Source organism: Phocoena phocoena, chromosome 10, assembly GCF_963924675.1.
Source record: "Phocoena phocoena chromosome 10, mPhoPho1.1, whole genome shotgun sequence".
NCBI lineage: Eukaryota > Metazoa > Chordata > Mammalia > Artiodactyla > Phocoenidae > Phocoena > Phocoena phocoena.
In genome coordinates, this window is record NC_089228.1 from 32292601 (window position 1) to 32414496 (window position 121896).

A 121896-nucleotide genomic window follows, 5' to 3' on the forward strand; every position below is an offset into this window, starting at 1 on the left:
GACAGTGAGAGGCTCGCGCACGGCGATGAAGAGTGGCCCCCACTTGCCACAACTAGAGAAAGCCCTCGCACAGAAACGAAAGACACAACACAGCAAAAATAAATTAATTAATAAACTCCTACCCCCAACATTTAAAAAAAGATTATTGCCTTTATCTTGGCCTTGTTATCAGTCATGTGATCTGGCAACTGAAGAAATATGGCCCATGGCTATAGACTTGGATGTTTATGTAACAGGCTTTGGTCTCCATACATAGTTTTAAAGGGACCATGTGTGCCAGTGATTTGGAAAAGATCTAATATAAATTTTCAAAGAAATAACATCTCTTAGACCTTACTTAGATTATGAAGAAGCAAGTCAATTGATCTTGGGAGGCAGAGCAAAGCCTGTAACTGAGCTCTGGAAAGCCTATGATTTTTTTTTTAATTCCAGTTTTATTACAGCAGAAGTGTCAGCTGCTATTGTGATGGATTCTATGAAAGTAAAAAAGAAAAATCTCAAGGAGGAATAGAATTTGGTTCACTTTAGGAAAATTATAAAACGAAAGATGCAAGTAAATGAGGGGATATGTTTATATATTATAAAAATATGCAGATGTGCAGAGAAAGGTCTGGAAAGTGAGCCAACCTGCAGCAGAGAAGGGAGCTCCCCAAGGGTGAAGGGAAAGAAGAATGGAGGTTAGGACATAACGTAGAGGTAGGGGAGCCTGAGGGGACTCAAGTCGTATTTGTAAGGAGGATGTGTATTCATGAATTACTAGTGTAATAAAACATTAATAAAAAAACTGAGTCAGTTTATCCACAATAACTAGACAAGTGAAACTGCAGAGTTAGATTTGATAGCTTAAGGATCCTTTAGTCCCATGTTGGTATCTGCAGGCTCTGGGGTAAAAGACTATAGAAAAGAGGTTGAGATTTCTACAAATGTTGAGGCATTACTCTTACAGACTAAAGTTGTTTTCTTTCTCTTTCTCTTCCTCCTTCCCTTGTTTTCCCTGCTCCTCCTTTTTCTCCCTGAGTAATGTTTATTTCATGTGACTTGGTGCTCTTCAATGGTGCTACCTCCTAGGATTGGCTGGTTATAGATTCACATGTCCAGCCCCTCTGTAGACCTCCCTGATGTACACCAGGTCAGGCCCCCAGCCCTCCATCTCCCTCCTCAGTTCCAAGCCCCTCAATGGTCTGCAGGCCCTCTGCTCCTGTGGGAACAAAACGTAGTGAAATGACACAATTAGGACAGGAAAAGAGCCCTTTGAAAGCCAAGTAGTGGAATTGAAAAATGACACTTCTCTCTTGCCGTGTAGCTTTAGAAGTTAAGTTTCCTTTTATTTTAGGGCTAAGGGTAAATATTTAGAATACCTTTACTGATGGCAACTTTCATCCATCATCTGCACCATATATGTCACAAATACGGGAGAGCTGTGGTTCCGCATTAATTACGGCTTTTCTCCCCTTCATTGTCCGTAGTTTTATGCTGCAGTCATTTAAGGGGCAGGCAGCCGAGAGCACTTGTTTTTATATTAGTAAAGATCCATTTATTGCTACCAAGATGAGACATTTTGTAAAGAGTCAGGAATCCGACACATGTTTGGATTCCTATTCCTCCTTTTCTGTGGGAAAGTCATTTTATCCCCTGCATAAAAATGGGAACAGTAATATTTCTTGACAACCTTAAGTCTTTCTCACTGCAATGAAAACCCTTTGGTGACTGCAGGCACCCCTCCATCCTGTCTCTCACCTCCGTCTCTCTCCTCCCCACTCTCATCAGCTCCATTCACTGCTGGATCCACTCCAGTCTGGATTCCTCCCTTACCCCTCCTCTGGCCTTGTAGCCCTACACAAGTGTCAAATAGATGACCCAACTGCCTTGGCCACCACGTCTTGCCATGACCACATCTAATGGCTCTTTTTCCATCCTTACCTCTGTTGACCATTCCTGATCCAGCTCACCCTCTGTGTGGCCTCTGTGACCACACACTCTCCTATTTCACCCTCACCCTTCTGGCCACTCTGCTTGGATCCCTTTGCAGATTCCTCTTCCTGTGGCCAACCCTTAAAAGGGGGACGTCCATCAGGGCTCTGAGTGAGGCTTCCTAGACAGCTGTATTTGAATGTCTCTCCCAGACTTCATACTTAATGTGTCTAAGATGCAGTGCCTCCCCTCTCCCACCTCCCCCAAATCCACGGCCCCTCAAGGTATTTGTCCCTGAACAGTACCTCTCGGTTGCCACAGCCAGGAACCTGGGTGGTTACATGACCTCTTTTCTTCCCCTCATTTCCCACACTGAATCTGTCACCAAGTCTCAACCTGTCTGCCTCCAGAATATCTCTGGAATCTTCCAGTTGTCTCTAGCCCCAGTGCCTCTTCCTTTGCTGAGACCACTCAGTCTTTGACCTGCATTTCTGCTGCCGACTAGATCAACCTGCCTCCTTTCTCCCCCTCAGATCCATTCCCTACATGAAGCCAGAAGGATCTTCCTAAAACACAAGTTGGGTTGTCACTCTGCTGTTTCACACCTTTCGCTACCTCCTCCTCTTCCCTCTAGAGAAATCCAGACAATAAAGCCTACTTCTTCATGTGGCTTTCAAGACCCCTCTCCTGCCTGCCTCTGCGTCTTTCCCTATTCCCCTTCTCCCTCTGAGCTTCCTTGACCGTGGTCTTTTCCACTTGCTGGTCCTTCTGCCCGTACTCTTCTTTCCTTCATCCTACCCTTGCCTGATTGTCCTTCAGGTCTCAGCTTTCACTGTAACTTCCACTGAGAAGTCCTCCCTGACCCTCAAGCAGTGTGACGTGCTCCTTCTGGAGGCTTCCATAGGAGCCTGTGTTTTTACATGTCGTGTAATTCCCTGCAACGCCTAGCAGAACTCTCAGCACATAGTATGTGCTTCACAAATACTCAACAAAGAAAAGCAAAACCGAGGATTCATGGCATGTGAAAGAGGCTCTGTAAATTCTAAAGCATTCCCTTAATTTCAGTTCATTACAAAATCATAATAAAAATTTAGCAAGAAAACCTTGAATAATGAGGTAACTAAGTTATATTTTTGAGGGTAGAAGATGTGAGCTTTCTTCTACACAATCACCAGATCTTTTTGTGGGTAGACTTCTGATTCTCACATTCTCTGAAATTTCCTCTGATAATGCTATGTCGTCCATTCTGTTCTATCTGCACCCCTTGCTCAGATGCTAGACAAAAATGCTGCATTGAAAGACATAAGAAATGAGGTTCATCATAAGTACAGATTTCCATCTTTGGATCAAATTCAATATTTAAAAATCTGTTTCTGGGAGGTCTTATTTTCTTAAACACAAAATTCCTTAAACTTCAAATGGAGGCTCTCAATGAAAGCCCTCTGTGGCTATTCTTAGCCCTTGCTTTTACTGTTTTTTCAAGGCAGTGCATGATCTCTACATCCATTGAGCAGTCTGGCTTCCTCTTTGGGAAGTAATAATTCTGGTGAGTCAAGGGAATGGTTGAGAGGATAAAGTAGACATGTCAGATCAGGGTTTGATGAATCAGCCAGCCAAGCCAGAAGCTAGAAAGATTACCAGCTGCATACTTCACGTGTCCTTCTCCAGGTTGACCATTAAGAATGGCATATTATACAAATGGATTTTTTGCAGCATGTAAATCAGCTTGTGACAGTTCTGTGGGGTTTTTTCCTTTAATCTCATGAAACAGGAGAGAACTAGCCATGATTTTGATCTGCAAAAGTAAGGAGAAAGGGGCCCAGGCCTATAGCTTTCTGCTGATGCATTTGAGAAAATTGGTGTCACACAGCAATTTGTGTTGTATGTGTGTGTGTGTGACCGCCAAAGGTGAGATCAGCATGTACAGGCTCAGGTGACTTGCCAGACTGTGCCTCCTGGGGTCAGGTCACTGGTGGTCAGTGTGGTAGGTCCAAAGGTCCTTTTTTTTCCTGGAAAAAAAAGAAACTACAAGGGTAAGAACCAGAAAAACACTTACTCAGGTTTTTCCTCCTGTGAGATAAAAGCCCTTTAGATAAAAAGAGAGCAATGAATAATGAAATAACATTAGGGCCTGCAGGGAGCTGGTCATAGGGCCCTCGAGACCTCATCCAGGAGTGTACTCAAGAGGAAGTTTCCTGTTTCAACACTTCAGCATTTTTGTTGCAGTGACACACATCTCTGCTCTAGTGGGCTTTCCCTGCACAAGGAGGAGCCCTAAGGAATGCCTGGAGGGTGGGAGCAGAATGAGTTAGATGGTGAGGAGAGACTCACAGGTCTCCAGGGCTGACCCCTAGGGTGAGGGTCCAGTGACAGGAAGCACACGGGCCAAACTGACAAGGCTGGACTCTACCTAGAACCACTGAAGTTTTCTGTCCCTTGTGTGATGTGACCCAATTAGCCTACTGAACCATTCTTAAAAAACAGATTTTATAGATACATGATGGATAGACTGACGTTAGTATGTATATTATATAGAGACAGACAAGATCGTTCGTATGTATATTATATAGAGACAGACAAGATCTGAAATAACTTGATGAAAAGTTTATCTCTGGGGATAGGCTTTGGGTAATCGCAATTTTGTTGTTTTCGCTTGTCTGTATCTTCTACTTTTTCTGCAAAGATCATGTATTACTTATACAGTAAAAACAAATACAAAATAACAGGTTTTTGTTTTGTTTTTGTTTGTTCTTTAAGAAAAGAGTATCGCAGGGAAAACTGAGGAAAGGAAAACCCATTAGGAGGTTATTGAAATAGTCCAGGTGAGGAGACAGGGGTGCAGACGGAGGGCAGGAGAGAAGTAGGTGATAAAGTGGGATCCACAGTGCTAGGAGCCAGGCAGGGGAGGGAGGGGACATGGGGAAGGGAGAGTGAGGACTCAGTTGCCTTGTGTCAGTAACTGGAGCGCAGGTGGACGGAAGAGGAAAGTGGAGACCGAGTACCCTCAGACACAGAGGAGGTGGAGACATGGGGAACACAGGCACCCACCAGCACACAGCTGGTGCCCTCAGGTAGAATCTGACATCATTTTCCCACCGAAAGGCAACAAGGTGAACAAGCAAATAGGCGAACCTGGGAGCCACCTGGCTTTCAGTCTACACTCTATCACTTACTAAGTGCATGACCTTAAACAAGTTACTTGACCTCTCTTGTGCCTCAGCTGCCCCATCTGTATGTGGGGATAATAATAATATCTACCTCATAAGGTTGTTATATGGATTAGATGAGTAAAGTGGTTAGCACAGTGCCTAGCATTAGTAAGCTCTGTGTAATGATTGATGGATAAAAGCAGAAACTAGAGTTTGAGCCCCTTGAGGACCTGGAATGTGTGTTTAACTGGTCTCTATCCATGTACCTCAAAATACAGTACATTTTATACAATATGGTATATAGCATATTGCGAGTACCTAGCAGTATAGTGCTAGGCAGTTATATTGTAAGCACTATGCATATAGTTGTCAAATAAATACACATGGCAATTAGGTATTTAAATAATTGTTTGGCTATATCATGAGTTAAATAGACCTCAGATGGCTTTGTTTTCCATGCGTAGGAAAAAAAAATTCATTTCAAGTTCCAAATAGCCAGATTTACAAAGAAATTTTGGTACACTGTTTCATCAGATAGGGACTGCCTGTATTTATAGAAGTTCCAGGAACTGCAGCGCCTTGTACCTACATATGATGGATGATGCGGGAAAGCATCAATTAAAGAAATAGGGCTTTAAAACATTGTTAGGTGTCTGGCAGTGTGTTACTGTGGGGGGCGGAGGGGCTGGGTTTAAGAAGCACTGCTTAAAACTTAGAAAATGCATAAAGCAACTTAGTTTTGGATCTTGAGCCAAAATTGATAAGATCTAAGGCACGGGGACTGCATTTTCTGAGGTATGTTTTCCAAAAGGCCCTTTCAGCTGTCATGTCCTGATTGGAGTGTTAAGGCAGAACTCTGAGGGGGGAGACAGGGGAAGATGCAGGCACAGTATTTTTAGACTTCATTGTTCTCTGAACTCTAGGACAGCCAATCAAGATGAAAATGTGTTTTCAGACACACTTTTCCACTCTTTGTGCTACTTTAAGATTGGTATCTAGAAATAGAAAACAAAGTATGTTTTCTTTGGTCATTAAATTTCTTGCTGTTTCTCCCAGAGGTCGGGGAAGGGGGGAACCATCTATTTTGGGCTATTGGAGTTGATAAAACATCATCTTTAAGGCCACAGACCACAGGATTTGTGGGAGGGAAGCATGATATCAGTGTGAGAGCTTTCTGGATGAGATCACGGCACTCAAATAATAAAGGCAACTAACATTTATTGATCTTTTACCATGTAATTTAACATGGGTTTTCTCACTTTAATCCTTTCAACAACCCTGAGAAGTTACTACTATCCCCGTCCCCATTTTATAGATGAAAAAAATGAGGCTGAAAGCATGAAGAAACCTCATCAAGGCTATAACTCTATATTGCTAGAATGAATCCAGAGACTCTCACTAAACCATACTGTATGTACGTATGGAAAAACCTCCTCAGCCAGTGTCATTTTTATTTTAAGTAACCCAGAGTTTGAGCTTCTCATGCCAACTTGTAAAGAAGAATTATGTAAGTTCCTGGTGAAAGGCCTTCTGATTCTGTAGTGACAACACCTGGGTGCTATTTTGTAATCTCCAGGAGTACACAATGAAGTGGTTTTTGCAAAAGGCTGGCACTCAACGTTGGCAGGCGGTGAATGAGGCTTGATTCACTGCAATAAAGATAAAAATAAAGCTCTTTTAGTAGTTTTACTAAATAAAGAACTAGATACCTGCTGATAATAATTAGTGTTCAGTTCAGCCTTTTAAAAAAAGCTACCGGCACATGAAGTGTATAAAGGGAGAGGTGAATGGAGATTGTACGTATATGTGGGAGGGTGTTCTTTTCCACACCCTGCCCCCAGTAACTCTTATCATGATTACAGTAATAAACTACCTTTTGTTGAGCTCCTACCTTTTTTCAGAAACAGTACCATACCCTTTACATATATTTTATCATCACTTAACTCTCAAAAAAGCACTCTGAGAAAAGGGGTATCATAGCCATTATACACTTGGGGAAATTGAGTCTCTGAAGAATTAAGTGGATTGCCCAAAGTCACAGAGATAGCAAATGGCACAGCTTAGAATTAACTCCCCAAATGTTTTATTTTTGTTTATCATAGAAATTCTCAGGCAATTTGAGAGATTGGTATAATGAAGCCCCCGTATGCCAGTTTACCCAGCTCTAACAGTTATCCATCATTTACCATTTTTCTTTTACCTATTCCCCCATCCACACACTCTATTATTATTATTTGTATCTTAAAGCAAACCCCAGGCAGTATATCATTTAGTCCATAAATTTTTTAAAGTGTAGTTAAAATGTCACATTAGCATTTTTTGCTTTAAAGCAACTTTCTGCTCAGCTCAAGGCTTGCTTTGCTCCACAATGAACTTTTCTTTAGTTCGTGGTGCTTATCACCCTTAAGATATCATCATCTCTATGCAGTTGTTTCCTGTGCCTCATAAGCTCCGTGGGGACAGCAGCTGTGCCATCTTTCTCCCCCGCACTCACTCCCACACTCTGCCCTGACTCGCAGGGACCCAGCTACTGCTTATAAAATAAAGGGTAAATGCTCTTAAAGACTTCTCAACTTTTTAAAAATTGGAGGTTCACTATTTTCAAGCAGTCTTAGGAAAACAAGACAATATTTGAAGGAAGAGGTGAGAAAATGCTCCTTCAGAACCCCAAACTTACTGCTTCCACCTTGAAGGCATCTTACAAGTACAGCACAGTTGGCCACTAACTGCTTGGGGAACTGGATTGGAGGTACAAAATGAGGCTGAATTCTGGTACAATTTTGCGAGCTTGATTCTTAGACTTAGGCCTCAGTATGGGTAGGATTGAATTGGCTCCAGAGCAGAAGAAATTGCTTTCGTGAAATAAATTCTGGGGAGTTGGGAAGAACACTTTCCCCCAAAATTAAGATTATTCTTGTGAATCTTTCTGTCTGTAGTTTACGACTTGTGGGAATAGAGGAAGCTTGGGATGTGGAATCAGAAAACCTGTGTTCCCCTCCCCTGTTCTGCCTCTACTTCACGTGTGACTTTAGGCAGGTAACTTAACCTCTCTGATCTCTGTTTCTTCATCCATCCATTTAGTAAATACAACTGAGTGCCTACTATGTGCTGGGCACTGGGCATTAGATAAGATGGTGTTGTAAATAAATTCTGTAATAATTATTGATGTTTTCCTTGTTAAAATGCAAGTACCTTTGGAAGGGAGCACTTTGAATAGGAATCTGTCCTTATGAATAATTCTTAGCTTTTTAGAGCTTTGACAGGAGGGGAAGGAGGCAGGATTCAAGGCCGTGGGCTCACTAAAGATACACTTCATCAAAGAATGGATCTGAGGAGGGGCAATTGATGGGCAAAAAGTTGTGAAAGTAGTCCACGAGCAAGCCCTGTTATAAAATAGCACCATATAATTTGTGGTGTACTGAAGAGCATTCAGAGCAGCAAAAACAGCAATTCAGACAGCTTACACATACTTTGAGTCCATTCACAGCAGTTTCTACAAATATGTCCCTTTGGAACAAGCAACACTTGGGCCTGGAAGTTCTGTAGCCATTTTTACCTCTCTAACAATTAATTCTTGTTAATTGTTGCTGAACTAGCAGCCCACTTGCAGTGCCAACACATCTCCATAAGCTATAAGACCATCACCTGGTCTTTTAATTCAACCCCTGTTTCCTCCAGCCTCATTTTCTAATGTCTGCAGTTCTGTACAACTGTGTTTGTGTTTTTGTGCCCCTTTGAGGATGAAGTAGAGTGAACTATATCAAGAAAAGGCATAAACAAAAGTCCCTTGGATTGGAGTGAGGAAGGAATTGTTATGAGCCCAAGTGGAAATTTTAGAACCATTGAACAGATTATGTGTTATATTGTTAGCTGTTAAACATTACTATATAATGGACAGATTGTTGACCTTGGGAAGGCTGGGTTCATTTTCACTAGTGCAAGTTATGAGAACCAAGGCCACTGAGGTTACACAGAGATCCTAAGAGCAGTGGAGGGTGATGCTTCGTTTTTATTTCAGCATCACAGTAGAAGTTTAGGGGCAGCTGCTACATGGCAAGCCCTGTGCTGGGAACTGGGGAAGTGAAGATAAATGAGACATGGTTTTTGACGCTGAGCAATCACAACTACAGTGCAATGTGATAAGTGTTCTACCACATGCCTTTATTCATCTCTTTATTCACTCAACAGACCTGGCCTTGGGGCCTTGCTAAAGATTTTGACTTTGATTCTCCAGGAAGTGGAGGTTTTGGAAAAGGAATGTGATGTGATTGGAATGGTCTTTTTGGAAGGTCAAGAACTGAAAGAGTGGCTTAATGAAGTCAGGGCCTGGCACCTGGTAAATCAATTAGGAAGTCGGGGAAATGTCCCAGGAAGATCATCTGCTCATGGAGTTCTATTATATGTCAAACGTATGTTATTCTCTCTCACTGCGAACGTAAAGGAAAAATCAATGAAGAAAGAAACACAAAATATAGTACCAGTTTTTGGAATAAGGCCCATTTCAATTTAGGCATCATCATATAGACCTGGTGGCCCAGTGCTGCTATAGGCTTTTGCTCTCTCATTACTGGTGAGGATGAGCTTTATATGATATATCCCCTTGATTCAGATGGAGAAATGGAAGCAAATGCGATACATTAGTTATCTATAACAATTTTACCACAAATTTAGCAGCTTAAAACAGCACACATTTATTATCACACAGTTTTTGTGGGTCAGGAGTCAGAGTTGCCTAAGCTGGTCTTCTACTTGTGGGTCTCACAAGGCTGTAATCAAGGTGTTGGCCAGGGCTGTGGTCTCATCCGAGGTTTGATTGGGGAAGAATCTGCTTCCAAACTCACATGGTTTTTGGTAGCATTCAGTTCCTTGTGGTTGTAGGACTGAAGGCTTCTTGTTGGCTATTGGCAGAGGCAACCCTCAGCTCCTAGAAGCTGCCCTTAACTCCTTGACACATGGGCCTCCCAACATGACCTCTTACTTCTTTACTGCAAAGGAGAGAGTTGCTTTAAAATATGGGTATTATAATCTTATGTAATCAAGTATACATACATAATCATGCACATCCTGTCACTTTGCCATATTCTATAAAGCTAGAAGTAAATTACTAGACCAGCAGATACTCAAGGTTGGGGGATCACTAAAGGGCATGAACACAAGGAGGCAGAGGTCATGGGGGCCACCCTAGTAGGCTGTCTGCCGTATGTGATGTTCAGTAACTTGGTGGAGGTGATAGAATGGATAAGAGGGTGAAAAAGACCAGAGCCTGTAGCATTCCCAGAAGAAATTGTTGCCATCACAAAATCACCCTGTTTTCCTCTTACTCCATGTAATCTTGGGAAATTGATCCAGAATCCCCACTGAATCCTTCAGGCTGATTATTTTAGCCCCACTACAAGGATAAGGCAAAATCTGTTCCATTATCTGTGTTCTGGAATCCTGGTGGCAGCAGCAGTTGGTGTTGGTTTTGTTTTCCTATTCCTTTTTTGTTGTGTTTTAATTCCATTAAATATTATCTTCTTTGCCTGAAAGATTTTGCTCCTTTTAGTTGATTTTAATTTAACTTGCTTAGCTCAACTGATTTGAATAATAGTCATTTGAAGCCAGCAGGATTACACACAACATGCTTAGAAGGTTTCAGTAGCAACTTCAAGCATTTTGCGTATTGATTGATTGATAAATCATAAGAAAAGGAGCTTAATGGCTCTTAAAATCTAATCCTGGCACCATAATAGATCTAGCTTGAGCATATCTCTCTGTCTCAATTCCTCTACCTATAAATCCACAGGATGCCATATCCATACTAACAAGATGTTCCTAGGGAAACCAGTAATTTTTTTAACATAAACTAGAAATCTTACACAATAGAAATTGATTTGCATTCTGCACCACTGAGCATAACTGTGCCATGAGCTTTAAATAATTGTCATGCACTAAGTGCCTACCATGTGTCATGTACTCTGCCTGTTGTCTTCATTTCCTTGTCTTACACAGTCTTGACAGTGACCTCAAAAGGTAAATATTATCTTCATTTTGCAAATGATGAGTCTGAGATTCAGAGATGTTGCTTAACAAGTCCAAGGCCACACATCTGTGAGTTGAGATTCTGCCTGGGGTCATTGTGCCAGGAATTATGGAACTAAGGTTGATCCCTAACTCAGATTGCCATTCATGTATTATTTTTTTACTGAAGTCAGTGGCAGTTTTCCAGAAGCCAGAAACGGCAGAACTTAAAAGGGAGTTTCAACTTATGTGTCATTGCTCACAAAGAAAAAGTGTTATAGAAAACCAAAGGTTGGGGACTTCGCTGGTGGTATAGTGGTTAAGACTCCATGCTCCCAATACAGGGGGCCTGGGTTCGATTCCTGGTCAGGGTACTGAATCCCACATGCATGCTGCAACTGAGAGTTCACATGCCACAACTAAGGAGCCCATGTGCTGCAACTAAGGAGCCCTTGAACTGCTACTAAGGAGCCCATGTGCCGCAACTAAGGAGCTTGCCTGCCGCAGCTAAGGCCTGGTGCAACCAAATAAATAAATAAATATTAGGGCTTCCCTGGTGGCGCAGTGGTTGAGAGTCCACCTGCCGATGCAGGGGACATGGGTTCGTGAACCGGTCTGGGAAGATCCCACATGCCGCAGAGCAGCTAGGCGCATGAGCCATGGCCGCTGAGCCTGCGCGTCCGGAGCCTGTGCTCTGCAACGGGAGAGGCCACAACAGTGAGAGGCCCGCGTACTGCAAAAATAAATATTTTTTTAAAAAAAAGGTTGAATTGTGTGATATTTTCACTGTCTAAAATATAAAATACTTATCCACACTATGAATACAATACAGTGATAAGGAAGAAAAAGAAAGGAAGGAAGGAAGAAAGAAGAAAAGAAAAGAAAAAGAAAAGAGGAAAAAATGAGGAAGGCCTAAAAGGAAAAGATTGCTAAGATATATTGTTGGATTTTAAAAAGCAAGTTACAGAAATTTCAGTATAATGCCATTTGTGTGCTACACTAAACTACATAAAAAGGAATTCTATTTATTTTTCACAAATGCATTGAAAGCAGTCTGAAAAAAATAACACCCTAAATTCATTAAAATGATTCCGTCTGAGGATGGGGTCTGGTATTGGCCCCAGTGTGGTCTGGAGGAACTTTAATCTTTAAAATTTTAAGTTTTTACAAGGAGAAAATATTCATGTGTTACTTGTGTAATTAGAAGTTATTTTTTAAAAAGTAAAATGTGTAACACAAAGTCAGCCCACCTCATGAATAGCCACAGCCAAAAGTTGCAGTTATTTATGTCATTTCAACAATAAGGAAAAAGGATGAACTAAAAATACCACATCACCAAGAAGACTTTTCTCCCCAGAGATTTCTAAATCAGCTAGGGCTTTAATGTCTGGCCATTGTCTGAATTGGGCACTTGCTCAGGAGTCAGCTATGGCCACCCTAGGGAGAGTTCCATGGTGAGCCATGTTGGGGACAGGGGGATGAGTGAGCAGGTCTGTTTCCTTCCAGACATCTCTGTTCTTCATCACTTCACCTTATGTTGGATAATCTTCCAGGGCCAGATGAGTATGGGAGGCACGGGGAGAGGGAGAGAGAGGCAAGGGAGTTAGTTGATGGAGAAGAAAGGTGTAAGAAAAGAAACTCCTCTTTGAAGATAAAAGCATTGGATTTTAGGCATCTACTAGGAATCTTTTTTTATTTTTTACATTAATGTTATAATGTGATTTTTTTAACATCTTTATTGGAGTATAATTGCTTTACAATGGTGTGTTAGTTTCTGCTTTGTAACAAAGTAAATCAGCTATACGTAATGTCCAAGCTGTTTAACTCAGTTGGGTACCAGTCTAATGAGACTGGTATAGACTCTGTCCTTTGGTGAGCCAGATCACTTAAATTCTAGGAGAAATGTCATGAGAATTCTTGACTATTTTTCTAGTTTTTGCACATTATGTAACTGATGCTGAATTAGCCAGGTCTTCAGCAATAGGATTCAAGTTAGATCAGCTAGTTGAATAATTTTTTTCTAATCCACATTAAAATAAACACATATTAAACTATTAAACTATTAAAAATAACTGTTAAAATAACAACTTATTTATCCATGTGCATCTTAAAATCTCTACTAGTGGTGCATGGGCCATGCTTGGGGAAACATTGCTGGAAGTGTGATGATGGGCTTTGGGTTAAAATGTCTTCTCCACAACTAACTTAGTAACATGGGGACTTAACCTTCTTAGCGTCAATTTCCTCACTTTGAAGTGGGCTTACTAGTAGTTCCTACCTCATGGGGCAATTTTTAGGATTATCTGAGCTAATGTCTATAAAGCATAATGTATAGTTTTTACAAATTGTTAGCAAAAGAAAAAGGTCTTTGCAAATAATAAGACAAATGCTCAGATCGTGATTGAATGTAACATCTGTAAAAGATGCTGTCATCCTTTGGTGATGGTTCAGTGCTCAACACCTTGTTTTGGAAATTCGTATGTGTATGTAGGGGGATGTGTATGTAGGGGGTTTCCCCCTAAACTGTTCCCTTTGGGTCCTCTTTTTATTTTGTTCCTCATTTGGCTGTAATTCACAAAATTACCTATTTCAAATCAATCTGATGGCTGAAAGAGGCAAAACACAGAATCAAAGTGATTACATAGCTACTCTGAAATGCATAGAATCAGACCCAAGAATTTTTCTCATTAAATAGTCTTTGAGGGGGTGAAGTCTCTAGCATGAAACTATGTAACTAAAGCCTTAGAAACATCTCATCAGATTGTGGGTGCTTATGTTTAAATTTTGTATCAAATACATCTGCTCTGGCTCTCTGCTTGCTTGTTAACTTTGTACCTAGAAAAGTGAAGTGAACTCAGCTACTTGGCGTTTAAGTGGCAGCCTTGATGGAGAAAGTGGGACAGTGTGAGCCCTGCAGAGTTGATGGCAACTAATTGGGTAAGTTGTGCCTAAGTGGAAGCCTTTGGAGCTCTCACGTCACACAAGGGGAGTGTGCCGTAGCTAAAAAGGCGATCCAGTTCAGCAAGCCCACCTATTAGGAAGCCCCCACCTTCTCCTTGTCACTTCTTTAGAGCTTCTGCCTGATTAGCTGGAGGGATTGACTGAGCTTTTCCACTGTTGCCTTTGCTACTGTAAGCAAAGCCCCAAGCCACGGTCGAACCTTCTTACTCTTACATTGAGATGCCAAATGAGCACATCTAGGGATCTTAATTTGCCATCCTGTTTTACCCTGAACTTGATTAGTACAGATAAGGAGCTGAGGTACTCATCTCTTGGGGATGAATAGAAGGGGTTTTCAGTAGTTTTGTACCCTGGTGTGCTACTTTAAATGTTCTTAAGATCAGGTAGATGTATTCTGGGGCCAAAGGCTTTCTTTGGCTTAACTGTGTGTTTGCTAATAAAAGGAACCTTTCTATTTACATCTTAACCATTTTTGAAAACCTTTTCTATCTCAGTAAATCTTCCTACCCGTGAAATTTAATAAAGCAACATCCTATAAGTTCTTACCTTTAAAAAAAAAAGGACATTTTAATATTTGATGAAATAAGTGAAAAAATAGTTTAAAATTTTTTTGAATACATAGTATTAATTTTGTAAGATGTCAGCAAGTGAATTTCCAATGTACTCCTGAGTTCCACTTCCGCCTTTCAGGAGTGGGATTTGTCTTCTCACTTTTAAAATTAAATTCAGTGAAGAGGTCCCAGAGAACATGAATCAGGGCAGAGCTGGGCTTCCATTCTGGTATCTCAAACTTTTTATTGACCACTTATGATGCTCACTTGTGCCAAGTCCCTCAGCAAACACACACTTCTAATCTTATGTAAGAGACAAATGTGTAAGCAATGAACTGTGCCTCTGGGAATGTGTGTTGTAATAGAGATACTTTAAAAAGGAGACGTTTGATGGAAGCATACTTGGAGTCTCAACCTTCTTATCTGTAAAATGTGGGAACTGGATGACATCTCTGCTCCTTACCAGCTTTGAAATTCTAGGAACTTACAGAAACACAGACTGCGTCTTGTCCTAGAATGTTAGTTTTGCTTGATCATTGAATAGTAAATATACTGTCAGACACAGTAAATATTTATGGCCCCCTGAAGCGGGGTGTTTTTTCCTGTTTGTGGCATTGTTGACTTGCTCTCCTGAGCACAGCATAGGTTTTTCATTAGTGTGTAGCAGGCTGTCTCCACCTCACCTTTGCGTGAGGACATCTGGGATGGTCTTTAAAAGTAACCTATTTGCCTCCTCAACATGGTAACAATATCCATCCAAAAACAAGGTGGGCTGCTAGAGCTGTGTCTCATCCCCCATTTCCTCTTAGCATCTTGAGGGAAAATGCAGAGGATGACACATTGCCAAGATGAGATATTGCCTGGGATCTGGCAGCTAAAGTCATCCCCAAGGGGCTTCCTGTCAGATGAAACACTTTCGGGCCTGGGAGCACCAGACCCTGCGGGGTTGTACCAAGAGTTTGCAGACCTAGGGACCAGGCCCACTTTCTTACTACTCTTTCTCAGGAGGGTAGAGGGGTAAACATAATTCTTTACCATGAGCTGTCAGATTCTAAAGAAAGGTAGCCTTCTAGGGTTAAAGCTGATGCTCGGCAAACCCAATCAGTAAAACCTCAGCTAACAGACCCCTTGAGATGTGGGGTGAGGGTATCAGGTATGAAAAATACGTTTAAATAACCAAGCCCTCATTCTTCTTTGTTTTCTTTCATAGTTTAATAAACTTCCATTTTGGAATAATTTTAGATTTACTGAAAAGTTGCGTATATAGAGAGAGAGTTCCTGTATATCCCTCACTCAGCTTCCCTTAATGTTAATAATATCTCACATAACTATGGCAAGTTGGTCAAAATCAAGAAAGAAACATTGGTATAGTACTACTAACAAAATGACACTGTATTTGGATTTCACTACACATTCCTTAAAAAACAAAATTAAAAAAAGAAAACTAAATCTTACACACACACACATACATCAATACATAATATATATAAGATCCCACTTTTAAAATGTATATATGCAAATACACAAATGTATCTAGTTATGTAAATAGATATTATGTTCTCCTGCATTTTAACAGGTTATACACATTATTATTTGCGATTTTCAGATGACCATCAGCCATTATGCTTTACTATATTGTATTGGCCTGTTGATGTTTAGGGCTGTTTGGCCCCAGGAATTTGTTCCTTTTGAGTCCTTAGGTCAGCTCATCACAGTTTTTCTAGCTCCTCTCACATTACCAAGCTGCCAGCTATTACTTTTCTCTGCTGTCAGCATTTTTGTCTGTGGCAGACCTCCTTCTCACATCTACACTTCAGTTGCTAACCTGTTAAGGGTTTATAACCATGAACTAGGGCTTCTTAGAATTGTGGAAGTAAAAATGCCTGTAAATGATATACGTGGGTTATATTAGTGTATGGATTTTATGACATTTTTTCAGAAACCTTTTATTTATCTTATTTCCCCATTTTTCACCAGATTTTGACCAATAACAATGCAAAAGTTCAGTGATAATTTAAGAAATAGAATCTAGATTTTAATAGCTAAAAATATGGAGGTGACTTATGTAGAGATTTTTACCAAAAAATTTAACCTAGTAGTATGTTCTTCCAATATATTTAAATTATCTTTTAACTTTGTAAACATTGACCTATGTAAAATTTAAAACTTTTCCCCCCCACGGTGTTTTTCATATGCTGTACAGAAATATTTGTTTATTGTTGAAAGGTTGGGAAATATATAAGTTTTTTTCTATATCATCATTTTGAAAGGTGGCATAATATTCCATATATAGCTATATTTAGCACATATGGAATGTTACTTAGGTTGTTTTTATATATTTTTTATATAAATAGTCCTACGATGAACAGTCTTAGCTGCACTTTTGCACACATCCAAGAGGCTGTCTTCCCAGGAGTGAAATTATTGAGTCAAAACATACACTTAAATAGCTTTTGATGACCATTCTCACAGTTAGCAGAGTGGTAGAAATATGTGATTTTCCGGCTGCTGAAGGGATCTTGTAATCCTGAAGTTCTAGAGTAGAGTTGTTTGCAAGGCCGTGCACACAAAATAGCAAAGGAATCAGCTCTGCTTTGACCAAATCACAGGTCAAGTATTCACTGTGGGGTGAATTCAGATGGTAAGAACTAATAAGCCATTTCAGGTGACTTTTTTTTTTTAACTGGGGTATAGTTTGCTTTATAATGTTGTGTTAGTTTCTGTTGTACAGTGAAGTGAATCAGCTATATGTATACATATAACCCCTCCCTCTTGGACCTCCTTCCCACCCCCCACCCCCATCGCATCCATCTAGGTCATCACAAAGCACCAAGCTGAGCTCTCTGTGCTCTACAGCAGGTTCCCACTAGCTATCTGTTTTACACATGGCAGTGCACATACGTGAATCCCAATCCCCCAAGTCATCCCACCCCCCCCCCGCCCCTGTGTCCACACATCTGTTCCCTATGTCCGCGTCTCTGTTCCTGCAAATAGGTTCATCGGTACCATTTTTCTAGATTCCACATTCATCAGTTAATATATGATATTTTTTTTCTCTTCCTGACATACTTCACTCTGAATGACAGACTCTAGGTCCATCCACATCTCCACGAACTACTGGGCATATATACCCTGAGAAAACCATAATTCAAAAAGATACATGCACCCAAGTGTTCAGGAGTGCATGGCTCCTAGGAGGAGACTGTTTGTCAAGACCTGTTGCAGTTTGCTGTGACCTTATCCACTGGAGGTGATGGCTTTGGAGTCCAGGATGTACAAAGGGCAGGCTTCCCCAGGCTCTGTCCCCCACAGCATTTCCTTTCCCTGCAACTTCAGGCAGCTTCACAAAATAGCCTCTTTAATGAATAGTCATCCTCTTCAACTCCCATTGGTAATTATTGGGCCATCTTTTATCCTCATATTTTCTGCCTGGTGGACTGTCAGGCAAAACTTCTTGGCAAGTTTTCTAGCCAATTAAAAATGGAAGACTAATTCCCACGAGCAGTCAATTCCAATTAGCTTGGCTGGTGGGATCGTGACATTAATGCTGGACCAAGAAGGCAAGGGTATGATTCCCCACAAACTCAACTGGCCATGCTCTTTTCGGAGTATGATAGCAGAGTAGGAAAACATCTGGGTTCTTTGCTTGCTCTCTCTCCTTCCTTTTAAACGAGGTCTCTTTTAATTAGACTCTTCTCTGGGATATAGGCATCACCATTCTTTTTAATCAACCATTTAGGACTAGTCTTTTCAAAAGCTAAAAATAAATTTTATGAACTTTCTGATTCTGATCCTGACTCCACTTTCTTTAGGAAACTATTTGTTTATCAAATAAAGCACACTTTCTGCAGGCTCTGAAAGCCTGAATTCATGTTGAATATTTGGAGGATGGGTCTTCTGGGAACGAGTAAAGTAAAAAACCACGTAATACAGACTAATTCTTTCACATCATTGTTGGTTCTTATGCAATTGTCTTTTTATATAAGTGCCTTCGGAGCTGGTTTGGATCATTCAGAATGGGTGAGAACAAGAATGAGTTGAAATCACGCTTGTATCCCTGGGCACAGGCTTGTGTTGGGTCCACGAAGGGACTCTGGGTCAGTGAGTGAAGGAAATATCAAATAAATTAATCACTGAATGAACTGAATCAATAAATGAATGTATGACACAGATAATTAGAATAATCTTATAATGGGATTTATAATGCTTCACAAATTTTAATTTAAAATGTCAACTATCTCTGATTTCCCAAAAAATAGTAGGTTGAAATTTGTGTAACATTTCTGTGCACAAAGAAAGTATGAAGGGATCCTAAAAGAAAGAAAAAAAGCATTCTAAAGAAGGCTTCCTTCCCCAAAGGGAATAGATGGCCTTTATTCCTTTAGAAGCTTTTCATCAACTATTGACCAAAAACAAACCTATTTTTAACCTATTTCTTCCAAAAATTGCTAACTTGGCCTTGTGCAATCATCAGGAGTTATCTCTTAAGTACAGAATATGGGGGGAGGGGTAAGGAAAAGTGATAAATCAGCTTGCATTAATCAGATGCAAATGTGATACCTTTGCTTGCTAAACTGTATCACAAAGGTAATTTTCGCTGCAGAAGCAGTCCTGCTTAACACCAGCAGTTTTCCCTTCCTTTGGGGAAACTGAGGAAACACAGACTTAAGTCATTTCTTGACCCTGAGAAATCTTCTTTGCATAGGAAGTCCTTGTGGAGATGTGTGATTCAGTTTGTCTACCCTGTTTTTCCCAGAGGTCAGGAGGGAACTGTGGGGACTCAGCCACAGGCCACTTTATCAGGCCCCGTTTTAGTCATCTGGCCTGGGGGGTGCTGGACCTTGCAGGTCATTTTCTGTGTGTATGAAAATGGGGAGAGGGTTTGTGCATTTAAGCCTTTCTGCGAAAGCTAAACAGTTCTTTCAGGGGAGCAATATGGTCCTTCCATGTGCCTTAGACCTTTGGAAGGAGAAGTAGCAATTAATTAAACAATTAATTAAATCTTACTCTGAACTAATGCTTTTATTTAACATTTGCATGTCTTGTAATTGTTTCGTTTTAGTGCATGAAGTATGGGTGAATATCTGTTTCAAGAAAACCTAATGTTAAAATTGTGGACCCCAAACCCGATAATTTAGGGAATTAATAGAATACTTTTAGGTAAGGATTTGCTGCAGATAGTCTTTAAGTGAAAAGCACCCCAATGTGTTTTTCACATTTTTGGTTTTTTTGTACTAGCATTACATGGATGTTGTAGAAAATTATAAAATAAAGGAAAACTTAAAGATTATTATATCATAATTCTACTACTAGGAGAGAGCTACTCTTCATATTTTGACATATAGCTCTCCCAAATGTATAATTATGTGCACTCGCAAATAGGGTGACACGATGCGCAGATACTGATTTGTGACTTGTCCTACTCTCTGGTACACGAGAACATTACACTTGCTCATACACACACCTCGACCTCATTATTCTTAATATCTACATAGTATGGAATTGTTCAATTGGGACATGACATTACTGAATTAACCCACTATAGTTGGACGTATAGCCTGCTTCCATTTCTTCTTACTGGAAACTTCAACTTCTTTAATAATGATAGCTGCTTTCTACTTCACACCCAGTGCTGTATGATGCATTTACTATATAACATCTCTTTTTCTATTTAATTCAGGTGCAATTCATATGGCATAAAATTAACTACTTTAAAGTGTACAATTCTGTGGCACTTAATACAGTCACAGTGTTGTGAAACCATTGCTTCTATCTAGTTTTAGAAATATTCATCACCCTAAAGAGAAACCCCATACCCAGTAAGCAATTACTCCATCTGCCCCCATCCCCCTCTTCCCAGCCCCTGGCAACCCAGCCACTAATCTATCAGTATTTTCTGTCACTATGGGTTTACCTGTCCTGGATATTTCCTATAAATGGAATCATACAACATGTCACCGTTTGTGTAACATCTCTTTCAACCCTCACAAATCCTGTGAGGTGAGACCCAGGGAGCTTGAGGGTCTTGCCAGGGATTCCCATCCTGCAGGACCAGAACCTGAGTGCTGATTTCTCTGGTCTCAAAGCCTCATTCTGTCCCACTGTCCCATGCTGTCTCCCCATATGGCCTTTCAGACTCTGGTGTACAAAAGTGCTCACTCCTTTCTTAGCCTGTTTACTTAAGCATCATGATTGGTCCTTTTCCTCTGCTTCAAACTTGTAAGATGGGAAGGTGCTAATACAGTGGTTCTCACATTTTAACTGCAATCAGCATCACCTAGAGGACTTGCAGAGTTTCTGACTCAGGTCTGGGCTGAGTCCCAGGAACCTGTTTTCCTAACAAGTTCCCAGGTGAGGCTATGCTACGGGGACCACACTTTCGGAGCCACCGCTCTAACAGATATGACGCAGAAGACTTGTTTCATTACACTACCCTCTGATCAGAATGCTTGCAATGGCACTTAAGAATATGGAAAACTAAGAAAAGTCGAATGGTTATCCAGCTTGACGAACATGGGGGTGTGATATACCCTGGAGACTGAGGAGTCTCCTGAAGTGTAATCCAAAGGTACATTTGGTTTTCCAAATATATGTTTAAAACGAATCTGAACATCTGGTAAGATTGTAATTGTGCATATCCTGCAATCCCCATTTGAGCCTTAGAGAACCAATCCCAGGGGTACAAAAGGAGGCATGTATAGGGAAGTGAAAGGCAATGCTTTTTGTAACATAACAGTTAAAAAAAAAGAAAGAAAGAAAGAAAAGAAAAGAAAAATCTTCATAATTAAGAGAACAGATAAATAGATAAATAGAATGGTGTAGGGAAGGCCAAATGCAGTTAAGCTTTGAACTAGATGTATATAAAGTAACATGGAGGGAGCTCAAAAACAATGCTAAGTGGAGAAAATATTTAGATTTACACTTACAAAACAATACTATGCATTATTTGTGGAATAAAAAAAAAGTGATAAATGGTCTCCCAAGAAGGTATACAAATGGCCAATAAGAGCATGAAAAGATGACCAATATCAATTGTCATTAGGGAGATGCAAATAAAAACTGCAATAATATTCTATTTCACATCCACTAGGATGGCGGTAATTAAAAAAAAAAAAGATTGGAAAATAGCAAGCGTTGGTGAAGATGTGGAGAAATTGAAACCCTCATACGGTACTGGTGGGAATGTAAAATGGTACAGCCACTGTGGAAAAGAGTTGGCAGTTCCCCAGAAAGTTAAATATAGAGTTACCGTATGACCCAGCAATTCTACTCCTAGGTAAATATATACTCAGAAGAATTGAAAATAGGTACTCAAAGACTTGCATACAAATGTTCATAGCAGCACTGTTCATAATAGCCAAAAAGGGTAAACAGCTCAAACGTCCATCAACTGATGTATGGGTAGTCAAACTGTGGTATATCCAAACAATGGAATATTATACACCCAGAACAAGGAATGAATATTGATACAGGCTACAACATGGGTGAAACTTAAGACACATTATGCTAAGTGAAAGAAGCCAGATACAAAAGGTCGCATAGAGTATGATTCCATTTATTTGAAATGTCCAGCATGGGCAAAAAGTCTGTCCATAAAGATAGAAAGATTAGTGGTTGCCAGGGACTGCAGGGAAGGGAAATTTGGGAGGTACAGGGTTTCTTCTGGGTGATGGAAATGTTCTGGAATTAGACAGTGGTGGTGGTTGCACAACATTGTAAATCATCACTGAATCATATTTTTAAAACAATTAAAATGATGAATTTTAATTCAGTTAAAACATTTTTTGTAATGATAAGTGGACTGGTAGGATATACACCCAATCCATGACAGTAGTTGCCACTGGGGGTGGCTAGAGGTGGGATTTGGGACTGCAGTGGTGGGAAGGGATGTTAGGTATCCTAGTAATGTTTTATTTCTTTTATCTTTTAAAATAAAGCAGTGGAAGCACATTTAACAAAAAATTGAGTGCTTAATTTTGGATGGTGAGAATGTCAGCATTCATTACATATTACCCATAGCATTTGCTACAATTTTTTACATTTCTTTAAAAAAAAATCAAACCAGATGCAAAAAGCCCAGGACAGTGGACTTACGATGAGAAGAGCTACCTTCTTGTCCCGCTCAGACCTCTCCCTGCCTCCTAAGATCCCCTTGGATCCTGGGCCCTCTAGTTTGTGCACTCTTTCCATACAGCCTCCCCTGGCCCCTCTTGACCAAAGTCATCATTACACTCCTGATTTAGTAGGAATCTCAAGGTCCTTGATTTCCCCAGTGACTCATCAGCAGACATTTGCCCTCTTACCTCCTCCTTGAGCCTAGACACAAATCCTCCCTCCTGTTAGAGAACCCCCTGCCACCAGGCTCACCCAAAGATTGCTCAGGTTAGGTCCAGAAAAAAGCAGAAGAGTATCCATTTCTGTTTCTATGAATTTGATGACTGGTTAATATGGAGCTGCATGGAAGACCTGGACCTTTCTTTTTTTTTTTTTTAAACATCTTTATTGGGGTATAATTGCTTTACAATGGTGTGTTAGTTTCTGCTTTATAACAAAGTGAATCAGCTATACATATACAGACCTGGACCTTTCTTAAAACACTGATTATTTCTTCTGAATATACAGAACAGTGTTCTGGGGAAAAGATCTTCATGTCTGATTACCAGGCCTCATAATTAACTGAATGATAGATGGAAACTACAGACTTCTTCCCTAGTGGTCTAGTGCAGGTATCATCAAGCCAGGGCCAAATCTACTGGCCAACTGTCTGTTTTTATAAAGTTTTACTGGAACACTACCGTACTCTCATTCACTTATTTTCTGTGTCTGTTTTTGTAGTGCATCAGCAGAACTGAGTAGCTGCAACAGAGACTACATGTCCCACAAAGCCTAAAATAATTATCTGTTCCTTACAGGAAAGTGTGCCAGGCCCTGGTGTAGTGGTTCAGAACATGAGCTCTTGACCCCACCTGCTCTGGGGAAGTAGTTAAGACACAGGGAAGATCTTCTGATCTTCGTATTCTAAAGTGAGGATGACACTGAGGTGCAGAGAAGAGAGCCAGTTAGCCACGGGGATGAAGGGTGTGGACTCTGGCGTTAAATGCCGCTTACTAGACATACAGCCTGGGGTATGTCATTGAAGGTTACAAAGCTGTACCTCATGTCTAAAGCAGCGTTCTTGAGAAGAGTAAATGAGATAACTCAGTAAATATTTATTGGGCTCCATTCAGTGCTGGGCACTGTTTGAGGTGCTGGTGATAAAACAGCAAACATGAGGGACAAAAATCTCTGTCTTCACAGAGTTGTAGACTAGACGGGAGATGGTAAATAACAGTAAATCAACGGAGATACAGTTGGGTCTTGAGGTGGCCAGGCGGGGGATCAAGGAGAGAGATGGGGGTTGGGGATCTACTGTAGCTGGGAGATCAGGGAAAGCCCCTCTAAGAACCAGTCTTGTGAGCTGATGTCTCAATGACAAAAAGGAGCCAGTCCTGCAGAGATTTGGGGGCAGAGAAAACAGCCAATTCACATCTCCTGTCATGGCAACAAGACTGCCACGGTCAGGATGGAAAGGAGGCTGTGTTGGGGCCCCGTGGACGAGGAGGAGAGAAGCAGGAAGATGAGGTCTGACAGGTGGATGGGGCCAGATCCCATAGGGCCTCGTCAGTTGTGGCAAGGAAGTGGGATTTCAGTCTAAGTGTGGTGAAACCACTGGAGGATTTAGGCAAGAGGGTAAGTGCTGTGATCTGAGATAACTATCTAAATGATCCTTCTGGTGCCTGTAGTGCAGTGAGATTGTAGAGACAAGGTTTACAACAGGGAGAACATTTAGCAGGCTATCGCACGAGTCCAGGTGAGAGATCATGGCAGCATGGGACGGGATAGTGGCAAGGGAGGTAGAGAGAAGTAGATGGATAATGGTGAAACTGATGGGACTTGCTGGAAGATTAGATTTAATGTGATGATGTATGGGAAATGCTCAGCTCAGGACCAGGGACATAGTATCTTCATTGTCATCATCGTTAACCATCTCCACCACAGTCATCATGATCATCTTGAGAGACAGTGTAGCATTATGGTTAAGAGTATAGACTCAAGCCACACTACTTGGGTTTCAGCCCCAGCTCTGCCATTTATAAGCTCTGTGACGGTGGGTAAATTACAGATCCTCTCTGTGTTTCAGTTACCTTCTCTGTAAAATGGGGGGATCAGAGTACCTTCCTTACAGGACATTGTAAAGTACCATAATATTTCTGCCCTGCCAGATTGTAAACCATAAACACCATTGCTGTTATTTGAAGGCCGGTAGATGGCTCTATACTTGATCGAGATTTGGTGAATATGCTAAAATCCTAGCATTCTGTGGAAATCCTCCTTAGAGGTCAAAAACAAATCCCTCTTCATGTAACCCATTGATTGATGAAGCTGATTTGAGGGCTGTCTCCCTGACCTCCAAAAATCAGCAATTTCAGGGAGATAAGACAGCCGCACTGTTTGTTAGAGTATTTGAGCTGCAGGCTTTTAAATCAGCATTCCAAAGATGTAAAGGCAACAAAAGTATGCACTGGGCTTTCCACAGAAGAGAGTGTGGGGCACTGTGCCTGTTTTGAACAGCTGTGTCTGTGTGGGCGTCAGCAGGGCTGTCGTTTGGGAGACGTCTCCTCTTAGAGGGATCCTCTCATTTCTCTGTCTTAGGCAGACCCTGTTTCAGCTATGGGGCCTCAGGGGTAGCTAGGGCTCCCTGAGTACACAGCTATGGGCTTCGCACAGCCTGGGTTAAATGCAGGGGCATTGTTGTTCCCATCATGCCCTGGTCTGGCTGCTGGAACCAGGGGACCGGTCTCTGGGAGGTGAGAAGGACCCCCAGGTATACACTCGCCCAGACCCCACACAGATTGCCTGAGAGCTCACATTCCCTGCTGGCTGCAGATGTGTCCTTCCCAGGCCCCAGGCAGGTGGAAGTCTGTCCCAAAGAAACAGCGGTGTGGCTCCCCTCCACACACAACCACAGAAGGGACCTCTTTAACCTTTCTGTCTTCTGAGCAATAAGAAGCAACACGTGGTAAAGATCCACTAAAACCCAATATGGGCCTTCTCCCTCCCACTCAGAAACAAGCTCCCACTAATGGCAACTTTTACTCCTGGACCAGAGTCCTTTCGTATACCTGAGGCCTGCTATTTTTAGAACTTTGGGGGCTCTGGATATCTTTTCCTGCAACTGCTTAGCTGGACAACTTGTTTCTTAGTTTTAAGTTAGGGAGATTGTTGTAAATGCAATCATATATGTAAGATAGAAAAGAGTAGGCTCTTACTAAGTTGTAATGATGTTTGTTTTGTTAGTTATACTTCACATGGACCTTACATTCTGAGTATCTGCAAGATCCTGAGGTTAGGTTATGTTCTTAATTTTTAAATCTTACTTGAATATTAACAGCTCACATTTATTGAGCCCTTACTGTGTGACAGGGAGTCACCGAGTGCCTTCACGTGTGTTTAGTCCTCGCAACGGCACTGCAGGGTGGATACTATTATAATCCCCACTTTACAGATGAGAGAAATGAGGCTTCCACAGGTGGAATAGGTTGCCCAAGTCAGACTAGAAAGTGGCAGAGCTGGGATTTGAACCTGGACCACCAAATTCAAGCCCTTAAGTCACTCCACTGGCCCTTAAAACACTCATGCATCGTAAGTAGCTTTGCTCCTTGTGAATGTTTTCATACCAAACGTACAGAGATGGTGGTTGGTCCTTTGCCACTTGATTTCTAGGAGGTCTTCATATATTATGGAGATTAGAGTTTACTGATATAAGTTACCTATTTTCCCAGTTTGTCCTTTGTTTTTTGACTTTGTTTACGGTGTTTCTGATGTTTTGTTTGCCATGTAGATGGGTTTTTTAAATTTAAATTTTACTTTTTATATTGTATTATAAAAAGATCTCTGAATTTTTTCTTTTCTTCTGAACTTTGAGTCATAGTTAGAAAAGTCTTCTCTACATCAGGGAATTTGCCCGTCTTCTTCTAGCACTTTTATGTTTTTCACATTTACATTTAAATCTTTGATCCATTTGAAGTTTATTCTGGTATGCAATGTGAAATATGGGTTAAGAAAAAGAACTTTAAAAAACACTTCCAAACAAATTTCCCTGTCCAAATGTGGTCAGAGTTTGTATATGAAGAGTATTTGGGGTAGTGAATCCTCCCTCAGAATAAAAGCAGGCTTATTAGTGTCACAGGTGATCAGTAGGGAGTTGTTTGTGGTTCTAATTAGACCTCTAATTAGCCTGAAGCTTTGATAGCGGTTTTCCCGTCTGCTGAGACGGTCCAAGTGCGAGGTGATAGGAGACTCAGCGGGCAGCCACACAAATGCTTATGTAATACAAAAGTCCATGGCTTATTGGCCTCAGGAATGGCTGGATCCAGGTGCTTATTTTCCTCAGGAATTTCTCTCTCTTTACCTCTCAGCTTTTATTTCTCTCTGTTGCCTACATTCTTGGATATGGTCTCCCCTCCTGGTGGAAAGATGGCCACCAGCAACTCCAAGCTTACCCACTTCTAACTTAGAGGTCCTTTCTCACCTAGTTCTTCCTGCAAAAATCCCAAGCCTGGTTCTCAGCCTGGTTCCCTTTCTGAATCAATCTCTATGGCCAGAAGGAGGGGTCAGTTGCTGGTTGGCCAGTCCTGAGTTACATATACTCCCAAGGGGACTAATGATGGGCTCAGTCCCACTGAAACCACAAGCACTGAGAGAGGACCATTTTCCCAAAAGAATTGTTATTAAAATAGGGAAGAACTGATGCTGAATGAGTCAAAACCCCAGAGGTCCCTACAGCATGAGCTTTGTGTTCTCAAAGCTCTTAAAGGATCAACTCTGGGTGCCAACAACACAAGCAAAGAAAGTCTTGAATGGAGCAGTTGGACTCAGTTAAGCCTATAAAAATGAAGACTCCCTGAGTTGCTGTTTTGTGATAAGAGCAATAGCTTTTGTCCCATTTTCACCAGCATTGCAAAATAAAAAACAAACAGATAATTTGCTGCCTGTCTGTTACAGAGGATGGGTTTCTGGGATTCTAATGGAATTTGTTGGAAAAGCTGCAACCCTCTCATCAGTGTTTGTCAAATACAAAAACCCAGCAGAGAAGAACACACAGAGAGATTGTTTCCTTCTCTCAACCATGGACTATGGTTTGGGACGAGAACAAGGTCTTGAATAGGGCGAGATTCTCAACCAGGTGCTTTTGCAAATGTCATTTACTCATTCCATACCTGAATAGTCCATAGCTTGTGAGGAATATGGCAGGAAATGTAGGGGTCTTTGTAAACGAAATGGCCTGGCTACTTTGTTGGTTGTACCAAGCACAGTAGCTAATGTGTCTGGCACTGTGTCTCATACCATCCATGCATCATCCGTTCAGTTCTCATAATGGCCTTATGTACTGTTTTTATCCCCATTTTATAGGTGAGGAAACTGAGGCTCAGAAAGATTCACTCACTCAGGGTGCTAGAGCAAAGGAGTGGTAGAGTCAGAAGTCAGCCTTAGGTAGCTGGACTCCAGTGTATGGGTCCTCACTGTGCTCAGTTATTAGCTCGCCGTGTAACCCTGACCTTGTTACCTAACAGGGTTCTCCCATTCCTTTTCACAGGTGAACACTTGGGTTGTTAGAAGAATCTTTAAACAGTGATGCCACTAAAGTGTTTTACTCTCAGAATCCTGGTGTATAATTAGCTTTTTTTTTTGATTAATTAATTTATTTTTTGGCTGCGTTGGGTCTTCGTTGCTGCATGTGGGCTTTCTCTAGTTATGGCGAGCGGGGGCTGCTGTTCGTTGTGGTGCACGGGCTTCTCATTGTGGTGGCTTCTCGTTGCGGAGCACGGGCTCTAGGTGCATGGGCCTCAGTAGCTGTGGCATGCGGGCTCAGTAGTTGTGGCTCGTGGGCTCTAGAGCACAGGCTCAGTAGTTGTGACGCACGGGCTTAGTTGCCCCGCGGCATGCGGCATCTTCCCGGACCAGGGCTCGAACCCACGTTCCCTGCATTGGCAAGTGGATTCTTAATCACTGCGCCACCAGGGAAGTCCCTATAATTTGCTCTTAATAATGTTAGACCACAAAGAAAGAAAAATTCCCCATATCTTTCTAATCGGTTTCCTCCCATCTTTCCCAGAAAACATCCACAATTGCTAAAATGGATAACATTTCATTCTTTTCATTTTATCTTTGGGAAGGAAAGCAAGGAGCCGTGGTGCTGACCAACTTGGCCATCAGCTCTGAATTTTATAATTATCAATAATCTCCAAAAAATGGCATGCATGGTCTTTGAGATCTGGTAATTATATACCTGTGTGTGAATGGTTCAAAGGCTGGGCTTTTAAGCAAATCTGAGTTTGAATCATAGTCCTGCCATTGTGACCTCAAAGAAGTTGTGGAGCCTGTCTGAGCCTCAGGTTCCTCGTCTATAAAGGGGGTCGTTAGTTGGTCTGAGCTCACAGGGCTGATATGGGGATTAAAGGAGATGATGCTTACAAAGTGATCAGCACAGCGCTGCCCCGAGTAAATGATCAAAACAGGCCAGCTGCCAGTAATGCAATCATTTATTATTACAATGACTGTTGTTATTATTTCTTGTCCTCACTCCTTCCCCCTCCAAAATAAACTCCACCGCACCAATATCTCCATTTTTATCATGGACGTTTAATAGTTACACATGCTTTTCTTTACTACAGTTGTTTGCAAAGCACCTTGCAATCTCCTCTCTTCCTAATTCCTGGAATTCTGTTTGTGTGATCTTTGTTTAAAGCTCTCTGTTCAGCAGACACTCTTCTGTGTTTTTTTCCTCTGATGTCCAGAGGCTTTGAAACAGTAGCTTTTCCATAATCTTCAACAAAAGTTACACTAACTCCCTGAAGGGTCGGTGCCTTTAGTGCAGTTTTTTCTTCCAGCTGGCTGTCTGACTCGTTGTTTTCATTCCTTTCCCCAAGATCTTTTCTCTTTGGTTAGCTCTTTTACGGGGAATCTCTTGCAGGGCTTTCTCTGAAATATTCTTGCCTCTTCCATTCAAGATTAAGCTGTTATCTTGGTGACAGGTACTGACGAACACCGCTTAGACTCACAGATGGTCACGTGGCTTGGCTCACAGATTAGTGCTTTTTTCAGGTGATAATGATCCCCATGGCAGTTGCAGAAGCTTTGTCATAAAAAGTTGATTATTTATGGCAACCTAGTTCTGGCAGTTAAAAGAACATGGGATCTAGTTAGTTGTTTTTTCCCCTCCCCAAGGAACATCTCTGGAATTCATTGATGGAAAAAGAAACACACAAGAACATGGATCAGGTTTTTAATCAGGATAACCTCCCATCTGTAGAGCATTTTATAGATTCCAAAGCACTTCCACGTTCAATAATCTCTCAGTGCACTTGTCTCTGGGAACCGAGCAAATGTGTCTGTTCAGGGAAGGTGAGGGGGAGGAGAAGGAGAGTAGATCTAGGATGCTGAGCTGTGGGGTGGGATTTTGAGGATGTGCCTGGGCTGGACTGTGATAAGATGGAGAACTGGATCTCCTGCTTTCTGGTGCTTTTCTCAGTCTTGCTAATAACAAACGACCTGTGAGAGAATTTCACAAGACTCAGAGGGCACCCCAATCATAAAACATCCTTTGTAGATTCGTTTAAGCTGTTGTCTTGTTTTCTCTTGTGGTATGTTTAGACATCCATCTTATAGGGTAACATTTCACTTGGCATCTACTGCAAGAGGAAACCGTGGAATAATTCTTGCTTCCTGATCAAAGTAGGTGAATTCCTAGCAGAGGTCACTGGAAAGATGTTTGGGGGAGGAGAAGAGGAATATTTCTTCCTTTAGTTTTGGAAGACTTCCAAAGAAGAAGAAGAAAAACTTACATCAGGAAGCTGATGGTTTACAATGTTTATGGAAACACCACTACCAAAATGCCTCAGTTCCATCTGCAGTGTTGGACACCTCAATTCAATGACCTCCCCTTTCATTTTTTCATTATAAACATAACATAACCAAATGACCCATAATTAAGAAACCTCCCTTCTGATACAACCATTTTCATTTTATGTATTTTCCCTGCCAAGCTTTTCCACGTTTGTACATATTGCGTAGGTGCCCTAATAAATAGTTTTCATCCTGCTTTTTTTTTTTGTGGTCCGTGCCATGCAGCTTGTGGAATTTTAGTTACCCTACCAGGGATCGAACCCTGGCCCTTGGCAGTGAGAGCATGGAGTCCTAACCACTGGACCACCAGGGAATTCCTCATCCTGCTTTTTTTTAACTTAGCATTTTTCATGTTGCTTGACCTCACAAGTATACTTGTTAATGTTTATACAGTGTCATCCAGTGGATGTTCTATAATTTAATTAAATATCCGCTGTTGTCTGACACTTGGATTCCAGGGCAAATTAGTGCAGAGTTGGAAAACGTGGGCCCCAGAGCTAGCCTGACCCGGATTTCTTGCTCTGCCACTTCCCAGCTGTACCATCTTGCTGGGAGAACAATGATACTTTCCTCAAAGGATTGTTTAAAGGAAAATCATGTATCCGAAGCACTTAAACATAGCTCCTGGCACATAGATTATTCTCCATATTTAGTAGCTAGTCTACTATTATTTCTCATTCATCACTATTAAATGACAACACACTAGCAATGTTTTCTTTTGGATTCTTTTCTTTTGGTAAATTCACACACGTAGGACTATTAGGCCAAGATGTTTGCATATTTATACTGTTCTTGGTATATATTGACATCCTTTGATATTCCAGTTGTTTTTTACTGTCATCAACAATTCTATGCCATGCAGCATGGCCAAAAAAAAAGTGGGGGGACTTCCCTGGTGGCGCAGTGGTTAAGAATCCGCCTGTCAATGCAGGGGACATGGGTTTGATCCCTGGTCCGGGAAGATCCCATGTGCCGCGGAGCAACTAAGCCTATGCGTCACAACTACTGAGCCTGCGCTCTAAAGCCCGTGAGCCACAACTGCTGAGCCCACGTGCCACAAGTACTGAAGCCCGTGTGCCTAGAGCCTGTGCTCTGCAACAAGAGAAGCCACCCCAATGAGAAGCCCTCGCACAGCAACGAAGAGTAGCCCCTGCTCGCTGCAACTAGAGAAAGCCCGCACGCAGCAACGAAGACCCAACACAGCCAAAAATAAATTAATTAATTAATTTAAAAAAGAAAAAAAGATCTAGGGACTTCCCTGGTGGTCTAATGGTTAAGACTCCACACTCCCAATGCAGGGGGCATGGGTTTGAATGCTGGTCAGAGAACTAAAATCCCACATCGGAGAACTAAGATCCCACATGCTGCATGGTGAGGCCAAAAAAACAAAAAAAAAACAAAAAAACAATTCTAAGTGTACCATTTTCACTGTACCCTTACCTGCACTGGAAAGTATAATTTTATAAGTTGGGCAATTTAGTATGTTAAACATGATACCTTGTGATTTGCCCACTTTGTAAAAGTAGAGAGAATAGTATAATTAGTACCTCCACTCACCTGGCATCCAGCATCCACAATGGTTAACCTTTCCCCTGTGTTTTTAGAAATACTTTAAGCAAACCTCAGTCATCGTATCACTTCACTCATCAGGATTTCGGAATACAGCTCTACCTGATGAGGACATTTTATTTTTTTACATAACCACCACACTTTATCACACTTAACAAGACTAACAAGAATTCCTTAATATCAATATTAAATCCAAACTCAAATTTCTCCAAATTCAGATTTATCTTTGGGGCTTCATCTTAGGTGATACTAAGGAATTCTTGTTAATTTGTCTCAAACAGGTCCTTGTTCAGTTGGCCTGTTTGAATCAGGATCCCAACATGTTCCACCCATTTCTTATGGTTGATATTCTGTAAAACTTCCCCTCCCTCTCTTTTCCCCCATGCTATTGATTTGTTGAAGAATCCAGGTCATTTGTCTTGTAGACTGTCTTCTATCCTGGATTCTGGGACTGCTTTCTCATGGTCTGGCTTAACTTTTTCCTCTATTCTCCTGTTTCCTGTAAACTGGTGCATAGATCTGGAGGTTTGATAAGTATTTCACTTAATTTTAATGGGGTGTTTTGAGGGGACAACACATCACTACAGTCCTTCCCTGTGTAGAGTCTTGTGCAATTGACCAGATACCAATGGTTACTGGCCTCTCCTGGCAGTAGAACAAGCAGCACAAAGATTCTATTGACCATTATAGTAGTAGGAAGAAGTTGAATATAAAATAAGTGATTATTTAAAAATACTCCAGATGTAGTTAGTCGTTGCTCTGGAAGTCATTCTGTCTTTGTTCCAGTGCCCTAAGAGCAGTTCCAGAGGTAGGTGTGGACAGGCCCTGCCCTCCAGGAGTTCTAGGTAGGAAGATAATCAGAAAAGTTACATGGCTGTAGACTGGTAAGTAATTTCAAAACTTGGCACCTGGCAGAACATGGTTAATGCATGGTAGCAATAAGAGTTGTTGAACTCAAGAGAAGAAGCCATCTCCTGTGGGCTGGGTTGATCTGGGAAGATTTCTCAAAGGAAAAACTTGATTGAGGAGCTGTATAATAGGTGGTATTTGAAAAGGCTGCCAAGGAGGGAGGTGCTATTCTGGACATGAGTTCAAAGATACACAAAACTTTTTAAATGTCAGCCAATCGATCCACTCATGTTAATGGCCTTTGGTATCTATCTTCTGAACCTTTTTCTTTCTTTTGTTCTTTAATTTATTCAACAAATATTTATGGAGCATTAATTATGTGCCAGTCTTTTTTGTGGCATGGGAACATGGCTCATGAGGCAACCTAATTTCATGAAAGACACATGAGCTGGGAGTCGGAAGACCTGAATTACTCTGAAATCCTGTTTTTAGAATAAAAATACTGAAAGAACTCCTTGAGGTTTTCGTTACCCCTAATATCACCAGATGGAGACTTTGGCAGGTCTGGCTGAGTTTGTAGCACACTGTCATCTTTCCTGGGAAGAAAAGACTCTTCTATTTGAATGCAAATATATATATATATATATATATATATATATATATATATATATATATATATATATATAATTTTTTGTTCTCTTTCTTCTCTTTCTTTCTTGTGGAAGCACTTTATCCTTTGAGCTCTAAAGCTAAGCTGGAAACTCATGAAACAATATTTGTCACTACCCTGGGCAAGGATACAAATGAAAACAAGAATTCTTTAGCTCCCAGAACAGCTCAGCTCACCTTTGTTCAGATTCCAAGTGTGTGGGATGGAGGCTGGGAAGGTTTACCTGTGGTTATCCTGCTGGGAAATGTGGGCTCATTCGCATGAAAAAGCATTGATCTTGAGATTGAAAATGGCTTATGGGGAGTGGGTGCCTGAGAACCAAAGAAAGACATTGTTAACATTTTTGACATAGTCATGCATCTTCTGCAGCAGCTCAACTTCTATCAATTTGATCCAGGTCTGTTTTCTTTTAAACTCAATCTACCAGCATCTGTGGAGTGCTTGCTGTGTGCAATAGTGGTCGTTTCAAGAGGAGGGATTTAGCTTCCATCCTCATGATGTCCACAGCTCCCTCCACCCCAAAGCACCCCAAATAAGCTTACAGGCTAGGTATGTACACTGGTTGCTGTGCAAACACAGCTTCAAGGTGAACCCCCCCACCCCCTCTACCTCCCCCATGGTTCCCTTTCTCTTTCCCTATCACTTAATATTCTGTAGAATTTCTGAATTTTCAAGATGAAAGAAAATTGAAGAGTCACCCAGTTCTGCATTTGCTAACAAATGTATTCCACTCCTTACCCCAACCAGGATACCAGCACAGAGGGTCAGCTCACGTCTTGGCTCTTTTATCCCTAACCTCCTGGGTATAAAGTGTAAGTGGTTAATGGTCCACACAACTTGGATTGAAAAACTCGAATCCAGTATATTCTGTTTGATCAAAACAGGATCCAGGGAAGTTAAACGATTTGTCCATAGCTGCCGGGAGTCGGTGGGTAAACAGTGACTGAAACCCAAGGCCACTTGAGCCCACACACATGTCCTACCTATAAAGCCACCTGTCCCTGTTGTGGACAAAGACTGCTGACCTGTGAATCTGGGCACACTGAGGAGGGGGTGCCGCTGTGCGGTTAAGACCATCAGTGTTCTGGGCAGACTAAATTATGGTGTGGCTATTTAGTAGCTGTGTGACCTTGAGCAAGTTACTTAACCTTTCTGAGCCTCTATGCCCTCATCTATAAAACAGGGGAAGCACCCTCTTCAGCAAGTTGTGATGATTCAGTAAGGTAATGCATGGCATGTGCTTGTCACAGGCCTGGCAATAGAGCTAATGGCAACCTAACTATTTTCTAGCATTTCAGCGTTCACATGTCAATACCCCCAATCACAATGGATCCTTTTTGTTCTATCCCAAGTTAACTCAAACCTGTCCACCTTACTCCATTTTTGGAAAGAACATCCAATACAGAATTTTTGCTCTGGGGATGTGGCAAATGTGTACTCTGCTCTTAGAAATGATTTAAACATCTTTGTTTCATCATGGTCTTTTCGATTGGTTGATTGGTTCCTGGGCTTTGAGGAGATTCTTTCTTCCTCCAGACTTACCTCCCAGCTCTCTTTGGGACCATAATAAACCTAGCTACTGTTCATGAAATTACTACTATATGTGAACCCCTTACTTGCCTTCTCTCTAATCCTCACCTCCACTCTTTGCAGTGGGTAGTATTACCCTAATTGCAGATCAGGGCACTGAGGCTGTGAGAGATTAACTTGCTTGGTTGTTTGTTTTAGATATTTGGGTGGTTCTCCCTTGTTGGAAGATGCAGGAACACACTTGTGTGACCTACAGTTGTCTGGATGTAAAAAGATTACATCTAAGATGACTCTAGCACTTAGGATTTATAAGCATCAGGGACCTGATTGACCATTTAACCCATTATTGACCAGAAGGGGAAACTAGTGAGCAAAGAAGTCACCACACTTGATTAAACTCAGTGAAGGAGTCCAAGGCTAAGATCTGAACCCAGGTCTCCTGACTCTTGTTTGATGTTCTTTTAATCATATCTTATAGGCTTATATCCTTGACCCTTAGTAGCATCGTTGTCTGTATCAAGACACCTGCTGAGTTGCAAATGGTCTGCAGATAATTAATGTTTCAAGTCATGTGTGGAACTGCAGGTTCTGGAAGCAAAGTACTTGCATTTGAACCCAGCTCTGGCACTTACCATCTGTGTGACTTTGGGCAAGTTATCAATAGTTGAACTCCCTGTACCTCAGTTGGATTGGATTATTGTGAGGATTACCTGAGATACACCATGGAAAGTCAAAGGATGGTGCCTGGCAGAGAGCCAACCACTAGACTTCATCAGCTATGGTGGTCTTTTGTCGAGCTCCTGTCACTTGCTAGGCATCTTTTGGCGCTGGAGATGCAACGCTGAACAAGAGAGTCATTTCTTGCCTGTATGGAGCTCACAGTCAAGTCAGAGACACAGATGTTCAAGAATAATAAAGCTTATGATTTGTTGAGTAATTCTAGTTCCATTTGTTATTTATAGGGCACTGTTTAAAAGTTGCTGCAATGTATCTTTGTCTTTAGTTCTGATTTTTTTTTTTTTTTTTTTTGCGGTACGCGGGCCTCTCATTGTTGTGGTCTCTCCCGTTGCAGAGCACAGGCTCCGGATGCGCAGGCTCAGCAGCCATGGCTCACGGGCCCAGCCGCTCCGCGGCATGTGGGATCTTCCCAGACCGGGGCACGAACCCGTGTCCCCTGCATCAGCAGGCGGACTCTCAACCACTGTGCCACCAGGGAAGCCCATTTAGTTCTGATTTTTTATAAATGTGTGACGTCAATGAAAATATTTTACATCAGAAATTTGGCCAGGGTGCACAGAGCTCTCAGCCTTGAGAAGCCTCTGGTCCTCAGCATCATGCCAGCAGCTGTCTGTGTGTTGCATCCAGAACAGAGCTGGCCGAGGTCCTGCTACTTAGATGTAAACGGCCTACCCGAAGGGCAGAGAGGAAGTTATGACTGGGGAAAATCCACAAGGCAGCAAGACTTGGTCACTGAAGGAACAGACAGCTCTCATAGTCATAACAGGCCTGTAGGAAGAGGACGCAGTAGGAACCAAATGTTGTCATACAGATAACATAGGCACCATGCAGCCAAGTATCTATTTTTAAGTGACAGTGGTATATTTTAGGCCAGTTCCTTCCCATTTGTAGACTAGCTCCATCTTCCTTTCAGTTTCTTTGCTGATAGTTGATCTAACCTCTGTTTCAACCTTGTTTCCTTGGCCATTTAATAATTTTTTAAAAACCTGTATTCCTCATTGCATTTCCTGACAAATGAGGGCGTTGAATTAACTTTCTGATGAGCCCTTATAAAATATTACCATACTGGGGACTTCCCTGGTGGTCCAGTGGTTAAGACTCCGTGCTTCCAATGCAGGGGGCACAGGTTCAATCCCTGGTAGGGGAGCTAAGATCCCACATGCCGCGCGGTATGGCCAAAAATAAAATTACCATGCTGAACTAACCCAAAATGTGGGCTGCCTGCACCAAACATGCTGATTTTAGAAAAGGATGCTGGGACTTCCCTGGTGGCGCAGTGGTTAAGAATCCGCCTGCCAGTGCAGGGGACATGGGTTCGAGCCCTGGTCCAGGAAGATCGCACATGCCACAGAGCAGCTAGGCCCATGCGCCACAACTACTGAGCCCGCATGCCACAACCACTAAAGTCCACATGCCTAGAGCCCGCACACTGCAACAAAGAGTAGCCCCGGCTCGCTGCAACAAGAGAAAGCCTGCAAGTGCAGCAATGAAGACCCAACGCAGCCAAAAAATAAATAAATAAATAAATTTAGACAAGGATGCGTTCATCAGTAAGTTATATTATCACTTATATTCTTCCCTGAAATAAAATGGCATAAATTTGAGACAATACTTCATATACAGCTCAGTCTTTGTTGTTTTATAGGATCACAGAAGATGAGCATTTATTTTTATTTTATTCTTATTTATTTATTTATTTTTGGCTGCGTTAGGTCTTCGTTGCTGTGAGCAGGCTTTCTCTAGTTGCGGTTAACGGGGGCTACTCTTCGTTGCAGTGCACGGGCTTCTCATTGCGGTGGCTTCTCTTGTTGCAGAGCACGGGCTCTAGGCACATGGGCTTCAGTAGTTGTGGCACATGGGCTCAGCAGTTGTGGCTTGTGGGCTGTAGAACGCAGTCTCAGTAGTTGTGGCGCACGGGCTTAGTTGCTCCGCAGCATGTGGGGTCCTCCCGGACCAGGGCTCGAACCCGTGTTCCCTGTATCGGCAGGCGGATTCTTAACCACTGCGCCACCAGGGAAGCCCCGAGCATTTATTTTTAAATTGCCTTATTTTGCAGTTCAAGAAACTGCACCTCAGAGAGTTTAATAGACTTGCCCAAGGTCACACAGCAAATTTAGTGGTAGAACCAGGATTGGATCCCATGTCTTCAAATTTAGGTCAGTTTACTCTTCCCTGTGCCACTTCTTTTATACATGTCCAGTAGTTAAATCAATATTTGAAATCCTGGTTTAAATGAAAGAATTAACCCCTTTGGAGGCAAGGAGGTGGAAAAGATCCCCAAATTCCATCTTTTCCTCTTTGTTTCATTGAGAAAAGAGGGAGTAAGATGATTTGTATACCAGAAAGGTTAATAACAATATGGATTTTGCGCTTACCTTGTGCCTAGATTGCTGACACACGCATTATCTCATTAAACTATTCATATGTTTTATCTCATTAAAGACTTGAAACTCTCATATCCCCATTTTACAGCCAATTAAACTGAGGTTTGGCATGGTTACACAAAGTGTCCAAAGTCATCACCAGCAAGTGGAAACCTTGGTATTTGCATTCAGGCCTCTTACTCTAGAGCTTGTATTCTCCTGTGTTCTCCCAGGGACTGAAGGATGGGGTGTTGAATATTCCATAAAGTTTTACTGTAGAACGAGGGTGGAAGGGAAATATCTTATTCTTCAAAAATTAATGTCACAAGGCAATGCATTTGTAATGATCAGTTTACTGGAGCAGTCGGTAGGAATTTTTTTCCTTCACTTTGAAATTTTGCACTTTCCATGTTAAAAGTTTCTCTAGGAAATGAGAATTAATTTGGGGGAAGGAAGCCTCTGTTATTCCTGCTTCCAGCTGGGGCAGATGCTTGGCCTCCTCTGGGCAGGTAGGAGCGGAACACTGGCCTTTCTCTGCTGAGCTCGTAAAGTGGAGAAGTGTCTAAATTCAGGAATGATGCCAGGTGGGGTGGGGGCAAGGAAGGGAGGAAAGGGATGTGGTGTTTGGAGCCCATAACTCAGGAAACATGATGGCACCTAATTTCAGAGTGGCATGAGGCAAGCATTTAGGAAAAGAATAATGAGCTATTGTTGTGGGCTTTTTTCTTTAATGGGTGGGTTGTTTTTATAAAGTTTTATGAACAGGAAACTGAAGCAAAATGCTGATCCCTTTGGTTTTTGAGCTCTGCCAGCATCATTTTCATTTTTATTTTTGACTGTTGGTGACAGGCACTTCCTTTAACATTTCTGAGGGTGAAGTGTAATGAGACACCCCAAACTGCCTTTTCTAACAACAGCAGAATCCAGATGAAGAGTAGTAGTTTTAGATCTTCTCGATAATGCCATGAGACAAAAAAAGATCACCCCTAACCCAGGGAGAAAGATGGCTCTTTCAGAAACCAAGGCAGGCTGTAAAATGTTTTCCCTTTAAAAACATTCTAGAAAATTTGCCCAACTGGTGGAAAACCTCTAACATGCATTAAAATGGGTCTTGCTGTGGCAAAGAAAATACAGATCAAATTCCCCTGCTGCTCTGAATCATATAAACTCAGCCTCCCCACCTATTGTTTCCCCTGGAAGATGACTTCATCTTAAAGGTGGTCTTATCTGTTGTGCATTTTGGATGCACTGAACCAAGGTTTCAGGCATCTGGCTGCCAACTTCAGAGATTTTAAAAGCTGTTTTGTTCCTGCAGGGCATTTATTCATTGCTTACCTTATAAAAGTTATGTCTTGCTGCATTTTCCTGGCACCAGAGCAATCCTTGTACCTACCCATTGCATATGGTTTTTCTGAGCCTGCAGGCAGCACTGGGTTATTAAAGTTCAAGGAGGAAGCCACATGATGTTGGCTTTACAATTTTAATTCTCTCTTACCTTCTTCCCTCCCTTCCTCCCACTCCCTGACAGATGAGTTTTGCTCACCACGTACTGTGTCGAAACCAGAGTGGGCTCTCAAAGCACCTCTTGTAAGACTCCAGGTGAGGAGGCCCAGACGGGAGAGCATGACCGTCCCTTTGTGGAGCAGCCAGCAGAGAAGTTTCCTTCCTCTCCCACTGGCTTCCTTGGCTAAAAAATTTTTGAGTCCATAATTTCACAGCAACCTGGCAATAGTAGACCAGCACCATGTTTGATCTTGCAGAAACACCAGGCAAAATCTCCCCTTCTCCTTAAAAGTCAGCCAGGGCCCAGCTCAAGAGAACAAAGTTTCTATATTAATAGCACTAGGTATGAGCATGGCAAATTGAAAAGAAAAAAAAATTATAGAGTTTAACCTGGAATCAAAAACCTAGAGAAGGAAAAGGAAGACAGTGCCTCTAGAGGGAAGGAAAAGGGAAGATGAGCTTGTTACAAGGAGTCTTAGAAAACAAACTATTTGACATCTCTTTGCCACCAGAGTTTCAATCTCCCTGGCAAGTCTACTTTGTTCAGAAATGAGTGTAAATTGCTGAGTGTGTGTAAAAAGCTGGAGGAAACCGAAAACTCTCAGTAATATCCAACAGGGCCCCATAGCCTTACACTGCCGGAGCCATCTCTAAAAGTGGTTTCAGTGAGTTTGGGACTCTTCAAGAAGCTTATTAAAGGACTCATGCTCCTTTTCAAGATTTCTTTTAACAGCCCACTGTGGTATTCTGCATTTACTTTCTTGGTCCCATCTCAGAAACTTTAAATAGATGATGTTCCTCGTTGCAAAAATTCTCTGAATTTACCTCCTCTATGACATGATCTTTGATTAGTGCCATTTCAATATGACTTTTATTTCAACAAATATGGATCCTTCTACCATGTGCCAGCATGATAGAAGGAGCTGGAGCCATTGTGGTGATTGAGATAGTTATGGTCCCTGTGCCCTTGTAGGTGGAGACACACTGAGTCAGTCATTATGAGCGGGGTGAGTATTATTAGTGAAAAACAGGTACTCCGCACTGTGTGGGTACAAAGTAAGGGTTGCCCTTGCCTGCGGATTGAGGACAGTCTTGGAGGAGAGGAATTAGCCAGGAAGCCATCTGGTTGATGGTTCTTGTCATGCCAAAGAATTAAATGATCGTACAGGAATAAACGTCGGTGAACTAGAGGCTGGTGCTTTTCTTCAGCCTTCCGTTGCCAAGGCTTTTGGTTCAGTCAGAATTGCAGGCATCTGAGACCTGTGTTTGCTGAGCTTGGTTTTGGATGTGAGATGGAAAAATTCAGACACAGCAGAAGCTCCTGTAACTCGGCTCACTTAACCAACACCCTCCACCCCCCTGTAGTATTATGGGATGCCCACGGCACAAGGAACACTTTCAGCTAATTGGCTGCGCTCTACCACACACCAGCCGACTTCGCTCCCACCAGATGAGTGAGACAGAGGCTTGCCAGGAGTCCCAGAGTCTGTTTGTGCTGGTTGAACTCGTTCTGTAATTAAGGTCTTCTGCTCACACCACCCTCCCCTCCCCACCCCCACCAAAGCCCCAGGTATTTTTCAAGTAAACATCTCAAGCCAACCGCCCTCCTCCCATTCTCTACTGCTGGAGCTAATTTTTTAGAAACTTAAATGCAGTCATGCCCCCTGGCTATGAAGATAAGCATGTTTTTAATTGGAACTTTGGATACCAGATTGTAAATCAAAGTCCCAAGAGCCAGAACACATCTCCTTGTGGGTGGCTTAGTTGGTAGTTTACTGGGAATGTGGACTTGAATTATTTTTCATTGTATCCCTGATGCACCCATATGCTTTTAGCAGGCTGTCCAGCACTAATACTTCCTTAGTACTGCCTGAACAAATAAGCAGCTCTCTGTGCCTATTCTGGATTGTGAGGCTACAACCAATGGGCTAATTACCCCTGGACACCTCTGGCCTGAGGATCTGGGGTTCCAGTGTCTCTGCAAGGGCGGGGGCCCAGGTTCATTATTGGGCTTGCTGATAATTCTCACACTTTACTACTCAAACAATGTGCTTTGAGGGTGTTTATCAAAAATACAAATTTCTGGAGTCCGCTGCTGAAGATTCCAAATCAGCAGACCCAAAGTGGGGCCCAGTGATGTGGATTTGATAAGCTTCTCAGTTGATTTCACTGCAGGTGGTCTCTGGAATTATTGTCCCTAAATTCACACAACTCATATTTCTATAAATGTGTAGGTTTTCAAATCCTGGCCAGAAGATATGAATAGTGCTATATTTTTCATTGTTATGCACATTTCCCCCACATTTTAACGTCTCTGGAATTGGGATGTATCTTACAATTGATCACGTGTTATAACTTAATTGGCAACATTTTTTTCTTTCTTGGTTGTACATAAAAATAATAGCACATATTACAGTCTTTGGCATCTTAGGTTTGATGAAATATGGCACTTTGATTGCTGAGTTTGTAGTTGATGGAAGAGAAAACACCTCCACTATCCAAAGCTAATTTTACACATTTTAGATTCCAGTTTCTCCATGCAGTGGTTAGTATAAAAACCCTACATGATGCATACATTAGCTATAGTCTGAAGGGAATAAATAGTTTCAGAGTATAACAAATTTATTAAATTTTTGGTCCAAAAATATGAAATACTCTCAAACAAATGCAGACTCCCCATAAAGTTCAAAGTGTACAGAAGGTTCTAAAGGTTGGCTCAAATTCTGTAAGCAAAGCAAGCCTGCTGATAGTAATCAGCTCAAATTGGAGAAAGTCAGGATTCTTATTGCAAAATCTTCAGTGAAGACAGGTTTCTGATTGCACAGGCTATGCTATGTATCAAAAACACAGTAAACTGTACACTTTGGGGGTTTTATTTCATCACTGAGTTTGCATTTCTGCCCCCCAAAACAATTAAATATGGTGGTAAAGTTTGTCCTGGGATAAACCAAGCTTTGAAACATTTCTTCCCCCTCCCCAAGTTCTTCTTAAAGTATTATCTGTCATTGCAACTTTCATTTTCACTGGCCTTTTGAGGTACGTTTTCATATCTGAAACAATTTAAGATGATATTCTGTCCCCCTCCCCACTTACTCCCATGTTCTTCTTTATTCTCTTGTCCTTTCATGCTTTATGAAATCTGTTATTCAGTTAAGGGTCAGGTATGGGCATGAAGGAAAGATTTTAGGCATGTCAGTATTCTGAGGCTTCTTGGCACTCAAGCATTTTTTTCGTTGCTCCACTCTGCCTAAACTGACATTTGACATCAATCAGTGATCAAGGTCTAAAGCGAAAATATTCTTGAGGTCAAAACCAACAGATTGTCCTGGCTCTGATGCCATATTTCAGCTCTACCCTTTAATGCATGGTTTCTCAACTGTGGCATTATAAGCATTTTGGACCTGTTAATTCTTTGGTGTGGGGGGCTGTCCTGTGCATTATAGGATGTTTACCAGGATCCTGGCCCTCTACCTGTTAGATGCCACTAGCACCGTCCCCCGGTGACAATCAGAAATGTCTAGACATTGCCAAATGTCACCTAGGGGACAAAATCGCCCCCAGTTGGGAATCACTGCTATAATGATTGTACCTGTCTGTGGTATATCAGGGCATGACACATATCATTCTTTGTATTTAAACATAAAATCTTGATTGTTTTTGGATTATAGCTAATAAGTCACAGGATTAGCTCAATACTGGGAGAAAGAGATGCTATCACCTAACTGGTTTTTCAGACTTGTTTCAGAAAATGAGATCTATAAGAGAAGGCAAGAATGAAGTCTTCCAGCTTTAGAAGATCCAGGTATATATTTTCATAAATCTAACCTGGAGCCAGTGGACATCTCCCCAGGCAGAGGGAGAGTTTTAGATGATTTTAGGTATTGTCAGTGCTTTATTTGTGCCATTTTTACCTGTCTGGCAGTAAACCACAGTCCTGATCTCTCAGAATTCACTGCCAGAACTTCTTCAGGCTTTTAACTCCCCTCTCCCATCAAGATTGAAGTTGCAGAGAGGAAAGGGAGCTTGGTCATTAGCTGGGAATGTCACCTAAATAGAAGGGGAGGGGAGGGGGGTTAGTACACACATGTCCAACATGTACCTACACGACCATGTCAGATTAGCAGGGGTAGACAAGATAGCTCCAGATGCCAGGGAAGCAGATGGAGGTGCATTGTGTTTGAAGTCTAGGCTTTAGGGCATCAACTACTGTCACTTGCACTCCTTCTGCAAATACATACCTCACAGCAGAGGTTACAGGTGAAAGGCCATATTTTAAACTCAACCATATTTCTCGAGCAGGTGCACCTCACACACCTTTCTGGCAGAGAGATTCAGGAATGAGTGGAGATACTAAGTATATTGCTGTCAGAACAAAGCATTGTCCCGTTGGCTGAGAAGACTGTCACAACCACTTTGATTTCTGAAGTTTTAGCCTCATGCTGGGCCTGTTCTGCTCACAGCCATGGCGGTGGGATTGGATGGTCTCCCAGTCGTGCCTGGCAGTCTGTCTAAAACGAGCTAACAGCCCCAGCTAGGCTTGTGGGTGGAAGCCCACCACTCCATCAGCAGCACAAATGAGCCCCGCTCAGCCCAGGCGAGAACACAGGCTCTGCTCTTGGCACTGTTCCTGGAAATGCAGAACAGGCTTCTTTATTCCAGTCTCCAGGCTTCTGGCTAGCGAGAAACACTGCCCGGCTCTGAAGCGTTTTATAGGATCATAACGAGTTGTGCCGAAGGCGAGTTCTGAAAGGCACTTTGTGCCATTGCTTTGAGTGAAGCTGACTGTTAGGGCAGTGTTGTTCTTAAGCCCATAAACACACACACAGGCAGGATGGGGAATGCTGGGCTCCTGGGGCTGCTCAGCTCGGCAGCATTGCAGAGTTGGACTAACTTCTCTCCACTCTGATACCAGCTTCAGGGCTGTGCTTGGGAGCCCTCCTGTAGAGCAGCCTGCTTTCTTTTTTTTTTTTAACATCTTTATTGGGGTATAATTGCTTTACAATGGTGTGTTAGTTTCTGCTTTATAACAAAGTGAATCAGTTATACATATAAATATGTTCCCATATCTCTTCCCTCTTGTGTCTCCCTCCCTCCCACCCTCCCTATCCCACCCCTCCAGGCGGTCACAAAGCACCCAGTCAATATCCCTGTGCCATGTGGCTGCTTCCCACTAGCTATCTACCTTACGTTTGTTAATGTATAAATGTCCATGCCTCTCTCTCGCCCTGTCACAGCTCACCCTTCCCCCTCCCCATATCCTCAAGTCCGTTCTCCAGTAGGTCTGTGTCTTTATTCCTGTCTTACCCCTAGGTTCTTCATGACATTTTTTTTTCTTAAATTCCATATATATGTGTTAGCATATGGTATTTGTCTTTCTCTTTCTGACTTCACTCTGTATGACAGACTCTAGGTCTATCCACCTCATTACAAATAGCTCAATTTCGTTTCTTTTTATGGCTGAGTAATATTCCATTGTATATATGTGCCACATCTTCTTTATCCATTCATCCAATGATGGACACTTAGGTTGTTTCCATCTCCGGGCTATTGTAAACAGAGCTGCAATGAACATTTTGGTACATGACTCTTTTTGAATTATGGTTTTCTCAGGGTATATGCCGAGTAGTGGGATTGCTGGGTCATATGGTAGTTCTATTTGTAGTTTTTTAAGGAACCTCCATACTGTTCTCCATAGTGGCAAGCAGCCTGCTTTCTGACCAAGTCTTTGACCATAGACACCCCTGGTTGGAATCCTATGCAGATTGCCCAAATCTGCTAATGTTGGAGTAGCACATCACACACAAGGGAGGTTCTGAAAGTAGAAATTGCATGGAGTCAAAAATATCCTTGAAAATCCTTTAAATGTCTCAAGGACCACATACATGGCTTGTGTATACCCAAAATTGCAGGTTTCAGTTTACAGGCCTTATTGTATGAAAAATATATGTCTTTAAATATCAGAATCTTATTCACCGTGGTGAGACATTCAAGCTATGAGAGGCTTGGAAGCATCAGACCACCCAAAGGAACTCCAGATTCCCATCTTCCCTTTTGCACTCATTTGGGGCTTATGCTTTTTTTTTTTTCCCCAGCACAATTTAAGTTGTTACTGGCCATTAGCAATCTCTCTCCTCTTCCTCTTCGTCTCTCTCTGCCTAGCATACATACTGGGAAAGACACAAGTTTGCTGCACATATGTTGTGCCATGTATATTGACTGATTTTTATGGTTCCGTCTTTTGAAGAGGGGCAAAAAAATGTTTAAGAGCAAGTGGATATGGCAGCCTTTTCATCAACCGATATGACTCTTCTTTGCTCTACGATATTTGTACTTGAGGTTAAAGTTCCCTCTCTTCCATAGGGTTTATTTATTACTACACTGGACTTACATATGCCAGACTTCGTGCTTGGTCCGGAGAATCCTGCAGTGAGTAGCCTAGTCCCAGGGCTGGCATAGTTTACCAGGGTCACTCTCTTCTTCACCAAGTGCTGGATGTACACTTCCCAACTGGAGGTCAAGGCCGAGTGAGCTCCAACAGGGATCAAAGCCCATCCACGAAGGGACTGTTACTGGCCAGAGCCGCCTAATTGGGGTGGTGGGCCTGTGGGGGCCCAAGGAGCGGGCGGAGGCAGGGAATGAGGGGCAAGCTCCAGGTGCTTCAGCTCAAATCCTTGGCAGCCAGAGGAGCCCTGTGTGAGGCCTTTGGTGGCAAAGTTAATCAGGGGCTGCTTTGGTTGGTTGCCCTTGGAGGTGGGATTCCCCTCACTCCCCACCGCAAGCTTGGCCAGACTCGCAGTGAGCATCTGTGTAAGCTCTCCATCAGCACAGTTCAGGCTAAAAGGACAAAGTTGTGTTCAGGAATACAGGCAGGAAAAAAACAAGTGGTCCTGAGCCACTCTTTCCCACCCCAAACCTCTTTTTCAGCTACTTCCTTCCCACTGCTTTAGGGTGTATATTTGAGGAAAAAAATTCAGGTGCTGTCTTCAGTGCCAGCTGGAACTCACTCATTCAGGAGCTTCCTTTACATGGTTGACAAGAGTGAGGCTGGCAGAACTGGACCAGATTCTCTCTGCTTCTGAAGGCAGTTTGTCCACACTAGCTGGGCAGGAAAGCCGGCGAATTTAGTGCCAGCGTGTGGGTTTTCATCCTCAAGGCAGGGATGAAAGGGCTGTATATCATGAGGTTTCCTGCCTGGAAAGTAGGAACTGCTGGATTCTGGCCTCGGCTGGAGCAGAGAGCACTGAAACAGAGACTAGATATTTCCATTCCCACTACCTCCTACATACCTAAGAAGTCAAAAGGAAAGACATCATCTCCCTAGACCCCCACCTGCTGTGGCCATGACTTTGACAGGAGGGGGAAAAAATTCAACACTGCAGTCTACAAAATAACTTTTGAGATAATGCTCATTTTAATATTTTAAAAATTAATTTCTAATTTCCCAACACATGGATATGTTTTTCATGTAAAATATTTAAGAACATATTAGCTATAATATGAAGGCTCCTTTGTCCACTACTTTTTTTTTTTTTTTTTTTTTTTTTTTTTTTTTTGCGGTACACGGGCCTTTCACTGTTGTGGCCTCTCCCGTTGCGGAGCACAGGCTCTGGACGCGCAGGCTCAGTGGCCATGGCTCACGGGCCCAGCCGGTCCGCGGCATGTGGAATCTTCCCGGACCGGGGCACGAACCCGTGTCCCCTGCATCGGCAGGCGGACTCTCAACCACTGCGCCACCAGGGAAGCCCTGTCCACTACTTTTAATTCCCTTGGAACTGATTGCCTCCTTTCAGCCCTGCAAAAACTTGCTGTGGATCCTTCCAGATGGTTTTCTAATGGTATTTACCTACATTTCTCTATAGAAAATATAGAGAAATTTGTAGATATGGGTTTTTTCTTAACACAAACGGGAAAATATATGGTATTCTTTTTTAAAAATATTTATTTATTTATTTATGGCTGCATTGGGTTTTCTTTGCTGCACGCAGACTTTTCTCTAGTTGCGGCGAGCGGGGGCTACTCTTCGTTGCGGTGCGCAGGCTTCTCATTGCGGTGGCTTCTCTTGTGTGGAGCATGGGCCGCAGGTGCACAGGCTTCCATAGTTGTGGCACGCGGGCTCAGTAGTTGTGGCTCACGGGCTCTAGAGTGCAGGCTCAGTAGTTGTGGTGCACGGGCTTAGTTGCTCTGCGGCATGTGGGATCTTCCCGGACCAGGACTCGAACCCATGTCTCCTGCATTGGCAGGCGGATTCTTAACCACTGCACCACCAGGGAAGCCCTATGGTATCCATTTGTAGATGTGATTTTTTTTTAACACAAATGGTATTATACTGTGCTTACTCTGCAATTATTTTTTAACTGAACCTAATACATTTGAAATCTTTCCATGCCACACCCACAGACCCATCTTCTTTTTGACTGCAGCTGCGTGGTGTTCCATAGTGATAAGAATTTACCTAAGCACTCCCCGTTGGTGGATATTACAGTTGTTTCCAATTTGGGTTTGTTTTTTACTGTTCCAGACAGGGCTGCGGGGAATGAATGATCTTATAATTGCCTATTGGGCATTTGCAATGTGTTTCTGCAGTAAGGCGTGGTAGTGCCGGCTCATCACTGCACAGCTTTATCTTGACAACCCCTGTCAGATTCCTCTTCTAAGTGGCAGGCAGCCTCTTCATACTTAAAAATGGGTGTAGAAGCGCTTCCCTGGTGGCGCAGTGGTTGAGAGTCCGCCTGCCGATGCAGGGGACGCGGGTTCGTGCCCCGGCCCGCGAGGATCCCGCATGCGTGAGCGGCTGGGCCCGTGAGCCATGGTTTTAAAAAAAATGTATGGGGAGAGACTGGCTAGGAATAAGGCAAGACAGAATACTGCTTCTTCATGTGGGTTTTTAAAACTCTTACTTTCCCTCAAGGACGCTTGCCTCCGCCCGGCTTCGCCCGAAGCTCCGTTCTACCCGCCGCCTCTTCCACCCCAAGTGTGCCGCGGAGCCCAACTGGAGCTGCCACTGGGCTGGGTGGCCCCGAGCCGAGGGCCCGCGGGAGGAAGGGTCCAGCCGCCGTATACCGCCGCGGCTCGGGAGGGGGCTTCAGCGAGGCGGCACCTGGGAGCTCCCTGGAGCTCCCTGCAGGGCCCCGCCCACTCCCCCAGCCTAGACGGGCGGGCTCGGTCTAAGCCCCGCCCCCTTTTAGCCGGAGCGTCAGAGTCAGGCCGAGCTAGGCTAGAAGCCGGCTGTCAGTCTCCGTGTAGCCGCTGCAGCCGCCCGGCACCGTGGAGCTGGGACCCCCTTTCGCCTGGGAGTTTTGTGGTCGCATCGGGTCAGCGGTGACATCCCAACGGGCAGGCCCGGCAGCTGCCATGGTAGCCAAGGATTACCCCTTCTACCTCACGGTCAAGAGAGCGAACTGCAGCTTGGAAGTACCCCCGGCCAGCAGTCCAGCCAAGGACTCCGAGGTAGGGCCTCCACCTGGACCTTTCCGGGTCCGTCTTTCTCTCCGTCTCTTACTCTCTCTGCTCCCTCCCTGTGTCACTGTCTCTCTGTTTCCATCTCTCACTCTGTGCATTCCTCTTCCTCTCTCTCCATCTCTCATACACTCTTTCTGTCTCTCTGTCTCCCTGTCTCCATCTCTAACTCTGTCTCTGTCTCTCTGCCTCCCTTCCACCCCCTCTATGGATCAAGAGAGCGCCACCTCCTCTGTCCCCATCTCTCTTCCTCCCAGCCTGAGGGCAGCAGCCTCTTTGCCCCTGCCTCTCTTTTGCGTCCTGCAGGGCTCTCAGACTGTCGATCCACTCCGAAGAGGGACTTACTGCATCAATGGGCTTGGTCGTCAGGGAAAAGCTACCCTTTTTTTTAAAAAATAAATTTACTTATTTTATTTATTTTATTTTTGGCTGCATTGGGTCTTTGTTGCTGCGAGTGGTCTTTCTGTAGTTGAGGCGAGCAGGGACTGCTCTTCCTTCCGGTATGCAGGCTTCTCATTGCAGTGGCTTCTCTTGTTGGGGAGCTCAGGCTCTAGGCGCGCGGGCCTCAGTAGTTGTGGCACGCGGGTTCGGTAGTTGTGGATCGCAGACTCCAGAGTGCAGGCTCAGTAGTTGTGGTGCACAGGCTTAGCTGCTTCGAAGCATGTGGGATCTTCCTGGACCAGGACTCAAATCCCTATCCCCTGCGTTGGCAGGAGGATTCTTAACCACTGTGCCACCATGGAAGTCCAGGGAAAAGTTACCCTTTAAGCACAGGTTTCCTCTTGCAGAGGTTGACCAGGCAGGGGGACATTCTTGTGGACCCCTCAGGACATCTCATCTGTCAGGCTTGGACTTGCAGCTGTTTGGCAGCAAAGACGGGTCACCGCACCTCTGCTTGGCATCTGTGGCCGGTGGGTGTCATTCAGTTGGGTGTCTGGGAGCTGAATGAGTAATATGAGTGTCTCCCACATGGATTCTTAAAATGAATTAAACTCCTCCGGGCAGTGGGAAGCCCTCTTGGAACATTGAAAACATTTTCTGGTAACTTTCCTGTGCCTTGAGAGTAATGTGAGGGAATCCTCCTGGCTTGTGTTTAGTCTGCCTTTTCCTCCTGTGTGTTATATCTCTGGCAAAGAGCTCACTGGCCTTAAAGGTTGGGTTCAGGTGGAGGAGAAAGCGTCCCTCTCTTTCGTTGAGGATCTTGGGGAATACGGTTGCTTTCGTCAGACTGCACCTTTGCTGTGGCTAAGCTGTAGTGGAACCCACAGGACCCAGGTCATCATTTCCGCTGGTGTGTATCTGGGAGATCTCCTCTCTCCCCCACCACGACCAAGAAAGTCTGGAGGCAAGTGTGCATCCGGCCTTGTCACAGTACTCTTGGGGGTCCACCCACCTGCCACCCTTGGGTCTGCTCAGCTATGTGCTCTTGGTTCACTGAATTATGTATATTCGGGAGGACAGCATCAAAGATTCATTGCCTCTAACAAGAGCTGCTCCAAGCTGACAGGACTCCAGACAGTCTCAGGTTGTAATCAGCTTTCTGTAAGTTGAGTGCAAACTAACTTCTCACCCCCATCCCCATCCAACACCTCAATTCAGTTGTGTATTTTCACAAAGCGTTTTTGTTCCCAGTGGCTGTGGAAGTGTGATGGCCTTAGTGGTGTTTGGACTCTTATTTAAGTTTTGACAGGACAGTACCTGCATAGAATTCAGGTTGTTCAGGCTTGGAATGGATATATGATTTTTCAGTGGGAACTTCATAATTTAATGAATGTGGGAGCAGTGAAGCTAGTGTCCCCTCAGACTCCTTTTGGAAGGAAACGAAGCATAACCTAGCTTAATGAATAAATTGAATTGGGTCAAAGAAAAGAATACTGAGAATAGCTCTGGACTCTAACTAGTCCCTTCTTGCTGTCACTTAGTCCTGTATTTTTGTGTAGTTTGGCTAAAGGCTTAGGTATAAAACCCATCTGCTTAATCTTTTCTTATTCTTGTTCTTAGAACATAAATATATCTGTATATCACAAATGTGGTAAGAAAAATGTATCACCAGATGTCAGATATCAATTTTCTTCATGGTAGCTGAATCCAGATTTTAAAATGTGACTTACTTTGCTTTCATGGGGAGGTTCTGGTGTGAGAGTAAGGGTGGGAGAGGAACAGTTTCCAAAATAGTTGGTAAATATTTTTCAGGTATCACTATTTAGGATTTGTTTTCCCTAGTGTTTAAATCAGAGTAGGAATATCTCTTTTGCTCTATACTCCTCGAATCAGAGGGGTCCAGTCCAGTACATCTCCTAGCTTCATTAATTTGGCCTTTCGATTCCTGATAATGGCGATAGGCAGAGTTGGAAAAAGAAACAAGTGATTTGGGGGCTCGTTTTCTGTTTCGTTACCAGTTCAAAAGACAGCCAGCCCTTGTAGGCCTCACTTCTCCATCAGCAGTTAACTAAAATCATATTTTCTACCAGCAGGTGTCGTTAGCATTTGTAAGTGTTTAAAAAACAGCATACACTAGTTGGCCTTTTGAAAAACATGATTATATACTTGTTTATAAGCGAGGCATCGACGGTGAATTCCTATGAGAGTAGTTTTTTAAGATCATTTTCCTTGCAGAAAGAATGTGGTTATGCTAAAAAGAAGGATTGGCCTATCCAAAGTCCTTTTTGACCTTCAAAGGTAGTTGAAGCAAAGCACCTGTGCCCTTTAACTCATAATGGCTGTTCCTTTAGAATTTGCTATGAGGAGGACAGTGGGCACAGCACTGCATGGGCAAGTGCCTTCTAGCATTTGTTCCTGTCCCTGCAGCAAGCGTGCAGGGCAAGACTCGTGGGGAAGGGGCGGGTGTCGCTGATGTGCATTTGATGCCATACACTTGAGCAAAAATGTACAACAATAAACATTCTTTTGAAAGCACATCATAACAAAATTTCTACTTGGGATTTAAATGATTTGTAAATTTTTAAATCTCAATGATAGTTTTCAGTGATAGAAAAAAATGATATATTTTAATTTTTTATTTTCTTTAAATTATCTTTTAAATGTTAAAATTATTCTACATGGATTATGACATTAATACAATAAGGCTCCTTAATGTAGTATTTCTTATGACACAGGTATATGAGTTGGGTTGCAGATGTTTAATTTTGATGCCATAACCAGCTAGATCCTTCTAGCTCTAATCATTAACTACAAAATCTAAGGAGCTTAGTTCATGTTAGTCCATAGCACTAGACTTTCACAGAGAAACATAGTATCATGTGGACATCATTAAGCTTGTTTCTTCTGATTCATTGATGCAGCTTTGCTCAGCTGATCTCTTTTTATATTTATTGGGTGCTTACTATTCATGCCAGGAGGAACTGCTTCTTCTAGGCGTATTATGTGCTCTGAACACCTGATCAAGTCGCTCAAAGAAAAGCTGTTAGTGCTAACGAATTACACTGATTCCAAGTTAAAAGTCACTATTTTCCCATGGTGAGGTTTGCTTTTATAAAAAGAAGGCTCAGAGGCTTCCCTGGTGGCGCAGTGGTTAAGAATCCACCTGCCAATGCAGGGGACACGGGTTCAAGCCCTGATCCGGGAAGATCCCACATGCCGCGGAGCAACTAAACCCATGCATCACAACTACTTGAGCCTGTGCTCTGGAGCCTGCGAGCCACAACTACTGAGTCTGCGTGCCACAACTACTGAAGCCCATGCACCTAGAGCCCGTGCTCCGCAGCAAGAGAAGCCACTGCAATGAGAAGCCGGCACTACAACAAAGAGTAGCCCCTGCTTGCCATGACTAGAGAATGCCTGCGCATAGCAACGAACACCCGATGCAGCCAAAAATAAATAAATCTATTTTAAAAAAAAAAAGAAGAAGAAGGATCAAATGAGTGTATATGTTGGCTAAGGATGCTGGAGCCTTGTGAGAAAGTTTTAAGAGTTTGGGGTCCATTTAATGAAAACACAAAGTGGTGATTCTTTTATTTCTAAGAATTTCTAAGAATTTTTGGACAATTTGATGGACAGCTGACTTTTGGTTTTAAGATTCACTATCTCAGATGTTGGTCAAGATTAGGCCAGATTTAGTTAGTGGTATTTGTAGTCATTGCCTTTGTCTCTCTTGTATATGTCTCTGACATGTCTTTGTATATGTTCTAACTTTGACTCAGCCAGTAGCCTTATGTGGAAACTTGGAATGACCTAAAAAATGATGGAATTCTTTTTCTAAGTACCACATCTAGTGTCTCACTTGAGAACCCAACAATGTTGTAAGGTTAACATAAAGCATGTATTATTCTCCCCACTTTATGAATAAGGATACTGAGGGGAAATGACTTGCAGAAGGCCACTAAGAAAATCAGCAGCTGAGCCACGACCCAATGCCAGGTTTCCTGGTGGATTTAGTCTGGTGTTTAATACCAGTGTACCTTGTGGCATCTAAGGATGTTTACCTCTGTGAAGAAAAAGGTGGGGGGGTATATGCAAAACAACAGACAGGTAAAATGCTTTTAAGATATTTTCTTCTAAATGTGTAATCGTGAGCACTTTGTTAACTGAGGAGGTACCTTTCAAGCTTCAGTTCTAAAGGGCAAGGTGAACTCTATGCCCTGCCATAGTTTATGCCCCAGTCAGTCCACACATGTATTTGAAATATATGCACCTGGAGCTGTGTTCGTTACATGCCAGCTGGAGAGCTAAAGGGGTCAGCTGGTTTCTAGTAATTTATACATTTCTTGGAATTTGTATCATATAGTGTTGAACTGACCATATATACAATCAACTACATGGAAATAGTTCTGAGGAGTTATTGAAGTTAGAATCTTGGGGTTTCATCAGGTGTTTAAATAGACTCCGTGAATCATGTGGCTTCAGATGTTGCTGGATGGGGAGCCACATGGATGGTAGAGGGCTGTCACTTGCTGATAGGATCTGAATATCTGGTTCTGAGGCTTGTTCAGTTGGATCAGTATCTTGGGGCTCTTGGTCCTCCAGGATGCACATGAACTAGGAATAGGTTTATTAGAGAAAAGTATGTTGACATGTGTACATTTGAGGCTGTTCAGGGCATCACCTCTGGAATGAGACTGCCCAGGTCCCAATGCCATCTCCACTACCTGCTAGTGATATATATAGCCTTGGACAATCTACTGTGCTTTTCTCTAAGCCCCAGTTTCCTCAGTGGTACAATGGGCATGACGGTGGCTCTCCCATAATGAGATGATTCATGTACAGTGATTAGCACGTAGTGAGTGCTCAGTAAATATCATCATCATCAAGACCTCTGTGTCTCAAAAAGATTCCTAAAACAATTTTAAGAAATATGATCACCGTCCTAATTCCCTGAATGCTGTTTATGCACATCAGTGCAACAGAGGCCTTACTCTAAGTCCCCTAATCATCCTTATAGTAATCCTTTGAGGTTGGTATAGCTGCCCTTTATTGTAGAAGAAACAGGCTCAGAGCTGGCTAGTGGCCTCTCCAGGATGGCTGAGCCAGTAGATGGAGGAGCCAGTATTCACATCCCAGTCTAACCCTGAAGTCTGTACTTTCCCAACCACATCACGTTGCCCCTAAATGACTAAATCACTGGTCTCCTCACCACATAACACGTGAAGGGTGAACCCGCCTGCTGGAGAAAATTGCCTCATGGTCAAAGACCCATTTTTTCCTGAGTGTCTGGATAGGAGACCCACCATTAGCGCTGTAGCAGCCACTTCACAGAATGGCTGTGACCCACAGCAGTGAGGTTTGCAAGCCTTTGTTTGGGAGGGCTCTGGTAACTTCCGTCTTGTGTTTCTCAAGATCAAGCAGCTGGTCTTTGGCAGAATTCCGCATGCTCAGCGCTATGGAGGTGACCCTGTTAGTTCTGTGATTAGTCACCTGGCTTATCTACGTTAACCACCAGCCTTCCACATAAACCAGTAACTGGAAGCCCCTGCTGCCATCTGGATATTTGCAAATTGTGTCATTTTCTCAAGACACTCTGTGATTGCCTATAAAATCCTGGACTGGTGCCACTGTTTTCTTAACTGAATTAAAATAAATTACTGATCATATCCTAATTTTGCAAAGTCCTATGTACATGTAATCGTTACTAATGGTGTGTGCGTATCTGGAAGGGCTCCTTCATTTGTGATGTGTGCACGCAGTTGCCTTCCATAATTTGTCAGCTCTGGTAATGGGTACAGGTCTCACATAAAATGTGGAAATGGCTGTGATTGTATGGCCGTTTATCCTCGTTGCATTGGCTCATGAACTATCAGGACTACAGGCCAGTGGTTTCTAACGCCTTCCGTCTCTTATGACTTGACACCGGTTGTTAGCTGGGAAGAGGCTATGGCACAAATTAATCAAGAAAGGCTTCCAGGGCTTCCCTGGTGGTGCAGTGGTTGAGAGTCCGCCTGCCGATGCAGGGGACACGGGTTCGTGCCCCGGTCCGGGAAGATCCCGCATGCCGCAGAGCGGCTGGGCCCGTGAGCCATGGCCGCTGAGCCTGCGCGTCCGGAGCCTGTTGCTCCACAACGGGAGAGGCCACAACAGTAAGAGGCCCGCATAACGCACAAAAAAAAAAAAAAAAAAGGAAAGGCTTCCAAACCTTTGGCTGGAAAATGAGCGGGTCTTTTTAAGTCTAGAAACACTTGTGACTGGACCTTCTGTGTTTGGGCCATTGTGTCCTTTTGCAAGAAGGCAGCTGATTATTAGTAAATTAATTGGAGCTGAACCAGAAACCTTAACAGTAAGTTCACTAGACTTTTTTTTTTTTTTCTTTTTCTGGCTCTTAAGATGAGGAGGAAAGGAGTAGCAAAACAGACTTTTTTCCGGGCATTTATGAAACAAACAAACAAAACTAGCCTCCAGGAAATGACCCAGGGTCATTGCGTTAGAGAACCTGAGTGGGAAAGGCGTATTGAGAACATGAAGCCCAGTTCTTGTCCGCTGCTGGATCCATTTGATCTCGGCTTAAACACTTCCAAGAACCTTCTAAGTCTGTACATTCCATCCTTGTTCAGTGTAGATCATGAGAAAATCCTTTCTTAATTGTAATGTTGCTTTATCGAGGTGAATATTATACAATGACACTTCCTCATGTGTTATCTCCTTGAGTATTTGAAAACTCTCTCCCTACCATCTTCTCCTACTCCTTGCGTGTGTGCTTGCACGCGCACAGGCATGCACTCACACCACACTCTTCCACCAGGTGCTTGTCTTCTCCTGGCTAGATGTCCTGGTTCCTCTAACTTTTCCAAATGGGACATAATGTCCAGTCTCTTTCTCTTTCTTGCATATTTCCATCGGACATCCTCAGTGTCCTCTTGAGTGTTGATCAGCCTAAAGACACTGTATGATGCTGTATCAACAAACAAGATTTCTTTTATGTTTAATGTGCTTCCTTAGACAAGAGAAGTAGACTAATACATTGAAAAAATTTTTGAAATAGAGGTGACAAAGATTAATCTTTGTCATATGAATATACAGATATAAAAGAACACTCCAAGATGTCCACTGACAAATGGGCAAAAAGACAATAATAGGCAGTTCATACACAAGGAACTATGAAAGTAACATTGTTTTAAAAGTTCACTCTAATAGAAATTATAGAAATGGAAAAGGCAAATAATTGTAAGATGATATTTCATGCCTAATTGATGTCACAAGTATTTTAAAGACACGATAAAACCCAAAGCTGGGGATGTTGAAGAGAAATAATTACTTCTGTGTGGAATGAGGGGACTTGCCAGTGCATATTAAAAGACAAAAATGGTTCAAATCTTCGCACCCAGTATTCCAGGTCTTGAGGGAATAAAGCTATGTGTCCAAAGTTGTTCATAATGACATTATTTGCAATAATGTTTATACGTTTTATAGGTTTCAAAGTACTTTTATATTCTTTGCCTCACCTGAGTATAATTATCCTCATTTTAAAGATAAGGATACCAGGAGTCAGAGAGGTGCAGTGATTTTCCCAGGATCACACAGCCGGGAATGGCAGAGCTAAAAGCTTGAAGTCTGATTGTCTGATTCCAATCTAGCGTCCTTTCCTACTTTTTTATAACATCCAGAAGAGCCAACAACCCCTCTGACCTATAATGAGGGAATGGCTCCATGTACCGTGGCCTCTGGCCCAGGGGTCAATGACATCATTTGAGCCGTTACACACTAGCAGACAGAAATACCCTAATGTTCCTGGGAAAAATAAAGAGGCGGAAAGTTGAGGATAATTATATACATGATGTAACCAATTTAACTATATATGTATGCACATGGGATCTAGAGAAGTGGGGGAAGGGATGCTTCAATCAGAGCATCCCCCTTCCTTTGTCATTGTGATCACTATAGCAATGCCACTCAGTGTTCAAATAACAGTCAATTATTTTCATATGCATTCTCTCCTTTAAATCTTGCACAGCTTTGGGACCTGTGCAAGGCAAGGACTGTCCTCTTTGTCAACTGAGGAAACAGAGATTCAGAGAGATAAGGAGGCAGGGCCGAAATGTTGGTCCCTCCTTGACTAGCCTTGACCTCTTGGCACACCAGAATATTGGCTTAAGCCAGCCGTGTTCCTGAGTGAGGTCGGTTGTAAGCAGCACTATTTGGGGAGTGTTCAAAGTGAACCCCATTAAACTTAGCCTGAACACTGCATGCAGTGACCTCAGCTGGGGGGCTAATGGACTAGTGGACCCTTCCCTTGGCCTGCACTCCTGCAGATCCAAGTGCAAGGCCTTACTTTATATTTGATGTGAGATCCCTGTTAGAATAAACAGAAAGCCCACAAAGAATGGATAGACACAAACTTCTGTACATGTAGATGACATCCCTTAAAATGATGTCTTTCTGAGCTCTGCAGATGTAATTTGCACCAGAGGTGATAATTAAACGGTAAAAACAGAGCCTTTCCCCCAGGGTACTGTTTCCGTAGATACCACTAGAGTTGGCAACCTGACTGAATTAAATAAAACAGAGAGCCTATGTCAGGACTTTGAAGAAAATAAAGTTAAATATTTATCAGGTGTCATACGTTGTCAGATTTGGAAGTTTGGAGTCTTGCTGGAGGAAGAAGCTGCAGAAGGAAAAAGGGAACCAGCCAGTGGGTAGAGAGAGATGGAGTTGGGCCTGATGGCCAAGGGGACTGAGTGATAAGGTCTCCCTCTGTGCTTTCTGGTCCTGACACAAGGCCAGTGCAAGCTCCCTCCTCAAGTGTGTTATCTTATATTGAAATGCTAACATTCCATAACCCCCAAGTGACACAAGCATGTCAAGAAAGACCCCAGGCAAATACAGAGAAGATTATTAAAGGTCACTGGTGAAGACGAGTGTTCTTATTTTTGACTTCACAGAGGTGGGGGAGGGGTGTGGGTGGCCCATCTGTATCCTGTTAGGTTTTGGCAGCTTTGCTTCATTTTCTCACACCTCGTCAGCCATCCTCCTTGCTGGTTGGTGATTGGTGATTGGTGTGGTCTTGCAGAAGGGGTCTGACACCACTGTGAAGAAGGAAATAGACTGAAGAGGAAAAAATTGGTGGTAGCTCAAGTGTCAACCACAGACGCACAGTGAAGAGTCCTTGCCTTCCGCCTCAGCTGTTTGATGGAGGCTTTTCGGAGAACTTTGAAGGAGACAGCATCAGAAAAGACACCTGGTTTTCTCTCGTTAGTCCCTGAATGTTTTATTCCCAGGCTTTAACAGTTGAGAAGAGCGAGGCTTTGTTCTGGCTCAACATCAAGAAATCTTTGCTTTGGAGGCCTCTTAAATGCTCATCTGAATTTCTCTAGCAGCAACTGTTTCTAAGCTGGTTCTTAAAAGAGTTTCACTACTAGCTGGGGACAGGGCGCAAATAGGCTCAGCTTCTTGGAACCTCAGCGTCTTTGTTTCTGAATGAGTGGACTGGGTTAGATCTTTATTTCCCAGAAGATGGGTTTCTTACCACTTGTGGTAGCTCACATGATACAGGACAAGGTGACAGGGAAACAAGACACAAAATAATTTCGAATCACTTTCCCTTTCCAATTCTCTTCTGATCCTTCTCATTATGTCAAGGAGAAAGTCTCAGTTTGGAGCTAGTTTGTCTTTAATGCCTATCACTTGCTAATTTCCCTTTTTAACAAAGCACAGGCCTCAGGCAGGCAAGTGTCTCTAACAAAAATTTAACAATAGGGTTCATTTTTTTAAAGGTAGTTTCTATTTATGGCAGGTGATAGTGATTTTCTGTTTAAGGCAGTGGTAGAGTTTATTTTTGCAATAAGTTTACTCAAGTAAAAAATGAGTAACTTAAGGAAACATTATGTAATAGCTCAGAGGGTATGTACAGGGCAAAAGATTGGTGTGATGGTACCGAGAGTTTGGAAGCAGTGCATTAGGCGTGTTCTGAGGCCTTTCCAGGGTTAGCACTCTGCAACAAAAATTTCCAGGTTTGGCCACAGCCACTTACAGACCAGAAATTTGACCTTTGAGCATAGGACCCAGATTTCAGGTATTAAGATTTTTAAATAGATAAAAGCTGGCTTTAATGTGATGTAGAATACCTTTATGGACTAGTTGTTAGCCAATTAAAAAAAAACTGGATATCTGTTCTAAGAACAAAACTCTTTTTCTTTTCAAAACTTTAAAGTTCCAAAATTCCAGCTGAAATCATTTAACCCTTCTTCCTTTTCCCCTTCCCCCTGAGGGAAGGATTGAACAAGATTGCATTTTAATTTGGGGCAGCCATAGAGTGAAAGTAGTGATTAGAAACTTGGATTTAAGAATCAGACTGAGCTGAGTTTGAATCCCAAACTTGGCCACTTGTGAGCCAAGAGACCTTGGACCAGTGACTCATCCTCTGAGCCTCAGTTTCCTCATCTGTAAAATGAGAACTTCCAAGGGAATTGCGAAGATGAAACGGGCATGCAGAAGGCTTCCACAGAGCAAATGCTCCACAGACCATTAGCCTCAGCAGCATCTGTTTTGTTGCATGTCCATCAGTTGAGTGGAAGCTGTGGACGGACATCCCTGTCCAGTGGTCTGCTGCAAGGTCACCCCTTCCTTTTAGGAAACACCCACCCAGTTTCCAGGGATCCGAGTTGGCACTGGGCATTATTTTTTGAAAAACAAGATGTTCCAAGCACACTGGCAAGCTTCACATTTATTCCTGCCAGGTAGGATGAAAAAATTTAGTGTGGTTTTCTAGTGTTCCCATAATGACTTTCCCGCAGGGGGGTGGGGTATGAGCTCTGGGTAGAGAGGCTCCCTGCTCATGGGAGATGAGGAGTGTGTCATCATCCTCAAGGCCAGCTCCCACCTGACACGGATCATCCGGGAACCTTACCCACATTCCAACCGCAGACACAGACCCAGGGAAGGTGAGGAGGATTAGGTTGCTTTGGGAGTTCTTCATGCCATACTCATTAGCAGCACACTTTAATTATAAGTAGGTCCTTTGTTAGAAATGTGGGGAAACTCCATAGCGTGAGGGATACAAGTTGGTGAAGAGTTGGACAACTAAAAATGACTCCCAGTGCTCTTGGCTTGTTAGTAAATATTTGTGAAGACCAGACTCTACCTAGCTTTTTCTTTTTTTTCTGGGTTTAAAGAAGAGAAAGGCATGCTTTTGACCCTCAAGGAACTTTTCCTTGAGTTTGATGAGGTCATTCACAACATTAAAGTACAGGCAGTGATTGTCAATCAGCAGAAAGCTGGGTGGTGAATTGGCAACCTCATTGGGGGAGTTTGGCAGACTGGGAGGGGGTCATCCAATGAACCCCTGGTGCTGGATGCTAGCACACCAGTCCCCAGGCCTGCCCTTAACACTAGCATGGCACCTGTGCGCCTGGCTGGGCACTCTAAGATGCTGGGGGAGCACCCAAGAGGGGCTGCTGATTCCAGAAAGACAGGGCTTGAATGTCAAACCAACAGCTCCTACTTTTTCACTCCCTCCATCAGTCTCTTCTGCCTCTACAGTCTTTGATTTCTTCAGGGCTCCCCTCACCTGGCTTAGGAAATGAGCAGTGCTGTGGTTAACAACCCAGGCCTTGTAGCGTAGCAGCCTTGTGCTCAGTCCTGGCTCCATGACTCACTACCAGCTCTGTGACCTCAGGCAAAGCTCTTAACCCCTCTGAGCTTCAGTTGTCTGCATTGTGAAATGGGTATATTAATAGTACTGGCTTAATAGAAAGCAAGGAAATCATGCATAGAACACACTTTGGCACAGCCTGGCTCAAAATTGCCCTCAATATTATTACTGTTATGTTGTTTCTGTAAAAGGAACTTGCGTATCCAGGGAAGCCGGTATGGGGGTTGCCGGGAAAGCTTTCGAGTCAGATAGAGTTGAATTTGAATTTCAGCTCTGCCAATTAACTACTGGGTATGACTTGGGACAGGTCACCTCACTTCTCTAAACGCCTGCTTCCTCTTCTATAAAATGGGGTGATGGGATTGCTATGTGGAATAGATGAGTGAGTGTATGTGTGTGCCAGCATCTGGCACCAGGTGACCCCATGGCTCGTGGTACCTCGTCCTCCCCGGCCAGAGGTCCCCCATTGCCTACATAGTGCTTCCTTCTCTTCTTTCTTTAAAAATAATTTTTATTGTTGTTTTCATTAATTCTCAGATATCTTTTTTTAATTGAGGTAACATTGGTTTACAACACTAAAAGTTTCATGTGTACAACATTATATTTTGATTTCTGTATACACTACTTGACTTCTGTATACTCACCAACAAAAGTTTCATTTCCATCCATCACCATATAGCTCACCCCCTTTACCCATTTTGCAATCCCCCCACCCCCTTCCCCTCCTTCTCTTCTTGACAAAATCAGAAGAGAAGAATTACACCTGGGTCAGGTGTGGGATGACCAACTTCTCTGTTTCTAGAAAATTGCTGGAATCTGTGAGTAGGTAGGGGCCCTGGCAACATGTAGTTTATTTAGTAGCAATTCTGGAGGCTTTGTAGGGCCAGACGGCCCCTCGCCACCCCTCTGCACAGCCCTGCTTTGTAAATTCAGGAGCAACCCAGAACCCGTCTCCTAAACGGTGAGGCAGAAGGAGGGAGCGCCTGGCTGGTAAATGAGCCTCCCCAACCATCACTGGGGGTGCTTAGGGAGTTGGGGAAATCTTTGTCAGGTTAGACCCTCAGTAGTCTCCCAAAGGAGCCCTTCCCTCTATAGCTGGCCCGTGCTGGAAAACTCATGGGAACTTTGCCCCCTTCTGCCACAGGAGCACTTTACTTCAGGAATAAAGAACATTTTTCTTTTACCACAAAACTGCCTTTGTCTTTCCTGGAAACTTTTATTGGCACCCCTTACCACTGAGTCTCCAGTGGCAAAGCCAAACAACCAAATCACAGGTTTGTATTTACTTCTTTTAAGTCAACTGCCATTGTTTATTCATTTTCCCTCTTGTGTCTTTGTAATTGAAATGAACTGCGTGTGATGTGGGGAGAGAGCTGGGTCTCTGAGGCTTCTGCCTCCTTTGTCAGCGCAATACATTATTTTTCAAATGCACAGGCTTCTGAATTTTAATAGACTGTAGATAATGATACATCTGGTTGCATGTTAATTGCTGAGAGTTAGAAATAACACATAATCACTATGTTTCAAGGTTGCAAGTGTACAGCAGTGAGAGTCAGGGTTTGTTATGAGCCTTTGGAAAAATCCATTGTTAGTGGGCATTTTTTAATTCCTGTCATTAAAAATGTGCTACAGCATAAGAACTGTCTTAACGTTCAGTCTTGTGTTCTGGATGTGTGCACGAACACACACACACACACACACACACACACACACACTTCCCAAGGAGTAACAGTTTGAAGCTATTCATCTGCTCAGCTGGGCTGTGTGGGGCAACAGTAAGGCCATATGAATCCATTGTAGATTACCTACCTCACAGTTTCCTGAACAGCGTGCTTTGTACCTTATTTTTCTGCAAACCATCGCTTAGTGGGTGGTAAGATGTCAGCTGAAAGCCAAAGCAGGAAAGTTTTAAAATATTTTATTTTATTCCCTATTCAATCAGTCCCTTGTGGCTGTGTGACTGGTAGCCTTTTCCATTTTCAACCATCAGGTTTCAGTGTACTCTGTTCTCAGTCGAGAGCAGACTGTTCTACAACACCCCAGTGCAGTGTTCCCTGATTCTCAGTGGAGGCGTGTGCTGCTGAGGGTGCACGTGGACCAAATGATTTGAAAGGATAAACTGTGCTAGGAGGGGCAGCTGGGGTTACCAGGGAGCTCAGCAAATGTATTTTCTGTTTCTCTCTGGAAGGCACATCTCTGCAAGGCTTGACTGCTGAAAATCATTGTTCTCATCGAGAACAGAAAGAGGAGGGGGTCCATGTTCTTTTCCTGAATACCTGGTGCCCTTGGTCAGATGTCCCTGTAGGTTTTACCCAGCAGCTGAATGTGGGATTCCTCGTCTCAGCCTCGTCTTCAGTCAGATGGCAGACCCAGCTGTTAGCTTTGCTTGCCTGCAACGTGTTTGCTCATCTCAGATTCAGCTGGAACACGCTGTCCTTCCTTTGAGATTGAGATCTGTGCATCCTTTTCCATCTCTGTACTTCTTTTTCCTCTTCTGGGAAGCTAAGATAATGCTGAGCCTCAAGGGATGGCAGGTAGATAAGAGAGAGGACATGTCAGTGGATCTGTGTATGGTCCTTTCTGGAAGCCAAAAGTAACATGTTATTTTGGGGAGAAATTCTACCCTCCACCTCTGACATGGCTTGAACACCCAGAATTCCTATCATTGCCTAATCCCAGATAGTACTGGGATCAGGCAAGATTGGAGACCAGCTCTTTTAGCCTATAATTCAACAATGTGGGGTGGGGAGGGGTGGGTGGGAGGAGTTCGATGTAGACCTCAAGACCTACCCACTTGGGTGCACGTCCACCACTCAGGTTCTTATCTTAGGTTGATGTTTTTCTCTACTTGGACGTAGCCTTGGATCTTGCCAAACCACTCCCAGTTTTGCTCTATCCTGCCGGAGCTTGACTAAACAGATGATAAAACTGCCGGAAGAAAGGGAAGGCAGGAATGTAGAATCAAAATGTGGTCTCATAGCAGCCCGAGTCCGAGTCCTCGGTGGCCAGAGCATGTCATTGGTGAGATAGTGGCAGGTAACATGGAGCACCAGCTTTGTCCCTGGGAGGCTCAGAGCAAAATCCAGTGCTGCAGGGAATGAATGAGAGCAGGAGAACAGGCTGGCGGTGGGGGGGGAGTGTGGGGGGAGATCACACCTCTCCTTGGACATCACAGTTTCAAGGCAATAATTTGATATTTACAGGCAACAACTTACGGGACAGGCTTGTACCGAGCACATTACACACATCATCTCGTGTCACCTTCCCAACAACCCTGTGAGAGGGTCGGAGAGCCACCCTCACTTCACAGGGCATGAGACCAAGCCCGTGGAGGTTACATCGTTGGCCCAGGGTCACAGGGTGTTCGGTGCACAGGGCACTGTCCTCTGGCTGGAAAGGTAGGCTCATATTTTATCCTTAGGTCCTTTGCAAAGAATCAACACATTTGGGGGACCAGAGTGACAAGAACTTTGTCACTTTCAGCACAGGCTTTCTGCTCATCCTTAAACACCAGGGAAGCCTCAGTAAATGTCCTTAAAGTGCCCTTGAGGTATGTACACACCAGTTCCCAAACCCTGAAGCAGAGGTGGAATCCCCAGTGCATTCTTCTCCCCCTACCCCTCCAACCCAGCCCAGGGGGAAGCTAGGGAATCCCTTTTACAGAGATAAACAAATACAGAATTTATATCCCACCCAGGGGTTTCCAAGAAGTCAGTAGGAAATGACTGGCCGAGACCCCAGAACCACAGAGCCCTTCCTCTGGGCCTGTGGCTGTGATTAGGCCACCACTGCCACCTCCGGCTGACTTCTTGGCGTCCCCCACCCAGGAATGTGCGGCTCTGACCCCATTTTCCAGACCTGCAGATGGGTGTGGCGTGCTGTGGGCACATTTCTTCTGTGGCATTCTTGGCAAAAAGGCATAACCTGGCTCTACTCATGAGAAAACATCTTCTGGGCCTAAGGTTGGCTTCCCTGTAAGGGCCACAGAGGCTTGAGTCTGCTGGCAGCTCTCACACTTTTCCAGGAGGTCGAACTGTTAAAGCGCTTCAGCTCTGAGCATCTGGCCCTTTCGCCTTGACAGAGTAAGAGCTTTGCTTGATACTCAGAAGGCATATGTGGAGCCAGAGACTGCAGAGAGAGCTAAATATTTAGCTTCCTCTTTCTCTGAAGGTCTGTAATGCCATGTCTGGGCATGACCAAAATGAGTTTCAGGCAATGGGCTAGCGTTTGCTAAAAGGAACTTACTGGGGCGTGGGTGTGCATTTCTCCTTCTGCCCAAGGTTAAGTAATAGTAACATCCTGTGTAAGAGAACGTGAATGTGGTTTTCTACTAAACTCCAATATTTTAGGGCTATTTATTAGATATTTTTAATCATGGGCCAATTTAACCGGTAGCAGACTAATAAAATAAATTTGGGCTTGCTGCCAGGACAAATGTTGACTTACCCTTATAATGTTGACTGAAACGAATAACTTTGAAAGTAATTGAGGAGTGAAACCTTAGCCAAAAATACAGTGTCTGAAACAGTGGTTCTGTTTTATTTTACTGGCACTGCTAAGATATTTTGTTCATAACCTAGGCTGCTGCCCACCTCGGCTCTTGGAGAGTCCCATATTTTACTGAATTATTTTCCAATGTTTTGTTTTGTTTTTTGTTTTTCGGCCCATAAACCACCATTCAGCAAAAATGAATATCCCCATGGCAGAGAAGAACAGGCTACTTTTCCAGTGTGGGAGCAAACAGTCAATGATAATGAGAGGAATAAAGATAATAACTTGCTTGAGGTGCTCCCTCAGAAACAAAATGGTATGCCAGTAACGTTTGCCCTCTCAGAGTTTGTAGTAAAATTAATCGCTCCTCCAAGGTATACTGGATGAAATCCATCTGACTCGCCCCACACTCACCTTTCCTTCATTTTGCCATTCAGTTTGTACAAATACTAGAGAGCGATAGTAGTTTGCCAGCATGTGCTTTGAACTTGAAGGAAGCAGGGGAGGCCTGGAGGAAATGAAGCCAGGATGACCACATGAATTGTCATAAAGTGTGATTTCTTTCTCTTCTCATTTTTTTGCTTGCATTTGATGGGAGCTGTGTTTGGGGCTGGAACTGAGCATCCTTTCAGAGGCTTATGCCAGCAGTGTCTGAGCTTAGTCCAGCATCCCCCTCTGATGCTCCTGCCCTAAGCAAGACCCCCCTAAAAGCAACCACCTCACAGGCTGACCTTGGCCAGAGGCCGTAGGTGCTGACTGGCTCAAGCCAAAACAGACTTGATATACATGGAATAAAGATCATCTCCCCAACCTTCATGTGTTCAGTTTTACGGCCCCAAGCGTCGATGGTTTAATCTGTGGATCTGTCCAAACCATTTTGTGTGTGGTGTCTCCATCAATGCTTTTTAGCATTGCCATGAGGGGAGGCTGGAGAAATCGTCAGCTCCTCAACACAACCCTGTCTACAGCTTGGCCATGAGACTGAACTAACTCAGAGGGTCCTGTGGATTTTATTTATCCAGGCTCTCCTTTGTCCCCAGTAGCAAAAATACAAACAAAACAAAACAAAGCCCCCCAAAAGCACTTTTTTCTTTTAAAGAAGGAAATTAGGATGTTTTCCTTATAGCATCTGATGCAGAGAGAGTTGGGCCATTTCATCAAAAAGGAAGTCTAATCTCCCTTGGATACACAGTGCAAGGCAACCAAACCTGCAGCTGGAGAAAATAAACACAAGGGTGTGGCCTCCACGTTTGAGATTAGCCAGGAGGGAAGGTATCAGGGATTCTTCCCAGAGCTGTTCCTGGTGGTTTGGCAGAGTCCACAAAGCCTGTGGGACCTTTGTTGAAATCACCTATAATCACCTGGAATTTTTAGGGGGAAATTATAGTTCTACTTTTGAAGACCTTTTGCTCACCTTGTGGGTTAGAAACCAATAATTCTGAAATGCGTTTGGCCTAATCAATGAAGCCAGGTTTCCGTTGGAATTTGGGCCTCATTATTTGCCTTTTAACTTCTAGTAACAGATGACACCAGGTCAGTTAGCTCCGTGCCAGGGGAAAGAAAACAAACAAAAAAAATTTTAATGGAAATTTTGGAGTTAGGAACCATTATTTCATTATTGTTTTTTTCTATTTCCAAAAAAATAAGATGAAGAGTCACTTGTAGGCTCCACAGAAGCTCCCCTTCTTTGCTCCCCTCTTGCTCAGACAGCTCTGCGAAGGACTCCTCGTTGCTGCCTCTGTGTCCTCCATGCCCCTGTGTTCCACTGTGCTCTACCTGCTGAACACCTCACTTGCCCCACGCCAGCCAAGGCTTACTCTCTTGGGCGCTCTGCCTGGATCAACCTATGGTTCTCTCTGTGCATCCAGGAGACATTCCCCCAAGGGTGACACGTGTACCCTTCAATGAAGCCCACTTTGCAGATGCTGGGTAAGCACTTGCAGAGCTGAATTCCAGAGGATGCACGTAGTCACAAAGAATCTCTTCCATTTATGTGTATTAATTACAAAGGGAGTGGTAGTAACTTTACAATGGAGAAATCCAGCAGATACCTTCTGTAGGGCTGTTGTAACAAAGTACCACAAGAGGCGAGGCTTAGAACAACAGAAATTTATTTCTTACTCTTCTGCAAACTAGAAGTCGAAAATCAAGGCGTCAGTAGGGCCATGCTCCCTCTGAAACCTGCAGGAGAATTCTTCCTTGCCTCTTCTAGCTTCTGGGTGTTTGCCATCCGTCTTTGGTGTTCTCTGGCTTGTAGATGCCTCACTCTAATCACTGCCCCCATCATCATATGCTGTCTCCCTGTATGTCTCTGTCTAAATTTCCCTTCTTATAAGGACACCAACGATGGCATTTAGGGCCCACTGCAGTCTAATATGACCTCTTCCTAACCTGATTACATCTGCCAAAATCCTATCTCCAAATAAGGTCACTGTCACAGGTTTGGGGGTAGAACTTCAACATATCTTTTTGTGGGGGACACAATTCAACCCATTGTACCACCTTGACCAACTGGTCCAGGTCGATGTCACCAGTTATAAGATATAGTGGCATCATGTCCCCCGGATATGATGCACCAAGAAGGGCACATCACTTCTGTTGTGTTCTTGCCAAAAATGCATAATCTGAATCCAATCATGAGAAAGCATCAGACATGTTTAAATTGAGAGATATACTACAAAATAACTGACCAGCACTCTTGAAAAGTATCATTGTTACAGAAGACTGAGTAACTGTCACCGATTGGAGGAAACTATAGTGATATGACAACAAAATACAATGAAAGGGTGGGAAGGCCTTGGCATTAGGAGATGTCAAGGGAAGTGAGAACATGAGAATATTTGTGGTGACCTAGAAGTTGTTTTTTTTTTTAACATCTTTATTAGAGTATAATTGCTTTACAATGGTGTATCAGTTTCTGCTTTATAACAAAGTGAATCAGCTATACATATACATATATCCCCATATCCCCTCCCTCTTGCGTCTCCCTTCCACCCTCCCTATCCCACCCCTCTAGGTGGTCACAAAGCACCAGCTGGTCTCCCTGTGCTATGCGGCTGCTTCCCACTAGCTATCTATTTTATGTTTGGTAGTGTATATATGTCCATACCACTCTCTCACTTTGTCCCAGCTTCCCCTTCCCCTTCCCCATATCCTCAAGTCCATTCTATAGTAGGTCTGCATCTTTATTCCTGTCTTGCCCCTAGGTTCTTCTCACCATTTTCTTTCCTTTTAGATTCCATATATATGTGTTAGCATACGATATTTGTTTTTCTCTTACTTCACTCTGTGTGACAGTCTCTAGGTCCATCCATCTCACTACAAATAACCCAGTTTTGTTCCTTTTTATAGCTGAGTAATATTCCATTGTATATATGTGCCACATCTTCTTTATCCATTCATCTGGTGATGGACACTTAGGTTGCTTCCATGTCCTGGCTATTGTAAATAGAGCTGCAGTGAACATTTTGGTACATGACTCTTTGAATTATGGTTTTCTCAGGGTATATGCCCAGTAGTGGGATTGCTGGGTCTTTAAGTTTAAATGTTTCAAGGTAGCCCTCTCAGCTCTCAGTTTCCCAGCCATGTGGACCTTTCCCTATTCTGGCCTATATCAATTGAGAATTATTGAAATTCAGTAGTGGGATTTTTGTTTTCATTTTACCAGGTTTCTTCTAATTACTGTTGATTCTAGATGATGTCTGCCTCTTCAGTATCCTTTCTCACTAGGCCCTCACTAACAACTGAAGTAAAAATCTCAGATGGCACCTGTCAGCTGCAGTTCAGCATTCAATAGTACATTTGCAAAACTGTTTTCTGTCCATTGAAATAAATCTTTGTATTATGGAGCATTTTGACCACATACCATCTTAAAATCAGATTTCTACCCCTTATTTTTGACTCAGTAGTACTTGGAAGTGGAACTCAGGATGTAAACATTTTGAATGTTGCCTAGTATAGTAAAGGTGCTGTCAGAAAACAGTATTTTGGAAATTAATTTTCTAGAATCTTCTACAGTGTCCTCTTCTCTACTGAGCAAAATACTTAATTGAAAATTGAGGAATCTCCCGCAAAACTCATGTTCCTTTTTCTAATGAGCAGGGGGGAAGAAAGGCCTCAAGCCCTCAAGAATGGTTTCTGTATTTGTTAATGGTTGAAAAAAAGCAAAAGAAGAATAATATTTTGTGACATGTGAAAATTATATGAAATTCGAATTTTAATGTCTATAGATGAAGATTTAATGGAACATAGGCACATTCACTTATTTACATACTGTTTATGGCTGATGGTAGAGATGAATAGTTGTGACAAAGGCTGGACAGCCCTCAAAGCCTAAAATATTTAACCATCTGGCCCCTTACAAAAAAGTTAGCCAAGCCCTGGAGTAGGGCATGGGCTCTGGATCCAGCCTCCCTAGCCTAGGTTTAAATCCTGGCCATCTTTTTTAGCTTTCCCCATCTTTAAGATGAAGATCACAATAGTGGCTACCTTGCAGGGCTGTTAAGAGAATAAATTAGTAAATATCTGTAAAGCATAGAGAAGAGTCCCTGCAATGAATATGAGCTCATCATTATTATGTAATGATTCTAGAGCTTCTCCATCACTCTGAGATCATAACTTCCTGTTTAATATGAGGATGATGAAAGCCTTCTAGAGGGTTACTGTTGGATGACACGTGACCCCTGGGTGTGCGGTTCCCAGCACATTTCCTGTCACACAAATGTAGCCCTACATAAGGCTTCCTGGTGTTTCTGAATATTTGAAAGACTTTTTTTTATGATTCCATCAACTCATGGGCAAAAGCATCTGCTAGCATAGTCGTTTCTCGCCTCTCTCTTGCTCCTGGCCAGGTGTAGAGCATCCAAGAGCAGTGCTGCCCTGCAATAGAGCAGTCAGTCCTGCACTGATGGCTGTATTTCTGGCCCTTCCTGGGCCGCGTTTGTGACTCGGTAAAAGCAGAATCTCAGGGAAGCTGCAGACGTGATGTGAAAGACTCTCCTACTGCTCTCCAACCCCACTCTGGCTGCAAAAATGAAGTGCAGGGAGAATGAGTGAGGGTTTCCTGTGTGCCACATCTATTAGAATGGAACTATTTTTTAAGGAATAAGAAATAGTGCCAAATTATATTGATATGATAGGCATTTTCTTACATTGTATATAATGTGCTTTGGTTTTTATTTTTTGGGGGGAAGAATAAGGAGAGGATAAGAACTGTATCCCCTAGGGAAGGAATATTAAAATCTATTTAATTAAATCTCACATTAAAAATAAAATTAAAGGGCTTCCCTGGTGGCGCAGTGGTTGAGAGTCCGCCTGCCGATGCAGGGGACACGGGTTCGTGCCCCGGTCCAGGAGGATCCCACATGCCGCGGAGCGGCTGGGCCCGTGAGCCATAGCCGCTGAGCCTGCGCGTCCGGAGCCTGTGCTCCACAATGGGAGAGGCCACAACAGTGAGGGGCCCGCGTACCGCAAAAAATAATAATAATAAAAAAATAAAATTACATGGAGTGCTTTATTCTCCTTTGTTTGTAATTCAAGCACAAGAGATATTTAAAATTGCTGAATCAATTCCTTTATGAAAAATATGATCGCTATACCTTTCTTCATCCTCTCCTTTCCTTCTTCCCACCTCTTCCTTCTTTTTTCCCATTCCTTGTCCTCTGGAAAGGTGAAGAGAAAATATTTGATAAAAGTCAGTTTTATCATTCATGATAAAAATTCACAGCAAACTTAGCACAGAAAGGAACTTTTTCTACTTGATAAAGGGTATCTCTTCCATGCTCTCAGCAAATACTATACTTAATGATGAAACCTTCATAATAATTACTTTGTAATTTGGAATTAGACTATGGTACCTGCTATTTTAGCTTGTAATCAACAATATACGGGTAGTCGTAGCCAGTGCAATAAGACAAGAAAAACAAAAAAACCTGTAAGGTCTGGAAAACATGCAAAAGGTTGTTATTCAGAAAATACTGCCCACACAGAATACTCAATGCCTTTTTTTTTTTTTTTTTAAGATGTTGGGAGTAGGAGTTTATTTATTAATTAATTAATTTTTGCTGTGTTGGGTCTTCATTGCTGTGCAAGGGCTTTCTCTAGTTGCGGCGAGTGGGGCCACTCTTCTTCACGGTGCACGGACCTTTCACTATTGCTGGCCTCTCTTGTTGCGGAGCACAGGCTCCAGACCCGCAGGCTCAGTAGTTGTGGCTCATGGGCCTAGTTGCTCCGCGGCACGTGGGATCCTCCCAGACCAGGGCTTGAACCCGTGTCCCCTGCATTAGCAGGCAGATTCTCAACCACTGTGCCACCAGGGAAGCCCCTGCCTTTTTCTTTTTAGTTTTATTTTTTTAACCTCTTTGGTGAGATGTCCTCCTGCCCTGTCTTAGAATTTCATGGTGAGGGTGGTGTCTGCACTTGAAACAGGACACTTCATTCCTGGGTTTAGCAGTGTCCTTGCCCAGCTTAGTCTGGCAGCTGAGTTGTTGGATTAGGAAGCTTCTGCAGATTGTGTTCTGTCATCTCTCTGTAAAGCCTGAAAGCATCCCTCTTATTGCATTTGCTAGTTCTCAGTAGAGCTATTTAACTAGAATCTGGAAACATTTTCCCTGAGGCTCCTTTTAGACAGCAGTAAAATGTAGCTCGAGACATACTGAGTAAATGGAAAAGAAAAATCAAATTAGGCCAAGAATTTTTTTAATCTCCTATTCTCACTGAAGCCCTCAAGGAGAACACCATAATTCATATTTGACTCATGTGGGTCAGGCATAAAGCCTCCTCTATAGATTCAATAACCTGTAAATGTTCTGGTTTTGAAATTGCACCTGCCCGCTTTGCTGGATCAAGCACTAAATCATGCAGCAGTGGTTTGTTTTGATTGTTCATTACTTGGGAATGTCAGATTGCCAGAGAGCAGCCCAGTGTTTACTTCCAAATGGGTAAAGCCTTGGGAAAGGAGTTTTAATTACAATCTCATGTAACAACACTGCACACAACTTGCAGAGGGGCCAGCATTTGTACTGTGCATTCATCTTATAGCGGTGCAGAAAAACACCCATCTGACTGGCTCATGTAAAATGGGCAGCAAAGTCAGCAGAACCTTAGAAAAGATGACACAGCAAGTGGAACAGAGCCGAATCTTCCCTCATCCTGCCAAGCATGCAGGGCTCCCTGCCCCTTTTTAAAGCAAGAGAAGCCAGTTGGCATTTGCCCTTCACCTTCCCTAGTTTGATATAGAATTTGTGACCTAACAGATTTAGCCGTTAATAAAACAGAGACCTGGGAGTCAATGGGCTCTGAGGTACATGCAGGATTATCTGAGACCAAGTCCTGATCCTCTAGGAAATCCCCCATCCTCTCACTTGCTGCAATGCAATTTGTGCCACCAAAGGTGGTATATCACAACTCTGGCATTTCCAGCCAAAGCAGGAGCCATTCAGGGGATGCTCAAGAGGCTGTGTGTGTGTGTGTGTGTGTATTCAGTATGCCCGCTGGTAATGGAGCTCTGACGTAAAAAAATATTTTAAAAATCCTCCTCTGGGCACAGATTCTCAGGAGCCAGGCACTGGACAGGGAGCATCCTTGAAGGGCGCTGTCACCTGGAAGCAGAAGGGCTATTGGATCTTTCTCTTCAGCATTTAAATAATTGTAATGCGATGTCTCTCATGTTGAGAGATTCATCCTTTGCATTTTGGAACTAAGCCTTCCCAGTGTTCGGAGAGTTTCCTGCTGTCTGTTCAGCTCAGCATACCAAGAGGCTGGAGAGGGACCCGGCAGCCCAGATTCATTCTCCGTCTCGGAAGTATTTGCTTCGAGAAATCATGAAGTCTCTCCTGGCCATGTTGTGGAATTGTTTTGTGCTTTTTAAAAAGCCTTTTAATTTTTCTATTTGAATGCCAGAAAGGTTGGGTCTGTTTCAGAGAATGCTTCTGATTTCTGAGGCTGGCAAGGGCATAAACTGACATGAGAGTTTCTCAGCAGAACTCCAAATTCAGGCAAGATTTTTCCAAGCACCTACTATGTTCACAACACCCTGCAGGGGTATTCTGGAGAATCTGAAGTTCTGGCTTAACTCTCAAAACTTTGAAGGCAATGGCTGAAAAAGAAAGATGAGCATCTTGAGGCTCCCTTTGGAAATGATTGAGTTTTGCCACAACCATTGGCAAGTTTGGTTTTTTCCATCAAAATTTGGTGTCTTGATGTGCTGTCCAGCATCTCCTGCAGGTCAGATGGAGCTTAGGAAGACAAGGGTAACTGTTCTCTTTGTCTTTGGAAAGTGTTTTGTCGGTCATCTCTCTCTTTTCCACAGCCTGTTGTTTTTATGTATGTAATTCTCATCTGCAGAGTCATTGGTATGGGTAGGCTCCCCTCATCCATCAGCTTGGTTTGGGGTAACTTGCAGATTTGCACGTTTTATGTGGAGGTGATTTTCAAAACTTGTGGCTATGTGTACTAGTATAAAAACTGATGCTCATGGTAGGGTTTTCTCTCTATACGTTTTCTTTTGCTGTCTGGTTGTTATTTATAACTATTAATATGTGCATTTCAAATATACTGTAGATACAAAGATGCTTTGTTAAGAGGCTAGCAATAGAATAACTTCTTTAAACAATATTTTTTTAATTTGGTATACTTTAAAAAAAAGATTTTTTGTGCTTTAGAAAAGCCATTGCATATTAGAAATTTGGAGAGTGGCTTCAGGTAAGTTGGAGAAAACATTTTTTAAAAAGATGAAACCAGGGCTTCCCTGGTGGCGCAGTGGTTGAGAGTCCACCTGCCGATGCAGGGGACACAGGTTCGTGCCCCAGTGCGGGAGGATCCCACATGCCGCGGAGCGGCTGGGCCCGTGAGCCATGGCCGCTGGGCCTGCGCGTCCGGAGCCTGTGCTCCGCAGCGGGAGAGGCCACAGCAGCGAGAGGCCCGCGTACCGCAAAAAAAAAAAAAAAAAAAGATGAAACCAGAAGCATGAAAAGACAACTGCCTGACAAGGTCATTGGATGGGAAATCTGAGGCAGCTTTTCTCTACAGGAGGGGTTGAAGAGAATCATGCTACTTAGTGGAAGCCTCTGATTTAAAAGCTGGCAGATATATTTGGGGTGAAGGGAAAGGAGAGATCCCTGCCCATTTGCTGTCCACTCAGAGGCTGCTTATGTTGACATCCCTCTGCCATTTCTCCTTCCCTGGCTCCTAAGCCAGGTCACCTCCACACAGCTGGAGTGAGACAGAGCACTGTTTACATTCCACAGATCGGTGTGCAGCCAGCAGCTTGTGGAGTGGGGACATTGACTGTATAGTGGAGTTATGTTGTCTTCGTAATTGACCTTGACATTTTCCTTTCCTTTTTTTTAACCCTACAGGAGCCTAGTAATAAACGAGTCAAACCTCTTTCCAGAGTCACATCCCTAGCAAACCTCATCCCACCCGTGAAGGCCACACCGTTAAAGCGCTTCAGCCAAACCCTGCAGGTAAGAAGGACACAGTGGGCTCATGTTTGCAGAAAACCATGCTGTGTGGGAGGAGCCATCCCTGTCCTACCTAGAACCTCCCCTGGTTTCAGATTGATCAACAGAAGAGAGCAAGTGAGGGAACTGAAAGGAAGAAAGATGTTTTCAAGCTGTAAACTGGTGTCAGGCAGAGTCCCTCAAGGTGTAACTGGAGGAGTCATCTCTGTTGGGCTCCTCACAATTATATTTCACAGTCCTATGCCCCATCCAGATGCGCTATCATAGGTTTTGTCCTAACATATCTATGGGCCTCCCAAGGGAACCAGCACATGATGTAAGTTGGAGGGCAGGAGAGCCTAGTGATTTAGACCAGGGTCTGCAAACTATAGCATGTGGGAAAAAACTCAGCCCACCCCCTGATTTGTTATGGCCCTGGAGCTAAGAGTGTTTTTTACTTTTTAAAATGGCTGGGAAAAAAATAAAAGAGGAATGATATTTCATGACCCATGAAAATTATATGAAATTGAAATTTCGGTGTCTGTAACTGAAGTTTTGCTGGAACACGGGCATGCCTAAATGTTGATGTGTTTTCTGTAGCTGCCATTGCACTACAAAGGCAGAGTTGAGTAGTTGTGAAAGGGATCATATCGCCCACAACACCAAAAATATTTACTATTTGGCCCTTTACAGAAAATGTTTGTTGACCCCTGACTGAGAACAAGGGCCCTGGAGTAGAAGTATCTCACTTCTGTCCTTGGCTCTGTCACTCAAAGACTTTGTCACCTTGGGCAGATAACTTCATATCTCTCTAGGTCTTGCTTTTATTCCTCATGGAAACATTGGGGGATGATGCTACCAGCTCCTTTATAGAATCCTTGTAAAGATTTACAGGATAGTGCATTTAAAGGACTTAGCATAGTGCCTTGGCCTGTAGTTAGTAATCACTAACTTCCTAACCAGCTAAGGTGTAAATATTAACTACTATAATAATTCTTTGGTTAACAGGTGGTTTGTAGTTCTTGTTTGTAAACTCCTGATAAAGTTTATCTTTTAAAGTGAAAATTGAGATTTGTCTTAAGGCCTTGGGCCCAATATGATAATCATAAAAATCCTCTTGTAGACTGAGGCCCACGAAAGTCATGCCATGAAAAGGCTCACCTTGTTCAGCTGAGGAGTAGTCTTGAGTCTGCCAGTTTCTTACATGTCCTGAATACTTTTGCTTAGCGGTAGTTTTATCTTGACTTTCTGAGTCATTAAGAAAATTGTGGACCAGGGAATTCCCTGGCAGTGCAGTGGTTAGGACCCTGCACTTTCACTACCAAGGGCATGGGTTCAGTCCCTGGTTGGGGAACTAAGACCCCACAAGCTGTGTGGTGTGGCCAAAAAAAAAAAAAAAAAATTGTGGACCAGCACCCAAGGCTTATGTCCCATGCTATGAAATCTATGATTTGAGAACTGTTTGAAGTCTCCCTCACCCACTCCTGTCCTTGTTACCACACCATTCAGCCAACGTGCTGTGACTGCACAGCCCAAGCTCTTCTCCCCACTTTCCTACAGGTGCCGTCCCCCACCAGTGCTAATCCCTCCCTGCCCATTCCTCTGTTAACTCTGCTAATATTTCTCCTGAATGAACACCTCATTGTCTCATTAGCTATGGGTTTGGCTCTGTGCTAGAATCTCTGGGCCCCTGGTTATCCTCTGATCCCCTTTGTGGGAGAATGGAAGAGAAAAAAAATAAGGTCGTCTTGGGGGGCCAGATGAAGGTCTTCGAAGCTAGTGAAGAAAAGTGTGTTCACCTTCTCTCCCCAGTGACCAGTCCCTAAGCCCTCTGGCCAAGTTCATCACAGGCTTCCACTGGAAGATCATCACTGCCCTAGCCCTGCACATCTGGTCTTTTGCTGAGTTCTGCTTTTTGAAAATTCTTTAGCCTGTCTCTTACCATTTCACACTTTCCTTCCCGTCCCAGTGGCTGTGGCTCAAGTTCACCATAGTTATTTCAACCTCCGTGTTGCCAGCCATCTCTTCCCATTGCCTCTCTGAGGAGAGTCCACCGTCTGCCCCAGGAAGGGCCTCACTCATTCCACAAGAGTTAAGTGGGCCCCCGTCATGCACCAGGCTCTAACTCCTGCCCTCACGTTGCTTACATCCTGGGTAGAGTTGCCTTCTGGCAACTTGGTGGCCACATCTGGCCCTCGGCTGTGTTTTGTTTGGCTGCACATTGTTTTGAGCTAACGTTTAGAAATCAAAACAGTCCACGTAAGAATCTGGACTTCTGGCTTCTTTTGAGGAATTGGAAGGCCTAGCAGTGCTGGGCCTATGTTCCCACATGGCACTTACGAGCTGTGCCTAAGTAGCCAGCCAACTGTCATCTACAAATGTCCCCACTTCTCCCAGTTGTCCTCCCAACACCTGGCCTCTTCACTCACTGCCATCAGCTTGCCTGGCCTGTAGACTCCGTGTTTATGCTCATGGGTCCAGGGAGAGGACTGTCTATGCCTCCTCCCCACAGCCCAGCCCCGACTCAAAGCACAGTGCTTTAAGATCTTCCATTGTCATACCTTCAAAATCTTTCCTTAGGCTTCCCAGGCAAACTTTATTTCTTTTCTCCTGTTTCTGCCCTACACAGATCCCACACAGGGAACACTGCAGGAAATATTTGATCACCCTACAAATTTGCATTGACCTAGAGAACTGGGACAGAAGGAAATCAAGCCATGTCTGAAATCCAACAGACTGAGGCCAGGCAAAGATGAGAAAGCCAGACGCGAGGCGGGGAAATCTGACAGGTGGAAATTGGTTTCTAAAACCTCAAAAAAATGTTTTGGCAAAATAGCTTTTTATTTACTTGTTTAAAATATGATAAATAGCTAATTCCAGGTTCCATTTATTGGACAGAAACAACCCAGTAGAAACAGAATAATTATTCATAATGGTTATGCACATGAACATAGAGAGAACTTGAACAGTGTCTTTATGCGGTGGGTGTGTCCTTGGTGGGGGGAGTGGTCAGCAAATGGAAAATATGTCCCTGAGGTTGTATGCAGAGTTAGACAGCCATGTTTGCAGGATGACCCGCAAAGCACAGAGAATGCCGTCTTGCCCCCACGTATCTCCCTGTAAGTCACCTTGGCACATGCAGTGCAAGTTGTGCAGAATTATTTCCAGTCCTAGCATCCCAATAATTGCCTCATGACTTTATTGCTTCCTTCCCCAGGTAGAGCGGGATAGGTGTTAATGTAGCCTGAGGAGCAGGGAGGATTGTGGGGGGGAGGGGGGGAGGCCCCAAAGGCGTACTTAGTGGGCCAACTTCACATCCTTTCCCATTTTGCCTGTGGTGGTCTTGATGCCCATTCTAAGAGGGGAGAAACAGAAAACAAGGAGTACAGGGCTGCCTCAAGCCTCTCGGTAGTCCTTCATTCCTTACCCGTATGTGTGTATTAGTTTTTTCTGCTTCCCAAAACAACTCATTGCTGTAATTGAGCAGCTTGCTTCTCTGTGGCAGTATCCCTTGTCCCTGGCTCCTGACACCTTAGAGACATACACATCCCTGCGATATCCAGTTAGGTCTCTCAGGTTGGGTTCCTTTTATCATAGGAGGGGAGATGAGTTAGGCCCAAACATGATGCTTTAATCAATAATAGAACACTTAGCAGTCCTTCCTCTGGCTTCCTTGGAGGCCACAGGTTAGCCCAGGAGGATATCGAGAGAGCTCGGGGCTGGCAGCCTCTTCCAAAAAGCTTAAGAGCCCAGTCACAAATGTGAGTGGTCCTTGCAGCGACAGTTCAGCAAGACACTGCAGGACTTGTTCTCTGTGGCCTCCCTGCCCCCCATTCCCCCTGTGGACTGGGGGCTCGGGCCTCAGCACAAAGGCAGCATTTGTGGAGGTCAGAGAGGGAGAGCCGACTGCACGGCGCTCCATCTGCTTCTGACCAGGGAGGTTAGCGCTGCTGGTAGACTGGAGCACAGATGTCTAGATCCCTCTGGGCCTATAAATCCCCTCACTGGGCTGCCCAGCTCTGAAAGGGGCTGGTCTGTGCTCACTCCTCATGTGGAGTGACGAAGGCGAGCTGCCTCGGCCGGTCGATCGCTGAGTCCACCTCCCCGTCACGGCCGTGCGGCTGGTGGACTTGTTTAGGCCAAGTCCAGGGCATGCTGTGGGATGCTGGGCTCCTTACCCTGTAACTGAGCCCTGCGTTCTCTTTAAACGTGAACTGTATTTCTTTTCCATTATAAAGTGTATGCTCATTACGGAAAAATACGGAAAAGAGGAAGGAGAAAGATTCCACTCCCAAACAACCCCTGTTAATATTTTATAATTTCCTTTCAGTGTTATTCTAGGTCTATCTATGAAACTTACACACTCTGGACCTAATTTGGTGTTACAGTCTTTCCAGCCTTCTCTTTGTGTTTTCTGTTTACCTTTGGATTTAAACCTCCCACCGTGGCCCCCACGGACAGTGGATGATCAGTTTTTCTTGCATCTCTATTGGTCTTGGCCTCACATATTTCCAGGCTACGCAGTTAGGTGTATAAAGGTTCCTCTTCATCATTGTCACACTCTCTTGGGGGAATTGTACCTTTTATTAAAATTAAATATTTCTATTTATTTCTTTTAATGCTTTCTGTCTTGGATTTTATTTTGTCTTTTCTTATTTTCTTTTTTTTGCATTTTACCTGGTGTATCTTGTTTACCTCTTTTATTTTCATCCTCCCTTTGTCATTTAGCTGGATGAAACTTTTATTATGGCTTAAGGGAAGTGTTATATCAGTTATTCTTGGAAAATATCTTAATGGGCTGAGTATATATTATTCCAACATGATGTGATTTATTTTATATAACCAGTCTCCTATTAATGGATATTTAGGTTGTAAATATTTTTATGTTATTAAGTAACTCTGGGTTGAATGTTTTTTTATGACATTTGTCCTATATGTATATTTTTTATTACAGTAAGGCCAGATTTTAAAACTATTTGTATTGATTATCTGAACATCAAAAATAATATTATCAGGCTATTCTTAGTACACGCTCACATAATTCAGTCAGTTTATTGGCTGTATTTGTCTTTAAACCACGTCACAGGTATTGTTCTAAAGAATGTATTTATCTTCAATATAATCTTTTTTTTTAACTTATTTTATGTATTTATTTTTGGCTGCGTTGGGTCTTCGTTGCTGCACACTGGCTTTCTCTAGTTGCGTCAAGTGGGGGCTACTCTTCATTGCGGTGCATGGGCTTCTCATTGCAGTGGCTTTTCTTGTTGTGGAGCATGGGCTCTAGGCTCACAGGCTTCAGTAGTTGTGGCATGCAGGCTCTAGAGCACAGGCTCAGTAGTTGTGGCACACGGGCTTAGTTGCTCCACAGCATGTGGGATCCTCCAGACCAGGGCTTGAACTTGTGTCCACTGCATTGGCAGGAGGATTCTTAACCCCTGCACCACCAGGGAAGCCCTTATTAGTTATTTTTTTAATTACCCACAGTCCTCTTCATAGTTGCATTTTACGGTTAATCACCTTGAACTTGTTGACTTCCTCAATCAACTCTTCTGACCATAATGAATTTTTAAGCTTTGTATTATGGAAAATTCCAAACACACAGCAAAATAGCAGTATACCATGAATGCCCATATGCACACAATCTCTAGGCCTCTCCTGGAACCATTGAAACTACTTCAAAAGCACTTACTGTTGGGATGAAACATCTTGCAGGTAAATCTCATCTTTGGAGGACTTAATGGGTAATCAAGTGGGAAACTCAGGATGGCAGGAGAAACCCCAAACTCAAAACAGGTGTCTTCTGGACCCCTGCCACAGTTCCTTCCGGAGGATTCAGTACTAATTGTTTGCACTCGGCCATCAGCTTCTTGAGCACCATCCCCGCCATTGCCTGGCTCGCCTCCTCAGCGCTTGTCCCTCCTGCCCAACCGGTCCTATTTTTTTAAAGTACCTCCTATTGGGCTTTCTTTTCTGATTATATAACATCATTTTAAAAAATGAAAAATGTAGAGAAGCACAGGAAAGGGAATAAAAGTTCTTGTAATCCCATCTTCCCATCACCAAAAAACTTCTATTAATATTTTGGTATCTACTCAGGCAAACTTTTCTTTTACTATATACTTGTGTGAGTATTTTTTAAAAACAAAATTGTAATCACACTATTTTTTAACTTGCTTTTGTCTTAACAGTATAAAATAACCTTACAGTATAAAGACATTTTCATGTCATTAAATATTTTTCATGATCTCAATTCTTAATCGGTTCATATAGTATTTTGTCAAAAGGATGTATGTTTATTCAATCACCCTTCTATTGTTGAATACTTAAATTGTTTGGATTTTTCCACCATTATAGATAGTACTGCTTTAAACATCCTGTTCACAAATCTTGTATATGTCTTTATTTCTTCTTTCCTTACATTATGTTGCCAGAAGTGGAATTCTGGTCAAAGAGTGTAAACACCAAGCCATCTGATAGCACTAGTGTTAGACCTTTCCTTTTTTTTTTTTTTAATTGGAGTTTAGTTGATTTACAATGTTGTGTTAGTTTCAGGTGTACAGCAAAGTGATTCAGCTATACATATACATATATCCATTCTTTTTCAGATTCTTTTCCCAAATAGGTTATTACAAAATGTTGAGTAGAGTTCCCTGTGCTATACAGTAGGTTCTTGTTGATTATCTATCTTATATATAGTAATATGTACATCTATGTTTATCCCAAACTCCTAATTTATCGCCCCCCCCACCACGTTTCCCCTTTGGTAACCATAAGTTTGTTTTTGAAGTCTGTGAGTCTGTTTCTGTTTTGTAAATAAGTTCATTTGTATCATTTTTTTAGATTCTACCTATAAGTGATATCATATGATATTTGTCTTTTTCTGTCTGACCTCACTTAGTATGATAATCTCTAGATCCATCCATGTTGCTGCAAACGGCATTATTTCATTCTTTTTACAGCTGAGTAATATTCCATTGTATATATGTACCACACCTTCTTTATCCATTCCTCTGTCGATGGACCTTTAGGTTGCTTCCATGTCTTGGCTATTGTAAATTGTGCTGCAGTGAACATTGTGGTGAATGTATCTTTTCAAATTATGGTTTTCTCCAGGTGTATGCTCAGGAGTGGGATTGCTGGAGCATACGGTTGTTCTATTTTTAGTTCCCACCTGCAGTGTAGGAGGGTTTCCCTTTTCTTCACCCCTTTCCAGCATTTATTGTTTGTAGACTTTTTCATGATGGCCATTCTGACTGGTATGAGGTGATACTTCATTGTAGTTTCAGTTTGTGTTTCTCTGATAATTAGTGATGTTGAGCATCAGGCCTCTACTTTTGACATGTATCTGTCTTGGACAGAATTGCTTCTTTGTGTTCTCACATCCTAATTCTAGACTCATAGTCACATTTCTCCCTCTCTTTGGGCAAGGGTGCAAGGGTTTGTGTCGGGCCTGGAATGGCTCAGAGATGATGAGGATGAAGGGGAGAGAGGATATTTCAGGTTTGAGGAAGGAGTGTGGAAAGACTGATGCCATCTAGATCTGAGAAGTAAGTAGGAAGAGTACCAGCATATGTGCTTAATCTCCATGGGCTGGCAACCATGATTTTCTTCTCCAAGGACCTCAAATATCACCCCTTGGTCCAAGGTCATATACTTTCTATAGCTGATAAAATCTTTGGTCCTAAGTTATTGGACAGATGTGGAGAATGAGCCCAAGGGGTAGAGGGGTGTGTGTGTGTGTGTGTGTGTGGGGTGTGTGTGTGTGTGTGTGTGTGTGTGTGTGTGTGTGTGTGTGTGTGTGTATGTTGGGGGAAGCAACCAGAAACCGTACTTACTACCTGTCTGGAAGGTAAGGATGTAGTTGAGGAGAAACCTGTATTCTGTGTTAAAAGGAACTCCTGATTTTCCGCTGTTCTTTACCATTCCTGCAATAATAATTAGACTGTTGTAATAGTTGACTATTGCAATTTAAAGGCTGTCATTTTAAATTTAGTACTGACATCTTCCATTAGTTCAGTATTTATAGCAAGCCAAGCTCTGTGCAAGGTCCTTTATGTCCGTGGCCTCATTCACAACTCTGCAGGGTAGAATTCATCACCACTTCATAGGGAAAACTACTGTGTGCTTTGCTGCACAATAGCCAGGACGTGGAAGCAACCTAAGGGTCCATCGACAGAGGAATGGATAAAGAAGATGTGGCACATATATACAATGGAGTATTACTTAGCCATAAAAAGAAACGAAATTGAGTTACTTGTAGTGAGGTGGATGGACCTAGAGTCTGTCATACGAGTGATGTCAATCCATTTAATAGTAAGCTATCTGCTACAAAATAGCAATGGTAAATGTAGAGAATTTCCCTGGCTTGAACTCTTTATTGGAGCATGTTATCTTTGGCCGTAGAGACCTTCTGTTTTGGGAAAAGGACAAGGGAGTACCCCACGGAACAGGCAGCATTAACAAACCAAATCTTCCATCATGCCTAACGTGCTGGGTTTACATTTCCTCTGACACGTGTAAAGGGGCCCCCTTTTCTCACCTACAGCATCTTTTCCATATATCCAGTTCAGGCATAAACATGAGCACCCATTTCCTAAATCTGCAGTATCTGTGCCTGCTATGGCCACTGTTATTTTAGCTGCCAGTAACTATAAGCTTTGGGCTTTTGACTCATTTTCTGGGCCAGATTCCCTCATGGAAACTCTTGCTTGTCCTGGAACATCTTTCAGTCCAGGCCCAGAATCCCCATAACTAGGGGGACCTATGTACATGATTCTGTTTTGAATCCAGTCCCTTCCAAGCTGGGTCCCTTACTTTGAAGTGAGCCTCTCCTGGTCACCGTGGACCACTGTTTCTCACCCCAAGGGACATTCAACAGCATCTGCAGATGTGTTGGTTGTCACAGCTTGAGGTCGGGGGGGGGCACTACTGTCATCTAGTGGTTAGAGGTAAGGATAATATTAAACATCCTGCAATGCACAGGACAGCCCTTCACAACAAAGAATATTCTGGTCCAAAACATTAGTGGTGGCAAGGCTGAGATTCCCTATCACAGACTGAGAGGTAGCCTGAGACTCATCTATTTGGGCACATGCATTCCAACACACTTTAAATTTTACCCTAGAGGAAGCAGGGTAGGATATTGGTTAAAAATTGCAAGCGGGGGCTTCCCTGGTGGCATAGTGGTTAAGAATCCACCTGCCAATGCAGGGGACACGGGTTCGAGCCCTGGTCCGGGAAGATCCCACGTACCACAGAGCAACTAAGCCCGTGCACCACAACTACTGAGCCTGCGCTCTAGAGCCCACAAGCCACAACTGCCGAGCCCACGAGCCACAGCTACCGAGCCCTTGTGCCACAACTGCTGAAGTCCGTGCGCCTAGAGCCCGTGCTCAGCAACAAGAGAAGCCACCGCAATGAGAAGCCCGCGCACCGCAATGAAGAGTAGCCCCTGCTCGCCACAGCTAGAGAAAGCCCGCACGCAGCAATGAAGACCCAACGCAGCCAAAAATAAAATAAATTAATTTTTTTAAAAAAGCATTTAAAAAAAAATTGCAAGGGGTGGGGGAGAGTTGGATTCAAATAGACCAGATGTGGATTGTCATCCTGAGTTCACCATTGACCTGGGTTTAAATTCTGGAGCACCATTTATTAGCTGCATGACCTTCAGCAAAGAATCACCCTCTTTGAGCCTCAAGTTTCCTCATCTATAAAAAAAGGGTAGGAATCCTCACCTCTTGGACATAGCATAGCAGGGCTCTAAAGCCCCACTCACAGAGCCCAGCACATACAAGCAATGACATTCATTCATTAAGCAAAATTGTTGAGGTTCTACCATGTGCCAGTGTTGGTGAATCCATCAGTGAACAGAACAAATAGATATCCTTGTTTTCAAGGAGCTTACCTTCTACTGGGAGGAAACAGACATGTCAGAAACAAACCGGTAAATGATATCACATAGCACATGGTGAAAGAGAGCCAGAGCAGGGGGATAGGCAGTGGCAGGGGCACTGGAAGCGATGTGGCTGCTCTCCTCTCTCTCAAGGCATTCCTCTTCTTTGGGTTTTTCCTCCTAGCAGTAGTCACTTTTTCTCCGCCAGCTCCAATCCTCTCATCTAATTGTGACCAGCTGTACTGATGACTGGTAGGGATGCAGGTATGGTGTGTGGTCAGCACTGTCATGGACAGCCCCCCATGGCTTGGGCCTGGTTGGCTGTGAGCTGTCTCCAGGGCCAGCAAGCTGCTAACCATACCTCTGTCCAGCATTCTTTATTTCTTTGGGATTCTTCCTTTCAGCATCCTTCCCCTTTCTAAGTGGAGTTTTAAAAAGACAAAATGTTTGTTTTAATCCATCCAAATTAAAGGTGTAAATCTGAAGTTTGATTGGTCAAAGAGCCACTCAGTCATTATTCCTAAAACTGAGCAAATGCATTCCCTCTTCTTAACTAGACTTAAACTCCAAGAAGGCTGAGTCCCATCTGACTGAAACCTCCCTGCAATGCATGATTTGCATGTAAACAGCAGGTACAGTCCCCATAGTAGAAAGAGTTAAGGTTTTGGAGTCAAACAGATCTGGTTTTGAATCCTAGCTGGGGAGATACCTTAGCCTCCCTAGCCTCAGTTTAATCATCAGCCAGATGGGAATAAACTCTCACCTTTCAGGGTGGTTGTGAGGATCGGAGAGAACTCATCGGAAGTACTAAGCATGGGCAAGTATGTACGGCCCCTCTGTGATATACATGGTGAACTTCATCCCTGTCCCTTCCCCCTTAGTACCCAAGCCCAGCAATCACTAAGGAAAGACAAAACCAGGAATTCTTAGAGATGGAGCTCTGCTAGTATAGCTCACCTCTCTCTTTTTTTCCCCCAAAACTGCAACAGAAAAAAAGTCTCCAACTCTGGGAAATTTTTCAATAAAAACATAAAAATATGTTCAATCTTATGTTTGAAACATGAAACTGAAATTAAGATGTATTTGTTCTTCCTATCAGATTGATAATAATATCCTATTGATGAGTGTGTAGAAAAAGGTACTATCATATACCTTTCTGGAGACTATGAAGTTGAACAGACTATTTGAAGGTCAATTTGCCAGTACTTATCAAATGTTAAGAAGTTGATACTTCTTAGACCAAGGAATTCTACTTAAGGAATCTGCTTTACAGAAATACCAGCATAAATACATAAAGGATGTTCACTAAGGCACTTTTTATAATAACTAGACACTGGAAACGATTTTAATGTCCATCAGTTGGAGGTTGATTAAATCCATGTGGTCCATCCAGACTATGGGACACTAACTCTGTAGCCATTAAAAAGAATGGGTAGAGGCTCAAGAGGGAGGGGATATGGGGATATACATATACATATAGATGATTCACTTTGTTGTACAGTAGAAACTAACACAACATTGTAAAGCAATTATACTGCAATAAAGATATTCAAAAAAAAAAGAATGGGTGACTTAAGAGGTATAAACTACTATATATAAAATAAGCTACAAGGATATATTGTATAGCACAGGGATTATAACCAATATTTTATAATAACTATAAATGGAGTATAATCTATAAAATGTTTGAATCACTATGTTGTACACCTGAAACTAATATAGTGTCCTAAACCAACTGTACCTCAGTTAAAAAAAAAAAGAATGAGTGACTTTGGACAATGGAAATGTTTTCAAGCTAGAGGTAGTGGTTGCACAACACTGAACCTACTAAAAGCCGCTGAATTGTTCACTTTCAAAGAGGTTAATTTCATGTTATGTGAATTTCACCTCCATAAATTAATATTTTTTTTAAGAGTGGGTCTTATATTCTAACATGGAGAGACATGTTGTTGAATGAAAAGAGAAGACATTCTGTTTTCTGTGAATATTAGCAAATGCATAGAAAAGGTGTGGAAAGACCTCGAACAAACTTACAGCAGTTACTTCTAGGAAGTGTACTTGGGAAAATGAGGGGATTTGTACTTAATTTTATATATTTTTGTATGAAAATTTAAAGTTAGCCTAAATTACTTTCAAACTGGTGGTAGAGAGAGGGGACACTTGAAGTTGGCCAGGGGCTGACACTGCAACAAAGAAGGCGGTTGATTCTCTCAAGTGAAAGTGGAAAATGTCTTTGATTTTGAATCTTCTTTTTTGTGTTTTCCTCTCTTTCTGCTCTTTAATTCCTGCCCCAGCTGGCATCAGAACCGCAAACTGAGATGAGTGAGTTACTTGGTGACTCACTTTGCTTGTTTTGACCTTTCCGTGCCTGTGGCTAATTGATTTTGAGTGCTGGGGGGATCTGCAAGCATTAGTCTGGTCACTGTTTATAAAGGCCTGTTTTCAAGAGATCACAGGGATTTGTGAGATACCATTAGTAAAATGCATTTGGAGCAAGTACTTTCTTGACCCTCACAGGGCTGGTCCAGTGATCATGAGCTCATTAATGAGCCCAGGAGCTCACAGGTGCCTAGGCCAGCCTGAGGAACTGTGTTACTGCTTGCACACAGAGCTCGCTTCCTGCTTCCAGAAGGTTGTGGTGATACCCTGAAGCCCCTTGGCAGTTTCTTTTTATGTTTTTCATTTATTCATTTTTCTAGAATTATACAAATTTGTAAACTAGGGTGAAAATTACCTATAACGTCATCAGACAAAAACAATAGATTTGGTGGCATTCCCTTTGTACCTTTGCTCATGTGCATTTTTTCATAATTATAAAGTGTTCATACACAGATTTTAATCCTAATTTTATTTTAACTTACAAAGAAGGGATTTTTAGCTGTTAAAAGTATCTCAGAATTATCTTAATTGGCTAGATAACATTCTATCAAGCAGATGAATTATAACTTGTTTAACAACGCCCTTATGTTGAATAGTTCTTTTAAATTTTTTCTTTACTTTCTTAAATTTTATGGTTGAATCTCAAAATATTTGGAAGCTACCTTATAACGTCTCAGAGATGACGGCTCATATGTCACATGCAAAGTCAGTTCCTGCCCTCAGGAAGTTTATAATTCAGAGCAGGTGACCAATAAGTATAATAAAATCTGATCATCATTATATCAGAGAGATGTCCAAATTGTTCTGGGAAAGGATGAGAGAACACTGGTAAAGGCTTCCTAGAGGAGGTATTTGAGTTATATCCCAAGGACAGTTAGGAGTTAGCCAGCAAGGCAACGAAAGAAAAGCATTCCAGGAAAAGAAGACTGCTTGAAGGAAGCACAGCAAATGGCAAAGCATGGTACATTTAGGGAATGGCAGATAGCCTAGTAGGGCTGGAGAATAGGGGGCTCATGGGTGAGTGGCAGGAGGTGATTCTAGATAGATAGACTGTGGTCAGATTACAAGAGGACTTCTGTGCCAAAATAAGGAGTTGGAACTTCACATTGAAGGCCATAGACATGTGGCCACAGCCATGGCAGGGAACACTTGCTAAATAAGAATGTGGCTTTTCAGCACAGCAACACCTCATTGCTTTGGCAAAGTTTCCAGTAAGTGTGTTGAAATCATCTAGGATGAAGGCTGAATATGATGCATTCAGCTTTCTTCTTGATCATTTGTATTTGTCAAGAGAAAGCACTGTGGTAGCATGTTTCAGCCACAGGGGAGGACTTTGGATGATTAGACCACCCCAAAGTCTACCAGGACCTCTTTGTAAAATAAGAACATAACTTGGAACAGGCATCATTTGCTGCCAAGATGGTAACTGACAGAGAGAACCACAACTGAGGCGAATGTAAACAGAAAGAGGAATGTATCAGTATTAGCCCTTAGTCTTAGTGGCTCTTCCTGGCTTCAAGCACACTGAGATCCAGGGGCTGAGTGTGGGTAGAGCTTGCTGCTTCCCTCCTTCCCTCCCTCAGACTCTCTCTCCATCCCTTATTCTGTGTGTCCCTTTATTCTCTCCTATAGTAGACACACTCTTCTGTGTGAACAGAGAGAGCTGCTTCAAGAGACTCCTGCTTATGTTATTTCGTGAGCTTACAATCCCAAAGGAAAAATCTTCTGCTCTTTCTCCCATGAAGCACACAGCAAATTTAAGGGAATCGCATGTCCCCCTCTGAACCAGGGTGGTGGAGTACTCTGATTGGTCAGGTCTGGGGGAGCCCGCCCAAACTATGTGAGAGGGGATACCCAAGGAGAGTAGGCAATGTCCCCAGAAGGAGGAGGAGAGTAGGAGTACTGGCCAGATGTTCTTTTTGCTTTTTTTTTTAAAGGACATCCACTACTGTTAACCTTTGTTGTTCTCAAGAGCGGAGGTGTCCACGGGAGAAAAGTAGAGCTCATCACTTGTCTGAGAGCCGCCTTTGCGCATGCATTTGACCTGAAATGTTTTTGTGCTGTGGTACACTTCGTTATCCCGGTCTCACAGAACGGATACTCCCTTCAAGTCTCTGAAAGCGGCCCCTTGCCCGATTTTCCTTAGCATGTAGGCACAAGACAATGCCCTACTTCCCACAGGCCTTGTGACATTGTCCTCTCTTTCTTGCAAATGTCTGATTTATGCTCTGTCAGTAACAGGAAGCCACTCAAACGATCCACCCAGTCCTGCTGCTGCCCCCGTGACGGTTTGTTTTTCTCATTGTTTAGCGCTCCATCAGCTTCCGCAGCGAGAGCCGCCCTGACCTCCTCGCCCCCAGACCCTGGTCCAGAAATGCCGCCCCCTCGAGCACGAAGCGGAGAGACAGCAAGCTGTGGAGTGAGACCTTCGACGTGTGCGTCAATCAGATGCTCACGTCCAAGGAAATCAAACGTCAGGAGGTAGGCTGGGACCCCTGGAGTTGCCCGTGTGTCTAGAACAAGGCACACTGAAGGCGAGAGCCAAGCTGGAGTCTACACCGTGGTCTCCAAGTCAGTTCTTCACTGCATTGATAGAAGGACGACAAATGGTCATGTCAGACCTTGTAAGGAGCTGAGAAACCAGCATCCAGCTGGGTGGGTGTGGCCCTGACTTTTAAAAGAAACTGATGTGGGGAAAAAAAAAAGACACTGATGTGAAAATCTGAATTTACAAAGAAGATGAATCAGGAAGTGTCTGTTTAGGACCATAGAGTTCACAGAAATAATCATTTTACTTATATTTTAATAGCACCTTCTAGAATATTTTAAAATATTCAGTTTATGAAACTTTGATCCAGTTTTGGGGAAAACTTTAATATGGAATGCAGTTAATTTCATTCCCTGTAAATTTTCTGTATCAGTAGCCTAGATGGCTATGATAATACTACTTTACAGAGAACTTGTCATGTGCCAGGCTGTGCTAAACACTTCAAAGGTGCATCATCTAATGAAATCCTTGGAATATCTATTTTAGCAGAGAACCTGACGCTGGCAAAAGGAGTACTTAAAAACTTTCTAGGTTTTTGACTTCTGCAATTCTTTTCTAGGACTTTATCTGCCAGGCACACTTGTACACAGATGAAAAGATGCACGTGTAAGGTTATTCATCACAGTAATGTTGACAATAGTGCCAGAAAGAACCTGAACATCTATTACCAGGTCCTGGTTCCATAGTGAATGTGCATACATTCTGTAACTATAGAAACAGGAGAAGTGATGATATGTATGTATGGCTAGGTGAATAAAGCAAGGCACAAAATAGGGTGGTATAGTATGCTACCATTTACGTAAAAATGTAAAAATGAGTGTGTGTGTGTGTGCGCGCACACGCGGGCTCGCATATTTGCTTATAGACGCATAAAATATTTCTGAAAGGACATGTAAGGAGCTGGTAACGTTGTTGCTTCCTGAGAGGTGAACTGGGTGGTGAGAAGGAGGAGGTGAGAGGGAAGTTTTCACCATGTGCCCATTCCTACACTGTAAATTTTGAACCATGTCAATGTTTGTCTATTAAAAAATGAATAAATAATTAAAAAATAATATGTACACTGAAAAAATCATTTGCAGAAATATGGCAGAATCTTAACAGTGGTTAACAAATGGTATTGTGGATAATTTTAAATTTTCCTCCTTATACTTTTCTGTGTAATAGTTGCATATATAACTTGTACAGTGGGAAGGAAGGAAGGAGGGAGGGGGGGATTGATTCTGCAGATGAAGAGATTACTAAGGTACAGTGAACACGAGGTCACCCCCCAGAAGGTTACAGAGCTGGAGCGGTGAACCAAATCCCATGGTCTTCACAGCCACGCTGTGCTGCCCACCCCCTCCACAGACGCCTGACTGTGGTGTATCCCAGTGTGGGGTTCTGTGGTTTTCCTCTCTTGGGGGCCACATTGCGCTCTGGTAAAACAGACATACAAGGAAATCTGAGGAAGGTCCAAGTAAAAATATTTAATTGTACTGCAACCACCCCTGTCCTCGTTTTGATAATGCTCTGTAGTTACGTAAGTTGCCACCATTGGAGGAAGCTGAGTAATGACTATACAGGACCTCTCTGTATTATTTTTGTAACTTCTCATGTGAGTCTAATTATTTCAAAATAAAAGGTTAAACAAAGTAGAGTACCAGGAGGGCATGACATGGAAGCTTTACTGGGGGCCTTGAGAGGGGTCACCATGCACTGGCCTCCAGTGCAGTGTTCTGCCTCTGCCCGCTGGGCCAGGGAGCACATTCATTGTCCTGCTCTCCACCAACCCCGGGGATGGAGGTGTTCTCCAAGCCTGCTCACCTCTTCCCTCTGGTCTGAAAGAAACGTAGTAGTCACCACAGGCATGTAGTTCTTTAATAACATAAAGTTTGCCAACAGTTGAGACTGTCAGATGAGAGAGAAGGAGTGTTCTGCACATCATCGCTCTTAAATGATGATGGCTTAACAGAAGCAAATCATTGCGTCCATTTACACACTCTTGCACACAGCCAGCTCCTGTAACTTTATTTATTGTGCAGTGCGGGGCCAAGAAGTAAGTTAGAATGAATTAACTTCACCAGACATCTAGAGTGATAAAATATCGGATTCTTCCTGCAACACAGCCTTAAGACAAGCGGCTGATGGGAATAAAGCTTTCTGTTGAGATTTTACCTTCTGTTGAATAGAAGGAAGACAAATTGTGATGGCCCAATTAATAATAATTCCATGTCCATCACTGAGAGCAGACCCCGAATCATTTATTATGATTGCCACTCACAAAAGAGACATGGAATCCATGGCTCAGACTCTAATTATTTTACCTAAAATAGTTCCATCTTGTTCAGCTGCATCATAATTGTGTAAATGAAATATGATTTGTTGGATTAGAAACATATGTGGAAACTCTTTCTCCCACAAACAAATAGACACATTACACAGAAGTTTTGCAAAATCTTTTCTTTGTAGGTTTTAGCCACTAGATGCAATTGCTTCGGGTCAATTTAACTTTTTAAGAATCCTTTAAAAATCCTTAAGAGGGCTTCCCTGGTGGTGCAGTGGTTGAGAGTCTGCCTGCCGATGCAGGGGACGCGGGTTTGTGCCCCAGTCCGGGAGGATCCCACATGCCGCGGAGCAGCTGGGCCCGTGAGCCATGGCCGCTGAGCCTGCCCGTCCGGAGCCTGTGCTCCGCAGCGGGAGAGGCCACAACAGTGAGAGGCCCGCGTACCGCAAAAAAAAAAAAAAAAAAAAAAAAAAAAAATCCTTAAGAAATAAGTAGATTTGGGGCTTTGAGAATCAGTTGAATTTGGTCTCAAAAATGAAAGGAAAGTTCAGTAAATGTGTTTTACCTTTCCTTGCAGGCCATCTTTGAGCTTTCTCAAGGAGAAGAAGATTTAATAGAGGACTTGAAATTGGCAAAAAAGGTACATTCGAATCCAGTGGTCCTTTGAGTCACCTCCTGCTTTTTTCCTCTGAGTAATTTTACAGTTCTAAGATTGTGTTTTATTAGTACTCATTCTATGACTAAGACAGGTCATCAAAAATTGAGAAGAACCTACAAACCAAGTAGTGGGGAAAATGTCTCAAAGCAGGAAGGCTCTAGACCTGGCACCATTAGGGGTTCTCCTCTGCATGTCTCTGATGCACCTGAAAGAATACTTCAGTTTAATCAGAAAGTGTTCATCGGGCCTGGCTTCACATGCATTTCATTGTCCTAGAAGTCTCACATGCAGGTCCCCTTCATCCCTGGGAGAGAGTGTGTAGACATCTGAAACTGGAACCGTGTCTTAGAAAGTCAGTTGAATCCCGTAAGTGGGTAAAGTGGTTCATTGAGGCAACTACACACTACCATGTAAGTTAGAGTCTTTTATATGGAAACTTGTTTTTAATCACTTTGTGTGTGGGAAGGGAGAGGAATTTCATGCCTTGTAGTCTGTATAGTCTTGACAACAGCCTTCCTTGAAAACCTTTCCATTCCACTGACCCCCATGGAGGGTAAAATCCAGAATCCTTCATCTGATACTCACAGCCTCCTTGAAAAATCAGAGGGTTGTAAAGATACTTCCCTTCTTTTAAGTGTCCTTAGTCCAACTTTATCCCATCTGTAGCATTCCTGAGAAATGGCTATCCAAGCTTTTCTTGGAAGCAGCCAAGAAACTGAGTTTTGGGCCGGGCTGAGGAGGAGGAAGGTGGGGAGGACAAAGAAGGCATTTAGGGGCTTCCCTGGTGGCGCAGTGGTTAAGAATCCGCCTGCCGAGGCTTCCCTGGTGGCGCAGTGGTTGAGAGTCCGCCTGCCAATGCAGGGGACATGGGTTCGTACCCCGGTCCGGGAAGATCCCACATGCCGCGGAGCGGCTGGGCCCATGAGCCGTGGCCGCTGGGTCTGCGCGTCCGGAGCCTGTGCTCTGCAACAGGAGAGGCCACACAGTGAGAGGCCCGCGTACCGCAAAAAAAAAAAAAAAAAAAAAAAAAAAGAATCCGCCTGCCAATGCAGGGGGACACGGGCTCGAGCCCTGGTCGGGGAAGATCCCACATGCTTCAGAGCAGCTAAGCCCGTGCACCACAACTATTGAGCCTGTGCTCCTGGAGCCCGTGCTCTGCAACAAGAGAAGCCACCACGATGAGAAGCCAGTGCACCTCAGCGAAGAATAGCCTCTGCTCGCCGCAACTAAAGAAAGCCCATGCGCAGCAATGAAGACCCAACGAAGCCAAAAATAAATAAATATAATTAATTAAAAAAAAAAAAAGAAAAAGAAAGCATTTAACTCTGGCAGACATCTTTCTGGTCATAAGTCCAACTCCTCCTTCCTGCATCAAGATTTCCCTTTTTCACTTCTATCCTTTGCTTTGCTGGTCCTACCTTCCTGGAAACCCTTCCCTTTCCTTTCAACCATCCATATCCACCTATCTTCCAGAAGCAAACTCAAGTCTCAATACTTTCTTCAACAGTATTTACTGCCTCCTTCTCTATGCCAAGCAGCTCATCTTTAAATTCTCCCTTAGCCATTCTACCTCTAATTCTCCAATCCTCTAGATCAGTTATGATTTGATGAATTTTTGCTGCAGTGTGATAACTGTCCTGTTTTTAATCTTGAACTATTTTTTAAACATATTTTTAATTTTCCATGCCTTTTTTTTTTTAATCTTCCCAATTAGCTTTATAAAACTCCTTTAAGGCAGGGACTGTGCGGTCTGAGTGTTTGTATTCTATTGCAGTGCCCTGGGTATATTTATGTGTTCATGTGGTTTAATTGTCATTAATGAGAGGTAATAAGATTGGCAGAGATTTTGCCCTCTTTGCTTCAAATCCATAGTAAAGGATACCAAGCACCTTTTTTTTCCCCCTTCCTTTACTTAGTTTAAATATGGACTAATTGAAAAATAACCTGCTAGTAACTAATTTTGTATAAAGTGGGAGTTTTTCAAGCTGCTAGACCTTCAATAAAGTTAATTTTTAAAACATTATACAAATCAAATCTGCGCTATACTTAGGATTTGTGCCCTTTCCGAGATGTAAGATATACTAGAATTTTAAAAAAAGAAGCTTTAAAAAAATCTGCTTTGGTTTATCAACAACCACAAAAGGCTCAAGGCAATGCTGGATTCTCATCTGCTCCAACCACACCCATCTGCTGTTTGTGCAGCATTATGGGAGAAGTCGTGGAGAGAGCCAAATATGTTCTTATTGCGTAGGGCCTCTCAGGAGGCATTTACATTAGCAACTTACTTCCTCTGATTTTAAATGTTTGCCTCCATCTCTTGCCCTTCTTGTGCAGGCCTATCATGACCCCATGCTGAAACTCTCCATAATGACAGAACAAGAGTTGAATCAAATTTTTGGAACACTGGACTCCCTGATTCCTCTACACGAAGGTATAATTTTGTTCCCAGAATGAGTCTTGACTTGTAGCCTTGAGTTGTCTTATAACCAGTCATGGTTATGTAATAATGTGAGTAACCCAAAATCTCCCAGCCCTGTTCATATAAGCATTCAAAATAAGCATTCTGTTTGTTTTTTTACCAGACCTCCTTAGTCAGCTTCGAGATGTACGGAAGCCCGATGGCTCAACTGAGCACGTTGGCCCCATCCTCGTGGGCTGGGTAAGAAAAGTTCTCTGGTCTTGACTGAAGATAAATTTCAATAATGTAGATGGAGTTTCATTTTAGCGAGACTTGTTTTATTGGCAAACACTGGTTTCACATCAGAAAAAATTAAAATAGCAAATTTCTAGTAAAATTTATCATTACATTTAGCCTTTATCTCCTCAAAGCATGGACACAATTTTATTATTATAAATGTACTGCATTTAAAGATAACATGGCCTTTGTACAATAAAAGAAGTAAAGGCACACGTGAAATTGTTACTAGTTTCATATTAAAGAAAGTAAAACTAGTTAATATTCACATCAGGCCAATTATGAATATAATTATTACATTTTTTATTCTAGTAAAAATGTATGTACAGCTTCCTGTCCATCACTAAGAAAGCTTTTATTCATGCTACACGAAAAACCTCTTATGGTCAAATGTCATTTCATAAATGTTGTTAGTGTTTAGCATATATCTGATCCTAAGTAACTTCTTAGGAGAGCTGGTTATTATGCTGATCTTTATCCCAATATAACCCATACCCTTTCCTAATTGAAGGAATCACCTATGACTTTAGGTTACGGGTTCTAATTTATGGTTCTGGGGCTGAACTGGTGGTGTATTGAGTGCATAATGTGGTTGTTCAGTTGTAATTTATTTTAGACAAGGCATGCACTCTCTATTTTGCCACAGTCCCCACCACTCCCTGTTATGCATTTCTGTTTCCTTCTGTGAGTCCTCGAGTGTTCCACCCCTGCTCCAGGTTAGTTCAGGAGTCAATTTTAGCACTGCGGTTAAAATATCCCAAGGGTATCTGAAAGGCAAGTAATGTTGTAAGATGAATAATTTAGAAAACATGCCTTAATATTTCAGGAGAGATCATTCATCTTACATTTTTGACTTTGATTTTATTATGAGCCATGTTAGATGTCTTAACTTCATTAGCCCACAGATAAATTTCTCTAAAGAGAGTTAGCTAGCTGGAGACAGAGGAAGTGTAATGAGAAGAGAGAGTCTGGCTCAATCTTTCTTAAACTTCCTCAGTCTGTGGATTGCTTTGGTGGGAGTGAGGGCACAACTCCAGAATAACATGATGACCCCTCTGTTTTTGACAAGATGGCAATGTAGAACTACAAGGTTTCCTCAGACGTCATATACAAATTGTCAGTTCATGCCAGAAGCAAAAATGAACGCATTTGCCTTGTTACTAATTTTTTTTCTGAAATAAGTGCACTTCATTAGGAAATTAGTTTGATATGGGGTTAGATTTTGCAGTCATTTTCTGTACATACCCCAAAGAAGTTTGACCATGCCGGTCCATTGCTACCTGGACACTTCCCACATCAAATGGGAACTTGCAGCTTGAAGAGTAGCGTAAAATTAAACAACTGGCCCACTGTTACCAGACCTCATGAGAAACGGTCCTGAGCAGTTAAATGTTTTCCCTCTTTTAACTGCAGATGTGTCCATGTGAGTGGGAATTGTAAACCAAGGGGTACATCTGTTTGCGTTCTGGTCTTTTTAACAGAACAAAATAAACATCTTAGTGGACTTTGAATGAGAAAAGTCAGAGCCCATTCAACCCATGAAAAATTGATTTTTTTTCCCCCCAAAGGAAAAAAGTGAAAAAAAAAAAAAAAACCCTTTTAAACAAGTGAGTTTCCCAAGTGAGATAGCCCTGGCCAGTCCTTTTGACCTTAGAATGAATCAGTTACTTTGAAGACCTTAAACAGAGTGGTGGGTTTTTTTCAGGGAACCACCCTCATTACTGAGGATCAGTAACCATAGGTTGGCCTGTTCTCATAAGCTTCCCCTTCTCATAAAGAAACAAGTTCCCAAGTGACATCTTCATGCTAATGTTTTTTTCAGAAATGAGGTAATTTATCAAGTCTCCAAGGCAGCAAGTTCTCATGTTAATTTGGGTTCTCATTAAATTTTCATTCCAAAGAGAGAGGCAGGGTACACGGAAGCAAAAAAATACATTTGCTCTATCACTTTTCATGTTAGGAAGATAGAAAGAATTTCTTAAAAAAAGAAAAGGCTGAGAGTTTCCCTTAGAAATTCTTGATAGTCTACTTAAAGAGATGGTGAATAGTTCAGAGCTTTTGAGGGTGGTGGGGAGGCCAAACACATTTCAGACTGGTTTTGTCTCCAGCTGAGCAAGTAGTTTTGTTTCTCTCAACCACAGTTTCTTCAATGAAAATATTCTAGGGTTAAATAATAATAATATTAATAATAGCTATTACTTACCGATTCTTAACCAGGAGCCAAGCTCTTGTTACACTTTCTATCTGCCATATCGCAGTATCTCACTAAAAGAGGACATTAGTATGTGCATTTTGTAAGTGGGGAAACTGAGGCTTCTGAAGGGTCACCTGACTATTAACTGTCTGAGTTAGGCTTTGAACATGATACTCCCTGGTTCCAGAGTCTGTTGTCTTAACTACTGAGTTATCACAGCGTATTTTGGAGCCAAGATGTGTATATTCTTCATTCCCTATCTAGTTAAAGGTCACCTGTGGCTTTTTCTAGCCAGTGGGCTGAACCAGATAGCTTTTCAGGTTATGGTCAGGAAATGAGCACCCTGTGAGCAGTGAACACAGGACCAGAGCCAGATTTGGTTGCCACGGCAGCAGAGGCGGCAGGATCAGAGAAGGTAATGGCCCATTGGACAGCAAGCGGCCCGTGTGGTTGGGGTTCCTTGCTAGTTTACATCTGATGGTTACTACTGATTTGTTTCTCCATAATGAAAACATTGGGCATTTCCAGGTCTTTTTAAAAAGCCAGGAAGTGGAAATGAAAATAAGAGGGCCTGAGTCTCTTTTTAATTAATTCTGAAGATCTAAATTACAAGCCACAGCGCCACATCTGGAGAGAGAGAGAGAGAGAGAGTGTGTGTGTGTGTGTGTGTGTGTGTGTGTGTGTGTGTGTGTGTGTGTAAGTACCAATCATCATTACTCTCAAATACAACATTTAGGAAAGAATTTCTGTAGCTCTTTTTAACACAAATAGATGGGTTTTTTTAAATAACATGTAAAGAACGTAGACATTTCCAAGGAATGTTAAATTCGACAGTGAACTTTTAAACATTACACATCCAGGGTGTTTGTGTGTGTGTGTCTGTGTCTGTGTGTGTAAGCACCAATTATTACTTTCAAATATAACATTGAGAAAAGAACTTCTGTAATTCTTTTTAACACAAATAGAGGTTTTTAATAACATGTAAAGAAGGTAGGCATTTCCAAAGAATGTTAAACTCAACAGTGAACTTTTTTTTTTTTTTTTTTTTTTTTTTTTGCGGTACGTGGGCCTCTCACTGTTGTGGCCTCTCCCGTTGCGGAGCACAGGCCCCGGACACGCAGGCTCAGCAGCCATGGCCCATGGGCCCAGCCGCTCCGCGGCATGTGGGATCTTCCCAGATCGGGGCACGAACCCATGTCCCCCGCATCGGCAGGTGGACTCCCAACCACTGCGTCACCAGGGAAGCCCAACAGTGAACTTTTAAAACATTACTTTCATGGCATCTTGTTTGGTTTCAGTCACTGAAAATAATTTCAAACAAAGGTATAAAAGAAGTAGCAGAATAGTTAAACTTTGACCCATTGTTCAGATGCTGCCACAACTTATTTTTAAGCTGTGTTCACAAACCATCAAATATTACCTAATCTGGTAATCCATTAAACATTCTTTCATTTGTTCATTCAGAATACAAACTTTGAATGTTTATTGTACAGTAGGCCCATTGCACAGTACTAAGGATGCAGAAATGAAAGACCCTCTTGCCACTGTCTTGCAAAGAATCCCTCCACAGAGGAGGTGTTATGGTAAAAGCGGCTTCCTAGTCCAGGGAGAGAAGCAAACACAGCAGGGCCATTGGCTGCATTTTATTGCCTCCAGTGACTTTCTGGAAGCTGACAACCCGTGCACGGGGATGCTATCATAGGGAGGAGTGGAAAAGGGAGATGAGCAGCGCTTTCACTGAGTCTCTGACTCCTTGTTTGCACCATGTGACTGATGGGACATGTCAGGGAAAGTAGTATTTCTCTGGAAGGAAAATAGTGGACTTGAAGTATTCCAAAGTTTTTAAGCTTAAATTGTTCTTTGCATGGAATTGTGATGTTAACCATTAGGTGTAGCCAAGAATCATTCTGGCCTGTCAGAACTAATTTAAAAGATGTTTCTAAGTGCTTTCTGCATCTAATTTTTTAGTAATTATACTTTTGCTTTAACTTCTTGGAGTTCTTTATATTTGGTCCACCTTGGAATCAGGTACCTTAAAACTGATGTAGAGGTGCTTGCACTGGGCCATGCAAAGGGCTAGGCTGTGGAGTCTGACTCCTTTCTTTTTGAGCCACAAAGTCTTTTAGATTAGTTTCTTATTAATAATTCTAAAAGAACCTGTATTTTAAAAAATGTAGGAGACTTTCCTCTCACCAGATACTTTTGAAAGTTTAGGACAATTCTGTTTGCATATGCAATAATTCCAGTTTAGGAAAATTCTGAATTGTGTGCATATACAGTAATTCCAGTTCTTTTGTGTCTAGCTTAGATTGGCAGAAATGCAAACAAATTATTGAGGTATTAACAATCAAGAAAGTAAACATGCCACTAAGAAAATAACTTTGTGCAAGCAAGCAGGAGCTTAAAGAACTATCCATTGCCTGCCTTTTTAAAGATTCCATTTCTGTCTCCTCCAGCCATCTAGATAAAGGAATGTTGGCCAGGCTTGGAGACCAGTTAGGTTTTGTTCAGTCCCAATGAGTGATGTTAGCATGTAGCTTCAGAACACAATTATTTTAATGCTCCAACCCTCTTTTAATGTTCCTTTCTTAGCTGCCTTGTCTCAGCTCCTACGACAGCTACTGCAGCAATCAAGTAGCTGCCAAAGCTCTGCTGGACCACAAAAAACAAGATCACCGAGTCCAAGATTTCCTACAGCGATGTTTAGAATCCCCCTTTAGCCGCAAACTAGATCTCTGGAATTTCCTTGATATTCCAAGGAGCCGTCTGGTGAAATACCCTCTGCTTCTTCGAGAAATCTTGAGGCACACACCAAATGATAATCCGGATCAGCAGCACCTGGAAGAAGCTGTGAGTTTGTTTCTTTCTGTCTACCCTTATTGTTTTCCCCAATGGCTAGAAGATGAAGGGTTCCTGGGTACCAGGACTCAGGAATCTTGGGTTCCAGGCTTGGCTCTGACATTAACCATGTTTTGATTTTGCAAATCAGCACTATTCATAATCTATAAAGTGCAGTATTTACATGAAATGCACTCTAAAGTCCCTTTAATTCTAAAATTTCTTGATTCTATATAGGTGACTCTATAATCTGTTTGTTACAGTTGCTGATTGTGAGGGTTAAGATCTCTGTGGAGATTTTAAATTGAATAGCTTTGTTTAGTTAGCAAATGAGAGTTGCCTTTTACCTTTTACCAAAGCCCATTTGTGAAGTCAACACCCATTTAAGACCCAGCTCTCCTTGGCCCCAGATTGAAACATGCAAACTAGTCAAACCTACTCCCCAGCAACTGTACTGAGTATGGGGCTGGGTGGTTTGGGAAATACGGATTCTTCCGTAGCAGCAATAGAAGACCAGGAAAAATGGGGTCCATATTGTGAGACTATGGTGAACTGTGAGCATTCTGCCCAGAGAGCTCAGTTCTGATTGTGGTGTTCTGCAGGGCAGGGCACAGGAGATGACAGGCCCAAGGAGCAAATGGCCTGGGCAAAGGTGTGAAGAAAGGACAGGACAGGTCATGCCAGGGAATGCCATGGATCAGTCTGCCTGGGGTTGACGATACTCAGAAAGCAGCAGGAGAAGGGGCAGAGGGTGGTGGTTCACATTGGTTATAGGGGGTTTTAAATATCAATTTGAGATATTTTTCCTTTGTTGTGCTTTTGTTTTTTAAGTAGCTTAGATTCAACGTTCAAATCCCAGCTCCATCACTGACCAGCTGTGTAATCTTGGACATGTTACTCTTCATCTGTAGGACAGGGGACAGAGGAGACTAGGGACAGGGAAGCAAGCTGGGAGGATGCTGCGGTGGTCCAGATGTGCGGTCTTGGCAACCTGCTTAGGGAGTCAGCAGTGGGTATGGAGGCTAAGAGACCAGTTCAAAGAGCTCATTCCCTGCCTGGATCTGGGACAATAACAGAAGGTGATATGCAAAGGTGATTAGAAAATCAGAAGCCTTGAGCCTGTGGAGCAAACTGCCTATCTCTTCCCAGAGAAAGACTTAACTTACTTAATAGTAAGTAGTAACAACAACAGCAATAATAATAGTAACACCTGCTGCCATGTAGAGTGAACATCTAGTAAATCAACTTTATGTAATTGCCTTATGGGTTATGTATCTCATTTAATCCTCATAATAACCTGTGAGGTACCTGTTCATGTTAGGGCCATTTTCCTTTTCCAGATCAGGCTTGGGGGCGCTAAATAACTCACCCAAGTCCAGGGCCAGCAAGTAATGGAGTTGATATCTGAACCTTGTCAGTGTAGACTGCAAATCTTACAACTTTTCCACTTCTTTATGATCCTGTGGAGCTGAAAGCCTGGCTACTTCTTTAAGCCCCTGTTGCCTTTGGAATTGCAGAGAGCTGTCTAGCCACTAGACTTTGTGGAGGGGGCTCACTGGTACAGAGCTGGGCCAGTTGTCCGTGTGGGGATAGAGAAGAATAAGGAAAGACCCTCTTCTGATTCAAGAGGTGTTTGATGTGTCTGGCAGGCCCAACATACCAACTAGCGTACCAGTCCAGCATGATGGGGGATGCAGACACCAGGGATGAAGCCCATCTCACTTCATCATGTCTGTTTTCATTACTGGGAATAGCATTGCTTCCTCTCCATATTTCATCCCAGCAAGTGTGTGGTCTGTAGAAATGAGAACAACAGGGAGCTCAAAGTAGTCTAAATAATTACTTTTTTGAAGCAAACAAGCCTGCTCTGAATTTTACGGTAAAGATTTCTTCTCTTTAATATGCAGCATGAAAGAATAATGCTTTGTTTTAAAAAAACACCCAGTGAGCTAAAGTTTAAATTTAAAAACAGATAAGAATATGATTGTTTGCAATATGAAAGGATGCACCAGTTTCCCTCGTGCATAAATTGTGATGCCATTTTAGAAAGTTGAGTCTGCACCTAGTTATTCAGGCAGATTTATGTGTGAAGCATAGTATACCTGCATTTGAAAATGTCTGCAAAGCAAGCCTTCTAAATGCCCATTTACACTATATAGGCACAGCAGTTTTTCCCCCTTCTTTTCAAAATCCCTGTGGCATTACCCTAGATGAACAGAAATATTTAGCCCTGTACTCCTGAGTGCATTGTGAATGTTTGATAACCATAAAACCCACAGTACCAGTGTAGCTTGACTTATATGTGCCCTGAATAAATTTTCTACCTATGAAAAGGGAAAAATCAAGGAACTCTTAAGTAAATTGCTTCTGCACCAAGCGTTCAGTCTTATGATTAGATCTAAAGAAAGGTCTTGCTTTTAATGTAGTGGGTAAACTACCACATCTGTATGAGAATTTCTTAATAGTGTTTTGGAGTGTTGATAGAAATTTCCCCCCAAAGAGAACATCTTAAAATAGAACTTTGGATATTCATATATTCCAGATCTGGTTGTTTAATGTTTTAAATTCTAAGGATTGTTTCAGCCAGAAAATGATCCTGCAGACCATCTCTTCCCTCTGCCTGCCACTGTTCCAATTCCTTAAAAAAAAAATCACTGGAATCAATGAGAAGAATAGTCCTGCTTTTGATGCAACAGCAGTGAAGGCTGCTATTCTTGGTCCATATCGGGAGCCGACAAGTGATGATATTACTGCACAAGGGACTAGACAGACAGGACCTTCAGATTCTACTTTGAGGATGACGATTCCAGCATGTGTGGGTTTAATCCCTGTTCTGTTATGGGTATCTTTTATCATGTTCCTTTACCAGCCCCTGCCCTTCAGTTTGAACCCAAATGAGAGATGCAACAATAAATTTAATTTAAATGCACAACTACCATGACTGTTTGCTATTGGCAATCTGCTATATGTAACTTTATTCCTCTCTGCAATTCTGCAAATTAAATTCCTCTCAAGAAGCAGTGCAGAGAGATTAGACATGGTATGCAGGTGGATTAGTTCATGGTATACAGGTCAGTATAAATACAAAATAATATTTTCAGTAAATGAAAGCAAACCCTGAGTTACTATGATAAATATAGACATAGAATATGGAATAACAACAATTGTTTCCATTCTTTTGTCTCTTTTTATTTTTTCAAACACCTGAGAGAAAAGCAGCATTTGAGAGTAGTCATAGCTGCCTAAGGAGCCACTGTGGCTTTTGAGTTTATTAATCTTCACGTGAAATGCCTGCTGTTCAGTTCCTGAGTTAAATTAGGAAATGGACATATCTTTATGCTTATAGTACATGTTCCTTCTGGTTTCCTGGATACTTGCAGGAAATTCAGAAAATTGACTCAAGTACTGATTAATTCCAGCTGCCCGGGTACACCTAGTAATAGCAGATAAGATGAACCACAGCAATTAATGCAAAGGTGTTTTTTGTTGTTGTTGTTGTTGTTTTTTGGCTGCGTTGGGTCTTCATTGCTATACGTGTGCTTTCTCTAGTTGCGGCGAGCAGGGACTATGTACATTGTGGTGTGCGGGCTTCTCATGGTGGCTTGTCTTGTTGCGGAGCACGGGCTCTAGGTACATGGGAAGCCCCACAAAGGTCTTTAAAAGCAAGGAGAGACTTCCCTGGTGGCTCAGTGGTTAAGAATCTACCTGCCAATGCAGGGGACACGCATTTGATCCCTGTTCCAGGAAGATCCCACATGCCTTGGGAGCAACTAAGCCCGTGCACCACAACTACCGAGCCTGCGCTCTAGAGCCTGTGTGCCGCAACTACTGAGCCCATGCACCGCATCTACTGAAGCCTGTATGCTCTAGAGCCCGTGTTCTGCAACAAGAGAAGCCACCGCAATGAGAAGCCCATGCACCGCAACAAAGAGTAGCCCCTGCTCGCGGCAACTAGAGAAAGTCCACACGCAGCAACGAAACCCAACACAGCCAAAAAAATAAATGAAAAAAAATTTTTTAATTATTAAAAACAAGGAAAAAGTATGGATTTCACTACATATTAAAAAGGTAGTAAAGTAGAAAGATAAGGTAGACATAAAACAATTGCTCAGATACCTCCCATATATTTTAAGCTTCTTGAGGGCAGCGACCCTGTCTCATTTCTTTGAATGACACCACCTAGTCTGACACTGAACAGATGCTCAACAAGCATTAATTGAATTAATTTGAAGGATGAGTCATAGCTTTAGAATATTTTGTGAAATTTCTTGTTTGTTTTTTTTTTGTTTTTTTTTTTTTGTTTTTTGGGGTACGTGGGCCTCTCACTGCTGCGGCCTCTCCCGTCGCGGAGCACAGGCTCCGGACGCGCAGGCTCAGTGGCCATGGCCCACGGGCCCAGCCACTCCGCGGATATGGGATCTTCCCGGACCAGGGCACGAACTTGTGTCCCCTGCATCGGCAAGCGGAATCCCAACTGCTGCGCCACCAGGGAAGCCCAGTTTGTTTGTTTTTGAAAGTAACAATAAATAATTAGTCATCTTTGAAAACCAAAAGGGGTAAAAAAGAAACAGAAATTTTGTACACCAAAGTGTTCCATTTATTACTTGTTGTGTGTTAGTGAAACTCAGATTAATTTCACAGGACTTATATTAAACATTAGGTTGACATCAAAGACCAAAAAAATTATTTTATGACATAAAAAGCCTGTATTTTTTAAAGTAATGTTTTTTTTTAAATTATCAAAGTAGTGCTACCATCCAAATTCAGGAAATAGAGAAAAGAGTAAATAAATGATCTTTGAAACTCTTAGTAGCTACAAAGGTGTAGAGATTATGCCTCCGTCCATAGGATGCAGTCACCAGACCTCAGCTCAAAGCTGTAAGATCTTCTACCAAACTTGCATGGAAATGCCAAGGTTATAACTGGGTAGAAGGGTTTTTTTTGTTTTGGGGGTTTTTTTTTTTTGCAGTACACGGGCCTCTCACTGTTGCGGCCTCTCCCGTTGTGGAGCACAGGCTCTAGACGCGCAGGCTCAGTGGCCATGGCCTATGGGCCCAGCCGCTCCACGGCATGTGGGATCCTCCCGGACCAGGGCACGAACCCCTGTCCCCTGCATCGGCAGGCGGACTCTCAACTACTGCGCCACCAGGGAAGCCCCGTGTTTTTTTTTTTTTTTCTTTTTTTCTGGGTAGAATTTTTTATCCAGTTGCTTTGGGCAGAAAGCAAGTGAAAAATGATCATTTAACAATCTTAGAATTCACTACCACTTGAACACAAAGTCTGGTAGCTTTTCACTAAGTAAAAGCCTCTTTTAAAACCTTGCTTTTCAGAGACTGGTTTGTTTTTCCATTAAGTAAATGTGACCAAGAAGAGGCCTTACTGACATTTCTCATCTGTTACGTTCTTTTCCGTTAATACCAGCACAAGAAAGATGGGACTGTTGGTCTTTTCACTATTAGGGGACAGAGGATTCTGGTGAAGAAGTCATTACTTTGCCTTGGATTGGTGTCACTGAGTTTTTACTCAACTAATTTCTTGCTCCTTTGTTTTCTAGAATTTTCTAACTTTTAGATGTACTGTTCATGTTATAGAACAACACTACATTGGAATAAATGCTTACTGAACATGTCTCAGTGTTGTACTCTTGTTGTTGTGTTTTGCTTCATTTTGAATTTAACAATAATGCAGGGAATTCCCTGGTGGTCCAGTGGTTAGGACTCCTCACTTTCAGAGGACCTGGGTTCAGTCCCTGGTCAGGGAACTAAAATCCCACAAGCCGAGCGGCCTGGCCAAAAGAAGCAAAAAAACAAAAACAATAATGCATCCACCATTGCTTTGAAATCCCTCTACCCCTAATTTACTCACGTGTGCTGTAGGTATGGGCCTGAGTGTATATAGACAAATTGTCCCCATTCTTACTCCTAGTGTCCTTTGTTTCCATTCCTAGTTCTCTGTCTTTCATAAATCATTTATGTTTTGTCACTAAAAAGATATTCAAACCATTTATTCACACCCAATTTGCAAATATTGTTTGTAGGTTAGATTAAGTGCATATAGAGAGACCTTGAAACTGGGTTTCAAATCCCCAAGGACCACCCAATCCCTTTTCTAGACTCTTACATTCTACTTTTCCTCTCCTTGGCCACATTTTTTGAATGCCTACATTTTCAACATTGTGAGCATGTTTTAAGAAATGTGCAATATAGAGCTTAGTGATTATTAAGTCCTGCACATTGAAATCAATACCTCATATCTCTTTCACTCATATAAAATTATGCATCAACATTAGTTTTATATATAATACAAATATGTGTGTGTATACAAATGAATATATATTGTATGTATTTATATGTGTACATGTATAGATGGTGTTTGGGTGGATAGATACAGTATATTAAAAGCATTTATTTATTTTTCCCTTTTCCCAAAGCAGCAACTTAGATAACATGATCTCAGAATTAGATCCAAGTGTATCTTAGTGACTTTCTAGGCTGAGTACCTGGGCCTTGTTGGTGTGAATGGTTTGCTGACTTTCCCCATACTTTCTTTTTGTTTTCACAGATAAACATCATTCAGGGAATCGTGGCAGAAATCAACACCAAGACTGGAGAATCTGAATGCCGTTATTATAAAGAGCGACTTCTTTACTTGGAGGAAGGCCAGAAAGACTCCCTGATTGACAGCTCAAAGGTGCTGTGTTGTCATGGCGAACTGAAGAACAACCGGGGTGTGGTGAGTAGTTACTCTCCTTCAGTAATCTCATCCTGGGCCTCCCCAAATGCTTAATCCACTTGATACTGAGCCTCCTGTTACTATGCCTTCCCTAACCAGGGTCACATTTTTTAGACAAAGGTTGCTTTCCCAGTGTCTTTTATATCATAGGATCATATAGTTTTTAAATATATTTTTATATTTTATTTTATATATATATATCTTAAATTTCATGACCAGTATATATTCAGAAAAATTTTGGAAACCAACATGGAGTTGCCAGCTTTTTCTTTTGTTCGGTCATGACCTTTGAAAACAAATACACGGCTTCCCTGGTGGTGCAGTGGTTAAGAATCCACCTGCCAATGCAGGGGGACACAGGTTCGAGCCCTGGTCCAGGAAGATCCCACATGCCGTGGAGCAACTAAGCCCGTGTGCCACAACTACTGAGCCTGCGCTCTAGAGCCCTTGAACCACAACTACTGATCCCGCATGCCACAACTACTGAAGCCCGCGCACCTGGAGCCTGTGCTCCACAAGAGAAGCCACCGCAGTGAGAAGCCTGCGCACCACAACAAAAAGCAGCCCCTGCTCGCCGCAACTAGAGAAAAGCCTGTGTGCAGCAACAAAGACCCAACACAGCCAAAAATAAATAAATAAATAAATAAAAAAAAAACAAAAAACCAAATGCAAAACAGTTACCATCTCCTCCCACTTTGATATCAGACTGACATTTTGAGACCAGTTTTTTGGGGTTTTTTTAATAATAATCTACCCTCCCATCAGCTGTATATCTAGCTCTGACCTGTAGATATTCCATTTCCTGGCTTTTATTCCTCAGCAAGTATTGAAATTGTTTCTCTTCTCCTATCATAGCAACTTGTACAAATCTCCCCTGGAGGGCTTACTACAGTGGGTTGTAATTCTCCATCTATCTGTCAATATCTTCCATTTTACCCCGCTCTTTTAGGGTGGAGACTGTGCCTTGTCAATCCCTAGCACCATCTTGGGACCTGGCACATACTAAGGCACTTAATAATGTTAGGTGAATACGTGAGTGAATGAGTGGGTGAATAAATGCTTACATGAAGGAAAAATGGATTAAATTACATGAGAGTTCAAAATTCATTCAACTCAGGGACTTCCCTGGTGGCACAGTGGTTAAGAATCCACCTGCCAATGCAGGGGACACGGGTTGGTGCCCTGGTCCGGGAAGATCCCACATGCCATGGAGCAACTAAGCCCACGCGCCACAACTACTGAGCTTGTGCTCTAGAGCCCGCGAACCACAACTACTGAGCCCACGTGCCACAACTACTAAAGCCCACGTGCCTAGAGCCCGTGCTCTGCAACAAGAGAAGTCACCGCAATGAGAAGCTCGCGCACCGCAACGAAGAGTAGCCCCTGCTCCCCACAACTAGAGAAAGCCCACGCACAGCTATGAAGACCAAATACACCCTAAAATAAAAAATAATAAATAAATTTATTTTTTTAAAAATTCAACTCACCAGGCTATTTTTATATATAGCAGTAGAAATTAATGCTAATATATAATATATATATAATTTTATATATAACATGTATTTTATGTAATATATAAACTTTATCATATATAATATATATTTAAAATTCAGCATTGAGAAAGACAGTCTCCACTTCTTTTGTGTTTCATCTTCAGTATCTAGCCAACCCGTAGAATGAAAGCCAAAACTAGATTGAAAACTCTTAATAAGCTTTGATGATTCAGGGGACGCCCTTCTGACCTGGACTGTAAAGTGGCATTTATGGACAGGCTTGGAAATGTTATTTGAAATCACTGAGGACATGTCACAGCACCCATTATCAGTGCTGCTGTAGATCTAAGCAGCTGATGTTGCAACAAAGATTTTGAGACCTGTCACAGGCTGCTGCTTGAAGAAGTGTTTCTGTTTGACTAGGGAGTTACTGATTGCCAGACAGCTGCATTCTGCTTTTTGCTGATATCTGAAAAGCACTGGTAGACTTCTAATGGCTGTTGCTCTGGCTCCTTGAACATTCTTTCTCAGAAGCCCTGTGGGAAATAGGAAGATGCATCACCCCACAGAATGAGGGCCTGTTCTGTTTCTGTCCATCAGTCAGGGACTGAGACCCTCTTGCTGGATGTGCCCAGGGCATTAAGGATGAACTCTATCTACTTCATGTTTCAGGCAGATAGATTTTTGAGAACAAAGATTTTAGTTGGGGTGAGGGGATTTATTTTTGTTTGTTTGTTTGTCCCCAGTAGAATTGTAAAAGTCATTATGGGGCTTCCCTGGTGGCGCAGTGGTTGAGTGTCCGCCTGCCGATGCAGGGGACACAGGTTCATGCCCCAGTCCGGAAAGATCCCACATGCCACGGAGCAGAAAAAAAGTCATTATGAATAAAGTCCTGAGTCAGGAAAAGAATCTCAACAGTTTGAGGGCAGGAAGGAGCTGCGACTAAGAGGAGGAATTCTCAGTGAACATTCACAAATAAGGGATTTTTTTTTTTTTTGCGGTATGCGGGCCTCTCACTGTTGTGGCCTCTCCCGTTGCGGAGCACAGGCTCCAGACGCGCAGGCTCAGCGGCCATGGCTCACGGGCCCAAACGCTCTGCGGCATGTGGGATCTTCCCGGACCAGGGCACGAACCCGTGTCCCCTGCATCGGCAGGTGGACTCTCAACCACTGCGCCACCAGGGAAGCCAGGGATATTTTTTAAAGTTGCCCAGACAATCTGAGTTCAAAGTGCCTACCTTGTCTAGAAGAGTGGTAGAAGTAGGACTGGCGGACCGCGAGGCCTGGGTCGGGTCAGGCCACGCCGTGCAGGACCGCTGGGAATGGAGGCCACTTGGGGAGGGGCGGGCTGGAGGCGCAGGTACATATGAAGATTTCTTAGCAGATCAAACCATTGATCACCTTGTCCTCATTTCTACTTGTTCTGTGTTAACAAGGGAGCGTGCCCAAATGAGCAAGGTATCACAGCAGAACAGTACCCGGGCGTGAACGGAATAAGTGTCATCCATACTCGGGCTCATGCCAGCGGCTTATAGCAGGTTCCTCAGCTGGTGCCCACTGGCCCTGGGGGCGGAGGCAAAGCTGTGCCTCCAGGCAAGCAGAGCAAAAAGAGTTTGCCCATGGATCGCAGCAGTGACGAGTATCGTCAGCGCAGAGAGAGGAACAACATGGCGGTGAAAAAGAGCCCATTGAAAACCAAGCAGAACGCGCAGGATACGCTGCAGAGTCAGCTCAAGGAAGAGAATGAACTGTTGGAAGCAAAAATTAAATTGCTGACTAAGGAATTAAGTGTACTGATTTATTTCTTGAGCATGCACACAACCTCGCAGATAACGTGCAACCCAGTAGCACTGAAAATACGACAAATTCTGATAATGCAGGACCGTAGACCTCGCCTCTTTCAAACGTCACAACTTGCGGCTTGAACGTTAAAGGTGTGACTAACTACACTACTCGTATCAGGGGCTGATCTCCGTTATTCAAAGATCCATTGAAGGTTGTTTTCTAGAATCAGCGCTGAAGAGTTGATTAGCTAAAAATGTTAGCCATATAATTTGAATATCTGGTTTTAAATGATAAGGATTTTTCTGGGGATAAAAAACATTTTTAAAGGTATATGGTAAAAAAAAAAAAAAATGCCCTGGAGCTTGATGTTCTTAATAAATCCTTACTTCCCCCCCCCAAAAAAAAACAAAAAGAAAGAGTGGTAGAAGTAGAAACAGTGTGAAAATCTCTGATTATTTTTAGTATGTAAAACAGTGACTAACCCCTCCCCTCCCTAACCCCCAAAAGAAAAGTCTTAATATTCTCTTCTGCCATCCCCACCACCCACACCAAAAAAAAGCCCTTAACTTGGTTATTTTGTGCTTTACTCTGTTTTTCGGTCTTCAAACCTGCCCCCACCGCAAACACACACCAATACAGAACCGTCATCATTTGTGTGTCCACAAGCCAACATTTAGTTGAGCTTCAGTTTCTGCGGTTTTTGGTGTGTATGTATGTATGTGTGTGTCTGTCTGTCCATCCATCCGTCTGTGGCAGGGTGCAGGTAGATGATCCGCAAGTATCTTTTCTTCCAAATCTAAAACTGTCTGATAATGCTGAATATGCTTCCTCGACCCCAGATCAAGATTCTAATGTGAATTTTCAGCCCTACTCTTCTGGTCTCCTCTTTGAGACCCTAAGGCTGACATTGCCAAATATTGCCACTGGAAAACCAGAATCTAGCTGCAAAGTCATGGATCGTCTCTCTTCACCTCCTAAGCATTTCCAAGCTGCGGGAAGAGTCTGGCACTTAGAGTTGAATGGAGCCAATTTACCCCAGCTCCACTCGGCAAAATTGCTTTTATAATGTGGTTTGAGACAAGCCTTTATTTTTGAGATTCTTTTTTTGCCAACAACACACACATCAATCATCAGCCTTTTAAGCACAACCTCTTCAGAGAACCGAGGTTCTTATGAACTTAACCGAGAAGGACAACTTGTTTGATTGTCTTTCTTTGTGGCTACAGCAGCATGCTCTGGTTTCCTCGGGAATGGGCAGTGTTCCGAGCTGGGATGCCTGGATGAAGCTGATAATCAGCTCAGTGGTTGAAGGAACAAGTGTTTTATGGGTTTGAGAAGCAAACGTTAATATTAGGCTCTGATATTTCAGTCTCGTCCTTTATGGACTGTTACTCATTGTGATCTCTTAGAATTGTATTGGATACAATAAACCAAAGCCCCGAGAGCACTAACTTATTTTCCTTCATTAGCCTCTTCATTCTATGGGGTTTCTCTCTCTCCTTTTTTTTTTTTTTAAATGTTCCTATAAGGCTGTATGTGTCTGCACAGGTTGTGAATTGCAGTGTGAAGAACGCCACTGCAGCTGGCAGACCTGGCTGCAGGTGTCTGTAGGCAGAAAGGCCTTCTTCAGTGGGGCCCTAGAGAGGCGCTCCCATAGGAAAGGCAATGGATGCATCTGGAAATGTGTCCAACCCCCAACTCCTGTTCTCCCAGAGGTAGATTTGAGCCTAGAAGTTCATAGGCCAGTGTGAACCTGGTACCTAGGGACCTCTTATCCACAGAGGTCCACTTATCAACTACTCATTAGATTATTGCTTAGGGGAATCCTGTGGATTCTTTTCTTCCAGAAACTACACGTTTTCCTGTTCCAAGAAGTACTTGTGATCACTCGGGCTGTCACCCACAACGAGCAGCTCTGCTACCAGTTGTACCGGCAGCCCATCCCCGTGAAGGACCTCCTGTTGGAAGATCTGCAGGATGGAGAAGTGAGGCTGGGCGGCTCCCTGCGTGGGGCATTCAGCAACAATGAGAGAAGTATGGATGGCTGTCCATTTTGACCTGTTGAACGTCTTTGGTCGTGGTGGTTTGGAGGGAATGGCTGCCTGGTGAAAAGAGAAGAGCTATGGCCTTGAAGTCAAACTGCATTCCAGTTTTCTTTCATCACTCACTGGTTGTGTAACCTTACTCAACCTCTTTGAGCCTTAGTTTCCCATCTGCAAAGTGGGGATGCATGCATACCTACTTCACAAGATTGTTATAAGGATTAAGTAAGACACTACAAGTTAACCTGTCTGCATATAACTGGTGCCCCTTAAGCTCCCTTACTCGACTCCTTCCACTGGATAAAAGCATTCTTAAGGCCAGATGGTCCCTATGTGATTACAGTTGTATAACGTTGGGTTTTTGTAGTTAAGCTGGCAGACTTGTCTCTAAAGAGACATAACTATGATCAACTGGGCTGAGGGTTTATCTGTAATTACTCTAATGGGCTTCTCTAACTTGAGACTTAATAAACAAAGGAATTAACCAAAAGAAGCTTAGATAGCAGCGTCTATCTAGTGTCTCCTATGTGTCAAGCACTGTGCCAGGCACTGATATACACTAGGGAACCAAACAATTCAATTCCTTGGAAGCCCTGTGGAACTTACATTGTGATGGAGGAGGTAGAGGTTATTTGAGAAGCAAATAAATAATCCAGGTACCTTAAGAAAACTAAAACCCAGTAAGGGAATAGAGAGGGATAGCAATAGGAGGTATGTTTAAGATGAAATGGTCAGGGAGGTTTTCTTTGAGCAAGTAACATTTGAGCCTCTTAGGTTAACATTGACATCATATTGTCAAAGTAATTCACGTATACTGCCTCTTACCTACTCACCAGTCCCTCTGCCCTAGTGGTAGTACTAGTAGTAGTAGTAGTACTTACATTTCTCAAGTACTGACTATGTGCCAGGCATTGTATAAGCACTTACATGTATTATTATATTTATCCCTCATAATAACCATCTAAGGTAGATTCTCTTTGTTTTTCCCATTTTACAAATAAAGAAACTGAGACGTAGGGGAGTTAAGGCATTTGCGCCACAGCAAAGACTGGAGCCTGAATTTATCTGAAGCCAGTCTGTTGGCTACAGGGATCGTGCACGGGGACTGACTGAGCACAGACACTTCTGTGAACCACATGCATGTGGCACACGGGACCCATTAAATGACAGTTAATGTTGTTATTAAACTAAATCAAATGTCTTCCATATTGTGCACTACCATTTTTTAAATGCACATAGCTCCAGGAATTCTCTGGCGGTTCAGTGGTTAGAACTCCACACTTTCACTGCCAAAGGCCTGGGTTCAGTATCTGGTCAGGGAATTAAGATCCCATAAGCCACGTGGCACAGCCAAAAGAATATAAATAAATAAATAATTTTAAAAAATAAATGCACAGAGCTCCTGTTGCAGTTATTATTAAAATGTCAATTTCATTTTAAAATGAAACCAAACTTATAAGAGTCTTTACATATCTTCTCAATCATCAGATACTAAATGTACAAGTACTGTCATGTGGAGGGTCTTGGGCCTGTTTGATGTTACAAAGAGCTTTTTAAACTTGAAAAAGCTCTAGCTTGGGGCAGTTGAAATTACAGATTCCCAGGCCCACATCAGACCTACTGAATCTGAATCTCTAAGGGTAGGACCCCAGGATCTGTACTTTTAACATGCTCTTGGGGGATTTTGATATGCAGCCAGGTTTGGTACCCAGTACTCTGGGGTCCCCTGAAACACAAGACATAGTTGTTCCGTACTGATTTGCTAGCTTCCGAGAGCAACTGAGTGCCAGACCTGTGTCAACACCTGTTGATTGATGGAGGCCGCAGGGTGGAGCTGAGCCATTCCTAGATCAGTAGGGCACATTTAGTAATCAATTAGTGATCTCTGTCGTGGGTACTGGGGGTTAGTGTCACCACATGTGTAATCTTTGGCCTGAGGAAATACCTGTCCATTGACCTTTTTTTTCATGTGTTTTTCATTTCTAGTTAAAAACTTCTTCAGAGTAAGTTTCAAAAATGGATCCCAAAGTCAGACCCACTCATTACAAGCCAATGACACCTTCAACAAACAGCAGTGGCTCAACTGTATTCGTCAAGCCAAAGAAACAGTCCTGTGTGCTGCGGGGCAGGCTGGGGTCCTTGACTCCGAGGGACCATTCCTAGATCCCACCACCGGGAGCAGGGAGCCACAGGGAGAAACAAAACTTGAGCAGATGGACCAATCGGACAGTGAATCGGATTGTAGCATGGACACAAGTGAGGTCAGCCTTGACTGTGAACGCATGGAACAGACAGGCTCTTCCTGTGGGGATAGCAGGCATGTTGAAAGCAACGTCTGACAGAAGCATGTACTTCCTGGAAGTAGCCCTGTGTCTTACCTGTACAGTATTTGCATTCCACACATGGAACGGTTTGGAGAAGCACTTTTTAATACTTTTGTGACTGTGTTGGCCCAGTCCTGTCTGTACTTTTTTGTCCCTAGTACTGTAACTGCCAGTCTGTGTCAGCTGGAATCTGTGGCAACTGTTACCCTGTATTGTATTTCACAAGTGTCTGGATGGATGGAGAAGTACTTGAACAAGTTACTTTCACTTGTCCTGCTGGATTTTAAAGGACAGAAAGAAAACAATCTCTAAACTACTGTTTCATGTAGATTAAAGGGTCCTTCCATTGTTTCTCTAGTGCTTTTCTGGCTCTTTGACAGGGTAGCTGAAGGCGTGAAATTTAAAGGGCCTTGAAAACAGGACATGAGGAAGTTACTTGTGTATCATGATGGCATTTGAAGGAGAAACGGGAAAGATCAACGTTTCAAGTTAAATTGGTTCAATGTCATCCAACCAAAAAGCATGAAAACATCCCTGGGGATTCTGAAGGTTTAATTTTGCAAAGGAAGAAGCACTGTCTTGACCTTGCAATTTCATCCAGTACAAATTTGATGCAGTAATCTATTAGGACATGAAATAAGAGTCTGACCTTAAAAGGATCAACGCAAAAACCGCTGTCAGCTCTGAATCTTGAACTGAAATGTGCATTGCATCAGGAGGTCTCTGCCATGGATGCTGGCTGGCCTTAAAGAGCCATTTCTAGCCTAAAATATCATAATATAACTCAAAGGGCCTGGGAAAACCTGGCAGGATAGCAAAAAGACCCATCTTCTCTTTGTTTCATGTGCTTAGGCCTACTCGTGTTTTAGAGCATGAATGAAGAGATGAGGAAAAGGGACTGCGGCTCAGTCAGTGACTCTGTTTACGGAAACGTGAGAAAAAGAATTTGGAAGAAGTGCTCCATTGTGACCTTATGTGGGAAGCATTAAAAGAGAAAAGTAAGGTCCAATGTCCGTCTGGGAAAGGCCAGAGCCTTGGGTTTCCCTGCCCCACTTTTGGGTCATCATTTGCCATCTCTGGCTCTGCGCTGGATCAGAATCATAATTACATTCTCCAGAGGCCGACTTAATTAACTCTATCATTAATTAGGATCAGTTATCCAAACTAATAAACCTCTGCCAGACTTGATTTACAATGCAGGGTGAGTTGCAGACCTTTAAAAAAAGTTAATACACAGAAAATCTCCCTGCGAGTGTAAATATTAAAAATGACTTGTGCAAAATTGTACCCACACCAGCACTAGTAGTAATGATTCTAAATTATTGCCAAAAAAGTTTTCTTTTCTTTTTTTTTTAAATCTGTCTTTCAAGTTTACACAAAGGAAAGCAGTAAATACTATGTTGTCATTTTATTATGTACGTCTATCATGTGCATTCAAAGAAGCTGTGTGACAAGATTCATCAATATAAAAACAAGCTATAGTACTTATTTTTCAAAACAAAATGTTGTGGTCCATTTTACCCTGTAAAACATATTTCTGTATTTATAGATTTTAAACACAGTGAACCTTTTTTTCTATTACAAGTTTATTTAAAACAACTCAAGTTGTTATTGATTTAGCGACTGAATGAATCTGCTGCAGACAGAAGCAGAGAAAAGCCGAGAAAAGTTGTTTGATGGTGGGGAAAAGAATGAATCATTCTTTGCAGGAGCCATTGGCCACTTTGGCCAGCGTGTTGAGAAAAGAGGTCTGTCAAGGGCTGGCCTATGGGAAGAAAGTCAATGAATGTTTTCATGAAATGAATGTTTTTGTATAATGGCCTTAAACTTCTCTGGAAGCATTTCAAATAAATTACATTAAAATGTCGTCTTCTTTGTATATAGTATTTGCCCTACAAACATCAAATTTCAGTGATCTTACTGGGAGGTTCTTACCGAAATTTTTGCTTGTACCCAAGTACACACATTAAGATAGGGTATAGGTTGATATAAATGCTACGATTTGATCTATCAAAGCTCTTGCAGAACTCATATTTCTAAGATCTGCTTTTTCAAGGATTCTCTATTCACTTTTTTTCTTTTTTTCTAATTTCTAATTTTATATTGGACTATAGTTGATTAACAATGTTGTATTAGTTCCCAGTGTACAGCAAAGTGACTTGGTTATACATATACATGTATCTATTCTTTTTCAAAGTCTTTTCCCATTTAGGTTATTACAGAATATTGAATGGAGTTCCCTGTGCTATACAGTAGGTGCTTGTTGGTTATCTATTTTAAATATAGCAGTGTGTATATGTCAATCCCAAACTCCCAATCTGTCCCTCCCGCCACCTCTTCGCCCCTGGTAACCATAAGTTCGTTCTCTAAGTCTGTGAGTTTGCTTCTGTTTTTTAAACAAATTCATTTGTATCATCTTTTTTTAAGATTTTGCATATCATATATTTGTCTTTGTCTGACTTTATTCACTTAGTATGATAATCTCTAGGTCCATCCATGTTGCTGCAAATGGCATTATTTCATTCTTTTTAATGGCTGAGTAATATTCCATTGTATATATATATGTACCACATCTTCTTTATCCATTTGTCTGTCAATGGACATTTAGGTTGCTTCCATGTCTTGGCTATTGTAAACAGTACGGTAACGAACGTTGGGATGCATGTATCCTTGCGAGCCGTGTTTTTCTCCAAATATATGCCCAGGAGTGGGATTGCTGGATCATATAGTAGTTCTATTTTTAGTTTCTTAAGGAACTAATACAGTTCTCCATAGGGGCTGTACCAATATACATTCCCACCAACAGTGTAGGAGGGTTTGCTTTTCTCCACACCCTCTCCAGCACTTACTGTTTGTAGTTTTTTTGATGATAGCCATTCTGAGTGATGTAAGGTGATACCTCATTGTAGTTTGATTTGGATTTCTCTAATAATTAGTGATGTGGAGCATCTTTTCATGTGCCTGTTGGCCATCTGTATGTCTTCTTTGGAAAAATGTCTATTTAGGTCTTCTGCCCATATTTTGATTGAGTTGTTCGTTTTTTTGATATTGAGCTGCATAAGCTGTTTGTAAATTTTGGAGATTAATCTCTTGTCAGTCACATCATTTGCAAATATTTTCTCCCATTCTGTAGGTTGTCTTTTTGTTTTGTTTATGTTTTCCTTTACTGCGCAAAAGCTTTTGAGTTTAATTAGGTCCCATTTGTTTATTTTTGTTTTAATATCCATTACTCTAAGAGGTGGATTGAAAAAGATATTGCTGCGATTTATGTTAAAGAGTGTTCTGCCTATGTTTTCCTCTAAGGGTTTTATAGTGTCCGGTCTTACCTTTAGGTCTTTAATCCATTTTGAGTTTATTTTTGTGTATGGTGTTAAAGAATGTTCTAATTTCATTTTTCTTACATGTAGCTGTCCAGTGTTCCCAACACCACTTATTTAAGAGACTGTCTTTTCTCCATTGTCTAGTCTTGCCTCCTTTGTTGAACATTTATTGACCATAGGTGTGTGAGTTTATTTCTGGGCTTTCTATCCTGTTCCATTGATCTATATTTCTGATTTTGTGCCAGTACCATACTGTTTTGATGACTGTAGGTTTGTAGTATAGTATGAAGTCAGGGAGGCTGATTCCTCCAGCTCTGTTTTTCTTTCTCAAGATTGCTTTGACTCACTTATTCATTTATTCATTTTTAATAACTATATCTTGAATCTGTACTGTGTCAAGGGATGTCATAATTGTTATAGAAAATAAATGTTGAATCTCACTGTTAGTATAGGTGACTATTGATGACCTTGGGGCCAAATAATAGAAGGCAAATTTCACTTTGAAATTCTTCCTGGAATTTCAGTCCACTTTTTTTTTTTTAATTAAAATGGCTAGTTTTATTCCCCCAAAGAATAGTTTTAGATGAAAAGGCTCTACAGTTTTAAGTAGTTGGTAGCCAATTCTCAGTAGCATGTTGGCCCAGTAAGGCTGGTAGTTAATCTTATCTTTATAATAAGTTGTCACCATTTTGTTTAACATACTGTTAATTTTCAGATTAGTCAAGATATTCACATAAATAAAAGTAAGTCCAAAATTTTTCCCAAATGAAAACTCACTCCTTCTCATTTTCTTACTCCTCCCTCCTTTTTATCCTCCTTGTCCTTCTCCAGTTCTACTTTGGATATTCTGTCCACTTTTTATTCCCTTGATTGTATTGACTTTGTTACTAGAGAGTGTCTCTTACTAGTCTATTAGAAGATATTTGTACTGACATTTTGTGGGTTAGTGCAAATGACTGAGGGCTAAATGGTTTTCTTGAGTCTATTTTCAAGATGTTATTTGACACACAACTAAAGGCAGTCCTCGCCCTCTAAATGAAAGTCATAAGCAAAGAAAAGAGCCAGACCTAGCAATTTTGTGCAAAATTAGTTTGTGGTTTCGGCTTCTGGGTAGTGGTCACCACCATCAACTGCTTTCGTTTCCATTCCTAGCACGGTCTACAGCAGCTGAGAATGCTACAGTCCTGTTTTAACAAAGTCCCTGTGGTTCCAGGAAACTGCAACCCACCGTGTTGGTGAACAAGCTGTTCAACTTTCCATTTACATTCTGTCCATGTCCACCTTTAACTAATTCTCCAGAAGCCTGAGGATTCCTTGGAGATTTAACAAAGAGAGCATCTGACCACACAGTTTCACTTGGACATTTTCTCTCACCTGGCTCCCATCGGCATGTGGAAGAAGCCACTGATCATCATCTCTCATTGCTGTGGTTGATTCATTTATTTCATGCTATCTCATTTATTGACAGAATTCTGGAATTACAGTATTGGGAATTTGAATAGAATAACAACTCCAAACTCACCAGAATCTGAAGATCATTAAGATTTAAAACCTTGCCCACGTGAACACACAGTGAGAAAAGGCGACTGTATTCAGTGTACCTAGAGGATACTTATGCAAACAAGTTGGCAAAACAATCACTGCTCACTGCATCTTATTTCCTTCTTCCAGGTTGGTTTGCACTTCAGTCAGCTACATAGATCTACCCAGAGGAAGCAGTTCATCAGTTGACCTGGAGGATTAGCAAGGAATTAGAAATGGCACTCTGTATCTTTGAGAGCTGATCATCTAGTTCAGGAAACTGGACATGCATTCTAAATAACTTGTCCACTTACACATACATGTTCACACACAAACACACCTAAATATTAAAGAACTGTGTTATCTCGTCTGTAGAATTTTGAAACATGTCATCCTTGATGTTCTGTTCATCCCATGTCTATGAAATGGGGATACTGTAAACGCTCAGGCCATTTAAAAAGTAAGATGTTGTATGTGAAATCTCTCTGAAAACTATTAAGAGCTAGCAGTTTTCATTTTTGCTATTTAATAGTCACTTTTATATTTGCACATGGTGTTATGAAATTTCTTGAAAGTATGGCCTTGGCTGGGAATCTTTTTCACTCATTCTCTGCATATTTGGGGGGTAGGGTGGAGAGGCCTTCTCAATCCAGAGAATCTGGAGTATTTTCTTGTATTTTTTCATTGGCATATTCCTTTCCACAATTTTCTGTTTTCTCTTTCAGGAACTTCAGAGAGAGTGATGTTGAACCTCCTGGATTTTGTCTCTTCCCTCCTGGATTGGTTTTCATATATTCTTATCTATTTATTCCTACTTTTTATTTCCTAATAGTTCTCATGGAAATTTCTTCACTTTTATCTTCTAACCCTTCTATTAATTGGAGGTAAAGATTTTTATTGCTAAACTTTTTCTATCATTGTTCCTTTTCTTAGAGCATCCTGGTTCTTTTTTTTTTTTTAATTTTATTTTATTTATTTTTTTATACAGCAGGTTCTCATTAGTTATCCATTTCCTGTTATTATTTAGTGAAGGCATTATCTTTGCTAAACTCAGAGTATCATAGTTTTGTTGCATTTTTCTTCTTGCATTGTTCATTTATCTGGGGATAATAGTAACTTATGTGATTGTATATTTTCGCTTACCTCTCCAAATTGCCTCTCTGTCCTGATCCATCGTTTTATGTGCCTGTGGTATGTATGTACTTCATCAATGAACTCTTGCTTGTAGCTTCTGGTTTTATTTGACCAACGGGGAGTCCTTGCATGATATCAGAGAGAGGGAAAAGAGTGAGGTTGGAGTATTTATTCTCCTGACTCTCTCGAAGAATTGCCTTGGGCTGGCTACCTCTCTTGACATGAAGTCACAGTTCCTCTCAAGGAGTTCTCTCTGAGTTCCAGTAGCCCCTCCATCCTAGGATGGTAACAGCCCCACTGTCACTAGCCCCAGTATATTGCCTTGCCTCTACACCCTGCCCACAACTTTGTATGAAGTCCCTTTTTAAAGCTTCTTTGAATTAACCTAATTTGAATATGCTGCTGGGCCTCTGCTAGATACCAGTACCTGACATGATAAACATTATACACATGTGCTCTCAGCATCATCGTCACAGTGATCATTCTACCACCTGCTTTCTATTTTCATATGTTGTGGTCCAAGGATACAAAGATCTTTTGGAATTATGAAAGATGGATTTCCTGTTTCTATTTCTTGTTGTGAGGGATAATTTTCTGAGAAGAGACATGAAAATATCTTTCAGAAGAAAGGCAAAATAAAGACTTTTCCAGGCATTAAAGAGCCTGAAACAGAAATCAACAAATTCATTACCAGCAGATCTATACTGCAAAAACTGTTAAAGGACTTCTTTTGGTAGAATGCAACACCAGATGGATGTGTGGATCCACACAACAGAAAGAAGGGCACCTAATGCAACATGGGGACTTCCCTGGTGGTGCAGTGGTTAAGAATCTGCCTGCCAATGCAGGGGACACAGGTTCGATCCCTGGTCTGGGAAGATCCCGCATGCCACGGAGCAACTAAGCCCGTACTCCACAA

General features: G+C 42.5%; 1 protein-coding gene and 1 pseudogene across 2 annotated transcripts; both read left to right on the forward strand.

Annotated features, from left to right (window-relative positions):
- The first annotated feature begins 48958 nt into the window (after positions 1-48958).
- ARHGEF3 (Rho guanine nucleotide exchange factor 3) lies at positions 48959-115017 on the forward strand. Of its 2 annotated transcripts, none has more exons than XM_065884887.1 (10): positions 48959-49186; positions 75077-75184; positions 89742-89912; positions 92820-92882; positions 95235-95331; positions 95483-95559; positions 100382-100639; positions 107189-107359; positions 112484-112670; positions 114665-115017. In XM_065884887.1, the coding sequence occupies exons 1-10, from the start codon at positions 49091-49093 to the stop codon at positions 115015-115017; spliced, it is 1581 nt and encodes a 526-aa protein (XP_065740959.1). In that variant the 5' UTR covers positions 48959-49090. The 2 variants fall into 2 exon arrangements, with proteins under 2 accessions (XP_065740959.1, XP_065740960.1); XM_065884888.1 differs by lacking the exon at positions 48959-49186 and adding an exon at positions 73847-73969.
- Positions 110301-110739, forward strand: LOC136128921 (CCAAT/enhancer-binding protein gamma-like; annotated as a pseudogene).
- Positions 115018-121896: the final 6879 nt, after the last annotated feature.

Bases quoted from the DNA above. Each gene is read 5' to 3' on its own strand.
- ARHGEF3 (XM_065884888.1), top strand. From the start codon at position 73,856: ATGATTGAGTTTTGCCACAACCATTGGCAAGTTTGGTTTTTTCCATCA. The intron at 75,185-89,741 runs GTAAGAAGGACA...CTCATTGTTTAG, and splicing joins GCTTCAGCCAAACCCTGCAG to CGCTCCATCAGCTTCCGCAG. The intron at 107,360-112,483 runs GTGAGTAGTTAC...CTTTTCTTCCAG, and splicing joins TGAAGAACAACCGGGGTGTG to AAACTACACGTTTTCCTGTT.